Raw genomic sequence first — 131,512 nt, forward strand, 5'->3', positions numbered from 1 at the left:
CTTCAACCACGAACGGTTCTATACCATAAAAACACAGGAAAAAAAACACTGTGATGCAGTTACGAATCTAGCCACTTCCATAACTGGCCGCATTACAATACCAATAAACACATGCTTTTATGTTATGCGTTGTGTCACCTTGGGCATCGGTAGCCTGCTTTCATGTTTTACAGACCGACTTGTACGATTAGTGGCGTATTTAGGATCGTTTTTAGGGGGGAGGCAATAATATAAAATATATTGCGCCATCAGACGGTAGACTGTGTAGAGTCTACATTGTAGACTCTCGTCTTTTGTGGCCCGAGAGTCTGACTACGCAAAGACTATTTCTTGAGTCATGGAATATTCACCAACGGGGCAACAAAATGAACATCAAAACAGACGTGATGCTTTTAGCGTGCTACAGGCCCCTGCTTAAAGATTAGAGGCCCAATCATTCGTTATCGTGTGGTGTTTTCGTTGCGTTGTAACGTGCTTGCGTTCCATTCCTTTTTTCCTTTTTTTTCATGGCACGATGCCCCCCTAAATACGCTAGTGTGTAGGATATATATGTTTGTTGGGTTTGACCAGTAATGTTTATAAATTGTTAGTTTTTATTTATTTTGCTACCTCTTGGTTCTTTTGAACAGCCCAGCTGTGATGTTTTCTTTGGTATCATATTAGTTACAACATCAACTTGTTCACCACAACATATTACGTTTTCACAAAAAATATTCCATTTATGCAGTTAGGCTACAACAAATCATTTGACTTTTTTAAGAATATCAGGGGGTAAATATCGCCGCACTGAAAACTTTTATACATTTGGTCATTGGTGGTTTTCGTGGCTAGATGTAGTGGTTTGACGACAAGTCGATCTTTGCCTTTGTAGCCGTCTTCTTTTATTTTCTGTTGCTTTTGTTATCGCATCTTTAAGGACCTATATAACATTTCAAACATGGTACTCAAAGTTCGTATAAACCAACACTCTTAGAAAAAAGTTAAAATGTTGTAATTTCATATTTTAGTGTGGTTACGTACTTCCATGTTGCTTGTCACATTAAAGTACATCAGTTCTTTAAGCCTGTCTTGCTGCGATTCGTTTAGGCCACCTGCAAGAGCCTTATAAGGCGATCCAGGTCCAAACATGGCAAAATCGTTAAATTTGCCTTCTAATGAATCTGTGAAGAAAATGTGTTAAGTTCAATTCACAAGAATAAGGCTACATTACGAAGTAAGAAACTGGGGAACTAAAAGTGCAATACCATTTAAGTACAGTAATAAGCCATTTATACTTCAGTTACTTTTTAAACTGGAGTCAATGACCCTCAAAAATCCAATGGCTTTCCGCAGATCTAATGGGGTTAACCTAACTCAATGATTAATGAATTACTTTCCGCGTTGACCTATATTAAGACAGGGGTGGGAAAAATTTTTTGTCGCGGCCGAAAATATTATTTTTAGAGCTATTAAAGCAAAAAATATTCGATTTATTGGTTTTAAATTGGCAAAACTAAGAAATCATAGAATATCGCGTTCGGGCTGAATCGATTTAAGTATCTAAAACTTCTAAAAGTCAATAACAATTAAAAGCAATACATATAGTTAAAGTTGGCAGGAAATATATTTTGTGAGGCACTCTCAGGGCCACATAAGCAGGCGGGCCTGAACCGCGCTGAGACGATAATATAAAAATTCTTAACCACACCAACTTTTAAAAGTGCAATACATACATATTCGAGTGCGCGTTACATGTACATCACAATACAATGCACGCGTCACCATACATTACACTAGCATGTATACAAGTCTGTAATGTAGTGAGAGATGTTCTTATCTTTCCACGTCACGCGGCCCACAATATACATAATTATACTGAACTATTTAAAAGTAACTCGCGGCTCACTAAAAATGGCTCTGCGGCCCACATTTGGGCCGCGGCCCACTGTTTGCCGACCACTGTCTTAACACCACAGATCCCTATAGGATATTGCAAAACGAAATATTTAAGTTTCTTTTTGGGAATCTTAAATCCCCCAACTTGTTATATGAATAGGGTCAGTATCGATATAGTATTCAAGGAAACGTTGAGTTAAAATGATGTCTTCAAAACAAAAATAAAAATATAAAGTAATGATTTGAGGCCGTTTTAGTTGACAAAAAAATGAAAGGAATAGTCTGCTGCCCAGCCTATGTGCACAAGTAGATATCCATTAACTTTACCAGATGTTCTAACAGGTCAAATTGGTAGTAAAAATTACACATGCAAAATAAACGGTCTAAAAACTCAAAAGCATTATTCACCCAAAGACTTTCCAATCGTAAAATTTATAATATCCTTTTTTTATTTTCTTAACTAGCATTTATTAGAATATAAAAAAAACAGCAAAGAATAAAAATATACAGACCTTGCATGCGGTACTATTGAGGTTATATTACATGGCTTTACAAAAAGTAAAATAACTGCATATAGCTGTTGGAAATTAAAAAGATTATTGGGATAGGCAATTTTTTAAATTGGAAACTTTTGCATATGTCTAATTTTGAGTAATAGCGCTAACTTTGCCGCGAGATGCAAGCCTTATTCTGATAAGGACAAGAATAAATTGATCTAAACTTTAAAATTTAAAGTTGTGCAAAACATGTAGAAGTTAAACAAATATAGGTCGCTCAGATCTGAACAATAGTTTTACCGTGAGTCATGTTTGAACGTGGTTGGTAGTCGGAGAGGTTTTTGAATTTTTTGTTTGAAAGTTGAAACCAAACGACGACAGGACACATGTCGTCATTGTCGTCCATAAACACCATACATTCGGATGGAGGAGATCTGGCAATCTTTCTAAAATCTATCGGCGGAAATTTTAAACCTTCACGCCAGCAGTCGGCCGCCGTTGCAAACAATTCCTGAAAACAATAAAAAAACACCTAGTTTCAAATAATAGTTACGTAGTTTACTTTTTGCAGCATATTCTGCCTATACAAGTATTTTCCCATATCGTGCTCGCCGAGTAGAGAAGTTGCCTGCACCTGATTTAAAGGATACGTGACACATTGCGGACACATAAAAGTGATTCTAATATTCTGCTCCATATATCAAAATTTGGCATGACCATCCCCGGTTATAGCAAACTAATTATTGAAAAATCCCACCAGGTGTGTAAAATCGTCGTCCGATGGTTGCGAAGTAAAATCTATTACTATCAGCAGATCTGTGGTACGTTGTGGTCGGAGGGCCACAACAGCTGGTACATTGTTGTAAAGTCCTAAACAAAAAATGTTGAACGGTTTGCAATATTTTATTATGAGAACGTATACCAACGTAATTTCACCTGCATCCACGATTGATATTACATCTTTTTCTGTAGACATTTTGTGCTTGGTGGATTCGTTTCCGTAGAGCCTAATCAGTTCCTCTTTCATAGCTGTAACACGAATGCTGTAATTATTAATAAACGTGTTTCGCAAAAGCGGCGACGTTGCTTTTCCGAATGTTTGCACACATTTTGCTAAATCATGATGTTTGGAGATATGTACTGCATAGTCTTGCTCAATGCAAAGCAGTATTCCATAGAAATATATTTAAATGAACTCGAAAATACCAAATATCGCTAAACAGAACGTGAATTGTGGCCAGCAGTATTGTTGGTCGTTATACCTCACAAATCTAGCGTTTTGTGAACGTTAGTAATAGTATTACTCAGCATAACGCAAAACTTTTGCAATTACTTACGCCCGACAAACTCAGTTTCACCGAAAGGGTTCAGATTGTGAACCGAGAGCGAGTTCAGGTTTTTGCTGAAGTTGAACACCTTAGCTGTTCGACTGATCACACTGTTGCGAGAATAGAAGAACGTATCCCTTAAAAAATAAGAAAATGAAAATCAGAGTTAGCGTGTTAGTTTAATTACATTCCTGTATCAAATTACGCTAACAATCTTAAAAGACCATCTTACTTAATAATTTGTAACAGTGTTCTGTTGTCGTTCTCTGTCTCAGTCGAAGAATCTGTGTCAACAATATTTCAAATTAATTACCGGTATTTGTAATGCATTTTACAGAAGCAGTAGTTTGTAGCTTGCCATTTTCGGGTATGTAATTCTGATTATTTATTACAAACCCCACATATTTGGCTGTTTACCAGCAAAAAACTGACCAGAGACGTATTTTACTTACTACGGAAACAGTGTTGCAGCTAATGTTTTGTTATTAAAACCTATAGGGCTACAACAGAACTGATCCAAGAAGCCGGCTTCTGATCAAAAACATACTAACAGCGTATGTTTTTTAAAGTACGTAGGCTTACGCAAGTCGTCGTGCTATTTTCAATTTAAACTTTTTGATTTTGCGTAAAAAAGTAAGGCACGCGGGTCAAGCAATTTAATTCAGCCTTTAGTTTGGTTTCCGTGAAATGTTTTCTTGTTACTTTTTGAGACAATTAAAAAAGACACCCTTCGACACTTTTCTAGCGTATTCTTAAAATGTTCATTTTAAAAGTTGAAGTCACAGATGTACTAACAGACGTTACGTTTTGTCTACTTTGCTTTAAAAAAAGGCGTATTATTCAATTACATTTGAAGGGTAAAGCTGACGGCCCACTATATTTGTCTAGCGTCAAGCGTCAAGCGTCGAGCTTCAAGGTTTTGCGTTAAACGTCATAAAAACACAAATTTGACGCAAGCGAATTAGGTGTCCTATGGCATCGGCGTTCGAGTTAATTTTGTGTTTACGTTAAAATTAGTTAATTTTGTGTTTACTTACCCGGACAGCCAGGTATGATGTTTAATTATTTAATTTAACTTAAAAACCTTATGGTATAAGCATTCCACCAACTTTTCTTCCGCCTTTTCCTTCGACTGATCCCCTGATCTTCCTTCAACTATGCCTCTACTTCTTCGTCAAACTTACCACGTAACCTCATTTCTTTCACCAACTCTTCTTTCGCCTCTTCTTTCGACTGATCCTGACTCTAACTCTTTCTCAAAAGTCCAACTCTTTCTCCAAACTCTAACAGTAACGCTAACTCCAACTAAAAAATGTGCGAACACTTTTAAAGGCAGTCTAAAATGTGCGCACACTCTGCAAGAAAAGTACGCATATTGTTTAAGGCATTTTAAAATGTGGGCAAATTTTTTTTTGTAATATTTTCACCATGCTGTGTGAAGGTAAGATTTTCCAAATTGAATATTATTTTGTTGTTTGCGCAAATCTATACAGCTTTGCAACATGGCCATTAGGGTCTACTTCTAAGGTAAACGTTTTGTCAACTGAACCAAATAAAAGCATTTCTGTCGCGCTGAGCGCCATTAACTTAACTTCCTTGCAAAACTGTATACCAGTGCGTTCGTCAGCACGCTTCTTTGAATTACCTAAAACTATGCGTCGCATTATTATGTAACGTGAAAAAATGTTTATTGCCCCTACCCCTCCAAATGTTTATTGCCCCTACCCCATTACGCCTTTTTATTACCAACTGGATTCTGTCAAAAACAAAGAGAAAAATACTGTAAAGTAGATTTGTAAACCTTTACAATTTACACCGACTATCGTTTTTTCACAAAAAATAATTACAAAAGATTTGCAAACTAGTATACCAGAAATAACCGCATCGTCCATAACGTCATCTTCGTCATCGGATTCTGGCTGTACAAACAACTAAATATAAGATCAAGCTTTTATTAGCCGTTAAAAAATGAAAAAGGTATTTGATACTTGTCAAACAAAAATTAAAAAAAATGTTAAAATAAGGCAAATAGCAGTGAATGCGTTGCAACTTTTTTTAAATTCTGATAAACGTTTAGGCATAGAAATATAAAAAAATACTCATCAGGTACAACTTAAAAAAAAAACTTAACAACTTAAAAAAAAAATTAAAAAAATTGTTTAAATAAGGCAAATAGCAGTGAATGCATTACAACTTTTTTTAAATCCTGATAAACGTATAGGCATAGAAATTAAAAAAAAATATTCAACAGGTACAACTTAAAAAGTCATAACTATTTAAAAACGAAGGAATATAATCGTTTTTCAATTTTATGTTATTTTTTGTTGTCTTGGTTAAGTTTTGAAAGATTTACTCACCGAGTCGGTTGAAGAACCGTCTTCTGTATTTTTACTTGTTACTCGTTTGGTGATTCTTTCCTTATCTGGTAAAGAATATTAAGGTAAAATATCATTTTATTATCCGCAAGTAATAAAGGATAGACTGACAAATATTTAGCCAATCTTCAATCATACGGTTAATTTAATCAAGAATTTCGTTCGCGTATATAAAGTGTTACCATGGCATCCAGAAATTTTGTTTGTGTGTACTATGACATTTTTCAGGGATGACGTCACAAAGTTACAGCATAAAACAGTAAATCAGAAAAGCACCAGCTGTTTTCGAGCGAACTTAAAGGCAGGTAGGCAATATATAACTTAAACACAGTATAATCAGGCGACGCGCGAAAATTGCGTTAATTTAGTTTAAATTGGCAAAACCTTCAAGTTAAATAAAACTTGACACATTGTGCACGCAAATATTGCTTAATTTAGTGGAATTTTATATTTAATTTGGAAGAAGTTGCACTTATTAGCCACACTGCACAAACAGATTTCCTTAAGCGGCAAAAACATATCAAAAACAGAAAGAAGTTTGTGCAAAGCTCGAAAAATAAGCTAAAAGATAAAAGTTATCATAAATATATTTTCTTTGGAAAAATGGCATTGTTTTCGCCCATCCCCGGATTGGCCTCAGGTGATGACGCAATGACAATATTGTTTTTGGAATTCGGTGAATAAAGTAAGATATTCAATGACTCGCTTAATGTTTTGTTAGTTTAGAAAAATATTCTTAGCATTTATGTATTAGAAACTTAGCACGCAATTTAGAAATAAGCACGGTAGAATTTATAAGACACTAACCACAAAAAATAACCTAAAGTCTTAGAAATAAGAACGAAATGACATCCCTGCGTAGGCTATAATAGCCTTCATTTTGACTTACCGACAATTTTTAAAAACTCTTCGTCTTTCTCGCCTGTGCTGTATCTTGTCGTATTGAGAAAACCTGCCACGGCTCCGGTTGCTCCTATGTGGAAGTGACAGAAATGTTCGGGGCATTTTCGGGCCAAGATTCCGCTGTTCCAAACTGAGCCGAAATTTTTGGTCGATATTCCAACTCCGTAGTTTGGATATGAAACTTCGTAGGGAGAGGATTCCACGTAAGCTGTTCAACGTACATCGCAATGGTAGCTAGTTTGTATCAGGGCTGCGGAGTCGGACTCGGGACTTGGGACTCGAGGAGTCGGTTTGTTTTGCTGGAGTCGAACTCGGGAATCGAGTAAGACCACGTAAAGCTACCCGAGTCCCGAGCCCGACATGCGCATGCGCGGTACCAAATTTAAAAACTGATATGGACGCCAACTGGAAATTGTGAAGTTAATAACGTATGGTGCAATATTTTCCAACCATGTAATGGATTATAATATGACACCCCTATAAGTGGATTGCTGAATATCCACCGTATTTCGGACTCGGGTTTATTTTTTTGGCCTCGGGGTATTTCTAACCAACTGTATTTCCTGTTTTACCTTCATACTTATTTCGGTATTGTGGTGCAACAGGCTGTCAAATTAAACTTACAACAAGATATACTTACCCCATTTGTTTGATTTTTTACTAACGCAATGAAATAAAAAAAATCACGTAACAATTTTCTTCGAGTCGGCAAAACAGACCAGTCATAGTAAACTTATATTCGTGTATTATATGAAAAATGTTGGCTGACTAAAAAGCGTGACATTTTGGGTTAATAAGTCGGGACGCCAGGACAAAACTCCAAAATCGGAACTGTCCTGCCAAAAATGGGACTTATGGTAAGCCTAGTAAGAAGGATATATAGCAGAGATAACTCAACTAGTTTTAACAAAGGTCGAGATGGTGAAGTAGACAAATGTTTTCATGGTCTGTCCATTCATTTAAATATTTTAAACTAGGACGAATACCTCATGATTATAGGGAGCACAAGGCGATTTATTGTTTTGCTAGTCAGCTCGCGGGAGAATCAGCCCTTTTACAGTTGTACGAAAGTGCCAGATAATCGTACCTAAAAGTACTTAATCTTTGCTAAACAAACTGGACATTTGTTACGGTTCAAATTAAACACTTCAAAGGTCTGGATACGGACAGCAGTTGTTCGACATTTGAATAGAACCGATATGTGTTGTTCATTTCGTTTGCCTATAGTTACCACTTGTTATATTGCAGGTTTCGACTTGATTCCTATCACTTTTGTAGAATCAAGTTGTTAGAAGTAATGTAAAGGTGGTAGAATTTAATGCTTATTCAATATTGTTAACGTGCAACAGTATTGGATGAGGAAATATACCAGGTGATATCCATTTTATGATGAACAAAGTAGGAAAAGCTACTGTTGGTCCGAAATTTTGTTACAGAATTGCACTTTACACAAATGCTACCATTTTGAAATGTAAATATTTCAGAATGTCTTTTCCATCTGTATTATCATTCATTTGTTATTGTAGTAGGTATATTTATCAGTGAAATTGAATAGATAACTTTTACAACATTTTAGAGAACTTTTTATTTAGGTATAAACAGGACTGCCTATAGTCAGAGTCGGACTCGGGACTCGAGTAAGACCACGTACGACTGCGTCCCGAGTCCGGCGTGCGCATGCGCATTACGAAATTTCGTAATTGCTAGTGCCGCAATCTGTGAATCGTAAAGGTGATATGGAATATATGATTGAATATTTTTTAACTATGTATTGTAGGTAGGTGAATTTTATGGTACTCCTACGAGTGGATTGCTGTATATCCACATTAACTAAGTTGAGTCGGACTCGGGTTATTTTAAACCGACTCTGCAGACCTGAGTATAAATGATCGTATACCAAGTAGTGGATAGTAACGTTGCAATAAACTGCCTAGTGCCCGGTTGTAAATTTGAAAATCCCCCAATTCTTACCGTGAAATTTCGTTGCGAGCAGAGTGTTTTTAACGTGAAGAGAAACCACCAACGGGAATGGGACGTTGCCACTTTCAACATATTCCTGCCATTCCGACTGCCGCGCGGCAATGTGCTGTAGAAGTGTACAACATTTAGCTTCAAGTTTGCTTAATATATCCTGAAGCCGAAAAGTTTGAAATTAAAGATGCTTAACATGTTTGAAACCTACGTCTTCTCCCAAAAAGATTCGTCCAGCAGTAAAACCAATAGCGTCGATTAGGGAAAGTGGCAGACCATATTTGTTCTTGCTTTTTAAATGGGCACTGTTAAATAATAAATTTTATACATTTACAATCAAGCTATATAAGCAGAAGATAAAAATACATGTATTACAAAACTCCAGCAAGTGTTTTGTGCCCAAAGTTTCTTTTAAATGCTTAGAAAGTATGAAGCTTGACTAAATATAGCGTAACCTTATTGCAGAGTCAGTAAATAGAAATATTCAAGCTATTAAAGTTTTATCGTAAATTTAAATTTTGGCCAATCTTACCCAATATAAGATATGTTATCTGGAGCAAAAATGTCCCTCTGCAAATTCTTTTGCGCCGCGCTTTTTAGGAACTCGTGAAAATTATTTTGTTCCGAACGGGTCATTCCTTTCCTTGAATAGGCCGATTCTATATACCTGGAAGCAAGTGTATTTGAATGCCATTTAATGTACGCCTATAGATATTTGACGACGCGTGGCGGGTTTGTAGCGTAAGGTCAGAATTCATAGTGGAAATACAGGTTAACACACAAAAGAACATAACGATAACTTAAAGTAAAAATAAATTTAGTCCATTGGCAAAGTTTCACATCTTTATCGTTGAGTTTTCGGCAAAATATGTTTGAAGAAAAATGGACTGGGGTGTATCCCAGGTGTTTTTGTGGCAACGGTTTGTGATCATTTTGCCTTTAATAATACGATAAGTTTACTGGAAAAAATAAGCTTAAATAAATTGAAATAAAAGGTTATTTTTGGTAATTTGATATCGTTTTATTTAACGTAAAATAATCGGGTCTTCCAAGTAAAGGTTGAACCTTAATTTTTACTTCATCAATTGTAATTTTACCAGGCAGAACCGGAGAGTCCAGTGATATATGTAAAAGCATCCGTGAGCCCAGCATCGTTAAAAGCCTCCATTGCTCCTGCCATGGCAACAATTGCTCGGAAGCCTCCTCCTGATGTACATAGGGAAATAACTGGCGTCTGTGGAAGATAAAACGATATACATGTAAACGGAATAAGATGCTGGGAATCTTTATACCTAAACGTTTACTTTCTATGATTAAACTTGGATAATATAGCTTGGTCCTTTTATGGCAGTAATTTTTAACATTTTTTATACCGCGACCCATTTTAACAGCCTAATGTAACTGACGACACCCATTCAAAAATTTTAATCCCAGCACATCAAATAGTAAACCTGCACTGTTAAAACATTGATCCATTTCGCAACTGGCTTCCGGCTGCTCACTGTTTGAACATTCTACTTTTGTTTAACTGTTTGAACATTAACTAATATCAATACAGTTAGTTTTTTGTGCTAATTAAATGCAATTCTCGTAATAGCGATTGGTATTTAATTGTCGTCTTCGCGAACCCAGAGAAAAGTCAAATGACCCATTCGGGGGTCGCGACCCCCAGGTTGAAAACCACTGTTTCATAGGATAAGAGGCTTAGACTTTATTGTAATGAGGCCGTCCATAAATTGCTTGACAGAAAAGCGAAAAGTGATGCGTAACTAACGTAACCGTTTTGGTGAACGCAATGCATTTAGTTTTACTGTTTCAAGTTGAAAAAATAAACTCGCCTCTTCCAATCTACGTGGTGCTTCTTGGCCAAGCAGTTCATGAAGACATTTTTGGGCGATCGGCAACCTTTTGATCCTGAAGTCTCGCTCTTCATTGCAAAGTCCGAAACCAAAACGAAAATCGGGATGCGATCTGTTGTTGTAGTTTTAGTTTGTTGTTTAATTATAGGCTACATAAGTTAGGCGCAGACCTCCTGTGAAGCTTGATTTTGCTTCAAACAGGGCAAAGTCGTGAAAAAGCTTTCCAACCTTATAATACAAATTGTCGTTTAGCAGTGTCAGATTTTTGGATATCTAATTAGACCAGGGGTTCTTAAACTTGTTTTTCCGCGGACCCTGAAAAAAATTTTTTTTTTTATTTTGCTTCGCATGGACCCCGTTTAGCATAAATCTATTGATTTCAGTCGAAAAAATGTAAAGGTGAAATAGAGTCTAACTTAATTCAGTGCGAAACCGTTTTGTTTTAGTTAAAGTGTTTTCTTAAAAAAATTGATTACTTATTAAATATACACTAATATTTCAAGAAGGCCTTCATGGACCCCCTTAAACTAGTTCACGGACCCCAGTTTAAGAACCCCTGAATTAGACGATTTTGGCTATTAACAAAGATTGACATTATAATAAGTGACGTGACTTTTCCTAAAAATCTGTTACTTTGTCTTTAAGGAATGTTTTTAGATCATCTTCCGTCGGATTTATTCAAAGATGTGTAATAGCTGCTGGTTTACTACTGTGTACATTAAATTTTGGTATTAAATATACTTTTTTATTAGTAAACATGTTCTTACTTTTGCAGTACCGTAACTTGGATGTCGACTTCGCCATGCTGTGAAACAACCAAGAATAATTTTGTAGATATAAAAAACATAAGTATGGATCAAATTAAAAAAATACCATTTATGTTTTAACAAACCTTCCCGAAAATAATCGTTTTAGTTTCGGATTTGTCAAGCGTCCAATCGGAAACTTCAAATTCTTTCGTCCCCAAGTAATCGTCATAAATAATGTCGTCATCATAGAGTTCCAGCTGGACCAAGCATGGCGTCAATTGTGGGTCGAAACCAGGTGGAGCAATAAAGTTAAAGGTCTCGTTGATTTCAGCAGTGGGAGAATCGTCCTTAGTGGCCGTCAAGAACTGATTTGGGGATGGAAAAGAGGGCACGGATACACGGATCTGTGGATCGGGCGTGTCGTCTAAGCAAAATGAAAATATGTTTACTTATCAAACTAACACAAACTGTAGCATTTACACCAACCAAATTGAAACGCTTAGTATGGATTATTTAATTTCGAATATACGTAACTCCAATTAAACTCCCTTCTACTCTGTACGATCAAGTAATCATTTAGCCAATAAAATCTATTGTCAGTTACTTTTCGTGCATGCTTGATATTTTATATTGCAACAGATGCGAAGTTTATGCATTATCATGATCCAGTATACTTACAAAAATCTCGTGCATAGCTCACTGAAACATCACGACATCTCAGCACAGTGATGCTTAGAACAAGTTTTGGTTTAAATTCAACCTGAAATCAAATATTTTGTTAGTTGTTTTTCACCGAAATCTTCACATCAGGCCAGCTCAAGACATTTTTTGGGTTTTAATTTTTGAATGATACACCGAAACCACGTTTACTTGTTTTGCGCCTTTTGTGAAGGCGATAATTCCGTCCAAACTTTTATAAGTGACACTATATAGACCAGTGGTTCTCAATTTTTCGACCTTTTAGCCCAACTATTAAATTTTTGACCTTTAGCCCACTTCCAGCTTTCATGAAAGAATGACGGACCACATCAGTTTTCAAAAAATAGAGTATTTAAAATTTTAAAACATCATGGTACCTGTTATTTATTGTAATATACAAATGCCCATTGGGCCAGTATACGGCCCGCGTTATCTTCAAATGCGCCAAATAGTGAATACTACTTGTTTTTTCATTTATTACCTTGATTTTATTTAATAAGTTCGGACATGCTTGTTTAATGCAAGATCGTAACAATAAGGTAATGCGAGTCCGTTTTTTCGAAGGTGACCTTTCAAGAAGTTGGCTAGTAATATTGCATTCACTTATTACGTAACCATGATTATGTAAACTTTCAGCAACTGGCAATTATTTATTACGAAAAACAAACAGAAAAATCACTTCCAACCCTTTTAAATACGAACGATCCAGTAATATCGACTCCAAAACGAATGCACGTCTGACTTCAAAAATACACTAGGTCACTGACCCATTCACATTTGCGCCAGGCTGTAAGTAACATACATACCACAAGGTGGTAATTGATATATTGTAGCGCACGTTGTAAAATTGACACGAATATAATAAATTTCATGTTAGACAAACGAATTTACAAAACGCCACGGGACTCGGGAGTATGTTGGCAACTTGAGGGATACAAACGGCCAGGCGCTGCTTGACGTGACCACTGTTTGACCCAAACCACTTTCCCAGGAACATTACAATCACATCAAAGTCAGTATGCTGCCTGTGTAGTTTACCTTTATAGTTGTGATAAATTAAATGCCAATACAGCGACACCCCCAACATTGCATTGCTAACTCCCCTAAAACACCCATGCCACACCCCCAGGCTTCTATGAAAGGGTCCTACGATGAATAACAGCACTTTGAATCAATAACTTGATTGTTGCAACTTTTGAATGGCAGCAACATTATAAATCTAGTGAAAATCGTCTACACTTGTCTTAAGACTTAGTTAACTTCCGTGTAACAAATTGTCCATTGTGGTTTAGGATCAAATGTCAACCACTGTACAAAAATGCCCCGTTACGTATGTTTAGTTGTGTACGTCAGACTTCGGTGGTTGCGAAAAATGTATAATCTACTCTAATTAAACCAAAGTAAGTTCGTTTGCTTAGCAAGTCCGTCCTAATTAATCGAGCACTGCCTGGGCATTTCAGTGTTAGTGTGCGCGTGTATGAGCTTCGAGAGTTTCTGCAAATCAAATTTGCTGCAAATCTGCAACCACGTTAGGAAACGTGAAAAAATAAAAAATTAGAAATCAACGCCACCTTCTCGACTGTTTAAAACTCCTGGCTACAGGGAAAATTTAAAATAAAAAAGAAATACCTTGTTAACAAAAACTGGTATGCCTTAGGTCTTGGGAGCTGTATGGGTCTGTGCATAGGATTTACCAATTTAATTCTAACTGTATAAAAAGACTAATGTAGTATTAAAAAACTAAAAGACTAATGTAGTTGGAACGGTGATGCAAATTAATTACACCTGCAATGAGAAATATACGAAAAGTATTATTTGAGTTTTGTCTGGTTAAACAAAATGATACAAGTTAAACTGCTAGCCTCGCGTTATATAGCCCATGATTATAACAACAAATGTGGCAATAAACATATAGGTAACCAAAAAGTAACGTTACGGATAGCGTAAAATCTTCGTCCGATGCATCAATAATGGGAAATAATTTCTTAAAATGGCATAACAGTTTTTGTACATATATGCATTTGTTATATATATATGCATTTGTTTTTTTGTTTTTTTGGTTTTTCGACTGCTTCATTTATTGGTGTCGGGATGATCTTTTCAGAGTCTTACTAATAAATAATTTAAAAACTTATAATAATTTAAATAAATAGTATTAATATGTTTAAATAATTCTTGTGTTTGCTAATATATATTGTGAAAGGGGGCACCTTGACTGGTAAACCTGTTGGTTGTATCGGTGCCTCCTGGCGTATTAAATAATCGTATAGCTTTTATTGTTGTATTAATGTTATGTGCCAAAATAATAAATTGAATTGAATTGAATTGAATTTTACTACCGGTATGTGCCACTAAATAGAAAATTAAAATCATGTGATGTGTTTTTATGCTTTACGCGGTGATCAAAAGGCGTTAGGCCAAGTCTACACAGTAAAAATCAAAGGCTCCATGCCTTTTAAAAAATATTATTTATCTTTATTTAAGTAATTAAATGAAAACAACTTTCGACCTTCCTCCAATAATCAATTTTGGTGTATGTGCAAATCTAGTTTGGATGCCACCAGTGTTTCGTGAGTTCTATCAGTTTTTGATTTCAAGGCTAGTTTTTTTCATTAGCTCAATGCATTTTTTTGGCTCAATTTAAGATTGCATAAATAACACGTCACAAACTGGTATCCGAGCAACACTGATACTAGCTTCGTATTAGACGAGCGCGGATAGCAGCACTTGGCATTGAGCTTCGGATCTGATTCTATTTTTTCGCCCATTCCTACTAGCGGCCGTGAGAATATTAAAAAAATACTTTTAATGCGGCGGTCAAGAGCCAAAAGGTTATGCATCCCACCACAGGTTTAAGTATTTACTATAGGTTAATCCGTTATAAGGCCGTGGGGAAATTCTCCCATATCTGTGCCATATCGTTGATTGCGTTGTCCAGTGTTGGAATTTTTGTATCGATAATATTAAAAAACAAAAAGTAAAACCAATTATGACGAAAGTAAGCATCTAGTCGTTAACTACAAGTGGTTAAAATAGTAAAGCAAGTTATGTACAACTTTTTAAGCTAAAACAACAGAAAAACTTAAATTAAAATGCGAAAGTTTTTAAAATAGTTTTGCAACCTGCAAATACCCAAAAATCTAACAAAAAATATTTTACCATTCGCAAAACCTTCAAAAACGTTCTAAACAACAGAGACTGACGATGCCTGGACATACAGACCTTTATACAACAATGCGCTGTTTAAATCGAAGTATTCTTGGTATGTCAAAACCTCGTTCTTGTTTTATATCCTTTAGGTTTTTCGACGACGATCGTAATTTATGTAATGCTTAAAGGAGGGCCGCATATCAAATATACACTAATTCTAAGAGCTACTAGGCTGCAACTACGGCAGTTTGTCAGTGCTGTCTACTTGTGGATTCGGAAATAACTTTTCCTACAATTCCAATGACGCTATTCTCGTACGGATCGGATCAGTACAATTTAATTAACAGCCCTAATTCAAAACCAGCTGTTAAAAACATATATGCGTGGCAAAAGTCTGTTACACCTTGACCGTACTAGACCAGCGTAATTGTTGCAAAACAATAATTTATCATAACAACATGACACAAGTAAAACTTTATGAATGAAGATTATTTTGTATTAGATGCTTTCCATTTGAATTCAACTGCATTTGTGTAGCGGTGTAGCCTATGGGTTACATCGCACTTCAAACAGGAAACTTATAGTGCAAAAGTCCCAACATGGTGCACACTCATAGTCTTATTTAGAAAAAAATAGTTGGTTGAAGGTGAAGGACCCCACAAAAAATGGAAAAGGGCCGCTTGCGGTCCGCGGGCCGCACGTTGCCCACCCCTGCTTTAGGAGTTTACGGCGCTTAATTTTCCATTATTACAGTCTGTCATGAAATGCAAACATTTGGCCAAAGTTTATTCTGTGGTGGTCAAATACGTCACTTTTACCTACCTTTATATCATCGAACTTCTTGTGGATTAAATTCTCGCATTCATTCAATGAAGACATACTCTGTTTTTCTCTAACTGCAACCAAATATACAACGCAGTATAAAAGTTATAAATGCACAAAGTAATTGATTTGTACGATTCAATATACATCACCCCATCCCGTCTACACAGTTCTACATTTGTTTATTGTGGTATAGCCTACTATACACGTCTGAAATTATTAAGCCAAAAAGTTTTGGGATGAAGATCAGTCCTTGTATACTTAGAGTATCCAAATAAATCTTGTACCACTGAAATAAAACTACTAAATATTTATTTTTAGATTAGCGTTTTGGTCACGTATAAAAAGGCATATTGTACGAATAGCTGAGAACAGGAAATACATACATAATACATATATTTTAAACCGTTGAACATTTGTCGCCCTGTCTTCTATCGTTGTGTCCTTTATCCACTAGTTAGAACAAACCATGACAGCCGACGCCCAAAATTTTGCGTTGTGCGCTGGACGGCTTTTTAGACTTTTTTTAAGGCAACAAGTTTCAAATATTACGCCAAGCTATTTTTATCCGCTTTCACACGGGCCACCACAAGTTTTCACGTCGAATTAAGCATTTTATTTTTGATTATGTACACATTATAATACGTTCGGAATATTGATTTGTTTTGCTGTTACTGTGAAGTGTTACAATCAGTGCCGAAACGTATCGGTATGTCAAGCGCGTTTGCTGGATTGCCATGTGCGAGTTTTCCGATGACGGCAAAATGCAAATAAACACATGCTATGAATTTCCTTTTTTACCGGAAACGTAGAGCCAAACAATTAATATTTAATTCGAAGGAATGTGGTTGTGATGTAAATTTAAATTTGGCGGAAAACGTTTTTTTTTTAAATAGTAAACCTTCACTGGATGGTAAAATGTATCGCTGTGATTAAGAGGCAACGCGCTGTACACATTTGGCACCCCCGTCAACGTTCGGTTTAGATGTCAAGTCAGCTAGAGTCTAATGGGCAGAAATTATCTACTTTTTTTTAATGTATTTTGAAAGCCAATCTAACTTTTGTTTACGGATAAAGGATGCAACAAAATGTAAATATTTTACAACGTCGGAACAACGTCACTAGGTCACCTTGCAAATATTAAATATCATGCCAAGTTTGATGCACTTTTTATAAAGATTGTTCAATACCACAATTTTATTTAGCCTGGAAAATGTCGAGTATTTCCTCCAGCATTTTTTGTTGATTTGTACTCCGTAAAATATCTAAATGTAAAACAAATCTTCTGACAGACTGTGTTCACGATATCAGCGTTTCTTTTCATATTGGTTCGCACTTTTTAATTATACAATCCCTGTTGTTCATGACTATAGTGTTTGCAGTGCATTATATTTGTTAGTATAAACACTTTTATTAAGCCTATATTTAATAAATAATACGTAACTGTCTCCATGAAAATAATGTCAAAAGCTAAGGCGATAAAGCGCCATTCTAACAATAACTGACTACAAGTAAGCTGTTTACCTTTCTAAGAGTCGCAATTTAGCATTTTTGTCTATGTTCTGCCATCACTAACTTTGATTACAAACCTAAGTCATTATTTAACACTGGCTGTACTGTGCAAACAAGTTCTGCGATGTGCGTATACGTGTCGTATACTGTACTTTGTAGTCAAAGCATAATGGCATGATTCAGGAAGTAAATTGCTTTCCATTTTTATTCTTACCCAAAAGGAGTCATAGAACGAGATATGAGTTCTAATCTGCTTACACACAGTATGCATATGGCAACAAAGTAAAAGTTTTTCAGAAAAGTGGTGTAACAAACATTTTTCTGTATACAAAACATGGGTTTCGGACACTATATCGTCTGTTTTTTGTGCGTTATTTTTCCAGATGATGCAAAGGTTAGGTATTTTGTTCTTTATTACTAAAAACATACAATAGCAACTTAATTGTCACTCGATGCATGACACTAGTCGTCAAAATTCAAGTCAACAAGTTGTTTTTATTTTGCTGTCTCGAGCCATATCAAAGTTGATGGCTCCTAATTAGAAAGGGTAAAACGCACTAAATCATGCGACAGTCTTGGTCAAGGTGGTGCAATCATGATCGATGTGGATCCCGACATGTTTGCCCTCAGAATGAAATGTATGACAAAATATTGGATGACAGTTATCAGGCGCCTTGGAAAAAGTTACAATAAATGAGAATGTTGGCTTCGCCGAATTTTATCACCCATCTCGCCCATAACGACCGGATCATAGGCGTAGCCAGGGGGGGGGCCTGAGGGGTCATGCCCCCCCAAAAAAAATTTATAAATATTTTACTCTTAATAATTTGTTTTGTAGCATTTATGAGCAGTACCACAACGTTTGATCACAGCCATGCCATAATTGTCATGCATTATTACGTCACAAACGATGTAGTTAATATAACATCTACTATACATTAATGTACTTTTACTACTTTTAGACAGTTTTTCCTCTTTGACTATTTTTTGAGTATTGCGTTAACACTAAGTCAGTTGCTGCTCGAAGCGGTCTGCTAGCATTGTTATTTGTGTTCGCTACGGCAGTTAATACAAGGACAAAAGCTTAACAAAAAATTCCAACTTTTTGACCCCCCCCAAAATTTTCGGCTGGCTACGCCACTGGACCGGATTCCTATTTTCTTGCAAACGGTCAGAAGATCAATTGCGGACTGCAAACATTTTATTAACATAATGTTCACAAACCTAGGAAACCGTATAAACTCTGCGTTAATCTCGCACAACAACCAACACAGTTGTTTGTCCAAAAATAAATCCTAAAGTAATTTCGGTTATCCCTGGAGAATGATATTTAGATAAACTAAATGACTTACCAATAGTTCATAATAAGATGCAGAATACAGTTAAAAAATCTACTCACATAAATCAAAAACAGCTCCTCTGGTAATTGTAATTGTTAACCAACGTTTCGGCAACACTGAACACCCGTAAAGTGTCATTCACCCTGACGCAGGCGGCTTGCATAGGTTGCCGAAACGTTGGTTAACAATTACAATTACCATAGGATCTAATTTTGATTTATATTACCAGTTTATATATTAAACTCCTCACATATTAGGGATACAGGCTCCAACCCCAGATAAGCTAGTGATTGGTCTTCATAAAGTTTTTTCATTGTACTTCATAAAGTTTGGGCTTTATAAAGTTTTATTTATAAATAGCAGTCAGATTAAGGATTGTAAATTTGCATTAACAAGAAAAAGCAAGATGCCTTCGTAAAGGCCTATCAATGTGAGTCTTATTCAGGCCTAATTATGGCTGTAGTGCCCTTGCGGCAAGATAAGAAAATTTTCAACACCGGAACCGTCGCTTTGCCTACTGGACAACACTGGTCGAGACCAACCAAATTACTGTTGTGCAATCTGTTTGTTAATACAGCCTGCGATGACGTTCGCACTCACAACCTCTGGCCGTACCGGGAACGTCGTTCTACCAACTGACATACGCAGGCTCAGAGGGGAGCAAGTAGAGAAACGACCATCCGCTGCCCCATTGAGAAGCTACATGTAGCCTTGCTGAGGACTCTGATATCAAACTGACTGAAAGCTCGCCAAATATTATGCTTTAAATTAAGTTATGTGAGAGGCATTTAAAACATTTTTTTTCTGGCATCTTAACACACAGTCTAGTTTGATAAATATTTACAGTAGCTTAAATGGCTCAAACCAATGGATAAAAGTAAGAATGTTGCTATAGCTCAGGGTGGTCCAAACCCAGGCCCGCGGGCCACATGTGGCCCGCGACATCATTTTTTGTGGCCCGCGAAGCACTGTTGAATTATTGTAATACGTAAAAGTGAGGGTTTAATCAAAGAAATATAACTGACCAACCCATCATCGGCAAGCATATTGCAATTGTTGATTATAGGCCTAGTTACATTATTAAATAAGTTAACCGGTTTACTATCGCCCATCAAGTTTTAGTCCAGGGGTGGCAAGAACGCCTAATTTTGGTATGTGTTAGACCAGTGGTTTTCAACCTTTTTCATGACGCGACCCATTTTAACAACCCAATATAACTAATGACCCCTTTTCAGGCCTATGCATTTGTGTATGCGCAATAGCACAAAAATGGCACAAACATTTATTTAAGTGACACAGTATTAAATTACTATGCTTTATTTGTGACAACATAACTAAATATTTCTCGTGATAATAATCGTTACTGTGATGTAATAATAATCGGTATTTGTGATAACTAATCTCGTCAGTCGTCACAACGTTAATATTTTTTTTGCAGTACAGTAAACACTTGTTAGGTTGTTAATTCTGTCTTTAAAAGTGTGTACTCTTTAAAAGATTCTCATTCTAGCAATAGTGGTTTGTATTTTTGATTGTCGTCTTCGCGACCCCCAGTGAAAAGGTAAACGACCCACAACGGGGGTCGCGAGCCCCAGGTTGAAAATTACTGTGTTAGACCGATTTGAAAGTCGCAGTATGTCCTGTATGGAACAAAATGGCTGTTTTGCGAACTTGTAGGTAACATTTTGCGTTTTGTTTTACGTCTTTTTAATGGACCAGTAAACATAACATAAAAAGTACGACCCTATATGAATTTCTATTTTTGCCACTTTAAGGTAAATAAACGATGACATATATAGCGCTTCGGGAAAGTATTGTTTCACAGGATTTCACTGTGACTAAAGGTTAACGCCCTGGACCTTTCCATCTTGCAATTCTAGCCAAATATATCTAGTTAAAAAACATTCTACGCTTATGCAGTATTCTGTTTTGTCAAATACGCAATTTTTTCGCGCTTCGCGCGCACCATTTTGCCAGCAGTCTCATTATCACCTTACTTTTTGACGATGCTTTTTGTCGTCATCTTTAAACATTTCAAGCCCCGACCTTACGAAAATCGTTGATCGCTCCTAGCACGCATGTCGCATATATAGCCTACTTTATGTGGCTCGCCAAGTATATCAAAGAAATATTGTGGCCCGCGATGCTGTCAACCTTGGACCACCCTGCTATAGCTAGTTAAAAGTTGGAAAGAATCTATTTATACAGACACATTAGCATGTTAAACGAAATATTTTACGAAATTTCTGAAATTATTTTAAGAGTTCAAGATTGCTAATGGTTAAACACTTTCGCACACAAATTGTTATACATTTGGTGATGATGTGGTGGTTAGGCTACAAGCCGTTCGCTGTCTTTGGAGACGTCTTAAGTTTTGTAGCGTTTGGTATTGCATCTTTAATAATCTAAAAATAATAAAAATGAATACATAAAGCTACATAGAGTTAGTTTAGAATTTACATGTATATTTACATGTGTATTTTACATGTTAAAGTTCTTGTCCCACTATTTATTTGACTGTGGTTATTTACTTATTTACTTTAATGTTGCTCGACACTTTAAAGTACATCACTTTTTGAGACTGTCATTTCAAAGATCTGTATAAGGTGTTCCAGGTCCGAACTTGGTAAAATCTTTAAATTTTCCTTCAGGTGAATCCGTGAAGAACATATGTTAAGTCCAGCTCACATAGATGATGGCTAATATCACAAGTTAAGAAAAAATCTACAGGTACAATACCATTCTAAGTACAGTAATATATTTTAAATCACTTGTTTTTCAAAATTGAGGTCTATTCACCTTAAAGAAAATAAACGGCTTTTCGGAGGTTTAGTGAGTTCGACTTCGAGGTGAGCGAAGGCGCAATATCAAAGTTTCCAATCTCGCGCACTATTCAAATTTTTCCAATATGTTCCCTGTTTTGACGTCAAGTTTGCTCTACCTTTGCTGGTTATATGCTGTTTCACGATTTTTGTTTTTTGTGACCCGAGGTATTTGTTATTTGTTACCTGTACAGAAATGAATCTAAGAATAATTCATTTTACTTTATCGTTTCGTATTTATTTTTAAACTGTATGTAAATATAAGTATAAGGCTCGCCCGAACAGCCAAAAAATACGTTTATTAATTTATATTGTTTTATTTTCAAGTAAACGCAATATACAAATTAAATGATTAGCACTTTGCTCAATAAATGACATATGTTAACACAATCTATGGTCTGAGGGCCACTAAACTATACCGTTTTCAATAGTTAAAAAAGTTACTTACAGCACCATGGTCATTTTGTCAAGACGCTATTCTCCAAATGGACTATAGGTAATATGCCAGATGTTGTATTTTGTAAATAGTTGAAGTTCACAATTTGTTATGATTGGTCAATGGTCACATAAAAAGGTGTACATTTAAACAAGTATATTATTACGTAGAGGGCCCGGTATTCCGCCCGAGACACCCCTATATCACAGTTACCAATCAAGTTCAATTATAATAGATATATTGTTTGCGATCACTTTTCGCTTCTGTAGTCGTGTATCAGCCTATACAGTACAAGCTGTAACTAATGCTTAAGGCTGAAGTCAATGATTTCAACTGGGCGGTATCGATACAATGCTCAATAATGCTACGTAATAGTATAGTCTCAAAATTAATTTTTCTGGTGCTGTGGTGTACTGTGGGCCAAAACGGTTAAAAACTCTAACATAAAGAATTGTTTATCCAAAGTTTTTTTCTTGCAAAGCTGGAGTATCCCATTCTTTCTTCTTGGAAGTTTTTTTTCACTTTTTATGACGAATAAGAATATTAAATATTTTGATTAATTTTGATTTTGTTCAATATTCATAATAGACCGGTCTCAATAGGGTAGTATTTTTTTTTTCAAGAATGATACATAAATATGGCTATTTTGTCGCTAAATAAGTTTGTGAAAAATGTTAGCTGTGTATAGTCATTGGCGAAGATTTGTCGGGTCATTTTACTTCAGTTACAGTTATAGTTGTCAGCAAATCGCGCAACCTTGTTTTCAAGCATCAATTTTCCCAGACGGCTTGAATCCAAAGTGCCACTCTAAATCTTAGAGGTTGACTTGGCCTCGTACGGAGCGGAACTCGAGTGTGGATTGGCAAAAGGCCCACATACTCTGTTTTTAGCCCCCCGCATTCCAAGGGCTATGTAATTCACGCCTGGAAAGTGATTAACGATTACACCTCCCGACAAACAAAGTGCATGACGCACGTAATTCACTCCAGACCCAAACTTTAAACCAAATTTAGAGCTATTGTTCGAATCGCTGCTGTATTGCGCGCGAACATTGCGCCCAATCATTAAACTTAAAGAGTGCTTAGCGCCTATAACATTGTTTTTAAATCGAAGTCAAGTGTTTTAAAATGATTGCTCGATAGGGTGTGCCATATTTTTTTAAAACAATAAAAAAATCTTAAATCATTGCCAGCGTGGTGTTAAAAAGCATTCGAAATTGCTTGACTATAACTTTGGAGGCAGTTTTTTTTCAATTTATGATTCGCGTTCTCGGTAAGCAACAGAATCGAGAACAGTTTAATCCGCCTACGTCAAACAAAGGAAAGGGGCACCCCTGTGTCAGTCGGGTCGCGCCCGCAACGCCATTAGGCTTGTTGGGCGCGTTGTGTTACAACGGGATCTAATGTTGTCTAGCTTTGTCTTCGCCAAGGTATCGAATGCCGTCGACACAATGCGCTCGAAAACCATTTACCGGGCATGGAAGGCACACGAGCGTGGCGGATCCTAGATTTTATTGATCCTTCGCGGAGTAGGCGATATAAAACAAAAGCGGGAAGGCGGCGCCGGCGAGCAAAGGACAAGCAGTGCTGCGTGTGCGTTGTTGTTTACGTTTCTGAAATCGGAGGATATTAGTTCGTCAGCGCAGTCGGCATTGTCTGCGGCATAAATGTATATACCTATTTCGACTTACAGGTGTCTTGCTAAATATTGTGTGCCAGGTTAGTGTTAAAAAATGTAAATCTTACATTTATTGTTTTTTTCGTAGACGTGCTTGGTTCTCCGTAATGGAGGCACTGTGAGCGCGAATTAGAAAGACAAAGGTGCGCCCTTGTTGTGAAAACAGTCGCAGCAGAAATGGTTTCGCTTTGTTTGACGAACCCCAAGCTAAATGGCGTGGTTCACAAGCCAGGGCCGCAGCAAAGTAAAAAGGCCGATCGCGCTAGGCGTAAACATCGCGACGAGAACACGAACATGCGCAGTGTCGGTTCCGGGCCCGACGAGCTTGTTTTCAACGAGAAGGGGAAAACGTCAGCGGCGCCCGCAAGCAGCTTTACAGTAGACTTGACCGGGTTGACGGAGCCTTCCCGTTTGTTCGAGGGCGGCGACACTTACCCGAAAGACTCTAACCGGCCAAGCAGAAAGTTGAACAGGGAAGTTCTTGAGCAGCGGCGAGAAACGATGCTTAAGACTTTGCATTCCATGGGCGGCGGTTTAACGCACCGTCGAGGGTGGAACGCACGAAATCGCCACCAGGAAAAGTCGCACAAGCAGCAGCAGTTTCACAGTTACGCACCAGATGCGAGAAAAGACCCGTACCGTGTGCACAAGTGGCGAGTCAAGAGTGGACGCGTACTAAATCTTGGCCAAATAGTCAAGAAAAACTCTTCTGGAGTCAAAGTAGAAAATGATACAGAGGGCCACCGACAACCGCACCAGCAAGAGCCCCGGGAAGAACATTTTCACCCAGGAGCCAGACAGTTTTTGCCGACGGTTCATCAGCATTCTAAAAAGCGAGCGTCTCTGAGCAAGTTTACCAGTGCCCTGCAAACAGTACAAGAGGCCAGGGAAGAGCTGTTTAGCTTGCCCAAACTGGAAAAGCAGCAACGGCCCTTGCCTTACGGTCGTCCGCCGCTGGATCATACAATGATCAACCGCCTGCGGCACAACATGCGGTGGGCCGGAAGCGATAAGGTCACGTCCAGGAGGAATGTCGACGAAGCCTTTCACGTGTCGGACTTTTCCTCGCCCGATTTGCGGTATGACGGAAGCGTAGCCGGACTCGACATCCGTAAAACTTTGTCCAGCTATGATATGAGTCAAATCAAGGACAACTCGACCTCGCTTGCTGGACGCCACCACGTCCGATTGCCGCCAATCAAAGCCAGATTTCAGCGACGTCAACGCAAAATGCTCGACATAAAGGAGAAGACAACTGCCGACAGAAAAGCGTCACTTATCAAGGGATCAAGAAAGAGCTTCAGCGAAGAGCCTTCTATCCCAGAAGAGCGATACATCCCTGGGAGAAAGCAAAGCGCGGATGACCGCGATGAACGTCCCCTTAGGCCTCTCGACGGTAAGCTAGTTAACACGTGGACATTGTTTATATTCTATAATTATTTTAACAGGTCAGTGATCACTGATGATGGCATTAGAAATTGCCGAAACGTTTGAAAATAAAGCATGTCGTTATTTTCACCATTAAACTTATGAACATATCCGTATATAGTGTTCTATTTTATCAGGAAATTAGTATATAATTTAACAGGAAATTAGTCGTTCAAAGCATCTAGCCTTTATGAAACATTTTTCCGTAATAATGACTTCCTTGGCGAAGGAATTCAATCTGTAATGCCCTTTTACCGCGAAACTGCACTCTTTTTTAAATCAATTTTTAAAATAAAGCAAAGTCCCGGACCCGTGAAGGTTCTTTGGGCCATTCGCCAAGCCGTTTAATAGCGTCCACCTCCTCCACGAGCGGAATAGCAGGAGTGGCACCGCGCGCGAGAAGCAAGGAAGCTGACACTCCAACCGACTCCGAGGGAAGTTTCGGTAAATTTTTGACCAGTTTTGGCTATAGTACCTTACAAAAGGCGATTCCTCCAACGTGTTAACTTGTTCTGATGAATATTTGTTATAATTGAAATGCTGTGACTGGAAGTCATATGGAATAATGAAATATTTTGCCTGGGCAGTTCCGTATTCGTTTTCCTGCACTATATGTTCATTATATTTAAAAGTAGGACTTTGCTTCGAATGGCATATGTCGTACTCTATATAGTCTAGAGCACAGCCAAAAAAGTATTACTTTGTTTCAAGTTATATTTTATGCTATAAGCATCCAATAGTGTATAAACGTTTTCTATTCTAATAACATTAAGGTAATACGAGATTTCGACGCTTGAAGAGATTAAAAACGCTAAAGAGCTTAGGAAAACAGGACGGAAAAGGAAATTCTCCTATCTACCGACACGTCAAACCTAAAAGATTGGTAAACTACTTTGTTATCCCTTTTTGTTTTGTTTTGCGGATGTACGTGGTACTTCTAGGTACATTTATGTTACATATACCTGTAAGTTGAACAATTAGTCTGCAAACAACACGCAAATGAAAACAAAAACAACACGCAATTCCATTGCTTCTATTTGCATAAATAAGATTCGCTAACTAAAAAACTGAGATAAAAATTAACGAGAAAATACCGCGGGCCGAGTCCCGTGAAAACCAGCTAAAAAATAACAAAAGGCCTCTTTTTTGATAATGTTAATTCATAGCATATATATTTAAGGTTAGGATAACAAAACGTATTCCAACATGCGCCTATTTTAGGACGCTCTGATGTGGAAGTGGTATATCGCGATGCGCTTGGCCGTGTGGCTGTCGCGCCTCTGTAAGTGTCACCGGCTCATGGTGGATGACATTTTTAACATCCGGAGCGGCACCACGAATGAGGACGATGACGTCACAGCGGAGTCGGGAAAGCGAGAAGTGCTCTTCGACTTGACGGACTACAAGATGAAAAATCAGGTGCACTAAAGTAAAAAAAAAAACGAAAATCGAACGGCGATTGCAGAAAGTAGATGTTGATGATTTTCGCGCTGTAAAGGCATCGCATTTATTTACTCATGGTGTTGCTGATTTGCAGAAAAATGCTACACCGTAGGAAAGTCTGTTGTCTGTGAAATACTACGGCGTCACAAAAACAATACGTTATTACCTGAAATTCTCTTGATCTCAATAACTGTAAGTCAGATAAGAAAAGTTACATTGTTTTCGTTTCAACAGCTTCGTCTCTCCGATACGACGCGGCGCATATTAACAATGTCGCCAAGCATGCGCAGCGACAAGGAAATAAATTTGGTAAGCCTAATAAAGTAATATGTGTAGTATTTTTTTAGCTTGTGAAACCACATTGGGTACGACGTTTGCTCAGCTCGCACTTGTATGAGTTAACCTACTTGAAGTGGCACGACGGATAATGGCAGCTTATTTACATAAGACTCCATCATTTCGCCACTTTCAGTCGAAACACGCGGGCCCCGGCGGTCTCAAAATGTTTCCCGGCATCCCATTGTTTAGGGGCAGGCCCTGGTTAAGTAGCAACACTCGACGGCTGGACAAAATAAACTTACGCCGCTCCAAGCGATGGTTTACAGCGTATTTCAAGCACGCGACTGTGCAAATAGAAAGGCGAAGGTTTCATTCCGTCCTGGATCGAAGTGTTTTGAGGCCGGGGCGTGCTATGCCGGCGGAAAAGCGACTTGTCTTGTTTTCTTCGGCAGGTTCAAGCGTCGCTTCGCAACATCAAAGCCGTCTCCGATTACGCCACCGCCGTACAAAAGCAGATAGGAAGGCACGGTTATTTCGTCGGGTACGTGAAGCGCTTTACCCAGGATAAACTCTCTGGTCTTGGTTGGAAATACCTACGTCGACCATTTAACCTATGTCTGTGTCCCAAAACGGCTAAAATCACATCGGAACGTGCTGTGCTGTTTAGGTAGTTTAACAAAGGGATCCGCAGGTTTTATCCCGTCAAAACATGTAACGTCACTATGTATGAAGTTTTTCTAAGGCGTATAGATGTCATTTGTTGAGACACTTAAGATTACATTTTTTCTTAGCGTTACACTAACTTTAATATACGAATCTATTAAACCCAATGGATAAGTAAATAACCTGTCATTTCTAATATTAGCCAAAACGGGTAAGATTTGGTTTATTTTTCAAGTTCGTAGACGTGGGGCCAACCCTTTAAAACCAACTCGCGTTTCAAGCGAAAACAAACGTCCGACCGCTGCCGTGTATCTTACGGACAGACCCGGGTACCTAAACAAACCCGGGTTGGCTTTATCCGCACAGTGTAGCTTTGTTTATACCGTTCAAGGTAAAGTTTGTAATGTTTGTTTTTGCAGGTTCGACGACAAGCGCATTGTGGTGCGCGAGGGACGGCGGCCCCTGAACTATTATATCCTGTTGGCGGGCTCGGCCGTGGTTATTAAGGAGGACGAATCCGGCAAGACCAATCCCGTGCAACTGATGCGACGCGGGGACGTGTTTGGGGTGCGTCGATCTTGTGCTTTGTGCGCTGGAATTGTGACAGACGCCGAGTTATGGTTATAACATCTGTTGAAAGAGATTTTGCTTACACCGCCGATTTCTCTTCAACGGGAATTTGGCCTTTTGTTCTTTTGTAAATGTCAGATTCCTCGAAAATTGTTTGTGACGTGGGATGTAATGCAAACAAAAGAAACGTCCGACCCAATAGGTTAACTATTAAGTTAATCAAGCAAAAATATACCAATTAGATTAAAATGGTTTAAGCACAAGCTTAAACCATACTTGAATTTGTAACTAGAGACCACCCGGATTTGGCTAACAGATTGATAGCCACTAATCACTATCGGCCTAAATTGGTAATTTTTGTTAAAATAAAATAAGCGAAGGTTTTATATTTGTCAACCCCCTATTGCGGGGAAATGAACTATATGACAACCGTTTTGGAAGTTTGCTGAGTATCCACCTTATTTCAGTTTCACACATGGGTGAACAGCAGGTGTTAGAATCGAAACTGGCTCGGGACTTAGGACTTGGGACTCTGGATCCAGAATCAAGTTTGATGTTTGGCTGGAGTCGCACTTGGATTGTTTTTAACGGACTCGGTAGCCCTGGTTTGTGTGACCACTTGACCAGCAATTATTGTTGGTATAATTTCCCGTAAGATTTGTACACCGAAAACCATCGCAGACTGACTGAATCTGTCGATCAATGATGCAATCAGGATAAGATAGAAAAACAACTTGTCTGCAGTAAGGTTCGAACTCACAAACTCCGGTCGTACCGGGACCGTCGCTCTACCAATATAGGAGCGAGTCGAGAAACAATCATACGCCAATGCTTGCCACATTTTGCTGGTACAAGCAATTTCACATTGAAGGGGATCAACAGTATCGTATCAATATTCAATGAAACATGCTCACACATGTTAATAGATTAGAGTTGTTAACAAATATATGTGTGAGCATGTTTCATTGAAGATGGATAGTACCAGTAATTATTACGTCTATAGTTTTAACGCCTGCTAATTAAGGTCAAACGACATCTAACCGTTCTCAACTTAGGAACACGAGATCTTGGAGGATATACCCTGGAGGTGGACAGTAGTGACCACCGGCCAGTGCGAGTTTCTTTTGCTGACCAGGGAGATGTACCGGAACATCTTTATCACCGGAGGAGGCGGTGGTTTGTTCGCAGATCCCGACCGGGGAAAGTTTTTGAGGTAATGCATGAAATGGCGAAACGCTGCTTAGTGTTCTGTGACACTTGAAAAATGTAAACTGTGGTTGAATTACCTTAATGATGTCCTATGTAAAAGCGATAGCCGTTTTTTGTCACACGAAACATCTAAACACAATTAAATTCACGTTAAAATAGTCATTCTTTTCTATATACGAAAACAATACTGTAAACACATAAACAAAGTATTTACCGCGTAAAATATCTTCTTATAGTATCAAGCTCTATTATTTAGTTCAGGTTAGTCTAATAATTTTGCAAGAAAAACTCGATTTTTTCTATTTTAATAACACGAATGAGGCCTTAAAAGGTTTGTGAATTCAATTGGCGTTTTTGACAAATTTTGAAAGAGTCCGTTCGGAAAACTAAACGTTTTTCCAAATCTAAAAGGGAAAAAAGAAAAATGCAAAAAGGGGGATACGCTAACTTGTTGTAGACATGTAGTCTCCAGAGAGAGTTCTTTACATAGCTATATGTGCCTAATCTGGCAAAATCTGTCCAAAATAAGACTATTAGACGGTGTTTGCGTTGTTTAATTCTGATTCTGGAACGCGTTTTACTGTTTGTTTTAGCATAATTAACTCAGGTTTTCCTTCGCGGTCCCAATGAAACGGCTTTGATATTCTGCAGAATAGCTCGAATGTTTACATTACATACAGGCCCAGTTTTTAGATCATTTTTTTCTTTATTATGTTAATAATCAAATACAACCTTTACTTCTTTCGCTTTTCAACTGCTTTCGCCACAAATTTGCGAAAAATTTACCAAATGTGTTTGCTGAACCGTTGCATACCTTTTTGTATACGTTGGTTTTTGCTAGACGTTGGTTTTTAAATTGCTTATAACATCTTTCGTACAAAGGTCGATTTCGTTGCTCCAGCATTGGCCAACCGAATTGCTGAACGAAAACCCGAATCGCTGCCTTTTCCGGTACTTTAAGCGCGGCGCACTACTGGTGCGGGATGATTCACAAACCGAGTGGATCTACGTCATTAAATCGGTAAAGCTTCAGTTTATTAAACTCATTTTCTTTGTTTTAGACTTGCTGGTCTCAGAGTAAAAAATATTTGTTTTAATGACGGCAAAAAATAGAAAAGGAAAAAGCAAATCTAATCAAAATAATACAGGGAAGCTGTTCAGTGATGAAGATGCTGATGGTGGATCATTTGAGCAAAGGTCAGATTGTGAAGAGGTTGGCCGAAGAACAACGATTCAGTCCAGAAATAAAGCTTACGCCGCGACTCGTTCCTAAATCAGAAGCAACCGGTGAAGCAGGTTGGTTGTCGATTTAAAAAACTAAATTCATTACAATATTAACAATCGACAAATATTAAACCCAGGAGAAACACCACATAAAAATGATGTAAGAATATCATCGACTTGCTTTGATGTAATACATGCATCACCATCTATACCTTGTATAAACTCTTAGAGATTAGTTACCAAAAGTATTTTATTGTTCAATCAATTAACATGAAATAGTGATGCTACTAGGTTGCTTCAAAAAACATTTGTTTTATTACAAGACCACTTGCAAGCATTAAAGCAGAAGGAAGAGGAGGAACAGAACAAAGCGAATGAAGCAAGCGTTTACCAACAACTAGAAATGAGTAAGATTATGTTCATTCCTGCAATATTCTACAACTAATAAGTATATATTGACTTATTGATTTCACTCTAAAAGGTACTGTTCTGAAAGAACTCAATCCCGACGTGATCGGTTTATCTGCCTCGCCGAACGCCGACATAGACGAGTACGACCACAGAACCGAGTTCCCCATGTCTTCCTTTCAAACAGAGGATACAAAATGCAAAGCGAAGCCCAATCCGCCTTACGATATCTCGAACGATGAAGAAGCAAGCGTTAAACTGAGACAAGCGCACGACAACTTGACCAACGGCTTCCGTCTGAGTCGCCACTCAGACCGCCGAAACCCGCGAACTCCCAGTCCCATGAAAGCGGCATACCTCAGGACTGGACCGACACCATTAGACAGCCGTCAATCGAATGGGGGCGCGGACGAGGCGACCCGGACACAATTGATATCCTTCGACGACGAGTTGGGGGCAGGGGTTGGCGTCGATGATAATTTGCCAACCGAGGGGGTTATTACAAACGTCGAGCTTCACCCTCCGAATCAGACGAGTCATCAGCAACCGGTTGATGTGAGCAGTATCTTCCTTAGCACTATAGTGAGTCGGCTATACGGTTAAACAATAAAATCGTAACGTATAGAGTAGATAATTTATGCCTGTAACATGACATTGCTATTATTTTGAGGTAGCTGTGACTAACTGTCGGTATTTAAATATATTTTAGGACACCAACATTTTCAATGCACATTTCGTAGTGCAGACTTTTGGTGTTTACTGAATAAACGTCGACCAGCCTATGTGCGCTCCCAACAAATTAATTCATAATTCCGAAAGCGTCGTAACGAATTCCTGGTAAATTTTATTTATTATGCCTTCAGACCAATGAATTTTGTTGAACAGTATAAAAGCAGAAAAAAAGTGTTTGCTTGAAGATTTTTTATCCTTCTTGGTAGAGTCCAGCAGCAACCGCCAAGTCTGGAACCAATGACAAACTTCATCCCACACATATCAACGTGAGGAAGCTTACCGCTGGTGAGGTTTTTGGAATTGGAACGACCTTGTACGCGAATCAGCCAAGCTTGGCCCTTGTCAGCAACGGGGCAGAGTGTCTGATGCTAAACAAGAAATTCTACTTGGAAAACGCCAGCGAAGAATGCTTACGTAGCTTGCGGGAAGCGGTAGGTGCAATTTTGGGAGTCGGTCTATTTCTGTTTCGGACAGAGCTTCACACCAAACAATTATATGCAATTTTGTTGTCTTAAGCAACGACAATTATTCTAAATAAGATGGGCAAACGTCAGGGCCGGCAGTCTTTTTTGGATTTAGATACATTTACGATTGGTCAACTTAAGCTCTTAAATTGCAGCAATTAATATGACAAAAAAAGTCCAACAAAAAAAATAAAAGAAACATAACTATACAATAATTTTATTATCGATTAACATTATTGATACGCGATAATTAATTCGTTCCACAACTAAGTTTCTTTATTGTCATCAACATTTGCTTCCTACTAATGAGCTTTGATACATTTATTCTAGGTCCTAGATTCTAGTCTAGAGCCTCCGCTCCAAAATAGCAAACATTTTTTGTCGAGTGTTTAACGATTCTAAGTGATTTGTGCCATCGAATCCTAAAATAACCCGTTTGTTTGAAGTGGCTCTATAATTTTTGAGATGTCGAAATTTTCAAATTTTTACTAGATCAAATTTGCTAACTTAAAAAACTATTAAAAACTTTAAACGGAAATATCAGTAGGCCAAACATGCATTTTTTAAATATTTTTGAACCAATATACATTCCATATTCGCAACCATTTATTCCAATACGTTTAATAGTACCGTACTTTTAGCATTCCATTTATTTAGTAAGGTATTTGAAACCAGGGCTGCAAAGTTGGAGTGGGACTCGGAACTCGGGACCCGGGACTCGAGGAGTCGGTTTGTTTTGCTAGAGTCGGACTCGGGACTTGGGTAAGACCATGTAGGACTACCCAAGTCCCGAGTCCTACTTGCGCAGTATCAAATTTTAAAACTGATATGGTTGCCAACTGGAAACTGCAAAGGTGGAATATTTTCCAACCATGTATTGTGAGTCAATGAATTATACGACACCCCTTTATTGGATTGCTGAATATCCACCTTACTTAGATGCGTAAACTGGCGGAAAACAGGCTGTAGAGTCAGGGCCGGATTTGGGATTCGTACACTTGGCCGGAGTCGGACTCGGGGCTCGGGAGTCGGACACTGGTTTATTTTTTTTGGCTGGAGACGGACTCAGGTTATTTTTAACCGACTCCGCAGCCCTGTTTGAAACATTCGGTATTTAGTGCAAGCAGCATGTGTATGTTGTTGTACTGTATAGCCAAATTCTTTGCGAAAGATTTTATTTTCTTAGTTGTCGGTAAACTGTGCACCATCAGACAGTAAACCAGGAGATGCCATTGTAATAGTAAGTTTGTCATTCATATTAACCACAATTTCTTTGTATTGCTAAATATATACAAACTGCAGTAGGCTACTCCGTATCATAGCTTTGACGCCACTTGTTTTGGCGAACAAAAATTTGTTGTTAACTGCTAATATTGCACAAATTTTTGAATTTTTGCTTAATTTTCAAATAAAAAATATTATGTAAAGAAAATTAGAGCCCATTTGCAAAAACCAAGGTAATTTTTGGATTCAGTATCATAATAAAACCCAAAACCATTAACACTTTCAAAACTGTATTAAAAGGCGTCCCGTGTATGTTTTAAGTAGGCCTAACAGTAACATTTGCAGCTAATCAACGAGGCTTGTACAAATGGTGGCCAGCGTGTAAAAGGCGGCTTAAACCGAGATTCGTAAAATCGAACATCATATTTAGGAATTCCCATATCCTTCCGAAGAGGAGCTTATGCAGCAGCATTGGAGACTTGTGGCCTGGAAAGCTTACCAATCAAACCTGCTTGGTGAAGTGTTGGAACGTCAAAACGATATGAAGGTACATCGCAAAGAGACAACAAGCAATCACTTTTGAACTTTTTTTCCTACCCGTCTATTCCTATCTATATTTATATATTTTTGTTTACCAGTTAACTATCGCAAGACTTGAATTTACGCCGCAGCAAGATATTTTTAATAGCTGGTATCGACATTGTGTGAGTTATTGTCGATTGTTTTGTTTGTTTGTTTGTTTGTTATATTTATATATATTTATGAAAACTACCGGCACGTTAAAGCTCATGGCTATATACATTGTTATTATTTTTGCAAAATTTTATAATCAGATCGAACAAGGAACAGTGATGTATTTTCTCTTGTAACGATTGTTTTACAAAATTACTACATAGGGTGAGCAAATAATATTCTTGTATTTTTCTCTTGTAACGATTAATTATTATTAAGACAGACACAGTTCAATCAATTTAGGAGAAAACGGTCATAAAAAAGTAAGACCAACAGCAACAGGGAGAAAATACGGTTTATAAAAGTTAAAAATGAACTGATATATCACCTGTAGACAAACAACAACACTGACATTTCATCAGAATAAAAATACAAACGCCCACAATGATAAAAGCAAGGAAAAACAGAGCGTAGCAAGTTATTTTTGTACCAATGACAGCGCGTCATGTAAGCGTTAATAACAGCTTCATAAAAGAAGTAAGATTATATTCGATTCGACAAATATAATTGCCTACCATATGTTGGCAAATATTATATTGCATTTAGGTGAAATAATTTAAATTTTGAGGTGTTAACACTAGAAAGATTGGACTTTCTATGCAACGGCTATAGGCTTTAATGGCAGTGGCTTTTTTCAAGAAATATGTCATCCGACAGTCTTAATGAAAAGAGGTTTACGACTACTTTCAGCTCAGTGATGTGTAGGCCTAAATGAATTTGGACAAGTTAAACTGTTTGGCTAGGATTACGTCACCTAGCTGTTTAGCGATGTTTTACTTGATGTTAACATCTTTGCATGTGCCTCCGGCACACTCTCTGTAGCTGCTACAGTGTAGCAGAACAGACTGTATAAAGATGTTTACGTGGGTATAAAGCTGTTTACGTACTGTTATTCAATAAATGATTAAGATTGCTTTTAAAACGTTCCAAGCAGTAAAAAAATTTAGGCCTATAATATAACAGCAGATTTGTAAGAAACAATAACAGCAAATGTTTGCAGAAGAGTTGCCATCAAGTTGTTAGTGTTAGGCTTTCTCAAAAATCAATTTTGAAATGGATTTCAATTTTGGTTTTATCTTTTTGACCATTTTTGCGGCAACCTCTGTGATCAAGGGCCAAAGACAGTGCAACCTTTACTGCGATGAATCTGAAAGGCGATTTCCCAATCCTCCTAATCCTAGTTACCCACCTACCGAAAGTCGGGGTATGCCCGGCAAAAGGGGTCCAAAAGGAGAATCGATTCGGGGTGAAAAGGGTGAAACCGGGAGCTGTGAATGCAACATCGGCGAGAGACTGGAAGAAACTGTTGAAGAGCTACAACAGGAAGTTCGTAGCACCTATCGTAAGTTATTTTTTTGATTTGTGCTATAGGTGTTTCTACATTATACAAAAAACAAACCTTACATGAGTAGGCTATTAAACAACACATTTTACAAGTATTAAATAAGCACACCCTAGAAGTATAAATAACTAAAGAAACATCTCCCAGGAGTATGAAATACCTTTCATTTATAGGCGAAATTTGTGTACCGTAAAACATTATACGCACCTAAAACCACGTTCAGGTTATTATTCAGCTTTACGGGAAACCAGCTTGTGCTGATAAACATGATTAGCAAAATCTTGATAAACCTAATAGAATGATCGCTTGATAACCCGAACCACTTTATGCATTGCTGAAATTAAGGAGTACGTACGTTAGTTTTAAACATCTCTCACGCGAGGGCCCCTTGTAAACCATAATGATGATCATTGCAAAATCTATGGTGAAGCGAATTAAGTTGTTGTTATTATAATATAGGCGACACAAAGGATTTCATTATAAGGTTTTGCGCAAAAAATTCAAAGTCACAAATAAGTTTTATTGATCCTATAACGTTGTAAATTATATTAATCATATAACGTTGTTTTTACAACAAGTTAATTGTCGATAAAGTCACAGGTATTTGAAAAATAATATTTTAGAACCAAAAGTATGCTATAAGACAGGGGCGTGCAACCTTTCATACAGCCGGGCCAAATATGTATTCGGATTTGACCACGGGCCACTTGCATGTCTTGTCGTCTAACTGTTAGTAAAGCGGTCGGCAAACTTTTCGTTGCGGCCCAAAGTAGTCTTTTCAGAGCTACTTAAAGGCCCACTACATAAAACCACTACGAAACAGTGGCGGATTCAGGGGGATATTTGGTTTTAAGGGGAAACATTCTACGGCGCTTAATGGCCCAAACACTGCCATGCTATAATATAAAACATTATACCAAAAAAAGAAAATACGCGCAAAGCGCGAAAAAATTGCGTTTAAATAGAGTTAAATAAAGTTGGCAAAAAATATAGTTTTACAGACCACATTTGTGGGTCTCTCCAAGCTGAGCCAATTTAAAACATTATATGCCACACCAATTGTTAGAATAAAGTGCAATGAATGTACGGCTATCATGCGGCTAACAACTACGGTACATGATAACACCAAGCTATTCAAAAATAACTCGCGGTCTACAGTTGACCTAACACTGTGTTAGTGACTACCACAAAAAAAATTGCTCACACAGATACGTTGAACCGAACAATGCCACCTTAAAAGCGACGAATTTTCTCAGCTGTGGAAACTTATTTAGATCGAGATGTTCGCGGTAAAAACTACTTTTCAGCTGCGCAGAGAGAAATTTGTTTCTTTTTTTTACAACACATGAACATTGAAATTGAATGTAAAACAATTACATTTCAAATGGGCGAAAAAGATCAAACGGACATTTTTAATATGCTCTATTTACATGATCATAAGTAGCTATTCGAAAGCATTTCAAGAACAAAAAAATTGCAGCGCTCAGTGCAATTCATTTTCACACAAAGTTGTACACTTTCAGCAACAGCATCCAAAACACATTTTGTAGTTTTATTTTGTTAGCAGGCCACATTCTATTCTAATATGTTAGCAGGTCACATTCTATTCTAATTCTGATACACTAAAAATTCACATGCTATATAAGGCGACCTAGACTAAGGAACAGTCAGAAAGTTTCAATATTTTAACAGTTACGTTACCTGAATGTTTATAGTGGTGCGGGAAAAAATCAAAGCACACCGCGGGCCACATATTTTGGTTCCGCGAGCCGCATTTGGCCCGTGGGCCGCAAGTTGCACGCTCCTGCTATAAGACACAAAATTTGTTTCTTTTCAACAAGGCTAATGTTCTGAATGACTTTAATGGTCGACTGTGTAAATGAAAAGAGTGTTGTAGGGTTATTTGATGTCAGCTGGTCAATGCTTTCGCACTTATGTGATTACGTCTGTGTTGTTTGCAATGTACTGCGTTGTGACAGATTTATTTGTTATACGCATTCTGCGTCGAAGCAGTGCTAACTCACACCCTAGTGTTACATCTTAATTGGCATTTCGTTTTGGCTTTATAAGTCTTAGGGATTGGACCTAGATCCAGTTCCTTTTTAAGACTCACCAGAGTAACTTACTGGCTGACTATAGTGTATCTTAACTGGGCCCACACAACTTATTCTTAGCTATCGACTTGTGCTGAATGGCATCTGGTATATGTTAACTTGTGTCGCCGATCTATAGTTCGAAACTGGTTGTTCGTTCATCAACTAATACAATTCTAATACCTGAACGCCTTGTGAACGCCTTGTGGCGGCTCGGGAGTTAGATACGCACCTTGAAGTTGGAGTCAGAACGGAAGTGTCAATTAGAACGCTCTTCTGTTGAATAAACTATTATAAGTTTAACAACCTAAACTCGTGCTCCACAGTGTCATGTGTAAGATTACTCTTTACTTCGGTTTATTTTTACTTATGTTAATTACCAAACAACAACATAGATCACGTCTAGGCAATCTATCACCCAAAAATAAAAATATCACATTGAAAATAATAAAATAAGCGTCAACTAGGAATTTATGTTGTATGCAGAAAAGAAGAACCATCTTTTTGAAAGCTGCAAGGAGATTTTAGAACAAGGAAGCCATCAGGGCAGCGGCGTGTATTACATAAGAGATGCAAACGGAATTGAGTACCCGGTTTTCTGCGACATGAGCACCGGTGGAGGTGGCTGGACTCTGGTTGCTAGCGTTCACGAGAACAACCTCTCCAACAATGGAAGATGCACGTCTGGCGACCGATGGTCCAGCACACAAGGATCCACAGCTCGTCCGAGAGGAGATGGAAACTGGGAAAATCTCAGCACCTTCGGCCACCTATCCTCGATCACGAGTGACGATTACAAAAACCCCGGATATTTCGACATCGGCGCAAGCAACGTAATGATTTGGCAAGTGGCCAACGACACGCCACTCTTGAACTGTAACTCGTCGTCTTACCTTCAATATCGCACAACCGACAACTTTCTACGAAACTACAGGGGCAACCTGTATCACTTGTTTAAGGACTTCTTTCCAATAAAGTCCGGAACGTACAACAGGGCGACCGACAACGGACCTGCCCCGGCTGTACATTTTGACAAAGGAAGCGCAGCCGACGTTTTGCAACATCAAGCACCAAATGTAAAGCCTTATATAGATGCGGGATTCATTCAGGTAACGTTTATCTGTGTTGCTTCTGCAAATCTTTACTCTGTTGGCCCTAAAAAATAAGTTAGTTGTTTGCGAAGCAAAATATAAGATCTCTTGACCCGGATGTTAGTTGAAACATAAATACCAAAACTTAAGGCGAGAAAAAATGAGTTTACAGGTTGACATATATTTTCGTAAATTGTTTTCAATTGGTTGGAAAACTGGCAAAAAGTACAAAAATTATTCTAATACAAAATGATAGGTAATTTTTCACTCTAAGGCCATGTTTTTAAATTTTGTAGTCTGCGTCACACTACAAAAAGAGGAAAACGCATACCCTGTAGGTTCTAAAATCATTTCAGCGTTACACTTGAAAGGCTTTATGTAGATAAATTGTCCTTATTGTTAGTTCAACAATATGAATTTGAAATCAAGTTTGTAGAGCTCTTCTGGCAAATGTAATTTTTTATTTCGACGTTTCGACGTCCTATACAGGTCGTCTTCATCAAGGTAAATAACACTGAATGCGACTAGTACAGTGCACGATAAACAAAGGAAAACAGAAAAAAGAATGGAACGCAAGCATGTTACAGCGCAACGCAAACACCACGCGATAGCGAATGATTGGGCCTCTAATCTTTAAGCAGGTGCTTGTAGCACGCTGACAGCAACACTGATGTACTACTAGTCGCATTCAGTGTTATTTACCCTGATGAAGACGACCTGTATAGGACGTCGGAATAAAAAATTACATTTGCCAGAAGAGCTCTACAAACTTGACATTATGCCTGGCAGCAATAGCTTATATAATGAATTTGGAATGTTTTGGTAGTAAAAAGTTAAATATTAAAACTGACGTGAAAAATTATACGAGGTTGGTAGTTTAGCACAGATATTTTTCTTGAATAATTTTTGTTCAAAGATGAAAAAAATACGAAACTATTTTAATAAGAAACCAAAGATACTATTAACCATTAGGCTTCAATCAAAGCCTGTTTTCGATTAGTTTCGCGTTTTAAACGGAGAGAAGAATGCATTTGCAATGTGCCCCGGTGTCAGGGCCAAAGCGTCGCATCACAACGCCGAGCATTCTTGCATTGGATCAACCGACACGGCTCACGTCAATTACTGTGGAGATCTCGCAGCTTTAGCTTGGGATGGCATTGGAACGCACACAGGATGGAGTGTAGATGCTGTGCTTGCCAATACCGCCTTCCTTATTTTCTATCGTTAGGCTTATTTTTTTGTGAAAGTTTTATATTATCACAATGTTTAAAAACATCGAAATTTTAAGTAGATCACCAATGTACAGGCCCTTTTCGTTAACTGTGACATTTATTGAGCTTTGAGTCAATAATATTTAATTTGCCTAAACAATTACTAAGAACAGCCGGTAAAGCATATCATTCCTCGCTGTGCACTTTGCCTTACGACTAATTAAGCAACATGTAAAATTCTAAACCCGTCATGGCTTGAATATAATTTGCTTTAGAGTAGGAAGGCTGGCAACTATTGGATAGACATTAAACAAGAAGGGCGAAATTGTGCCGAACTAATTTTATGTGATGGTAATACGTCAATGAGTAAAATTACTTCCAACACTGATGTTTGTTGCATATTTTGTCATTTAATTTGAAGATTGACCAGCTGCAATGTGTATATACATATTGTATTGAGGGCTGCAGAGAGTGATTTAATCAGCCCAGAATTTGACAAAGTCGAGTGTTGAAACAGCACATGATGTGCCGTCGCGACAATTGTCAGCATTTGAGAATTTCTAGCCGTTTACAACTTTTTTTATTTCTATGTAGTTATCCCAAACACACAAGCTCTATAAAATTTACTTTCTGCATAGTATATTTAAAGCTATTGTCATGGCCTTCGCAAACATTAATGGACCACGTGGCTGTGGACATACTATTCAGCTGATGCCATATCTTATCCTCAAATGTTTTACCATTCATCACCTCAATACGACAGGCCCTACCAGGCAACAAGTTTGGATTACAAATTATGCATCACTATGGACTTTGTGGTATTAAATTTTAAAGTAAAAAAACAACAACAACAAAGAGATCAAATTAATTGTTCTACATATGCGACTGATGAAGTTGCTCGAAACCCCGTTGGGCCTAGCGACGAACAACATCATTTCAAATAATAGTTCAAGTGTAAATTACAACGAGTTGTTTTACGGAAGGACCTTAAACAATGTTGTAATTAAGGTTACATGACAGTGTTGAGAGCATGATGTCAAGGATTTAGGACTATTTTGAACGATATCCGGACCAAACTGTCCTTACGTCGCCGGTATGCATGATCTACATACATACTCCGCAACTCACGTTTGCTTTCCCTTTAAAAAAACTAATTAGGTTTGTTATTATTTATACTTATCTGTGTATATTAGTGGAAAAAAGAGGGCGGGCAAAGCGACAACAAGCGCGTTTTATACTCGTTCGATATGGGTCGAAGACAGCAAAATAAAAACAACTATAGGACTCGATTTTGACCGCTGGTGTGTCATGCATCGAGCAGCTCGTGGCTACACCGTTTGTACTTTTACAAAATTTACTACTTAGTGTGAGCAAAGAATATTCATGTATTTTTCTCTCGTTACGATTGTTATAAAGACAGACACAGTTTAATGAATGATTAGCAGAAAGCGGGCATAACGAAGTAAGAGCAAGATGGAGAAAATACAGTTTGTAAAAGGTAAAAACGAACTGTGCATTTCGTGAGTAGACAAGCAACAACACTTAACATTTCATCAGAATACAAATACAAACGCCCACAATGATAAAAGAAAGGAAAAACAGAGCGTAGCAAGTTATTTGTGTACCAATTAGTGACAGCGCGTTAGGCAAGCGTTAATAACAGCTTCATAAGACATGTAAGATTATAGTCGAATCGACAAATAATTGGCCGCCATATGACGGCAAATAATATTTAGGTCATTTGGGTTAAATAATTCCAATATGCAGTTCGTTTGATTGCAATGCTATGTTCAATTTGCCATAAATTGAGATCCTTGTTAAAAGCACTCATTTGTTATAAAACTAGTTAAATCCAAAGCTTTGGGTTGAGTGTAAAGCTACTACTTTAATATCAAATTAACAAAAAATCCTGAGAAAATGTTTGAAAGAGCATGGCATCGGCAAACTTTCGACATCATGATAACAAGTATATATAAAATATTTAACAACGTTTTAAGGGAGCTAGCAAAACTTTTCTGTCAACAATAAGTGTTTTACGTGTTAAAATTATTAACAACCGTTCGTTAGACAGTGATAGACAAAACATTTTTCAATGTCTTCTGCACACATTGGAAGCAAATTACAACTCAGTTGAGAAGTTAGAGTTTAAAAAGCACATGTCATACAGATCTGCATCGAAATTTGTAAGTCACAAAGTCAAAATCGTTTTTACAAATTCCCTTACGTGTCGTCTTGTGCATTTCGAGTCTTGGCGTTACTGCAATAAAGCCCATCAAGAATGAGACATAGGCAGCTAACAGTGCTGTGTTCATCGTTTCCAAATAGCTTTAAAATTATTTATGTACACTTGTACAGCTGTTTACTTATTTGCAAATATCTTTATGGAATGACAAGCTCGAAATGTCTTCAGGTTGGAACGAAACTCGGCAAGCGTGACTTGTGGCGTCGGCAAGAAAAATATAAGTGATTTTTAACATTGTTTTTTCAAAAAAAAAATTCTAAAAGCTATTTTTGTCACATTGCCCCTAATGAAAAACGTCAATTTGATGAGTTGTCCATTGAGGGTCCTTTGCCATGCAAACGTTTGAGTAAAGCTGACCCAGATACTGCAAGCGTCTATATCGAGCACATCAAAACAAGAGAAAGAAAAAGCCGAGCGAGATATTATTGGGCTATTCGTGTGGGGACCTGGCCATAGAGTGGTACTCAGGGTTGGCGTTCACTTTCAGAAACGAAGCGATTTTGTTGATGAGGGTGGTCAGGGCGACGGAGGTCACCATATCCCAGGCGTCCTCCCTGTCCAGTCCATGTGCAGTCAGTTCGTCCAGCTGGCGGTCCGAAACAGGTAAGTCGCTGGCGATTTCGAGCGCGAAATCGACGATGGCTCGCTGGCGCGGAGTAAGGTCTGCGGTGCCCGGATTGACTGCTACCTGAAATGGAACAGCGGCGATACATCAGACCTGGATATATTTTTGCAATAACTGTCAGTTGCCAATCGATTCCCACAACATTGTGAAGTTAATTAGAAAATTTCGTTCATTACATACAATTCAAACAGAATTTCAGAAAGGGAACATCATACACATAACACACACAAACAATATTTGTAAAAAAATAACAACAAAAATGAGAGCCTGTCATATGCAGACAGAAACAATACCAAAATCTGCTGTACTGAATCGTATCGAAAGAAACACTGTAATTAAACAAAATTAACCAACGCGTGGCCCTTATCGCAACGCAGGAAGCGGCAAACAGGAAAAGCATCACTTTTTGCTGAAACAAGTAAATACCTGATCGGCCAGGTAGGGATTTCCGGACGAAAGGCGATGTAGTGCGCTATGTGTGACAACACAATAACTGCATTTGTTGCGGGCGCTAACAACGACTCCGATCAGCTCACGGTCTTCCTTCTTTAGGTTCGAGTCTTCTGTTGAATGCGGAAGGATGTTAATGGCAAAAGGTAGAGCAGGGCGGTTGAAAATTGTTCTTTATAAAGGTGCATTACACTAGAAAGATTGGACTTTCTATGCAACACCTATAAAGAACTTTATAATCTATACTTAACCGACATTCTTAATTATAATATTTCAGTCGAGTCTTATTTTTTTTCTGCTAATATACATATCCGATACCCAATGACAAGTGGTAATATCAGTACTCATCCGATTCTAGGATGGTATCGGTGCCGATCCGATACTAAATTTTTACAGGGTTTTCGGCATGATTTGTGATCCAGCGTAAGTAATGTTTTTTACCTTGAAAGGCAACTATTTAAAAAAAATATTTAGTTAACATCTGAAGATCCCCAAACTTATTGACACTGAAGGAAATTTTGACCTCGCAATTAGGAAAAATATATCTATAAACGTATAAAATTAATATTTTTTGCTCGTTTTCGTTTAAGCGTATCAAATTCATTTGGTATCCAATCGGGTTGCGATACTTTTTTGTCAAAATATCGGGTATCAGTATCAGAATCAAACGTCAATTATCGGATATCCCATGACTGTTAATAACAAGTGCTTACAAGTACTTTCAACTCAGTGATGGGTAGTTCCGCCTAACGCCGAACCCACGCAATAAACAGAATAATGAATAGATGATAATATCGATAACTCTATGGTTTATAATTATGCCACTGTTATTGGTGTTACGTAAAGGGTAAAATATATATTTAACGACAATAAAAGTGCGTTTCGGCAAAAAACGTTAGCAAATCACATAGAGTGCTTTATCGGTTCTCGAAGAGTTTGCGACAAAAGCAATCTGACGTGCTTACATACTTCGGTTTGTGTTGGCGTCGTAATACTCCAAGTAACACTTGAACTCGTCTGGACGATGCGCAAGCGCGTGAAAGAGGTTAGGAATGAAGCCGACCTTGTCGTCCAACTTGTACATACGCTCCTGCACGTGCAGCGGAAGCTCTTTTACCTGGACGTAATAGGGGATTAAAAATGTGTTTAGTCTTATTTGAACATAGGATATTATTCCTAAGAAATAAGATAAAATTGAACAAATAAAGGGATGTTTTTCCGGGTTCTAAATAAAAATTAGCTTAAGCTAAATTACTGACGTATCTTTTTTGAGAAATTCTCGAAGAAAAGAATCATTGAGAATGTTCGCGCACATAATAAGGATTTATAATGTGTTTGGTCTTATTTGAACATAGGATAATATTCCTGTGTTCAAATAATAAAAAAGACAAAATTAAAACAAATAAAGGGATGGTTTTCCAGGTTATAAAGCAAAATTAGCTTAAGCTAAATCACGGACATCTCTCTTGTTGAGAAATTCACTTATTAAGAAAAGAATCATTGAGATTGTTCGCGTACATAGGGATTTATAATGTGTTCGGTGCTGGTTATAAATACCACCGAAACATGTGTGATACTTCGCATTTATTCCGATACTGATTGACAAATAAGCGTACGGCCTGATCCTATACCGAAATAAATTCCTATGATCAAATAAGCAATAAACTAAAATTCAAATAAAGGTATTGTTTTCCAGGTTATAAAGCAAAAATTGGGTTAAGCTTTAGGGACGTCAATTATGTCAAGAGTGGCATGTTAACTTTTTTGAGGATTTTGGTCTTATTTTCATATAGGAGAATATCCCTGTGTTCAAATAAGAAATAAGATAAAATTGAACAAATAAAGGGATGTTTTTCCAGGTTATAAAGAAAAATTAGCTTAAGCCTAATTACAGACGTCTATTTTGTATGAGAAATTTACCTTTTTCGGATAAGAATCATAATTGAGACTGATCGCGCACATACACATAATTGCCTTATCGTATGACTTACGGGAAAGGACTGTTTTTTTTACTAATACACCAGTTACAAAAAACGATCGAACCCTTAGAATGAACTAAAACATTTTTAGTGCTATATATTGGTTATAGGCTTATAGCTTTTTAGGAACCAAAACGCTAATCGAGTAGCACATAAACTAAGTTTGAGTTACAACCAACGGACGTTTCGGCGTTAGATTTTTTAATGACTGAGAACACCCCCAGTTATATGCTAAATACAGGGCCAACGGGAATAATAAGAAACGTGCCCATTAGCAGTATACAAGCGGGGCAATCGGGTGCACTTACATTATTAATAGGATAGCGAGATGTGACCCTCGATTGTTCCGGACTGTGGCTTTTGGCGCAGGTTTTCTGAAAGCAGATCGGCGATTGGTGATGACCAGCCGCTCCATACCCGCTGTTTACTTTAGCCGCGGGTTCGATGATCTGCAATACAAAAAAATTTTAACTTGCTTTAAAGCATGCCGACATGTTCAATTACAGTTGGTCTACAACAGGGGTGGCGTACGGCTCGCCAAATGATTATTCTCCGGCCCGCCACCTTCTTTATGAAATAAGTAAATATATTTTTTGGCTATTTCAACTAAGCAAATGTGAGCAGTGCCTACCCTGGAATGCAATTATGAACAATGCAAGTTTCGCCAACAAACTGCAGCAGAATAATTGTCAGTTAAAACTTATTCGTAGGTAGGTTTAAACTCGCGACTAGCAAAATGTTGCCCAATGCCCACCTATGGTTACAAAAACGATCATAAACATTATAGATGTCATTGGAAGTGTAAACAAATAGTAACAATAATTTATTCTTTGTCTATTGATTTTTTTATTTAAAAACATTATTTTCAAAGTTACAAGCAAACTGTATGAGTTGGTAGAAATTCCAAAGTCTTGTAACATACTTTAAGGTAAAGTCATACGTTCTAATAAGTTCCGTAGTGCACAGGAAAGAATTTCCACTTCATAAAACGAAAAATAGCTTACCTGAAGAAGCGGTTGAAAGGTGAACCTGGCCAATGTGCGCTTCATATTAGCTAGCAAGCAACACCTAAACTACTAAAACTCTAAAATCCTGGAACACAACAAGAAAAGAATTGGCAAAAAGGGCACTTTACGAACGAACTTATGTTACGCGGAACACAAAATAATCCTTAGTTTAGTGGAACTTTTGAATAGCAAGTTATTGATTTTAAAATTAATTTAACGTCCAGAATGCGGTATTCGTTAAACAAGTTTGAAACCTAATTAAAGTAAGGACATTACCATATTTTGAAACAAAAAATGTCAAAAGAGTAACACGTATAGGCTACACAGTAAAGGTTTCAATAAAAAACAGCATGGCTTTAAATTAAACAACAAAGGCACGCCTAATAGAAAGTCATGGTGGAGATCACAAAACAAAACAGGACAGGAAAAAGATGATAACAAATAATTTAAAAATTGTTATAATAATCAACGTTTGATAATTTAAATGACTAATGCTAACGTATCAAAATAATTTGAAACTATAAACAGAGATGAGTCCTCTAGATATTCGGGCGGTGAAATTCGGAGATATTCCGTACATGATTACCACTCATAAAAAGACACGTATACCACACAGTATAACATATTTTGATTCCGACCCAACGTTCTGGCTGGAAACTGGTACAAATACAGACAAATATATGTAAAGTTGTTTGTGTAAGAGAAATAACACAAGCAAATGGTTGGATTGGAAAAATCCACGTCCTATGTAATCATATATATTATAATATATATTTATTGTCGGTAATACCAAATCTAATGATAGAAGCTCATGCAAGAAGATGTTGAATTCATCAAAAACACTTTTACAAATTTCTAAAAATCCCCTTATTCCAATAGGGTAGACACTTAAATAGAGTAAAACTCGCTAGGTTTCACGCAACCAATATATTTTTAATTTCGAAGCATTTTTAGGTTTTTGGAATCTCCTTGTAGCCAACGGTCGGTGGTGTCACACCCCTGTGACGTAGCAAGGAGTTGGGTTAAAAGCCTGCCACATATGTGTACAGCACGGGGCAGATGATGGCGGTTGAAAAGCCCGAGACGAAGTTAACTGCGTGATTGTTGAGTAGGTTCACGCCCGATATGTGTTTGACGTTTTGTCCTGGACGACTTGATACTTTTTTGGAGTCCTCGTCGTAACCTAAAGCACGCGATAGCAAGTTATCGCACGCCAAGTATTGGGTTAGTATTCCCATGCAAACTACCGTTGTGCAATGCAGATATTCGGAAATTCGAATCTCAGAAAAACACTTCATTCTGACCAACATTAAAAAGTTAGAAAAAACAAATATGCAGTAATAAACTGAACGCTGAAAATAGGTACAAACCTACGGACTTATCTTAACTTTTAACATTCGATTGTAGTTATTATTTTTATAATGATTTATTGTTATTAGAACGGGTATATTTTATCACAAAAAAACGGTTGCGAAGAGAACATGGCTTTCATTTTATTAGAAACCGAAAATCTAAACAACTTAGTTCCTTACGCTATCGCGATGCGATACATTTACTTGAAATAATTTGTTTTAATAAAAAAAAAAAAAAAACGATTTGCGTAAAACCCGTAATAAACTATCACACAAATACATGTTGAACGGGTGAATAATTTAAAGCGTTTATCAGTTGATAACAAATACCTGAGTATTGCATGGTGGCGCCAATGAAAGAATCCAGCAACGAACCAAGAAATCCAGCGAACATCCCGACAGCAATAAGCGACCACAGTATGCTGCAAACAGTTGCAGTTTAAAATTGGCGACCAGTTTATTTCCACGATATAAATTATGTAAACTGCATTGTAAGCCATTGAGCAGACTAAACAAAGAGAGAAATGGGGAACGGATATGATTCGTCATAGTCACATTTCAAATTGTGTTATTTCGCGTAATTGCTAGAACTTCGCCTCAAAACAGAAGCATTGCGGTTAATGTTGCACATTTATTCAATAGCTTTAATTAAATATAGCCAATTTGTTCATTTCAATTCATTCTAAACAGAATGCATTTAATATTAGCACCACAAAAACTGTCAATCAAATGACGCTGTTGCTAAAATTAAACGTAAAAGAACAATGAAACTGGCCTTTACGCACTGCAACTTAGTGAGGGGTATTTTTTAATGGGCTGCTTTAAACCACACACTTAGTGCTTGCTTTAAAATCCCTGTTTTTTGTAACTCGATACTAAATACAAACCGTGAATAGCAAGGATGTTTAAAGTAGAAACCCAGGGGATTCTAGAATATTAGGTTTCCAATCTAGAATAACGAATCCAGCATATCGAATCCTAGTAAATATTTATTTATCATTTTTTATCATTTAACTTGTATTTTGTTTTGGGTGGGGGATAACTTGCCAATTGCGTTTGTACAATTAGGCGCAACCATCCGCGGCAAAACGAAGAAATTATGTGGGTTCCAACTACCCGAAATCAACGGCAGAATTGGATACAAGCGATATCATAGGAGTCATAGTTTTTTAAATACAAAACATATTGTCAACCAATCCGCCAATTTTAATACTTTAAATATTATTTGAAAATATTTTTTTTATAGGACAGACCACCCTTGATTACCGCAATTCGCCATTACCTGTGTGATCCAACAATGAAATAGTTGCTGACACAATACACGAAGCCGACCCAACCGCCCGCCATTAAGCTCGCTAAAGTTCCAACGATCGTCACGCCGCCGTTCGTACCTATACAAAACAAAAGGAAATATGATGGAAGCTTGCCTTTCAATTTCAAATAAACATGCCTGGTGTAATTGGAGGACATCTGTAATGAGAATAAAACTAAATACAAGTAAAGTAGCTTAAGGCTTTCGGGTGTCGAAGTGCATAATAAATAATTCAAGCGATAAAACTAAACTATGAAGCAGCGTTTTTTAAATGCCCTAGGTACTTATTTTATTTTAAAAGATGGAATTAAACATTCACATACCAGCACAAAAAGTGGTTCGAGTCTTTACAACAATTTATTTCAAGTTTATATTTTTGGAAGTAATAAAAAAAATATATATAATAGATCGTTAGGAGCACAAATGTAACTACTACTTGGGAGCGAACATGTGTCTTCTACGTTTTGTAGATGCGCATACAGTACCTGCTGGTACCGTTTGTCCAGTTGTGATGAGAGTTGAGGTAGGATTCCCCACTGCAGAACCCAGCTCAGACGCCCAGGTATCACCACAAGCAGAAGCTATCGATGCGAGTACTGCCACTGACAGCCATGAACTACCAAAGTATATTTACCATCATGTTAGGCTTAGCTAAACATGGGTTATTAGATTGTTTCTTGACCTCATTTATTTTATAGAGGATACAAAATATGTAGAACATTGTATAATTTTATAACCTAAACACTCCAAGATAGCAGGGATTACTTATTAGATTGATTCAAAAGAAGAGTATGTTTTTTTCATTTAGGTGCAAAGGTTTTTTAAGAGGAAAAACAAAAAGGAAACTTTGTGAGGGATAATAGTGTGTTGATTTGTCCTTTTTTGAAGCATAATTGAAATACTTCCATAAGAAAAGCCTAACCGAAGGACACTTTCCCTTATTCTTCTCCTCTTAGTTGAACTCTTGGCAGCCAACATTGCTAAATTAGTTTCTTGGTCAAATAACTAGTGAGTTCTACAGAACAACTTCTAGAATAATCAGAAGCAACAAAATGTGTATACAAAAAAATCACCTAAAAAGCCATGATACAAGAAACACTCTTTCTTGATGCTGGATGTCATACTGGGATATTAAGGTAACAATAAAACTCAAAAGTTCAAAAACTCGAGTAGGACAAGCAGAAACCTGTTGCCAACGGTTTTGGGTTCCATAAATATACACCATTTTTATGCAAAATTAAGGTAATACAATAAAATAACACAAAACTTAGTTGATCATAAATGCAAGTCAAATTGTGAATAAGTTATTGTGTTGTCACCTGGTGTACAGATATGGATTACTGAAGTCAATTGGAGTGTCCTTGCAACCAATCTCCATCACATAAAGTAAGGCAAGTCCAGTGGGAACACCCCCATTGTTGAGAACATTCAACCAATTTCTTGTGGTTTCTACGTTAAATCAGATTTGGAAGAATTATCCAGCCTAGGTAAGAAACATACTAAATTGTATATATATATCTCAATTTTAGATGTTTAAAAAACAGTTTAGTAATTTTTGAACACATATTTGTTTAAACTTATACAACAATACTAAATAATCACCTACCATGCATCGCATCTTGGTTAAGTTTTCTTTCAGATCTAAACTTTGTCAGTTTGGAACTTGAGTAGAAGAACGCCAGCAGAGAAATAATGAAACTGAGGTTGGATATAGTCAGTACAAATCCGACAACAACGGCTTAAAAAAACATTGTACATTGGTTACTTGAAATACAGTTCAGTCACACTGTTTTATTTAATCGATTACAATTTTTTTAAATGATTATTTAGTGGGTCACTAAGGTATTTTGGGTGGGTCATGCAGTTGTTTATTTTCTAATAGACCATGAGATTGCTGCATTTTTGTGACATATTAATTATATTACAACAATGGAACTATGTGTTGTGTTTTTAATAATATCCACCCTACAAGCCTAAATTTCACATTAATAGTAAATTGCATGTGGATACATTGTTTTACATTTGTCAGGTTGCAAAAAATGGCAATAAAAGTTTGCCGCCAATAATAAAGGGTAGGAAATGTGGAAATTGTTAAATTGAGCCTTAAAAACTCACCAGCTGAAATACCTGATAAGGACAATGATTTCTTCCGAAGCTCCCGAAAAGCTAACAGTGAAGGGATTAAGAATGCTGCAAACAATCTCTGCGGTGAAACCACATCTATTCCTCCTAGGAATCACATAATTACCATAACAATAAAGCTATAAAAAAAGATTAATTATATATATTTCTGAAGCAACTTCGCCAAATTGGAAAAAGTTATGAAGAAAATAAGGCAGTATTGGAATATATTTTTGTTTTAACTGGTTAAAGATTCTAATTTAAAAGTTGGTCTACTTTACATTTAGGATTTGATTTAAACCTACCAAAATGGGTTCTGAATGTTAATGACAGAAACCAAGCCACAAGTATAAATGGAACAAAAATTGTAGAAATTGCTGTCACAACAGCAGCAATTGGCCTAACCATTTCCCCCAAAAAAACAGATTTTATCTGTAAAATGAAAAAAAAGAGTTAAAGACAATAAAGTCTAAGTAAAGTATAATCCTGGTGAAAAATTGTTATTATCTAATAACAGAAGTTAATTATTAACCATCTTCTTATTAAATGAAGAAATGGGATTCAACCCTCAAATTATATAGGCATACCAAAATGGTCATTTTGAGGAGGATGTAGCAACTTGTCCAAAAAGGTAAGATTTTGATGTAAAATGACATAATTAGACACAAATTAAAAAATGGGTAAAAACACAAGTAATAAATATCACTCAAATCGGTTGTATAAAACATTAAATAAATATCAAACAAAGAAATTTGTATTGAATATAAAATAAAGAAAAAAACAGTAGCTTTCTGTCTATATTATTTTAACGAATCATATAATAACACAAATGTCAAGGTTACTCTTAATGGCAAAGATATGACTGGTTGGTCGATGTCGCAATCCTTGCAAGTCCAATTAAATTAGACATACATGAAGACCAAGTACTTGCAAATGGCTTAGATGACACATTCTACTATTTAGCAAAATACAAGAGAACCTGTGTGGAAAAAAAATGGTAAACAAGGTAAAATAACATCGGAAATTGCAAAAATAAAAACCACAAATGAAAAGTTACACATTTTTATTTTTATTTTGGACATAAATATTTTTGAAGCGCTACTGTAAGGGTACTGGACACAAACACCAAATTAATGTAGGGTAAAGAGTAAAAAAATATTAATTTTTATCATAAAATATTGTTTTTATTATAAAATATAGAAGCAGAACCCAACGAAATGGATGCAAAGCTAAAATCCTATGCAGAAAACATATTATAAGGAAAATATTTTACAAAAAGATGCAACACCAAAGTGATATTACAACATGCTCTTTCAAACCAAATAAAAAAAGTTTGTAGATTTCAGGGAAACAATAAACATATCAACACTTACGCATAAAAATTTCGTAAATTTAAATAAAATATGAGGTAAATCTTAATAAAAAAACAGCAAAATATTATCTACAAATTAATTAAGTATGAATCTTTGTTAATGAAAAACAGCTTGGTAGGGCACAAATTTGCAAACAGTGTGCCTGCATTTTTGGCGAGATGATTGGACACTCTACCAACAGGGGAGTGCATATTTTAATTCAAGGCCAACGCTGTAGTGGCACTATATTATGCTTCAGCATCAATGGCTACAAGGCACTGTGGGGAAATACACTTAGTACTTTGTTAATAATGGATAGGTATGCTTTATCCTCAAACATCTTTTTTTTTTGTATAAGCGTTGTCAGACTTTGAATTGCATGAGAGAGATGTGGCAAGGATTTGTTACAAACAAATTTTTTCCTTTATTCATAAAATGTCATGACCCAATTGATAAACCTTTGCCTGAGGTTAAATCGAAACTTTAACTAGCCCTTAAATTTCTGAATTGCCTGCAGTTGTAAGGCATTTTAATCAAAACCTTGCCAATCACTTGCTTCTGAATCATAATCAGAACAGCGTTCAATACATTTCACTCCTAATTTCAATGACGGAGTTCCTTGGTTTTTGCCTGAAAATGTTAAAGGAATAATTAAGAGTTAAGTCATAAATAATTATGTAAAATAATAAAAGCAGCAAACACATTACCTAGAATTTCCATGTTCAATACAATGGTAAGTCTGCAGTTAGGGTTAGACTCTAGGTACAGTTTCTCTTTTATTACACCTTCTTTATGTTCAGGTAGATATTCTATAAACATTACAATCCCAGATTCTGTAAATAACAACAATGTAATACATATGTGCCTTTTATTTTAAACAGATTATTAAAAAGCTGTCAACCTTGAAACAAAATTTTCTTTACTTCAATCCCAAGGCCTGGTGCTGAACATGTTACATTTTCAGACAGTTGGAGTACATTAGGCAAGGTAAACTGGATGGCATACCTAATATACAGCTTGATTAAGTTATAAACAAAACAAAGCAAAACTAGCATATATATTACTTTGGAACAGTGGTTCTTAACTGGGGGAGCCAACCAATGGGAGTACAAGGCTTACTTACCCTTTTTATTGCAATTTTATTGTTTCATTACACGAATTACACATATGTAGGTAAGTAACTGAAGAAAAGGTTCACGATTTCGAGATTTGCGAGCTTTTGGGCAACTTTAATATATTTTCTAGTGTTTATGATTAATTTAAGCTATGTTTAGTCAGAACTAAGGATGTTCAAAGTAGAATATTGAATCCTTGGATTTGAATCCAGATGGGATTATTTGGGTTATGATTTGACAACTTGTTTGGTTACTGTAAAAAAAGTGTGGTAGGATTTTAGACCAGCGCTGAATAAATATAATAGTAATACTTGACCCATCGAAACTCGTACCCCAAGTCCCCAACCCAAATAAAGTTGGCAATATAAACTCCGGAACAAAAATGTGGTAGCATTGTAGATCAGCGCAAAAGAATGGATAAAAATGTGTTACGGCCGCTACAGGCTTTGCCACTCCCTCTTGCATACAATTTGGTGCAACCATACGACTTTTAACTAATATTCATTAAGATAATTAAACTTTAATTTTGTCTTTTTTGTATGAAAATGATTTTTTTACCTGTTCAGAACTTTAAGAAAACCAACGTGAACATCAATTTGAGATTTGCTACTTTGTACCACAGATATCGGGCTATGGTCCGAATCGTTCTCTACTTGAAACGACACGCCGACTTTTCCACGAGTTTTAGACATATCAGTTAACGTTAAAAAACTTCCCTTTGCAGTAAAATGTTAAAACGTAGAATAGGCAGAAACATTAACACGTGAATTTTAATTTTGATTCAAGTTTTTTTTAATTTAATTTATATGTTATTGTGTAACCAATTGGAATATAATGAGATAATATAAGTTTCAATGGCAGTTAAAGTGGACGCCATTTTATATCAACCTTAGTAATGTGTAGGATAGAGCAGTGGTTCTCAACCTTTTTGCTTACGAACCGGTAAAATTTTAAAACAAATTTTGCGGACCGGTGGACCTTTAAAATCAAAATCAACCCAAAGATTAATAACGCAACATTGTGGAACTAAAACACTTCTTAGCTTTCACATACAACTGGTCTTAAAGTTTAAGACTTAAACGAGTTGCAGCCTACTTTTAAACAGTTGGCCAAAACACTTTCAGCATTGTGACGTACAATGAAGTCAAAAGTAGACCATAAACTCTATGTTACGTCACAATGCTGAATTACGGGGCTGGCGAAGTTCCACATTTGATGGATCAGCCTTCAACATCTTGAATTTTGCAATTGTGATATGAAATTGTAATATATTTGGCGGACCGGCGGTTGAGAACCACTAGGATAGAGAGTGAATATTTACCATTACCCCCGAAATTATAAAGTTGTAGTCTATATTCAAGTAAAAATATAACGACCCTAGTATGACCAAATACTGTAAGAAATTAGTAGGCTTGAGCTGGACACCAATTGTTATGATTCGCTGTCAAACGTTCCATCACATATTATTTTCAAAGTTACTCTCTTCCCGCCGCCACCCTTATCGAAAAGTGTGTTTGGCATAAGAAAATCCAATATACTTCTACTTATTACTTTAAATGTAGAAGAGCCTGCATTATACAGGCGGTGTTTTCATATTAACAGTTCTAAACGAGTGTTTCTCAACCTTTTATGGCTAGCGGCACCGCTGAGAAATAACAAATAGATTGCCGCACTCCTAAAGGATTTTTCCGTAGGTAGGGTATATACCAAGATGTGGGTGATCAAACGCATGCGTCATTCATAGAACTCCTTTTTCATTCGGAAATAGCTATAGGCTACTGTGGTGAATATCCCGTTATCGCAATAAACCACCAACCGCTTTACTACAGTGGCTATCTAAAGGCTTCTCGGCTGTATTTTTTTGCTGTTAACACCTAAATAGGCCCACATATTTAATCTGAATTAGCAATGGAAGAAGGCTAATATAATTGAATTAATCTCCAATTCAATTTTGGCAACAAACACATTACCTAAAGAGACGACGTAGGCTAGCCTACAGCGACTTAACGGAATACAAAGAGGCCTAACGGAATACAAAAGCATAGTAGAAAAATCAATTCCATACGGATTCAAATACCAACAACGTTATTGTGTTAAAGTGAATTTTCTTGATGTGAAATCAAATCTATAAAAAGAAATTCAACACACATAGATCTATTGATGAATTTAATGCATTTGAAACGGAAGAAACGGACTCCTTAAAGTTAAAATCATAAAACTAAAAAAAATTTGACGAATTTACATTCAAGTTGGTTAAATCTATCAGAAGCCGAAACGTCTATCAGAACACCGAATGTGTTTTCGGGAACTTTTTTGAATGTTACTCGCACCTTTCGTTTGATGAAAAAAAAATCTGTTGCAATTAGTCCGAGGTTTAGGCCTTTTGCAAACTAGATTTAATGGTCTCCATGCTAACTTGCTCCGCCGAGTTGAATTTTGTTGTTCATTGTCAACAAAACAAGTTAAGTAAAGTTAATAAATAACAAACTAAGGCGAGCTCCCCGACTACACTTAACAAAATTTTGTCCCTTGACAGGTTGGTGTTACGTATTGATGATGAACGGGTGAAACACAAGTGTACCGTAAACCGACCAGCACAGATAAGTCGTTCACTATTATTTTACGTCGCATCACTCACTGAGCCACAAACGTGCAGTCGTATATGCCTTAACGCAGTGAATTTTCTTGATGTGAAATCAAATCTATAAAAAGAAATTCAACACACATAGATCTATTGATGAATTTAATGCATTTGAAACGGAAATCGTTCCATAGTTTGAATGTAATCACATGCGACAACAAATAATAAATAATTAAAAAATATTTCCTTGATTTTCTTGGCTTTTATTACATTTTATTACAATATACAGAGTAGGACGCTTTTGCACGGTGATTTTCATACAGCTTTTTACTTCGTTGTTCGTTTTGAATAGGGTGAACCATGACAAAAAAGGTTGAAGACCACTGGAATAGCTTTTAGCATCTTTAGAACATTAAAAGTGTATATTATAACAGTGTTACGCATTGTATGAAGTGAGTTGCATTGTTTGGTATGAAATATTTGTTACCCGAAAAATTTTGAATTTCTATACCAATAGTTCCTCCCATCTCGTATACAAGGTCAGTAAACTATTTAAAATATTAACAATTTTAACAGAAGGTTTTTTTGGCGCATTCGTGGTATTTGCTGTATTAGGCCAGTAAACAAGGCAAAGAATTAAACAAATTGCAACAGTCGAAGGTTTTTTGTTGATTCGCGACAAAAAGAGTGCGAAAAACTACCAAAACTTGTCCCCAGAAAATATCCTATTTAACACTACGTCACAATGACGCCATCCATTTTTCTTATGCGCTAAAAATTCAAAATGGCTATAGGAATTCGAAATTGGTCTTATATTAAAAAAATACACAAAGGGTAAAAATAAAATCAATTGGACCAAGTAGATAAGTTCGAGTTATGAGGCCATAAATGCGTCACCAACAAAAACTTGCCATAAATGACTTTAACTTCCACTTGCCGTTGGAAGGTAGGTATGGCTAAATATGTTTGCTCTACTCTTCAAGCACTGAACAATAAATAATTTGCAAATTGATGATACATAAGCGAACGTCTGACTTACATCAACACTTGCTACAGCCACGCTTGCATTAACCACATGAAATGGTGCAACTGTATACTTCCAGCAATGCTATCTGCAGGTACATTTTACAAGATAGCAGCATGAAATCCGTCATAACAAGCTTAATTAAGTCTCAAGCAATTATTATTGCGCATTGAATGAAATTTACGATCTTTTCGGTATTGTGTTTTTCCTCACAGACTTTCCCCAAAAAACGTTTCACGAAACATTTCTTGGTGTCCCAATGATTCTGTGAAAATATTTCAATTTAACGCGTGTTCAATGAACATTCAGTGCTTCGAAGTTATGGCCCGCATCACCCGCGACCTCTTAAAAACAACTGTATAGCGAACATCTACAACGTAATAAAGTTCATTTTTCTTGAATCCTACTGTATAATTTAAAATCCTCAATTCCTAAAATTTGAACTCCTTAAAGTTAAAATCATGAAACTAAGAAAAATTTGACGAATTTACATTCAAGTTGGTTAAATCTATCAGAAACCGAAACGTCTATCAGAACATCGAATGTGTTTTCGGGAACTTTTTTTGATGTTATTCGCACCTTTCGTTTGATGAAAAAAAAATCTGTTGCAATTAGTCCGAGGTTTAGGCCTTTTGCAAACTAGATTTAATGGTCTCCGTGCTAACTTGCTCCACCGAGTTGAATTTTGTTGTTCATTGTCAACAAAACAAGTTAAGTAAAGTTAATAAATAACAAACTAAGGCGAGCTCCCCGACAACACTTAACAAAATTTTGTCCCTTGACAGGTTGGTGTTACGTATTGATGATGAACGGGTGAAACACAAGTGTACCGTAAACCGACCAGCACAGATAAGTCGTTGACTATTATTTACGTCGCATCACTCACTGAGCCACAAACGTGCAGTCGTATATGCCTTAACGCCCTTAACGAACCTAACTAGACGCTCCATAAGCAATCCGGCAGACCTTGTCGACGAAATGACGCGAGTGTACACAGCCCTATAGGCCTACACCGAAATGAGAAGTCAAAATTGATGATTCAAGAATCCCGGCATTAAACTTCTACTCGACGAAATGACAGCTCCCACGCCAATACAATCGGAAAACTTAAAATGATATATTTACAATGATATTTTATGAGTTTGGTGCTTATACTTAATCTCCCTTTCGACTTTGGTGTAATGTTAAAAAGCATTGTTATATGTTTGTAGTTCCTGGTAATCAAGTCAGTCAAAAAAACTATTTATACCCGGCAAAAAAGGCTTAAAAAAAGTTTTAAATATTGTAGAAAGTTCATAGAATTTTTCTTAACCTGGATTATTAGATAAAGTCAAAATATCTGCCTTGATGAGATAGACGTTTTTTGCATTAATTAGACAGAAGGATGCTTCAAAACGCAAGTAAAACACCTCTGGGAACATGGGCACACCCAATGGTCTTGCGGCACACCACCTGTTTATAACCATGTAACTTAAATGTATATTTGCAATGGTACCTAGTGTAGTGCTATCGTGGTTTTCTTGTATGTATTGGCCTACTGTTTTTTCAATTAAACCGTCAGACACAGTCGTTAAATTAGGACAATTTATTGTTTTTGGTTCAAATTTTAGGCCTTCTGGCAATCCTGGTTGACTGAAGCTAGGCTTGATTCATTAATTGAAAAGTGTAATGGTGACGTCATAAACGCGACAGGTTCACTGCAGCAAAAACCGCACAAAGACAAATGTTAGACCGGCGGTTCTTTTGCTCCTTCTATACTGCTGAACTGTTAGTTCATATTGCCTAATTCTTATGATTATTTCCTTGATGAAATTGTACATGGCGACCCCCCCCCCCAGACAGCCCTTTGCGACACCCTTGGGGGTCGCGACCCCCAGGTTGAGAACCACTGCCTTTAGGAGTCCGTTTTGCCCCGCCTTCTCCTACATGTTGCGAGAAGGCCTCATTGTCAGTTTCGTAAAACCATTAACATAGATGCCAAAAGAAATGTGTGTCGTAGAAACTCTTATTTTAACAAAAAAAAAATAAAATTATATATGTTTTTAATTAATATTACCAAGGCGGCTTAAAAATGGTTAAACCTGATATAATTTAAACACCAGCTGTCTCGTCAAAAGTATAGCAACTTCAATCAGTTACTAATTTTCCAGGCTAAACGTGAAAACGAAGAATTTACCCGGTTCCCCGAAAGTGTTTTTGTAACATTAGCCTATTTGATTGTTACAGGCAAATAAATTATTTCGGCAAGCTATACCTAAAATCTACAAAATAAAGTAGTAATAAAAAAATTGATCAAATTTGAAGCCCACGCCACACAAAAACGGCATTTTTGTTATTGGCATACCGATCTTGCTTTATATTGCTCAAAGTTTTAAATTTATTTTGCGTTCGTATGGGTATTAAAATAAGTATAGTCTAATTTTTTTGACAATAGTTCGACCTGCTATTTATATATATAGTTCGATCTGCTGTATAGTTGATTGCAAAATCCAAGTTTGGACTAATTTTGAATAAATGTAAAGTGACATTTTAAATAAATGTCAACTGATAAATGTAAATTTCATTCAACATGTTCTTCAACACGTTGATTCTTGAAATGCATCATTGTCCCGTTTAGCATTGTTTTGTGGCGAAAGAACTTCTTGCTGGTTTCGAGGTACTTCTGAATTTCTATCACTGATTTGCTTAGGGTTTCCGGTACAAAAAACGCTATGTAGAAAATCTGCAAAATATGAAATGAAAAAACAATGATGAAAAGATATATCAAATAAAAAACCTGGAGGTAAAACAGTTTATCTAATTCTAATCTATGTTTAGTTTTGGATGCTTGCTATAAGAAACGTTGTTCGAAACGAGAGAATCGACTGATTTTAATGATTCAATAAATAAAAGTTTTTATTACTATGGCGTTACTTGAATTTTTTCTTATTACTATGGTGTTAACTGGACTTGGCTTGTTATAATAAGACATAGACTGGGTTTTAAAATGGGTAACTCACAATTTTAACTAAGAATAATTGGCGTCTTTAAAAAATATTGCATTATTGGAATAAATGATACCACATTTATTCTTTGACTTATATTTTTTATACCGTTTTGTGTATAATAATGTTGCGCGACACTTATATTTGTGATCGCTTGATTCAACCGACATTTAGATAAATCATTAGGTAATCTCAACTAAATATAGGGAGGGCATAACATTATCGACATCAGATTTGGATCAATTGTAATTTGTAATTGATATAATTAATTACGGTTTTTAAAGTAATTGTAATGTAATTGATGCATTTTTATTCTGTAAAATTCCAACTGTAAATGTAATTTGCTAACATTTTGGCTAAATTCATTGATACTGAAACAAACTTAATTTGAAGTTTCCATAATGTTTCACGTTGTTTATTTTCTTTTGGGAAGCGATGAGCCATAAACTGTTTTCCGCAGCAATAGAAAACTTAGAAAACGTTAATTGCAATTTTCTAATTGTAATTGATGTAATTGATGTAATTAACTACCGTTTTTAATGTAATTGAAACATTTAATTTTCGACAACTGTGATTTTTTTAAAATTATCAGTCTTCGTGTGCCCTGACAATGCAGCATTTACCTCAGCGACGACTAGAAGCAGAAAAGGCAGATATGCCAGTCCTCCCCAAGCTTCCGGAGTGAAGGGGATCACAAAAGTGACGCCTGCGCCGGAAAAACAGAACACAATGCCGGACATCCTCAAGGCATTGGGGGGACCAATCGAGACCCCGACGATAACCATTAACATTGAGGCGACAGCCAAGTATTTCATGCCTGAGATTCGATCGCTGGTAGATGTGGAGACGATAAGAAGCCAAAACCCGATCGAGCAGATTACCAAACCTGGCAAAAGCATCTTGCGAGATTCGACTCTAGTTAGCAAGGTGGTCAAGAGAGCTGTGGTCATCGACATAGGCACGAATATACTTAATTAAAATATGATTTTCTGTGTTTAGTTGTCGTTACTTTTGATTAATTAGTATCTAATGTGTCGACAAGCAAATCAGCTTGAACTATTTATCATTGTTTTAGCAATTTAAATATAAAGTAAATTACAGCTAATTTTTATATAGGGATATTTTGAACGTTCTGTCATTTAGAATAGCTATAGAGTCGCTTTAAACCAACTCTGTGCAAATTGCCCGATTTGTTCACATATCGTTATTGCGAGTTGCCAAGCACTAAAATCCACTCTTGGTGCCAAAGCCCAGAAGTGTCGAACTTTGACTCACAAAATGTCAATGCGCTTATATCTCGTAGATCGTAAGAGAGACTATCATGTGGGCGCAACGCGAATACGTACATAGATTATTTGGTACATGAACTATAATTAAGACAATTTGTTTTTCTAAAGATGGCTGCAGATTTTGGCATTTTCAATAACCTATGTTGTTAAAAGTAGAATTCTTCTGGTCAATTCCAGCTGCTTCAAATAGTGTGTATACTGAAATACAGCCTGTACTCCCGCGGCCTGAGGTGCAAACTGCAGGAGCACAACGGCGATAAGCTGACGCCTATTTTTTTTTTTGGGCCAGTTGTCAATTTTTGACGCACCGAGGCTCGTTCCATATGCTCGTCGGCCTCCATCTCAGCCTTCCGGGCCTCGTGCTCTCTCAACACTTCTTCATCAGATCCGACCCCCATCCGACGAAGTAGTTTTAGCGACGGCGGATTTTCCTTCGCCGCTTTCACTCCTGCAATCTCGGCGCTCCGTTCCTGCTTCAATTTCCATGTGACCGTGTGTGGTATCCAGGGAAGACAAACAAGATAAAATAGCGAAAACAACCCTGGAATGGCTAGTAGTATCGGCCATGTTGTCGCGCTACCTAGAACAGCCGGGTGGCGTAAACCGTTCACCACTCCAGCGCTTATCTGCATTAACCAGCCAGGCAAAGTTTGGTAGAAGGCAGAGGTTTTTCGTTAAGCCAGCTCTGCTACGAAAAATGGTGCAACCCTGAAAGACGTTCCTCGCGCGATGCCGTTGAGTAAGCGACCGATTATGAGTGTCTCGTAGGAGTTGACCAGATAATTAAGCCACTGGTGACATGATTTGCGTTGAAAGTACAAAAGCTACGTGAATGATCGTCATGACTCCTCGTCGACTGAAACGTATAGGCAAAATAAAATGTCAAATAACGACAGAAAAATGCAATGTAATGCAATATTAAATGTGTTGTTTAGCTAAAGTGAAATAATAGAGAATGGCGGTAGGTGTAAATAAAATATTGACCCGTGAAAGAAACATCACTAAAAATTTTCACTTATATCGGTGGCAATACCAAGCGGAAGTTTCAGTACTAGTCCGATCATACAGCACTGATATCAAATCGCTATAGTAATTTGTACTATGATTTTGCGTTCAGATTTGCGATTAACAAATATAAATAACATTTAAAAAAAATCGAAAATATCGTTAAAGATGTACCAATAATTGAAATATATATAACAGATGGACCACTAGTTAAATGTATATTTTTTCATTCGCATAAATAGCCTATTTTTGGTATATTAAAACTCTTCAATTGAAAGGATTTCAATACATAACTTTTCCTAATATGTGTTTTTTAATTAGAATTTTGTTTAAAAATAGTGCTAAATATTATTTTGTTAGAAGCTGGTGTTCAATTGAAATGAAGACCTAATACGTCGAAACAATAGATTTAAAATATATTTTACTTTTTTCATGTGGATACGCCATTGCCTTTACAGAACGCATGAAGTGTAATATATCTCGTTTATCCCGCTAACTTTGAAGAAAGCCTTAGAACCAGTAATCAACAAAACCAAACCTTCAAGTTATCCAGCTTACAGAAAAGGTATCAAAACACTAGGACGCAAAGTATACTTGGGCATATAGCAATAGTTCTAATTCATGCAATGTATCTCAAAAGTAGCAGTAACTTTCCTACTGTATATAACACGGATATGAGTATCCTCGCAAATTTGTAATGCCTGTTAATATATAACAAAGAAGTTTCCACAAATCAAACCTTAAAGTTTGAACCCAAAACCTGCTGGTGGTGGCACCTAAAGCTGATCGGACGATAAGCATCGATTGGTTTAACGTTATAATTCAATCCATTAAGTTCTTGGACGCTGGAATACCAAAACGTATCTCTAAGAATATACATGTTTTTATTCAGGAGACAATACATTGTTGTGGACGGTGAATGGATTTTATTTTTAGCAGCTCTGGGACTTAGCTTATATTTATGATGAGTAGCCTATGCGACATAACGTTCAGCACATATTGCGTTAGTTAAAATAATGTACTTTCTTTTCTTGTTTTAATATTGGCCTTTAGATTAGAATATCGGTGTATATTTATCGATAGTTTCCTTTTCGACATTATGTTTGATTGTATATCATGTCATTTAAAGAGATAACGTTGATAATTACTGCCAAGAGATATTTTCTTAAGTTTCCTTCTTGCACACTATTTCAACAGATACATGCATAAAAAAAAATATATATATATATTCTTTTTGTCGCTGTTTAAAATGGCAGTGTTAAGTTGTATCCAATTTAAAAAAGTCGTGGAAGCACTGGCATAGGCAGGTTACAGCAACAATAATATATTTGGATTTTTAAAATGGTGGTTTAATTTAATATTGTTTTAAAATGGTGGTTTAAATAATATTTATTTATTTTACAAAATTATAGATTTGCTTTATCAGCTTTTTTTGCGATTGAAACGAGTGTAATCAACCACTTAAAATCTGCGATGCGTAGAAGTAACACTTGTAACTTCCATTAAAAACCAATCAATTAAAGAAAAAATAAAATAAAGCAGTATTTTTAATGATATCATTACTCTAGTTTGTCGTGGCAAATCGGAGTAATAGGATTGATTGCTTTTAAATTAAATCCCATGTTTACCCACACCGACATTTGAGTAAGAATAATGATTAAAATACATGAGCCAGAGTTGATTCTCTCCATCATGATTAAATTTTTATAACTGAAACAACAGCAAGTCGATCTTGATGTTTAAACAAACCAACGAATTTAATCCCCCTTTTATAGTAGAAAACAATTTTTAGATATGTATTTTAGGCAGACAACATCGCGAAAACATTTTCAGGATTGTTTTTATGATTTGTCTCAAAGTGTGACTTGAATTTCGCAAGTTCTCAACCAACTTCCGTTTGGAGAACAATTTGCGACCTCGTCTGCTGTTTTTCGTTCGCCAAGTTTTTTGTAAATTAAAGGATAACACATTTTAAACTAGTTCGTTCCATTACAAACGGTTACGCTAAAACAAAAGCATAATTAGATCACAAAACATTTTTTATTTTAAGTTGTAACCCAGAAGCATCTACAGTTCTGTTGTATTGGATTATCCCGCTCTGACTGTCTCTCTTCACAAATTCTTAGCGATACACAAATCGGTTGCTAAACAAACCGTATAGCGTTATAAATAGGTTTGCAACTGTGCGATGCTCTTTGTTTAATTCTATACCTCTAAGTCACGGATGGAAGGATGCACATGAGTTAACATCTTTCCCTAATTGCAATTTACACACTGTAGCATGACCGGCTATTTTTCAAAACAGCCATTTTCGCCCTGAAGGAAACACATTATCCATTTTTTGATAGACTCGCTTTTTAGTAGTTCTTATAATTCGGCGTTATTAAACTGTGAAATAACCTACAAATTATCATAGAATTACATTATGTCTATTTAATTAACAATGGATTTTTTACGTAAACAGTGCCTATATTTGTCTTGTTAAAGGTTAATACATTTAATTTTAATGTCACAAATACACCCATACCAGCGGCGGATCCCGGGACTTGGCACCAAGCAACTTTACAAAATGATTGTTTTGTCAACTTTAATTAAATGAACGTTAAAAAATCCTCGCGCTAACCCTGTTTTTCTATTTGTTAGATATAACTCTCCATGAAAATCCTTTAGCCAAAAGCGTATTGTGCATTATTAAATGCCTAAAACGAACTAATTATTCCTTAATCTATATTTTATAACAATCTATATTAGTATTAATAGGCTAATCTCACAATCGTATTTTTTTTATTTAAATTTCTCTATTATGCAAGAAAGGAAAAACGACAAAAATGGAGGACATTTAGACATATACAGTTTACTATGTTAATTAAAACATGTAGCAGGCCTTATTGTAGTTTCTTAAGCCCGATTTGGGAGAGACTGTTTAGCACAAAAGCGCCGTGAGCAGTCCATGCCAACTTACCATTACATAGCTGGCAGCGTTTTGTTCGTCAAACACATCCTGGTGTTAACTTAAGTGTATAGTGGCTCGCACTAGACTAGACATATGCCAAAATAATCATCCCCTGTATAATCCTGTATAACACTATACTCTTAGTAAAGTTTGTTTATAAATGACTATAGTGACAATGCTTTAAATTTTTAAAAAGAAGGTCTTGCAGTTCGCGTATTAAAAAACATATTTTTTGGCGTAGGCAAGGCTGGTGCTAACTTTATGTTACGGGATGTAGCAATTACATGTATGAACAGAATTCAGCAGGCGACTGTGATTTGTTAATTCGGTATAGCGACGTTCCCGTTTTGGTCGAGGTCATGAATTCGACTTTCACCGGAAGCTATTTTTCTACCAGGCTGATATTACAATTCTGATTTCGACAGAATAACCTTTGTGAAGCCACCCGGTAACTAATGTTTACTTCTGTTTGTTGAATTTTACACAATCTGAAAAAATACTCGTTATGTTGAAGTACCCCACTTATTTTAGATATCAACCGCTATATTGTACAGGATGTATAAGGGGTTTGCTTAGAGGGGCCATGAAAAAAACAATCCAGAGATGATGTCACAAAGTTTCGCCATAAGGTGCCGTCACAATTTACGTAAATCGTGACGTCAAAATATAAAATGTGACAATTTTAAACCAACACATGCTTTCATTTTTTGTTACACATTAAACAAGAATTGTGTTATTTCCAAAACTAAAGCCACGTTATTAAGATGTTATTGATTCTTGAAAGATGCTAAAATTTTATTTTAATGGGTCCGATGAGACTTACGACGCCTTTGAGCTAAAAGACATACGAGAATCATGAGCAAGAATGTTATGTCAGAACGTTGTGCTAGTTAAAATTGGCAACACATAACCTGGTTTGTAACAATACAAAGTTAATTATTTTCTAAATGTCTACCAACAAGCGCCACTCGGGACATCTATTTTGTGGCATCATTTATAGCAGAAGCCCTTTGCTGTGTTTACAGAAAACTAATTCATCTTGTTTTACTGTAAAACTGTATAGGCTAATTTATAAACTACTCTATAGGCTACTTATTATAGTTTGACTTGAATTTGTAAACTACCTTGATTATTACAATCCAAATGGCTTGACTTTCAATTGACTTGCTAAGGTTAACAATTTAACTGGGTCTTCATTTATTAAACATACTTTAAAGGGTTACTTGCCTTTTAAATAAACCGTAAATAAAACATGTTTACTTAGCCATTGTCCAAGGTAAAACTTTAAAATATGAACGGTTTTATGAACTTTCTGAATTTTTAATTCTTTGGAGTTGGTATCGACAACCATGTGCAAGGGTCAAGGCAATTTCCAACATGATATATTCAGTTAAACAAGTTTAATTGGTAATCTAGTTTTGAAGGAATTTGAATAGGAATAAGCCCTAAATATCGTAATTATGTTCATATTTTAAACACGCAAAAACCAGTTTGCAGCACCATAAAATGCATTCAAATATACCGTACTAAGTTGGCGATGAACGGCGCCCTTAAGCTGAAACGATTTTCTCAAACGCAAATATATGAAATATGTAAATAGGTTTCGCGTGGAGTGTTTTATATTCACATACGTAGTTAAAACACACAAAAAACACAGGAACCGGCTTACTGCCCAGTTTGCAAAAGAGCTGACGAGCTGGAGGATTTACATTACCGGGCCGTAAGCTGCCCACCCCTGATCTAATAAACTAAGATTCTAGATTATATAATCAATAAGCCGACCACACAATTAAATTAACAACTTGGTCAGTTAAATATTGATAAATGACAAAACTAAGTCCGATTCGCGGTAGTATTTTTATTACACATTTTATCAAAGGACGGCGTATTTATGTCAACCTATTCTAGTCCAGTGGTTCTAAACCAGGGGAGGGTAAGCTAACACAAATCATCCGGCCCGCGGCCTATTTTGCACTCCTCGCAGTTTTGGGGCTATAACCACCTAAAAGCAAAATTTGTCAAATCTTGTTCCTCTATCGAGTGTAACATGAGCTTAGCTCAGTGGTTCTCAACCCTTTATGCTTCGTGGCCCCTTTCAAAGGAAACGCCTTTATAACGAAACTCACGACACCGTTGGGCTAAAGTGATTTTTTACTCCGCTAAGACATACTAGAAACATAAGTCATGCTATTCTGTCGAAAAGGGTTGCTTTTACGTGGTTAAAATAGGCAAAAGGTATAGTTTAAGGTTGGAATGGCTATGTGCCCTTAAACCCTTGATACTGTAATACATCACTTCGGGGTCATTGCATAGGTAAGGGTACGTCGTAATTTTGCCTGACATGTCAGTTAATTTAGTGATTAAATCTGCGCCAGGGAGAAACGCAATAATGTTCTTAACAGACCGGGAGTTTTAATATAGGCAATGATTTCACATATATTTACCCGATATTAGCAAATCTTCAGTAAAAAGTTGTTAAATTTCTAATTATTATGTATTTTTCAAAAGTCGCTACTTGTGGTTGTTGCATTTTCATAAAACAATTTGAATCAAGATAAATGCGATGTATAATTTTTAGAGTTTGAGCAAAAGTGTTTTAATTCGAAAACTTGTTTTTGTGCAGCCAAACACCTCTGGAGTTAATAACAGTCACAACTCGCTCTTCTGAACAATGAATCTTTCCAACTTAAAGTTGCACCACCTCTCAACTGATTTCGCGCTAATTGATTTTATATTAAAAATTCCAAAATAGATTTATGAATAAAATTAGTGAATTGACTTGCTTATGTAAGATATCACAAGCTAAGTTTTGAGCATAATTTTAGCAAAAAAATTTTGCTGCAACTCTGCTTATATAGGCCTACGCCAAAAATATCTAACAAGAAATTACTTTCCAGATGTTAAAGAGAATTGATGGAGAGGTTATTCAGTTCTGCTAAAAGTTAAAGTAATAAAAGTGTTTGCGTTTATTAGTAAAAAATCAAGATAAAAAGACCAATATGTACGAAGCGGGGTCGTCCAAGTGCAATTAGCATGTCAAACGCACCTTTCTATCAAATGGCAAGCCGTTTCAAATAGCGTTATTAAAACAACACATGGCAACACTCAATTCGATAAAAGTTGCCCGATATGCTGCTGTGTCAATTGCAGAACAACGTTATTTCACGCCTATATTGGCCGATAAATGCAAATATATCATTCCACGTATATAAACTGTTGCTACCAGACATAGTAATATAAAAAAATAGCTCCTTTGGTAATTGTATTTTTTTACCAACGTTTCGGGAACCTATGCAAATCGCCTTCGTCAGGGTGAATGACACCAAACGTTCGTACAATACATGGAAAACACACAAACGAAAAAAAATTAGCAGAGGAGCTGTTTTTTTGATATATATATTATTCCACGTGTTCTTCCGCGTGTTGATTGCTGAAATGCATCTTGCTCCCGTTTCGCGCGCTCTTGCGGCGAATCGATTTCTTGCTAGTTTCAAAGTATTTCTGAATTTCCGACACTGATTTGTTGCGGGTTTCCGGTACGAAAAACATTATGTAGAAAATCTGCAAAATTAAAACACATGTACTGAATGATATCGGGATCAATTTATTTTACCGTCGTCTACAGCAATGCTCGCGACCCATTGTTGGGTCGTCGGACTGTTTATTTTTCTTTTGGAGTCCGACTCAGTTGGGTTTAACCGATCTTGCAGCAATGGTTTGGTTTAATAACAATAACTTGATCTGAACCTGGCTTTCTATAATATACAGTTCAAACTATTCTGTTATAGATAACTATTATGCTTAACATACTGTAAAGGTAATTTGTAAATATTACCGTATGAATTAAACGATTAATATTTACGAATGTTAGGTTTCGAAAATCGTTAATACAGTAGATAAAATAATTACAATTAGATAAAATAACTTCCTGAGCAAGAGGTGGGAAACACTTATTTTCTATTTACCTCAGCGACGACTAAAAACAGAAATGGCAGATATGCCAGTCCTCCCCAGGCTTCCAGAGTGAAGGGGATCACAAAAGCAATGATGGCGGCGGTAAACCAGAACAAAATGCCGGAGATCCAAAGGGCATTAGGTCTGGTGACCTGGGTTGTGACAAGAGTGGGCAAAAGCAGGGCGGTGAGAATAGGACCGAGCGAGATTCCGACAATGAGGAGTAACATGGCGGCGACTGCTACGTATTTCATGCTCGGGACTCGGTCGCTGATAGATGTGGAGGCAATAAGAAGCAATAACCCGATCGAGCAGGTTGACAAACCTGCCAAAAGCATCTTGCGAGACCCGACTCTGGTTAGCACGGCCGTGGAGAAAGCGGTAGTCATCGACATAGCCACGAATATACCTATAGTTGTAAAATGATTGTTATTTTTTGTTTGTTTTTTGTTACTTTTGATTAATCAGTTTTTATTTTTTGTCGGGTGCAAATCAGTTGTAGATATTTAACTTACGTACTTTACTGACGTATTGGCGTTCACAGGGTAATTATTTAAGAAAACATGTGGGCAATGTTTATTAGTTGAAAAAAGAGGCAATGTTAATAACTGAGAGGTACAGCAACGCGAAGCTGACGCAGTCGATTTATTTTCGGATGAATAAATATTCTTTGAAAACCTAAATTTTAATTAAATTACGGGTAATTTTAGTATCACGATATTTTAAACGTTCCGCCATTGAGACTAACCATTTTCGTTTTAGCCAACCCTGTCCATAATTTTTTCCTATTTACATATCGTTATTCTAGTTGTCAAGCACTAAAATCCACTCAAAATACAAATGCCCTGAAGGCGCGGACGTTGACTAACAAAAATGTCAATGCGCTTATATCTCGTATCCGTAAGAAAGATTAACATATGGGCGTAATTTGCGTGCACTATAATAAGAACAAAAGTCTACCTTGTTGAGAACCCTAATACAAGAGAGGCATTTTCAATAACAAACCTATGGTGTAGAAAGTAGAATTCTCCTGTTCAATTCCAGCTGCTTCAAATAATGTGTTAGTATACTGAAATAGAGCCTGAATTCCCGTCGCCTGAAGTGCAAACTGCAGCAGAATGGCGGCGATGAGCTGGCGTCTGTATTTTCCAGTTGTTAGAATTTGGCGCACCGAGGCTCGTTCCATATGCTCGTCGGCCTCCATCTCAGCCTTCCAGGCTTCGTGCTCTCTCAATACTTCTTCATCAGATCCGACCCGCATCCGACGAAGCAGTTTTAACGACGGAGGATTTTCCTTCGCCGCTTTCACTCCTGCAATCTCGGCGCTCCGCTCCTGCTTCAGTTTCCATGTGACCGTGTGTGGTATCCAGGGAAGACAGACGAGATAAAGCAGCGAAAATAGCCCTGGAATGGCTAAAAATATCGGCCAATTGGTCGCACCACCTAGAACAGCCGGGAGGCCTAAACCGTTGGCCACTCCGGCGCTTATCTGCATCAACCAGCCAGGCGGAGTTTGGTAGAAGGCAAAAGTCTTTCGTGAAGCCAGCTCTGCTACGAACAATGGAGCAACGCTGAAAGAAGTTCCTCGCGCGATGCCGTTAAGGAAGCGCCCGATTATGAGCGCTTCGTAAGAGTTGGCCAAATAGGCCACTGGTGACATGAGTACCGTTGAAAGAAACAGGGCTACATGAATAATCGTCATGACTCCCCTGCGGCTGTGCAAAAAAGCATATCGTGTTGTCAAATAACAAAAAGTATAATGGGAAAAGTAAAATATCGCTTGCGTTATCCAGCTTACAAAAAATGCATCAAACCACCAGGACGCAAAGTATACTTGGGCATTTAGCAATAGTTTCTCATGCAATGTATATCAAAAGTAACCCTGTAAATTCGTAGACTGCGTGTCATAAGAATGCCCTACTGTATGTTTTGTTGCAACCTACTTACAAAGCAAAGAATTTGAAAATAGATAAGTAACCTAAAAGTAACTTTCCTACTGTATATAACACGGATGAGTATCAAATTTGTAATGTTAATATATAAAAAAGAACTTTCCACAAATCAAACCTTAAAGTTTGAACCCAGAACCTGCTGGTTGTCGCACCTAAAGCTGATCCAACGATGAGCATTGATTGACTTAACGTTATGATCAAACCACTTGAATCGTTGGTCGCTGGAATACCAAAACGTTTCTGTAGGTAAAATTATTATTTCTTAAGTTAACAGTAAGCTTCTTATCAGGTCAGTGATTTAATTTCATAAGGGCATAACGATTTTGCTATAGCAAATTTGCCTAACCTCTATGTAGTGATACATGATAGGTATTTAATTCGGAAAGCCGATTAGCGATATATTGGACAAAAGCGCTGCGGTCGGATTCCAAACCGATGACATCATAGGACAGAATATGTGGATCTGAAACATGAACAAGCTAGTATAGGCCTACACTATGGGCTGTTAGTTGATGTTTTTTATTGGTTTGAATTGCCTTTAATTTATACGACAATAATATGATATGCATAAACTCTAAAGGATGTTTAAAAATTAAACGGTATACCTCAGAACCTATGTTAAATATCCAAAAACAAGTAATGAAAATAAACACAGGAGAAAAAAATAATTTTTAAGTAGCCTAAATTTATTACGAACCCATTTGCAATCAACGCGGAAGCAGATTTTTATGCGACTGAGAAATTGTTTTTCAAACGATAATTTTGTTACAAAATCTCTTAAAAACGAATAAAAAGCTTTATCCTACAGCGCTAGGATTCTACCATATTAAAAAAGTAAAGCTGTGACCCCACTTCCCATAAATCCACCCGAGATTGACATTTCTTAGTTTCTTTTTTAAACTTGTTATCTAGTTTTAACTTGAATACCTATTACAAAAAAATGTTCTCTGTTAAATTCTTGTTTTGAAGTCCGAAAGTTTAACACATCCTTCTTATTATTATAATGCCATATAACTTGTCGTCCAGTCCTGATAATATATAAAATATCTCCTACCATATGCGAGATGTTGACGAACTGACGAATAACTGGAGTAATAGGATTGATTGCTGTCAGATTGTAACCCATGGTCATCCAAACTGACACTTGGGTTAGCATAACAATAAAAATACAGCTACCGGAGTTGATCCTTTCCACCATCACTGTGTTTTTTACCACTTTAAACAAAGGCAACAGGGTTTTGCTGAATAATATGGATACAAGTTATGAGCCTATTATCGAGAACCTGATTTTAAACATATCCGATTTTATGGCATAAAAATCAGTAAACAATTATTCGTATTGCTGGCACTCTGTTATTTTGTTTGCTGTTTGTTACACTAGGTTACTTCACTGTCCAACTAGCACTGTTCGGTCACCTACTCGTTTGGCCATAATTTCAAGGTATGCATTGCACCTATTTAAACGATTCCTATACCCAGTGACCATGCAGGGTTTCCGTCCAGTGACCATGAAGGCGTGCAACATCACCTGTCCACAAACCGTAACGTTTCTTGCATTCTTCAGGTCATATCTCAAACAGTGAGCCTATTTAACTGCTGATACCGACTGTCTTGCAAACATCTGTCTTGTCAGGTTTTAGCACCACTCCTAAAACTTGAAGTTAAATAGCCTGCGCGTTGAGTTGCATGATACAAGGTTGCTTGCGGCGCTAAAATAACGAAATGACTTATTTCGGAGTACGTATTGATAACGGTGATGTTATAAAAGAATAAAACCTTTCGCCACTTGCGAAAATGAACGGTGAAAACTACGATTATCATGATAATATTCGTCAAAAGATCTGCCAACAGCTAAAAAAACTTACGTTGATGCTTTTCGTTTTGTAGTCATATTAATATTCTATGGTAATTCAGTTGGTAGAAATAGATTCGCGTGCAAATTACTAAATGTAGGTTGTACTGATATGCGAGGCATTCATCAATAAGCAATTCTTCTAATATTCATGCAGGAGCTAAATAATGCTTCAACTATAGAAACTCAGACTGATAACAATTTCGTCCCACCTTTTATAAGTGATGCTTGTTTTGCTTCTCAGTAACATTAACTGAAGATGATACAAGCTCGTTTCGAAACGTCTTAATCATGATTTCGATCTACTTGACCTTTTTGGCTTCGCAATGCATTATCAAGCTACATTGCAGATCCCTGCATAGTGTATCCATTTATGCATGGCATTTTGTAGAAAGTCATTTCCGCAATAAAATACCACATTTTTAATTAAACGAAATTGTGTGGTGTTAAATTTTCCGAACGAAAATCATTATCTTGTCTACCAGATAGGAGTTGGGTGATTTTAAATAGAAATATATAAATAGCTGACGTTTTAACTATGCCATAGCCCACTTATGTATTGCGATTTTATTTTACAATATTGTATTTCTTAAGGTAGAACAAATTCGACACAATCTCGTGCGTGATTTTCGTTTATTGTCGTAATACACTGGGACGCTTCAAAAGTAACAACACAAATTGACGACAACGAAAATTCAAACGATACAATCCGCTAAACGCCAAAGGCCCATTCCCCTAACTAAAGCTTGATGACGACTATTTTACCATTTAGGCGCGACGAACGAGATCTTTGCGCAGTCGGCGTGTATAGCGTTACATTATGTATGGTCACAGGGCGGCAACACTAAGTACTCTTACAGGTTACGAATTAGTCAGCCTACATTAAAATGGCTTAAATGATAAAATAAAAGAGTAACTGTTTAACGAAGTTAACCAAAATAAAGAGCAAGCTAAAGAAGAAGCCAGAGCGTCTGGAAATCGACATGAGCCAGCGCGAATAACTTACAGATTCGGTTTAAGAATTTCAGACGAACTTTTAGGTGATAAATAAATACGAGCCAAGATTTTATTCAAATTAAACCCTAAAAGGATAAAGACACGCACCTCTGCTCATAAACAAAATAATAAATATGAACGATCCCTAAGAACGTTATTAAATTGTTTTTTCAGCGACTAATAAATGCAAAATAGTTTCCAGATCCATTGAATATTGCTTTTTTGTAATGCGATATTTTGTAAAAATAAAATAATAGAAAACGCGAAAGCATGAATTAGAAGTGGTGCGATTATTTTTTGAAGACAGTGTAAACAAAAAATACAAAAGTAGAATGGAAGACAAGTTAACGAACCGCTTGAAAATAGGCTTACAGTAAACACCAAGCCATTCAAACTCATCCAACTCTATTCTGCAAGCCTTGTCATGTGTCCAGGTCAAAACGCAAATAGCGTACTAACTAAGTTTAACTGTTGTTACCACCAAGCCAACAAGGAAAGGTGACATTGTCAGCTGACATGATGAACCAACCTACCGGTTGTGAAAATTGTAGAATAATTTGTTTTAACGAAATAACACTTGAAAATCACAATATTATTCGCGATAAAACGTTATAAGGTTTAAAGGTATGAATAGCTTTTGAAATGAATGCCTATATTTGTTATCATCTACTAAAGATTAATTAATGAGTAAATTCTCTATGCTGATTCGTCCTCTACGGTGGCCAGCCTATGACGACATAAATAGTTTGTGACGTCGCAATGACGCCAAGTCGATGACGTGTTAATAAGCGCTAGGTGCGTTTGACGCAAAGCGCAGGGTTTGCGTATCGCGCAACAACGAACGGCGTGGACTCGAACAAAATATGGAGAAGCTTCAGGTCACTTGAAGAAGACCCCGTTTGGTCGGACCCGCCGAAAACAAACGGAAAACGCAAAGCGCAACTTGATCAAAGCGAAAAAGCACAACTTTATCAAAGCGAAGGAGAATAATACTTGTTTGGCAGATTTAAAATTATCCAGTTTGCATTGTTATTAACGTATCTCTTTTAGACGTTGAAGTCTTATATACGTGACATATATTTTACGAATCTGAAAATGATTTTTTTTTAAATTGCGTAGACTTCGAATCCCCTTTAAAAATTTTTGCCTTAGACGTTCTTGGACATGTCAGACAAACAATATTCGGTGACCTTCGCAAACGCAAAATGCAACAAAAACTAACAAGAAATAATAAATTTCATAAAATGAACATCAATAATGATATAATAATTAATAGGTAACCACAACAGATCGCCAGTAACTTAAGAAAATACTAAAAGAAAAAGACAATAAAACGACGGTCTTTGCCGCCAACGGAAGGAAAGTGGTTAGCATCGATGCGGTGCACATTTGCTCCTTTTCGCTATACCAGGGAAAATCTAGTCCGTTTTGGCGCCACCAAACGCTTAGTCACCTAACGATCGGCATTCACGCGGTGGCGTAGTGATCGAATGAGCCTAGGTATTCGAGGGCGGCTCTGTAGCAGAATTGATACTGGTCCTCGGTCTGTACCATAGCCGGTCGCTGCGTGCGTAGCATTTTCACCGTCTACAAAAGCAAAAACAAACATATCAGAGACGTTTCGTTAAAAAGAATTATGCAAGGCCTCAAAATCGAACACCAATTACCCCAAAAACATTTGACACTGCACGGTAAAAAACGTGAATCATTGAAATTCGGTTAATTTGTAGCCTTCTGAATTTATCAAATGAAAACAATTTTTTATAGGACACATTCTTGTAAAATAAAGATACCTTCTAAGTTTTTAACGTTCTATAGTTGTTTTATAACAGATAAAAAAAACCTGCTACTAAAATACATGACTTAAACATTCCCAGTCATATCGCATCAATCCGTACCTCGCCAAACGTTTTTAAACCTCAATAACGTGGCTCAGATTACCATTACCATTACCATTTCTATTCTATCCATCGAGTTTACGATCGTCGCCTAGAATCAAAGATCTTCTTACCCTAAACCATAAAAGCGATCGCTCACCTGAAACATATCGACCAGGTTCTCGAAGCGCATTCGCTCCAGGGCGATGCTGAGTGTGATGAAGACTCCGGTGCGGCCAACGCCAGCGCTACAGTGGATGGTTATGGGTCCCTCCTGACCGAACTGCTCCTTGGTCTTGTGCACCTGGCCGATGAAGTCGATAAACTCCTCGCCCGACTTGGGCACGGCCTGTTCAGGCCAGTCGGTGAACTGGAACTGGCGCACGGTGCGCGATTGGCCGTCCCGGGCGTCCGTAACCTGCCAAATGAGATGTAATTACAAATTTGATGTATAAGGCGCGATGTATAAGGCACACGCAAGCCTTGGGAGGAAAATTACAAGGTTTTACTGAGAATATAATAATAGTAAAGCGCCGTGGCTTGTACTGTTTCGGTGACCACTGATTTGTTTGTATAGGTCTTTTAAGTTTTGTGCTTAGAAACGAAGACGATAATATATCTACGGACATTAAACTTTGCTTTTAGTTAATACAAACATCCGTTAATCACTGCTCATACAATTTGCCTTTTTTTTCAAATTGAGTTGCAAATCAAATTTATGAGAGATTGTTCGATGTCGCTAGCATTATTGTTTGCACACAACCACCATCATTGGTTAGCAAACAGATCTGATGATTGCAAGCTGTTGTGATCTGGTGCCAAACAACGAGCTTTTCGCACATGATTGGATATTTAATTACATTTGCAAATATGGATTTCGCGCATGTGTAACAGACTTCCATGCAAATTCACTTTCCGCTATTATCTTTTATCATGCCTTTTTTGCCACCATCAAAATATTTTTGTTGCTTTTTGGGAAGATTAATTGAAGGCAAGGCTCAATATTGTGAAGCTAATTTAATTAAAAGTCAACTTGGTTGGTGTCCTAGAAATTTAAGACCTGTTAAGTGGTTAACAAACTAGAATCTCATCATCGCAGAATTGCAGTCATTGTGAACAGAAACCGAAGAAATGTGGTTACTATATACTGCTCGTGCAAGGCAGTGGTTCATATTATCTCAGATTGTGAGTAGGATTTACGCGTAGAGGAAAGGTAATTGCTACCTTTAAGGCGTTTTACGCAACAATTATATCTGTATATGTGCTTATCCTCAAGCTGTTTACAGCTTATTCTTGACGGATTTCGGAGTGATGTAATCAGCCCAATTCCACTGCATGACGCAAGGCTTAAATCGGCGAGGATTTTACTGAAGTATTTTGCTTTGCAGATCGCTTTGCAAATACGTTCGAAGGCACTTATATGTGTATTTAAACTATACGTTTGTTGATTTAGGAACTAAGATGGCTTATCGCATACCTACACTACTTTTGCAGTCAGATGGGTGGCCCATAATACGATGTCAAGTACATGGACTTACAAAGCGTTAAGGAGATTCAACATTGTAACTAATCGAACCTGTCCAACATCGAGGGCAGACTATCGAATTAATTTGGCAGCGCTACGACGCTATTTGAAACTCGTGCGAGTCGAGTGGACAATAAAGCACGTTTGAATGAAACAGCACGTAACGAACCCTCACCTTAAACTCGCGCAGGATGTAGTGCGGCATGCTGTACTCGGCCATCGGATCGACGACGAAGTATTGATAGCGCGCCGAGCGCTCGGCCGGCCAGTACTGGTGGCACTTGTCGCGCCCATTCTCGCGCAGCTTGGTCAGCATGACCACGATGGTGGAGTTGTGCTCCCACAACATTCGCCAGAAGTCGTCGGTGGTCTCGGGCAATGGGCCCTGGGTGGCCACGTACGCGCGCTTTTGCCTGCAAGCAAAACAAGGTTGTTTATTTTTTGTTTAACGAACGGGGCGGGGCGATTAGAAAAAAGGTAAAGTATCCTCCAGTAAACGGCGCAAATTTTGATTACTTTTAGCGAAACCAGTAAAAAGTAATGCCCAAGTCAAGTCATTATTAGAGCAAGTCAACTCCAAGACAAATTACTAATATAAAAAAATAAAATTGGCAAATAAACCATTAAAATTTGGCTAAGTCATTGACTTAATTCATTACAACACTTAGCGAAACTGAGGTGACAAAACATTTATTAATACATGAAACAAGAATTGGTTTTATAAATTTCTTACCGCATGAATATCACTATGAGACTGTTCTGATTGTATAGAGCTGAAATAACTAATGAACAACCAACAAATGGCGCACATCGCTAAGGTTAAATGTTTAAGAAGTATTTTTACTAAAAAAATAAAACCAACCTGTAACCGTCGATAAAGCTGGCATTGATGTAGTCGGATCCTTCCACGCCCCTGATCGGCTGCAGACACACCCGGGTGCCCTCCAGTGGTAGGATGTTGACAAGTCTGTTCTTGAACTTGTTGCAGGGAAGGTTGGCGCTCACGAAACGGGCGGCCGATGCTTTTTGGCTTGCCAAGCGCTGATTTGTTGGAGCAAAACAGAAAACTGGGTTTAAAGTAATAGAATGACAATATCCGGAGTAAATTTCTGTTATAATCCATCTTGTGATTTGCAGTTAAAATGAATCAGGTTGAGTATACAAAATAGTATTATCGGAATAAAGTCTCCGCGGTTTGGTCAGCACTTTAGTGCATTGTGTTTTGCTACAGTGTAAATGCAAATCCAATTCCATTTTTCTCGAAGTCTGCTATTTTATTTAGTACCTCATACGATAGTTGTTGTTGTATGTACAATACATAAGAATAAACGAAGCACAAAAAAGTACAAGGCAACCTTCATTGCACATTTTTTTACTTAACTATGTAAGAGGTTAAGTATCAAACTACAAAATTTAAAAAATACCAAAAAATGTTTGCAACTGAAAAGGATGCGGGGTGGAAGCAGATGCACTCTTCGCATTTTGTTTATGCAAGCAGTTTGTACGCAATGGTACTTACCTTAAACTCGATTTCCATGCCGGTGACCGGCGAGTCAGGCGAGGGCGTGGTGAGCTTGTGAAGGTGGTTGTAAAGGTCGCCAGCCGGCAACTCGGTGTTGCCACAGCTGATCGCTTCCAACAGGGCGTCGTGCACGAATATGTACTGGTCTTCTGTTTGTACCTGGCCAATCGAACGAGGGGCGTTTAGTAGCCGTTTTCACGCTCGCTTGTTTACATATTGGGTTAAACCGGTGGTTCTCAACCGGGGTGCCGCGGCACTCCAGGGTGCCATTTTTTAACGCTCTCAAGAGTGCCGACAGATCTTTTAAATTCTTAAGGCTTTTTAGTTACAACGTTGTAAGGATAGCGTTACTTCAAGTTTTACACACACAGAATTTTTATTTTGGTTCTTAACGTATATGTTTGTCTAAGATGCTTCGGCGTGGGTTACGTTACAAAGAAAGAAGTACGATTTTTGTTGGGGTCGAACTTGAATTGTTTTGGAAATCTGACAGCAAGTCCAAGAGACCTCCAGCGTGAACATTCTGTTTAAACAATACTAACCATAATAGTACTCACCATGTAGTTTCGCTCGGCTCGCATGCAAGTCACTTGTCCGTAGACGTCTACCGTGTCCTCGAACTGGATCCTGTCAAGCATTGCGTCGATACAGATGAAGCAGCCTGCCCGTCCAACGCCGGCGCTGTGACGCAATGGGTTACGTGTTACATCATTGCAATAAGAGCCAGGAACGTTTGTTTAGCGCTAGTTCCAGAGTGCAATGCGGACAAATGTAAACGTGGATATTTTAAGAAAATATGATTGGAAATAACCGGAAATTCTAGTAAAGAAAAAAGTCATGCGCATAAAGTTTATCGTTTATATTTTTGAACAATGGGTAGGGTTGAACTCTCTAGATAAAATTAGGGGCTCAATATTGTCAGCTTGGAATTTAAGTAAAGGATTGATAAAAACAATAAAAACCCATTATGAAAATGCCAACCTCATCTCACCATTAGGTGACATAACTCGATTAAATCGAGCTGTGCTTACCTGCAATGCACAATGATCGGTCCGATCTCCGGTTGATATTGGGCTTTCACGCGTCGCATAAAGTTGAGCACTGGTGTGGGATGTTCCGGCACTCCGTGGTCAGGCCAGGCCGTGTATTGAAAGTGTTTCACCTCGCGACGGTCGTTCAAGCCGTTCTGCGTCGACAAAAAAAGTGTTAAGAATTAAAGCTAATTCGATTGCGTGGGGAATTTAAATTAAAACGAGGCGAGGTACCACCCGTTCACATTAAATTATATTAATAGTCAACAAAGTAGAAAGTGGGAATATAGCTAAAACTTTATAATTTTTCTTTAAAATAAATCCAGAAAAGAATAAACATCTCAAATAAAAAATATTATTCAAGGCGAAGCTATAATGACCAAAAAGATTATGAATTGTAAAAACTGTAGTCTATAATATTTCAAATATTAGTACCTTTTGCAAAATAAGGGTCCGCACACAGTAAGTCGCCAGTTCCATTTCGTCAACCAGTGTAACATTCATCAGGCCGTACTGTTCACTACTCTGACTGGGCCAGTATTGCTCACACTTAACCTGCACATTGGAGTAATAAAATAAGCCCTTAATAATTAATTTACCAAAGTAATGATATATAGAACAAATGTATATAAATTCACCAGATTAAAAAACAAAGACGTCAAGCAAACTATGTTTTATTTATTTATTTGTCGTTCGGCAAAGCAAGTGTTTTAGCGCCACTACTTGATTACTTATGCTGGTCATAAAAGGTTTTACGACTATCGTAGGTCATAAAACAACTAGATTTTTGTTGCATACAAAGACGCGTTTGACAAACCTTGCATCTCTCTTCGCACTTTGTCATCATTACAACAATGGCTGATCTTTGTTCCCAAACCATTCGCCAGAAATCTTGCAATGTGTCCCGGGTAGGTCCTTGGGTGGCGATGTAAGCATTCTGTTTCCTAAGAAATGAAAAAACAAATCAGTCCAGTTAAAAATATTTTTCCACATACTGTTATAAAGCTTGAAACTCGTATGCAGATATGTAGATTATTATTTTGAATATCTACTTCGTCGCAGGTAGCTTTTTTAGCGGCCAATGCCTTGCTTGCAATAAAATTCATTCTAGCTAATTGAATTTGTTACGGATGTTAATTTAGAATTCCGGAGACTTATTTGTTAATGCCTTTTTTCCATAAATTTTCCCTATTTTTTTCGCCCTGGGTCGTCAAGCAAATTCGTTCAAGTAAAGGCTAAAATTGACCGTTTTTAGTGTTACCTGTAGCCGCTGATGTAGTTTGCGTTGATGTAGTCGGAGCCCGGCACGCCGTCTATCGGCGAGAGTGTGAGCCTGGAGTGGTCGTAGGCGATGACGTTGGCATAGCGATTCTTAGACTTGTTCACTTCCAACGTGGAGTGCTCCCACATGAATTGCTGACCAGGGTCGATCGACTGTGGGAAAAAATAACGATAGCAACAAGCTGAAAAAACAAGGCGGACCATAGTTCTTCGAAATGTTTTTGTAGTCTGAAACATTTCTTTGAGAAATGAAGCAGCTTAATCCGTCGTTATTGCAAAAAGGGAATTTAAAAGTATGTTTTACCCATATTTACTTACATTTAAAATCGGCAACTAACAATCAGATTTGCGGGAGAACATATATGTGCTATTGTATTGTATCAAAAAAACAAAAAAAAAAAAAAATACTATTGTATTCTAACAGAAAATTTTTGTCACCTCGTACTCCTGCGAAAACTTGAGATTTTCATTTGCCCGCAATCTGTCGACATGTGAACGAAAATCGGCTACAGCAATTGGAGGATGGCTCATCATAGCTTAATAAAGTTAAACAAAAAACGCGTAAGAATACGCATCTAGCACTATTATATAGTGAAAAGGTTTTTTTGTTTATTATTGCATTGCTGCATTTATCGAAGCTTAGGCTCAAGGGTTAATGGAATAAAAAAACACAAGCAGAGTTTGTTAACTGTTTTTAGCCGTTATTGAAGACAAGAATAAATCCTAAACCACGATAGCAAAAATAGACGCTGGCGTCGCACGGATTTGTTGTTTTACATAAAGAAACTTTTATTTAACCGCAATACAAGTTTTTAGAAGTCACCTGGGGTAAGGCAGTTCTGTCTGCGGAGCTCGACGGGATCGTGCTCAATCTGCTTGCACGAAGACTTGTGCTTGGCGAGCGGCGCGCTGTACTTCACCTCCTTGTCGCCCTTCATTCGTTTCCTGGCAAACGTAAAAAGGCATCGTTAAAACAAACTTATCGCCGCCGAATTTGCTTGTTCAGTACATTGTGTACAGTTTTGCTTAATTGCGCGCAGGAGCTTAACGTTTAAATACCCCACAAAAAACTTAGAACATTTTTAGGCGATGTACAGTGCGCCGCTTTTTTCGAAACGCCTAGGTTAATCGGCATGCCGCTACACCTCGAAAAATTTTCTTATTAGAAGGACATCTGACAATTATATGCAACCGGACCCATGTTTTCATGTAGGAAAGCAATTTTCGTTAAATGAAGCATAGTATAGTTAAAATACTCACCGTTTCGGGCTAAATCCGAGCAGCATTAACAACACAGAACAAGTGTTACGCTCACAGTAAAAATTGTAAAAAAGAAGGACGTTTAGACAGCGCTGTGCACTTTATATATTAACTGTAATTACACAACACACGGTTTGCATATTCTATGTTCATTTTTTAATCGCAGCTATTTTTTTCGGGGTGATTTCTTTTTTCGGCCAATATAGATTTCGCGTTATGAAAACTCACCGTTTCAGGCACACCACGACGAGAATAAGAAGAATGATGACCGCCCCGGCCACGATGGGTCCCACGATCCAGGTGGAGCCAGTCGCGGCGTCCACTATCCCCTCACTGCTGGTGGAAGGGGAGCTGGGGTCAATCACGCTGAAGGCACCGGAGTAGGGACCGGACGAGAATTTGAGGCCGGTCGGTTTCTGCGACACGAAAAGCGAACCAATAAAAATTTAATAAAATTGGGTATTTTGTAAGGTACACTGCACTATATTAACTGACGCTGATACAAGCATGTATCAAAACGTCTTAATCAATATGATATCGACTCACTCGACGTTTGTTGGGTATTTTTTTCTTCTCTGGCTATATTTTATCATCACTAACCAGTTACGGCCTTTATAGAGTGCTAAACATTTGTTTATTTTAAAAGTAAATTTCAGAATATCTGTGTAAAAAATGTAATTTTATTCTGAAACTTAGTACCAGCTCTTCGTTATGATTGCCCTGTTAGATATATTAACAGGTAGTTGAAAGTGTGTATATGCGAACATTCTCATAAATTTATGTACTTTTTTTTGTCATATGCACTATAAGACGCACGCCTCTGAACAAATAGAAGCGAGTTAAGTAATCTGTAACGAAGCTTCAGGCCTATCACGAAAAACAGCTTGCGGTCATTAGTGCGAGGATTTGTTTTCACTCATGCGACATTTTAATATGTACGCATGTTTTTGTGAATCGCAAATTACTTAACACTCACGTCGTTGTGGAGGATTGCCCGTACGAAGACGCGATACTGCGGTCCAGCATCCAGCCGCTTGTTGAGGAAGCCGCCGTAAATGCGTCCGTCGCTCACGTTGAACGACTTGCGATCCGACATCGAGGTAAACTCCGCCGCGATAAAAGCCTCCGACTGCATCGCCTTTGGAAAATATCAATAGGTTAGGTTACTATATATCGGGTTTGGGGCCGAGCTTGTATCGGAATTCGACATTGGAAAACCCGGAGAACTGTAAGTGTATTAGCCATAGAATTAGGTGTCATTTGTAGCTAAGTTGAAAATGAATAAAGAGTTATTGGAAACGTTCAAAATGATACCTACTTCTGTATGGGCTTTGATATTTTTATCACGTCTTACTACAAACTCCAGCCCTTATGCTCCATAAGCTATAGAATTTTGTTCATAAAATATAGCGGAAATACGTTTTCAGATACTGAACAGTCAAGAAAACTGACAAAAAAGGACACACCCTTTGGCAATAATATCTTTGCAGTTTAATTACGACCAAAAAGATGCTTACCTGTCGTCTCCTTCTTCGTCGTCTTCCTAAACCCTCGGAATTGCGCTCCAGACGGTCGTGGCTGATTTGATCCGGGCTGAGGCCGCGTGTGTGCTTGTTCAGGGGAACCACAACAACCGCGTATCTGTGGAAGAAGCAGGTGTCGGCCCGGGATTAACACAATGAAAAGCGAACCAAGAAATGTCTCTATATATTTAGTGAAAAATTTCCACGTTAGGATATCTGATAGCAGAATTAAATCACCATCGGTTTGAGGGCCTGCTTACTTTGGCACGCCGAAAGAGGTCACAGCACCGAACAGTTCAACTTGGACCCGACCGTTTGTGAAGCGCTGTCTCACGTTTGGCGAATCGGCGATCAGTTTGCGAGCGGTGCGGGCCAGCGTCCAAGTTATTCCCAGAGGTCTAACGGTGCCTGAAGAAAAATGCAAACAAGTTTTATTGATCACTTAGTCTGTGACTCGTCAGATGTTTACCGGCATAAAACAAGGGTATTTTCATCTTTTATGTTGAACGAACAAGCCTTAAACTGGGATTTTATCTCCGGTTGTTTGACAGACTGATCCCTGTCGCCAACAAACAAGCTTTTAACTCACCTCTGTGCATTCCCGTAACTTGTATGGTGAAGTTGTAGGCAGTGCTCGACATCAAGCCATCGATGTACATACGACTGATTGAGGTTTCCTGCCTCATGGGAGTCACGTCACTGGAAGTGCTAGGGAAGCGAAAAAAAAAACGCGTTAAAGGTTTCGTAAAAGGTTTAAAAGTGGCTGGAAATTTTAAGTAGTTTTTATTGCCTTTTTCTTTGTTGTACTAAGGAGTCGCTTAGTGTAAGAAAAGGCTAAAGGTGGATTCAAAACCTTTTTAAATTTTTATGGTCTTTAGCAAAAAAAGTTAAACATTTATGTTTCTTACCGATAGGTGACCATGAAGCTTGGGTTCTCCACGTCGACCGGCGCCCGCCAATTCAGCCACACTGCGGAGGTAGAGATCTCGATAACGGAAAAGTCGATCACGGTGACGTTGGAAAACGCGTCGGGGACTTCCCCGTCGTCCACATCAACGATCAACGACGGGCTGCGCGGTCCCTCACCGGCCTCGTTTAAAGCAGCCACTTGAAAGTCGTACCTAAAATCAGCGACAATGGTGAAAACTTGTTTTAGGGAACGCAACATGCATAGAAAAAAAAACGTTAAAATCAAATACGTCGGAAAACGTGGTCGCATGACAAAGCAGAGCGCCGAGAGACCTTTAAAATGAATGTCCGATAATATCGGAGAGAAGCCGATACCTGATGTCCAGTGGCGGTATCCGTACTCGTCCGATATTCCGATATTAGGGTAGTAACTGGTATCGGTGCCCATTCGATACCAATTTAATATAGGGATTTCGACAATGATTTGTGATCAAATGCAGTGATTTCAAATTATAAATGTAAAATAAAAAAAAAATGGTAACTGGAGGTAACTAAACTTTTTCACTTTAAGCAAATCTTTGGCCTGAAATAATTTTTTTTGTTCATAACCTTTTCAATTTCATCTGTTTGGCATGTTTAACCACAGTAATGACGTCATTGGTATCGGATCAAATGGCGATACTTTTTTTCAAAAATATCTTGTATCGGAATAATGCCAAGTAACGGACATCCCTAACCTTTACCAACGACCCGTAAAAACACACCCATTGTCTTTAATCGCATTTTTCGCCAAACTTCGCGATAGGCAGCGGCGCAAACCAACGAACGAAACTCACTGCTGCTTGGGCAGGACGCCGCTGAACCAGTAGGATGTGGTGGACGACTCGACGCGCTCGTATCTGTCAGTTTCCACAGACGGCTCGATGTAGTAGAGCGCGTAGCCGGTCACCGGACCATTGCTCTTGCTCAGCGGAACCTCGGACCAAGTCAGATGCAGAGCATAGGGGGTGATTGACGAGCTGGGCCCGCTACGACTGGACTCGAGGACCGTACGAGCAGCTAGGTCGCGCGGGGCGAAGCTGGGAATGATCGAAGGCAGGAAAATATCGCGCACCGTCTCAGGACCTGGGCCTGCGAAATGGAAAGACGTTAAGAGTGGGTTTAGCCCACATAGAGTCAGGCAAATAATCAATGGAGCGCCTTTAATCGTTGGTTTGGCAATCCCGACATCCCCGTTGATTCTAAACTTTTGTTTTGTATTCCTAAGAAAAGTAATATTATAAGTTTCACTATTAACTAAACGCCGGGCACTAAAGGAATAGGCTTGCGTATATAATTTATCAGCTTGAAAACTTGACATTCCTGAATGCGGTTAATAAAATATTGACTGATATTCTAACGCCCTTTACAGACAAAACAACAGAAATCTGTAATCCACGATAATTCGGCAATTATTTTAAGAAATTTCAAAAAACGTTTCATGCGAAATATTTCCTATACTTGACGAACATGAAGATATGTTGGGCATGAAAATACATTTTTTATTCAATAAAAACTCAGTCAGGCCGAGCTATATACCTTCTTCGTTAAAGGCTGCTAGAGCGAATTGATAAGTCCAGCCCGGATAAACGTCATCGGGAATGAAGCGCAGTTGCTTGCGATCGAACTTGCGGCTTATCCAAGGGTAGCTTTCGGTGCCGAGGAGCAGCGGGTTGTCTGTGCACCTAAAAGGTATTGCGGTCAATTTTAAGTGCGCTGTTGTTTTAATTCTACAAAAGTTACACTATTGGTGTTGTAAAGATTTTTTTCGTGGTCGAATATGCAACTAATGTTTTCGAACAGGATACAAAAGGAAAAGGATTCAATGACAATTCGACATTTTGAACAAGTCGACAATCCTACATAGAAAATTAGGCTTTTTTCAGCCTATACATAAATAAGAATATTTGATTTTCTGGGGCACGTGATGGTGCAAACCTGTATCGCAGTTCGAAGCTCATGAGTTCTCCTGCGATCTTGGTCGGTTCTTCCCAAGTAACGACCACTCGGCCGTTAGATAAACCGAGGATGAGAGTGGGTGGTCCAGGTACTTTAAAACCAAAACAAGGTCTGTGTTTAAAAATCGAATGGAAACTATTTAACAGCTGTTAAAAAATTGGAAATTGAATTATTTCGTTAGTTACGTTAAAAGCAACTTTTCAAACGTTAAAACATTCGTGACATCAACACTTACTCTCTCCTCTTGTTGACTCCGATACGACGGCACTGAAGGGGCCTGAACTTTTACTCGTAAATCCTGCTACTCGCACGGAGTACTCGGTCTTTGGTCGTAGACCGGTAAGAGTATAATCCTGGAAAAAAATAATTTACAAGTGTAAAAAATAAAGTACACATCGCTTAGTATATAATACACAAAAAAAGTATATATCTATTTTTTTTTTCAAAAATTAATGGTTATACCAGTTCTTGATAAATTTAATTGAAACAATGTAAATGCGATTCATTTAATTTCATATCTTAAACATGAATTTGCCACAAAACAATGCAATTTTTCGTAGCACAGAATGCTGCAGTGTGAAGGGAAAACCAATTAGTCGGAAACAAAATTGCACCATCATCAATATAGCAAGGGGTCAGTAAAGGGAAGGGGTTAAGGTCATATAAGGGTAAACAGAAACCGGTGGATTCAATGACGGTCCACAGCAGAACGATTACACCAAAAAATCATGCTGTTAATTAAGGAAATATCAGCGAAAAAACAATACTCGACAGCCGATGCCGGCGTCGGCAACATGGACGATTAGGTTAAAGCTTGATCACATTAGTTTTGTATCATGGCCAGTAGTGTAATGCATATTGCTGCCTGCAACTGGGATGCGTCTCACCATTCGCTCAATGCAGAGCTCGTAGCGCTTTCGCGATTGTCTATTGCCCCGGCACTGAAGACACAAAGTGCACTTAAGAAAAATCGCTGCAATACGCTATACCTTGCTATTGTCACTGTCCGTATTATTGTCACAATACGTTTTTCTTATATAAAAATCAATAATCAAATTAGGGGCAGCAGAATACTCTAGCAAAGCTGCTAGCAATTCAGGCCAGACACTATTCAAAGATCTTAAAAGATATTTATACGCCAGCAAAGGCATTGTCAGAAAATCTTATTAAAATTGAGTTATTTCAACAAGATATACTGACAATGCCTTTGCTGGCGAAAGAAATCTTTTAAGAACTTTTGATAGTTTTTGACCTAAATTGCTAGCTTTGCATTCTGCTGTTATTGATCAGGAATTAAGATCGACATTTAACCTGTACGGGGAAAGGTGATTTCCATTATCAAATATTTAGTGCAACATTAATACTATATTTCTCCAGAAAAACGGTATACGCGTTCCTTGGTTTATTTATGAAACGCTAATGGACTCTTGCAGCAAACGTCGAACAAAATACAAAACAAATACAAAGTAGCTTAACTTTCACAGAAAAAAACTTAATAAGCCAAAAGTGAGCAACATCGCCCAGACAAGAGGTAAATCACCCACCAGTCCGCGATTTGGATCCTGGCCAACGAAGTCCTCCATGTAGGTGTTGACGATGCGAGATCTGCTATGCGGTGAGGCCGCGTACGAGATCTGGTATCCCCGTATCTGGCCGTTGGCCGCCTCAGGCGACACCGCCAGCCAGCGGATACGAATCGCCGAACTGTTTACCGCTTGGAGGTTGACGTTGCGCGGAGCAGCTTCGGGGACTGTACGAAAAATTAATAAGAACATTTTGGGTTGCATGCAAAAATCACATACATTTTTCTGTAAAGTCTGTAAAATGTTCAAAGTATATGCTGGGAATTAATGTCCTGTTAGAAATTCGGATGTTTTACGACGATAGAATAAACCCGCACTTCCTGTTTACATGCACGTAAATGCTTTTTGGACAGCGTGCAAAAGGTTTAACGTATAAAAAATTATAAACGGTTCAATAACAAATCAAGGCATAATATATAATTATATCCTTGCTCTTTACAACAAATATGGGTCAAAATGCAATTATTCATATCTCTCTTTGTTCAACATGAAAACAAACATACTTGACTCGGCTGTGCTTATTTTCACTATTTTGCTGTCGGGGCCTTCCCCTTCTTCAGTAGAGGCGCACACCCACACCACGTAGTTGGTGTAGGGGCGTAGGCCGGAAATGACGGAACGAGTCTCTTCGGCCCCGACCCGTTTGCTCATGACGTCATTACGTCGCTCGATTTTGTAGTAGACAGTGAAGGCGGTGAGTTCGCCGTTCTGTTGCTCTTCGGGAGGCGGAGACCATCGAACCGCAAAGGAGTTGGCGGTCACTTCGCCGGCAACGACATCTAGTGGCGCCGCGGACGGAGCTGTTGCGGTCACGAGGTGGCGCGCCAAACGAAACATGCAATATGCGTTGCATTCAGATAAGCATGCGCGAGATACAACATTTACGAGCGTTCGGAAGCAGGTTCGAGTTCGGTGAGGGATCGCGGGTTGTACGTTCACGACGGACACAACGAAGAAGATGCAAAAGAAAAAAAAGAAAAAAGAACATCAGATAGGAGGTTAAGGGGTTAAACCTTACTGTTACATTACTTTGATTTCTTACGCAAGTTTAAAACTACATGAATGTTTTTCCAATGCTAAGTCATGATACAAAACGTAGTGATAGTAAATAGCCTCTTGGCCTGGTTATTTATTTTTGTTAAATAGTCTCACTCAGGGTCCGCGTAACGCTTGGGACCGAATAGCACTTTACTTGGGGGGGGGTTATATTATCAGCACGTACAACTGCAAATATCACATAGATTTCGTCTTACCGTCGGGGCGCGTTGTCAAAGAAATTAAGGGCGTGAAGGCGCCAATGCCGGTCTCAGTCCTGGCCGCCAGCTTAATCTTGTACTCGGTGTTCGGGGTTAAGTTGTTCAACACGAAGTTCTTTGCGTTACGGTACATCGTCAACTTGCGCGGCTGCGTAAAAATAAATGAATAAAGGTTTCGGCAACAGCAGATGAGTTGGTATAAAACTGGTTTTCAGACAGGTGCTTTGCTTAGGGATATTTTTATCGTTTTTGTTGCAAACAGAAACCTGCTCAGCATCGAAATGTACTCATAGTTATTTTGTTATATGCCAGTTTTTATTTATCGTTGAGAGGCTACTGAATAAGACTAGAAGCTGGAATCTTGTTAATGTGGCTTTGTACTTATGATGCAACGCCCTTGTTGTATTTAAATATAAAAAAGGAAATTTACTTATGTATATGAACATTGCAGGGGGTTGACGTGTCGGCAAGTTAACACGAAACTGTACACGGTCGAGAAGCGGGCGTCTGCCTGTGTTAACATCAAGTACGACAGCAGTAGTAAATGACCTATAAGTATGTTGGAGTGATGTCTCCGGTGATAAGCTTTGCTGTGCGACGCAATGGCTACACGAACATTGAATTTGCAGACGAAAACATGCCCATCAATTTGAACACAGCTAAGAAGGATTGAGGAAGGTTAATCTTAGGTTCCAATTATGATACAGGAAAAGCGCGTTATGGCTACGACAACAAAAAAATCTTACAAACATACAGCTTCATTATGGCTAGGCGTATACTGTGAGGTATCTTTTGAAACTTAACCAGACGAAAGCGAGTTTGTATTGCGAAATAATATTGCGTCACTTTTGCTACCTCTGGACAGGACGAGCCATTGCAGCTGGTGTAGGAGAGTATGTAGTTGTTGATACTGGGCTTGGGACCGTCCTCGGTGGCTGGCCCGACATAACAAGGCGTGCTCCACTGCAGGCGAATCCGCTTCGACGAGAGAGCTACTCCGCGGAAATCCTGTGGCTGCGACGGCACTGTAGGCCGAAAATATTGAGTGAGTTTTTTTAGAAAAGAACAAAACTTCCTGTCACAGGTCAACAGGAAATAATTCATTTTTAAGTTTGGATATTAGGAAGTGGATTGATTTTGCCGAACATCTGGCCTGGCATTACCAGTTTGTACATCTAACTTAAATTTTACAGTTTTCTGGTAAAACTAACTGGCTGCCTTAAAAATATTGTAATCTGTTTAGGTATTAAAAGCACCACTGGGTCTTGTTATCTTGTGGCATGTCTCGAAAAATAACACGACTTCGTAATGCTTGTACATTACGAACAAGTTAGGCCTTTAGCGAATAAGCATATACACAATGTTCAAACCTCCTTGGTCGGTCTTCACCATCACCATTTCAGACATGGGACCGATGCCGACGGAAGTTGCAGCAGCCAATCGGATCGCGTAAGTTGCGTGTGGCGTCAGGTCCTTCAGTGACGTCAGGCGCTTTTCGCTCACCAGCGAGTTCCACTCTGAAACGTTTTTATGTTTTTTTTTTTGCATTACGTGCGTATTTGGACTATTGAAGTGGTTACGTAGCAGTGTTGTTGTCTAACACCGAAAAATTGCTTGACGGTTTCTAGTGAGTCGCAGACGATTTAATGAATTTGTTTTATTTTAAAAACAGCTTTGATGAATCAGAACATGAAAAAATAGATCGATTTTATCGATAACGTTTGGATGGAATCAAAAAATTGATTTATTCTCTATCCAGGATAAACAATGCGCCACGAAAGCATAAAATATCTATATTTTTAAAGATTTATAGAAAGCTGTAATTTTTTTCCGGACCGAACAACTCGTAGGTTGATTTCTATTCTTTCGCCAACGTAGGTATATTTATCCTTCAAATTTTGACAAGCTTTATTATTAGGGGTGCGCCATTAGCGTGCAATCGACTGACAGGCGCAAGAGAAGGAATTTGCGTTACCTTGGAAATTCACGGGAAGAAAACTGACATCAGGCGGTTCGCGACGACCGCGCGTTAAAATCACACCGGCAGAAATATCGACAGGGCGCGCATTAAGCGTCTCAATGCATTACAGATTTGACGAGGCGCCAAAGCACCGCAGACCACAGTCGAGTCAATATCCTGTCTAATGAGTTCCGGGTGCCGCTTTTCATCTTCCGTGACAATTGATTTGCCTCGCAGGGGACAGGGGTGGACGCGTGCGCTCATGAATATTTACGAACACGAAAGCGCCGGGGTTCGAAATATGGGGGGGGGGGGGCATAAATAATTGAAGTCCGACTAGAATGCGATTTCAAGTCCGAGCGCAAACAGCGAAAAATACACGAGTCGGATAAACAAAGCAAAACTATGGCGCGTGTGCGACAGTTACAAAGACAATTTCGACCCTTTACATTTCGAATTCGGCAGCACGCTCATCAATATTAATCAGTCGCTCTCACTCAGCATTTCGTAATACGCGAGATGCTTTTTCAGACGCTGGGCGGCTGAAAGTCGCGTCGGATTTGGACGGTATTAACAAAAACAAAACAAAGAAAAAAACGAAATGTTTCACCGCAAGATAAAACAGGATTGGGACTTTAGGTTTCAATGAGCTGCATTATTATAATATGTCTAGGTTTGACAAAAATGTTTTACTTATCGCGCGTTTTTTTAACATAAACGAAGCAGTGGCGGGATTTTTTCTTTTGTATAGGCTTGCATTCCAAAGATACAACCGTGGGAAAATAAACAATAAAATTTGTCAGACACAAAACGGAAAGTTTCTAGTTTAAAGGTGGTTGGAGCCACCCAATCTTCTTATTCGACACGCCGAAGGTTTGTCTTAAATAAAAAAAGGTCGAATCATGTGCGTATTTTAATTATCTGTTAATCGTACAGGTGGGAAAAGCGAAAATTTTACATACCGGATATTGGCAGGGCTGGCAGGCTTGTGTAGTAGACACTGTAGCTGGTAACGTTTCCGTTCTTGCGCAGGGGCTCACCCCAACGAACCATGACGGTGTTGGTGCCGTATGGGTAGGCCTTCACATCAACAGGGGGACTTCCCGGAGCTGAAAATAAACAATCAAGTTAACTGTAGCTCCATGGGACAACGTTTTTTTTGCGCAATCGCCGCGGTATGAGAAGCAAACTGAACAATACCAGGCCAACGGACGTTAAATGATCGCAATTGTTTTTTAGGCAAATAGCCCGGCTGCGTAAACATTCGAAAGGCCAATACTGCCTTTCTAAAGACCGATGCAAAGAAAAGCAAACTTAAACGGGCGAGAGATGTAAACAGAACTAAAGCGCACCGTTTCGACGAACGCGATCCAAACGGCAGCGAGTATTGCACCTAGTCCGTCAGTGCAATCGCTTCTCGCTGTTTATTTACCCTACATGCTCATCCTATGTGTGTCCACAACAGCGAACGACAATCGGTGGGAGTTGCACTGCCGTGTGTGAGAACCGATTAGCCGCGTGCGAACGCAAAAGATATGTTTAGTTTATCTCAGTTGGGCGAGGAAAGCTAGTGTTGCTCCGTACGTTTAAATGTTGGCAAAGGATAGAAATATACGGAATTTGTTAGAAATGAGTTCTGTGAATATAACACTAAAATAGATTTTCTTTTTCTTTATGTCCTACACAAAATGCTGGATAGCTAAAAAATACATCAAATTATCATATACATTAAATTAATAAATCGAGGCAGGTAGGTTTTATCTAGCATTTTATCGCAAACATAAGCCCCAGGCAGGACAAAACACAAAGCCTTTTAAATCGGTGCGACCTTTTCCATAAAATCGATAGCAATTACCTACTTCCTTTTAAGAGGTCAAGCGCAAAGCATTTAGAGAAAACGAGAACAGCACACGACCATAATTAAAACCTTACAGTAAGAAATATTACTTCTGTTTTGTTGTCGTTGATTTTATGTCACAATCTCAATTATATTTAAAATAGAAAGCGCTTAGACCAACCGGACCGCTGTGCTGTGCGCAATTTCGGTGATAACGAGTTGAGAAAAGGCAGCACAGTACAGCGAGCAAAAAGGAACATCTGGCTGATGTCGCACGCCAAATAAAACCAGCACGCTTCGGGTCGACCGAATCTAACCGACGGTTTTACGGGTGCACCTGCGCATCAAAAGGCTAAGTCGTGTTTGGGCCACTAGCCAGCATCACGAGTATAAGCAAATAACGGGAGCCCGCGCATTTCGGGCTACTGTCCTCTGTGTTTATAAATGTGTTTATAAAAGGGTGAGTGCCTATGGCGTGTCGCCCTCGTCACAAAACAAACCACAGGCCAGGTGAAGCGGTAACCTTGCAGGTTCGGTATCAAGAATCTCTAATCTGAATTTTGTTAAAACATTTCATATCCAACAGGGCGTAAGTAAGCAAAAGGGGGGAAAGTGCTCCAATATATTTTGTCTCGGATAACTGGAATTCATTTTGGTGTGTTCATGTGACTGAAAAAAACCTCAACATTGACACATTCGGAACACTTAATAATAAATGACTGTGGTTAAGTGTAAGAAGCCAAAAAGGGGGCGTTCTGTTTTAGAAAAAGAACCTTATAGTTGTGGCCCTACCTGCTTCTCCGGTTCTGAGGTACACCGGGGTGCTTTTCGCTCCTTCCCCTTGCTCGTTGACTGCAGCCACACGAATCTCGTACATCGAATAAGGCTCAAGTCCTGACACTGTGAAGCTGTAAGGAAAATAAAGGGAAATTCAACCTAGGGTTACAACTGTCGAATTGCATTAGGTGTCATAACTACACAGCTTATTAAGATGATATAGGACAGGTCTACGCGACCTTTTAGGCTTTGCCATTCATTATTAAGCTACACAGCTTATTTTATCGACACCTAGTTTCGTTAAGTTTATCTAATTTTGCAATGGGAACGTTGTCCAATCTTTGAAAAGTCTATATTTGTAAAATGTTGTTGTATTTAATTGAATATATGTATCGTAATCCGTAAGCGGAGTCAAAAAAACAAAAAAATACATTTTTTATTAGGCGATCCGTTGGGCATGAGCCTTTTAAGCGTTATTTGACGTGTATCCGCTTAGTTATTAATGCGATTCTTAAAAGCTAGATTGGCCGATCCCCAAACGTCAACATGGCCTCGTCGAGATTAAACAGACAATTCTACATTTTTCAAGTTCTTATTTACGTCGTTTTGCAACAGAGCTTCACAAATATGAAGATGGTTTTGGAAAAAGAATTAACTTAATGAATTATTGCAAAAGTCGAAACCAAGTGAAGCCATATAACGTTTTAAGGTGGCTGTTTGTACTGGCCTTAAACCGTCGGGAATATTCTGAAACCTTTAAGGTCCTATTTGCGCAACACGTGACGCAACGTAAGCAAATAACGTCAGAAGAACCGCAGCGTATCCGGCATACAGCTAGCGCAGTGAAAATAAAAGACGTATTAAATGGTGAAACGTTGGATAGAAAAAGCGTACAGACTTGCCGTCTAATGGAGGCCATTGTCAGGAAGAGAATCAAATAAAAAATACGTTTCTTTGATCTGAAACCGCTCGAAGACTATGAAGATCAAACAGTTTCCGAATCTTGGAAACTATTTTAGGCCTTACCTTGTGGACGAAACCTGGTACAGGGTTTGGTAAGGCGGCGTACTAAGCATCGGCTTGTAGTAGATGGTGTAGCTGCTAACCGGCTCCGCGTTGCCCGACCTCCACGTCACAGAGAGCGATTGTGACGAAATCCCTGCGTCACCCAAGCGCCGAAGATCAACAGGAGGCTGCGTCAATACAAGCAGTTTAAGTAAGTTAGATTTTAACAGGATTTAATACTAGATTGTAAATTTGTAACCATGCTTGCTGATTCTGTCGATTTCTTTGAAGTACTGAAATTGGTTATATGGTTTATTTATTATTCAGAATTTGGAATAAATATTGTTTTTAATTAAAAAATATGCGACCTATCTCGAATTGAATACGTTATGCACCTTGTCTATAGACAGAAGACAACCTACATGAAAATAGTACAACTCTATAACACCTGCGCCCTTACCCAGGGGTAATAGCTTGAAACTAAGTGTATTCAACACATATTGAAGAAATTAACACGCCTCAGCTTAAAATGAGACATACACAATCAGCCGAAAAGCACCACTTTCAATAAAATACGACATTAACTGACCTTGGGAATGGCCTTGACCCGCACGTGGGTGGTGACGTTGATTCCATTAATAAAGGAGCTCGCCTCGCATGTGTAGTTGGCCGATTCTTGCACATTCTTAAGCGGAAGCACCAGCCGTCCGATTACCACCGCCGACTTCTCAGGCAGGACGTCCACGAAACCGTATGGCGTTTCTGTTTTCAGAATAGAAGACAAAAATTGGTAACCGTTTTACAGGACAAGTAAAGTGACTCTTTTAGTTTCCTTGTTTGATTTGAAAAGGTTGGACCTACACAACATTCCGAGATTTTATGTGAGCGTTTGGGCCCGGGATAGGTTCTTACGCATTCATACGCCACAGTGTGACATCCACTAAAGAGCCACGTATATGCCGGTACTTACGTTTGCGCCACTTAACCCTGGGCATGGGAGCTCCTACAGCCACGCAAGTGATGTTGATGTCGCCGTTCTGCGCCACTTCGTAGCTCGCATGCGGCTTAATTGAAAAGCGCACGGGAACGCGACGCACTGTGGATGACAAATTCACACTTGTAAGTACAATGTACACTAACAAGAAAGAGCTTGTATAAGTATAGTGCTCATTTAAACTCTTCAGTCAACGGCCCGCCATATTACATCAAAACTTTCCGAAAATCTTTCCGATAGATGTAACACTTGAATTGATGTTACTATTTTTGTAATCCATATTGTTCGTTGCGTAACCCTTGCACAATCGCGACCCTATAGTTTGCGAAGCTCAGCTTATAATTTGAACAGCTTGAAATGGGTACGTTTGCTGCCTAACGTTTATTGCCAATCAGTATAAAAACACCACTACGGCATTGTAAGATATCTGATTTCGAAGACCCAGTCGTCTGCTTAGATAAACTTTATTTAAGGTAGCAGATTGTCACATTTCTCACGGTGGGCCCGCTGATACGTCCAAGTCGACAGAAATATCTTACAGGTAAGGATATACCTCCAGCGGACTACGCAGTTTAAAAATAACAAACTTGCTGCAGTGCTTTGCAAGGCGTACGCAAACACTACTTTACAACAACAACAGAGACAACATGTTGTGTATGGTTTCTTTTATAAAAAATAATTCTGAAAAGTGTCCTAATGATTTCTAATATTCTTTGCAAATAGTTGCATATGGATATAATAATTCTGTAACGATATAATTCAATAAACAGCAATTCAGAAAAGAATCATTGCATTAAACAATTGATTCTCGAATACACATCGTCACATATAAATAGCAAAAATATTCCTAAATATGCAAACAATGAAACGAGAATGTTCGCAAAACACGAATATTCCCAAAAACAAAATGAAAAGTTCATTATTTTGGAAGTGTCAAATAATGAACGCTGTAGTCGTTTTTGTAACATCATGAACGTTTAACTTTACTAATATATACTTACGATCGCGCACTATGGTACGATCCAGAAGTAAGATTTCAAGGAAAGAACGAAAGAAAATTAAAATCGATAAGTGTAACACGGATCCATAAAAGAACACCGACATCGGGTTTTAAGGGTATAATTTTGATATGTTTCGCAAAGGCAAGCGTATGTCTTAGTTATCGATTTTAGATACACGTCCAGACAAAAGGCTGAAAGAAAAACGTTTGAAACAAATATAAAAAACATGTAACGCCCGAACTTAACAAAAATGTCAACTTTATTAGAGCCTCGAAATTTGTAAAACTTACATTTTCAAGAGGGATTTTTTCAAAATGCAGTCAAACCAAATTTTGCTTTTTTACTTTTTCTGTATCTTAATCTACTTGCTTCAAACTTAGCTAATTTTATTGAGATAAAACTATTATTTTTCTATAGTATATAAACACAAGAGAGACCGCATAAGCATACGTTAGCTGTAAGGGGGTCGTTAGTTTCCTAAAATATTTGATCAGATAGTACCTTTAACGTAGAGACGGGCATCGTCAGAAAAGATTGTCCCGAAAGAGTTGCTGGCTGAGCAGTAGTACCTCCCATCGTCGCTGTAGTTGCTTTTGTGAATAGTAAGCGAACCTGGGAGAAAGAAGCAAGTATATAAACCATCCACCTTCTTAGAGCGATGTCCAAAATATTTTTAGAGAAGGATACACGGATAATCACTTGTAAATACGAAGAACGAAATTTGTTAAAAATTAATAAACAGACGTCGTTTTCGCTAGGTCGTGTGGAAATTCTTGCACATAAGAAATGCAATCCAAATTAAGAAACACCATTACTACCTGAATTAAGCAATCATTAATAGGAGATCAAAACCGATGGGAAATTCGTGTGCGCATGAACCATGTATATTTGATGAGAAACAGTTTATAATATAAACGGCCCTAATTTTCTTCAATTGTGTCAATCTACGACACCAGATAAAACTCTATTACAAAACGGCGTGCCTTAAATAGGAGCTAGATTTCGAAATAACAAATCAAATGTACGACTTACAAATTTTGTCAGCGATGCTGCAAACAAACGTTAGCCGGACTAATTTCGAGTTTGGGGCATAAATAATGCAACAACTCCATTTCATTTGTTGTGCGCATATGTAACGTGACAAGGTCAAACTTGGCGGGTTAAAGGTCACGTTCGTCGAGTAGCTTTAAAATCGAAACTTGCAGCTCGTTGATTTTGAGTTCATATTTTCGCTCGTTAAGTTAGCGGTCTTGCCTCATGGGTAAACATCATTATTTTTTTATAACGCTTTCTAGCAAGCATTACGTCACGCAATGTACATCTAACCGGCATACTTTTATACAGTAAAAAAATTATTTGTATTTTACAGATGAAACCAGGTATAGTTGGATTTTCACATTAAGCATCAAACCGTTTGTTAAACTTTGGTTTTATTTGAAAATGATTATAAATCCTTTTTGAAAGGACTGTTCGATTTCTATATCGATCAAGGTACGTAATGTACTAATACGGCAAAACAATTAAGCAAAATAAAAGAAACGACTTTCATGGTATGACAATATACAATAGTATAGAAGCCTACGTGCTACATCGCACACACAATGTTACTAATAGGGAGTACAGACCGCACATACAACAAGGCCGATAAAACCCACGATACGAGTGTTTGTTTAACTATTGCGAACCTATTACGTAAGTGGAAATTTGGTGCCGCTCTTTTGGTGCCGAAATCACACCGCAACTAAGAATTAGACCTTGTGTATTGGGTACATGTCACCACGCCATGTTAACTACCACTTTGACCACGGTATGGCTTGGGGAAGTAGGAAAGGTTTTCGAGTTTTTTCTGGGTATACGCCCCCGGCATAACCGTGAAGAGGCACTTTGGTTGCTCCTTTCTCTTTTTTAAGTGTCGGCAGCTGGAACTGTCTCGACAGCGACGTCGGCGAAAAACAAAAAGGCACGGACGTCAAGGTAATTGCAAGGCGCTCGCAATAAACCTGACACTTGCCGTGGCCAGACTTTTCCGTTGTTTTTAGGTCGACAACTACGCAGGCTTATCGGAGTCACGATCGGAAGGTTCTTGGTAAAATGTGTGCACAGCTTCCAAACAGCCACCTAAGCGGCAAGGCACGTTCTCTTATCTTACTGTTTGATTGTCGTTCAGGCAACAGTTTGCATCTTTCTTCTTGAATATGGAAGAAGATTTTTTCATTTGCACAATTCTTATAAACATATTAAAAAGCCAAGAAACAATATCGAAATGCCCGTTGGAAAAATTTAGCAAATTTTACCGAATTTACAACGAGAAAGACTTGTGTTTAAATAAGGTCGTAAAGCGCGACTTTAAACAACAAATGATACTATATTATTATCGTATCATTGCTTAAACTAACTGACGCAAGACCCAAGCTAACTATATGTACCCCGGTATATATGTATTTAGTACGTCAAAGTCACCGGCGCCAAGCGAAAGTGATGGCTTAATAAAAAGACAAAGTGATAACTGAAACGAAATACGTCAATGTCAACGGTTAGGTGTAGTGTGGGGCAACCATGCAGACAGACGGTTTTATTAAATGATCACGACATTGACGCTGCAAGTTTGTGAGCGCGTATAAGTAGCAACATCATCTGCAAACCGTACTTTGAGCCTTAACGCCAAACAAAAGTAGGACCTTCACCCCATACAGCTCTGCACAACACGGTAAGCGATAAGCTAACGCCAGCTTCGGGACTGAAGTGAGCCGTCGCGATCGCTCAGTCACGTACGACTGCAAGCTTGTTTGGATACGACACACAAGGAAGCACATCGGGAAGCATAAGGCGGGGTCATGGGTGCAAAAGCTTAAGCAAAGTCGCTGGGGACCAGCTCGCTCGGGCATCGATCTGCTCGCTAAATGGCTGCGCTCGGGTCGCGGGAGAACAGATCGAAGAAACCCTGCGCCCGCGGCCCGGCGTGTCATTTGCCGAGAGCCGATTTGTCAGAAAATCGCATTAGTTCGACCGTCCGTTCAATCGAACCTAGTTGGTTGGTTGGCTGGCTGCTGGCAGACGGACTTTACACAGAAGAAGATTTATAACGAAAATATAACACAATGAAGCCGGTTTAAACGTTTATAATAGAAACTTCAACAACGTTTGGCAACCATGAAATCACAGTTTTCTACAAAGTATTTAAACTCGTCAGAATATACTTGGCTTTTACGCTTAAAGTTGCGTTCCTAACTGTGTTGTCTTTATTATAGTTTTATAGTAAGTGTCGTCCAAAAACATACGTGGTCAACTTACTGTAGTAATGCGCACAATACAACAGCTAAATATAAACAATTATACCACGTAAGAGCCGTGTGAGTAATGTACCAACTTGCAAATTTATCATTTGGTATGCGAAGTAAGTTATTTCAACAGTCAGAACCATACCATGCATCCTCCGGGCGTATTTAGCGTTCCCAAGATAAGAGCGATGTGGTGCGGCGGTAATGCACCGTAGATGGTAGGGCTGCGGGCAAAAGTCAAATCCCAGGGCTTACCGCCGCACCGCGAAATGGGTTTGGCTGGGCCGGTAATGAACGTCGCCCAACAGAGGTGGGGCAAATCGCGTGCAACCCCCTTTTGCCCGTTTGGTTGCGTTGGGCTGGTTTGGCAGTTGGAGCGCAATTTGTCGTTGGGCCATTATAATTATTTTTGATCACGGTTTAGCTTTGAAGAAAACTTTTAAGAAGACATTGCTGTGTGTATGTTGTATTAAGTTTAATGAAATTTTTAAATTAGGGCGCAACTAGTAAGGTTGGTGTTGTTACACTGTTATAAGGTTTTCATAAATAAATAAAAAATTGTTCACAAATATATGATAGTAATAGTTTTAATTTTGTGAACATTTGAATACTATGGCGTGCCATATTATACCACATCATTTGTTAAAAAAAGTAAATATTTAATTACGTGCAAGAACGTAGGCTACTGCCATTTGTTTAGGGGGCTATCTAACTGACAGATTGTAACGTTGAAAATACTCAGCCGCTTCGAAAACTTGCGTTAATTACACCCAACACACGGCGCATCTAAAGTGAAGGCTAAATTATGGTGGGTACCCAATTAGGGGCGAACACAAAACATTGGGTTACTCCCGTCAGGTGCCCATATATAGCCCCACCTTCGTGCATTGCTTCAACCCGGGGGGATTGACCCGCGCGTTTACAGTCAACAGTCGGCCTATGGCGCATGTGGTAAATATGGGGAAAAGATACTTATGTTAAGCTAAGAAGGATTGATTTTTTTTTCAGTCGGCCTGAACTGAAAAGCGCGATACTTGCGTTGCACTAGCATTTAAAATTTACAGTTGAATGTGATCTTTCGTTAAAATAATTATGAATATCGCAAGAAAAGATCTTGATATGCTGGTTTCAGCTGAATTTATCTTGCAAAAGGCAGAACAACTAAACCCTCAAAATCAACTGCACTCCATTATGGAACTGAAGACGTGGTTTTAAGCGATATACATTTTCCTTTTTAACCAAAAAGCAGATTCTACCCTGGTCTCATTTTACAATGTGCAAATCTCTCGGCTTTTAGTAGAAAAATAGGAGATCCTATATGTTTTCTTTGTTTTTTAACTGGTCTGTTTATCTAATTGGTAATAACATGTCTGTTTTTATTTAAGTAATTAACATATTGGGATCGACGTATAAAGGAAAAAGTGCGATGCCAGCATAGTAAGCAAATTTTTTTTGCACAGTGGTTTATTGTTAGCCATAAGTATCGCAGTTACTAATACGCACACCATCGGAACAAAATGTCAAAGTCAAACTGGAAGTGGTTTACATAGGCGCTCTACATGCCTAATTAAAAGCTCAAAGTACAAATTCGATCTTAAGAAAATGCCTTCCGCCTTGTGGGGTGCCGCAGACGCCGAGACTATGTTTGTGTGCAAAGCGGCTGCTGGCCGTTGCTATGCACGCGAGAAACTGGGGAGGGGACCACCATGTGGGCACGAAACGCGACCAGCAAGGGGGCAACACAAGGTCCGAGTAGTAATTGGCTTGTAACGAACGGAGACGGTTTCCTTTCGTGCTAAAAGCAGCATCAGTTTTAAATCGGCAGAGAGAACGCGGCTGATCGCATAGCAGGAGATAGCTGAAACTGGTTATCGCGGTGTCGTACTCGGGTGGATTTCGTGTCTAGTTTGTCGACATGCTTTGCGCAAATAACGAAAAGGCGTTGTCCCAACCGTTGCTAAAAATTAGCGAGGGAATTCATTTTTTTCGTTAACCACGAACACCGTAATAACGTTTTATAATAGATTTCGGGCGCATATATACATATTTGTTATATAACAGTGTTTCATTGCGCACTAGTGTGCTATTTACAAGTCAACATGACTATGCCCATAGCGAGCAATTATGAGTATATAACAGCTGGAAAATTTTAGAAAAACGTAATCGTAGGGAGCGGAAAATCTTAGCTGGGTCGCTGAGTCAACCATTAACGGCGTATATGACAGATGGGACTTCCAAAAACTGCCGTGTCTACCACAGCGTCTCCCTGAACGAGGCAAACTTTTGACCTGGCGCAGCACCGACCGTTGGATCTTCATGCAGCACTAAACACGGCGGGAATGGCAGCTGACGAAAGCGGTTCACGACCCCGTCGGTGGTCGGAGAGGATTAATTGCGAGACGCATCAACGCCGCTCGTGTGCAAACCTTAGGGGATATCAAGGCGGTAAATCTTGCCAGGAATCGCCGGGCGCCGAATGACGAATGCTATAGAGTGCAACAAACGCCCGAATTCATCCTCAGCGTTGTAAGACTGCGGACCACCCATTGGACTGGTGTTTTGTTGGCGAAGTTAATGCGTCTCATAAGTTAGTCGTTCCGTGATTGAGATTATCACCGGGGCCGATGCGTGGGAACAGGATGCGGCGTGATGCGGGAAGATTTAAGGGGGCAAACGGGGGTCGGTGGCAAAATCGTTTGGGTGAAATGTTATGACAAGCTCTTAAAACAATCCGTGATGGGATGGTTTGAAATGCTCGAAGGCAATGCGCATTACGTCAACGCGTCGATAACATTGCTTAACGAATCAACTGACCATTAAAACTTTGATGATCATGCCGGCTGATTTAATTAGTTAAGCTCCAAATTACAGAGCACAATTTACATTTTGATTTTTTATAAAGTGTTTCCGCATCAAACAGAACTTTAAATTTCGTTTGACAACCCAAAAAAGCGGCTGTACTGAAATGCAAGTCATTTTGAGTCAGCTAGTCAATATGCAATAACGAAAAGTTAAAATTTGCCAAAAATAACCAATCCGTCTTCCTATCTGTCGGCGACGCCATAAGTTAAAAGACGACAGCTGCATAAACACGTGTCCAGGCGATCGTCCGGTGCACGTTTGGCTCGCCGCACCAATCCCAAAAGAATTGAATCTAGTGAACTCGATTAAAATTTGACAATTAAAGGGGAGTTGATGGGTCGCGAGGTCAGAAACCCGACACTGATTTGGCAAAATAGAAGAGAAGCGAATGATGAAAAAGGAGAACTTTTAAAGTGAAGATATGTGTTCCGCCCCTCGACTTTTGATTCAATATTGGATTATAAAACGGCACACAAATGCAATGAAACGCGCTGGTTCAAAAAGTTCATCCAAGCCTAGTTTACCTGACTATAAACCTAAGGTATTCGTATATTGTTAATTAGAAATTGTGCTCTAAATATAAGGTCACGGCGACCAATAGCTTTTAACGTGTAGTTGACACACAGCGCGGTGTGAAATTCGCCAGCGGAAACCGCTGTGTTGTTGCCGCGAGACCGATGCGCATCGCGCGGGGGAGGGTTACAAATAGTGACGTAAATTCCGGGTAGAGACGAAAAGCGCCGCGGGACCAGCTCGTTCTCGCCTTTCGTAGAAAACGCGATTTCGCGCAAGATCGCCCGACCGAGCACTTGACCCTAGGTAAACCCGCGCGGCTTCTCACGACACGCCGTATCTTGCTGGAGGTTACTTGGTGTCATTGCTGTTTTTTATACAGGGAAATCTAGCTCACGAGAGACACTTTTTTCGGCAATTTGCTAGTAATTTATCTTATAGCCAAACCATGACAATTATGCACTTTTTTATCGCGCTCTTACTAATCTATTTTTCGTCATGTGCCCTTAAATTTTATAATTTCATTTTTTAACAATGTATTTTTAAAACAATCTTCCCGCTTGAAAGATCAATAATTTAAAAACTAACACTTCAAATTGCTACATTTTTGAATAATTATTTTGGACCTATAGATGTATAACTGCATACTAAACTGTTGGATTCCGGCGCAGTTGTTTGACAAACTAAAATCACACATTATTTAAACCTACATGTGCGCCTCGCCCATTTGTTAGGTAGCTTTCCTATTCACACTAAAAAAAGGTTAGAACTCTAATTTGTACTACCGTCATGCTGGAGGGCTGTGTGGCCTCCCTTCGTGTATATGGGAAGATGGTCCTTATACCAGGTGATAGTGGCCGGTGGATTTGCCTCCACGCCGCACTGAAGGGTGATGTCGCGAGTCAGTTCCACTGTGTCCACGGTCGGGTTGATCGCAATATGGGGAAATCCACGCGGCTTTGAATTTTCTGCAAGAAAAAAAAAATATAAACAAGACGCAATTTCGCACATGCACAGCCAATCGGGTAAATGCTTGCTAACAAATACTTTCGGGTTTATGCTTTTTCCTATCAACGTTGCTTGGAGTTTGGTTTCTCATCGAGGGATGTCAATCCCGGGTAAATGTGCGGCCATCTTAAAAGTGTATAACTAACATAGAGCGATATTACTCTGCCCGGTGCTACGACACGATTATCTGTTTACATAGGTCAGAGGCTTAGAGCGAAACCCGACGATAACAAGCAGCGTGTCAACGGATCGCGGCCCAGTTTTAGAGACTTAAAAAAATAACTTCGCAGGCTGTACGACGACGGACGAGCAAACTAAATCCCGCGGGGGGTGGTGGAATACTGACAAATCCCATTTGCGCAGCGTTCTGTCCGCGCCAGGAACCGGTTCCCCTGGGCGCGATAATTTGAAGAAGTTTTACGCTGCGCACGAGCCAAATTGATTAAGGGACATTTTGCAGGCAGTTAATGCGAACGACCTGCGACTTGGATGCGCTTGGCCATTGGCTAGTGACAGATATGAGTGCTGGGTGTATTTTGAGATCTGCAAATGGTTGTTATGACGTTTTGGGAGACATAGGCGTGCATTATTTATGAATTTGTTAGTTATAGTACATTTTCAATAATTATAACACGACACCGTATTTGAATCTTTGTTATTCACGCAATTACTCAGCATTCAATGTTCAGCGTTGAAACTCCATATTGCAGCACATGCGTTCTACAACGCTCAACGTTAAACATTAAACAAGAAACGCAAAGCAGTCGCGTAAATCCACTACGGTTGTATTTCACAGTAAGTTAAAACAGATTTCCTATAATTCCATGCGAAACCCGACACCAGAACCAACCAAATCCTTTTTGCAAACAACGTTTAGAAGGCCGATTGAAGAAGTCGACCGGTCAGCTATTGTTTGGCGCGTCTAGCCATAAATCCTATGGCAAGATAGAGGCGGTGGGGAGGCGTACTGCAATACGATACAGGGACAAACTTTAGTTGGATGCTTTTGGTGCGAAGCGATTCAATTGCGGTCAAAGGTGGGTAAAGCGGGATTACGAGATCAGCAAACCGATTGTTCACATTTATACTTTCGGGATAACGCATAACGTGAAGTAAATTGGATTTCGATCTGTTTTTTTATTAGTTTATTTACTCAACTTTAAATACTTTGTCATCGTGACTCAACGGACACGGCGTGATTTTGTTTTCGTTAGCTTTGTGCGCCGAGAAACGCATGGGGCGGCGTCCGACATGGGAGAGTGGCAGTTGCGTATAGCGAGCACGGAGCGAGCAAGTCGAACGTCGGGTCGCGGATGCCAGTCAGAACGCAAAGAGCATGACACGCGGCAGCGGCCCGAAAAATCGCGAGCGCCTTTGACACACGGCAAGGTTCAGCTGGCGGACTTGACACAGGGGTCGTTTGATGTGCTACTGCCGACCATCTTTGGAGATATTTTCCCAGGGTTTGCAACTGCAAGCATATATTAACGGCGTCCGGGGTCGGATACCTTGGCCGCCGTAAGGTGACACCTTCTCGGCCTGTCAGCCGGTAATTATTGCAATTGCGAACGAGGGAAAATCGCGGTGTTGCCACCCACGCGTTACTACTGGGTACTGGGCAGCAGCTTTCCGGTAGGATGTTAAGGAAGTAACTGCTTCTGCATGCAAGAATCGGTTTCCGATAGACACAACGGGGCAACAACCTGTGGCAATGGCCACCCACGAGCGTCACATATTTTTAATGAGCTTGCCATTTTTTTGAAGAGTAATAGGAAGTAAAGCCCTCGAAACCAGGGGGTTGACTAAACGCAAAGTCAATTTCGCTAGAGGCGGAAGACGCCAGATCTACTTCCAACGGACGGTCGAGTTGGCTGTTGTAAGTCGGTACGATCACTTGCATGTAATTTGTGCAATACGTGACAGATATACACTTGAACATGCGGTTCCAGCCGTAAAAAACGCGACAACGAGATGTCAGACGTTGCAACATAAAAAATGTCCCTTTTATTGTCAACGTTTGTCAAGTCTTGAGGTGGTTCATTGACGATTACATCTCGAATTTAGAAAAACGCGATTGATGGTCAACTTCAGAAGCCATATAAAGCGTAGGCGTACCTCGAACTGTAATCCAGCAACCTATATCGAGAGCTGTCAATCCCGCATGAAATGCTATGAAAATCGCACCGATTTTGGCACCAAAAATAGCCATAGTCGTCAAAAGGGATAAAGATCACGCCAAATCCATATTTTCATTGAAATTACCCTGTCAAGCAATAAAGGCCACGCAAGACCGACAGTATATCGCGAAAATTCGAAAAGTCGCTGACACACGCAGCATTGGGCGTCACGTGACAAGGGGATGGCCAATCGGCAGCGTTGGACGATTTGGCGAAAGACGACAGTTCAACTGATCGACACATGGAAGCGAGGTGGTCGTGTCGCGGAGTAAGGTGGGTGGTAACAGTTGGGGCTACGAAAATAGCGCCTGCGGTGAAAGGGGGTGTTGACGGTTGGCGTTGGCATGGCGACGTGACAAAACGCGGACCCAAATATTTGCCAAGTTCAAAGTTCCCTTCCTGTGTTGCCGCCTGAGGTTATTATTAAACGGTTCGACAGACGTAGAACACAGTGCTCAAATCTTTTGGGGAGAAATGTGGCATTTTAAAAGAGTTATTTTCAAACAAAAGTGATTTATGCGTGTTTTACGAGTTGCCAAAAGATTTTGCACGGAACGGGTGTGGCTCATTTCGTCACGGGTATCGATAACGTTGCAGCTGTGTGTAAAAAAATGTTATAGAACAGTGGTTCTTAACCTTTTTAGCTTACGGACCGGTGAAATTTCAAAACAAATTTTGCGGACCGGTGGACCTTTAAAAATCAAAATCAACCCAAAATGTAATTACGACAAAAGTATGCACCTTAAAAGCAAAGACTGGAAACTTCAATTAAATTAGCAAATCTGCTGTCTTTCTTATATCATACGTGGTATACGAAAGTTTTTCACACACAACTATAAGACTTCAACGACGTGTAGCCTACTTATATACAGTTGGGCACAACACTGGGCATTGTAACCTAAAGTTCAGCCCAAAGTAGACAATTAACTTTATGTTACGCCACAATACTGCAAATTACGGAACTGGCGAAGTTCTTAATTTGGTGAACAAGCTTTTAACATCTTGCATTTTGCAATTGAGATATAAAATTGTAATATATTTGGCGGACCGGCACCGGTCCGCGGACCGGCGGTTGAGAACCACTGTTATAGAAGACCCACAGAGTTTTGGCATCTCGGGCAAGATTAGGTACATTTCAAAATGCTTCATTGTAGAGCAAAGTTTGCATTTGAGTAATATCTATGACATTATCCGGTTCATCACTTTGTTATCAATGTAAAACAACATTGTTTTTCGGCGAACATTTGCAGTACGAAATGACACGAAGATAATTCCGACCAACAATGTTAATGTGGAATATCTCAAACCAAACAGGTTCACTAAAAAAAAAAAATGCGAATCGTACTTGGCTTCATTCTGTCGGCTTCATATTGGCTGCCAGCGTGGCAATAGGCAGAACCTGCCATTTTCTCCACGTTTAAACCGCATTGGCTGCTTGTTGTCTTGTTTGCAATCGCTTTGACTACCGACAGACCACAAAGCCGTGTTTTTGGCCAACAGCTTATCTCAGGAATTACACGGGATTTATCCACGACGCCATAATGCATTACAACATCGGCGCACACAGGCCAGATGACTTTCCGCGCATCGAGACCACGAAATAACGACGTCATCGAAAAACGTTATTTTTGCGACAAAAGGCCGCGGCATCTGCGGTGCTAATCAAAACAGGATCTTCGCTTTTGGTCCCTTTCAAATTCGAGATCAGTTTGTTTTCTCGTGCTGCCTTGCTCTCTGAAGTCCAACGCTGGAAGAATACCAAAGTCGTGATTGTTGACGCGGGTTTACGTTGTCAGTTGCCCCGCCAACGATGGTTTTGCGGCTCGTATTTTTAGGACTAAGTGACGTGGATCAAAGCGTACACCGCGCGATTATGCTGGATATTCTTTGGAGGAATCTTAGTTTTATGATTAATCGTCATATTTGTTTGCCGGGTTCAAGATTTCTATTTAAAAAAAAACTCGCTATAACGGGTTTAAAAGCTCAGCTCAGCATAGCGCTTCAACCGGATTTGAACAAGCACACACAATTGGCTATATTTGCGGAATGGATAAAAAGAGCAATTTCTTTTTCGGCGGTGAATAGTTCTATTTAATCGAATTGAAAATTCGCCATGTCATCTCAGCCAATGTGGGAAAGTATGTTAAAAAATCTAGCCTTCCGCTATTCATGTGTCTATACCCCAGCGTCGTGTGATTCAGATCGAATTAAATTTAAAACAAAGGCAAGCGGCGAGCGAAATTGGCAAATACGTCCGCTCCCAGGCATATAGCCTTTCAACTTTTCCAAAACAACACGTACAGCGACGAGCACACGGGACCAACGCTTTAATACACAAAAGGCAAGTTCCGAGGGTCGAAAAGTTGCACAACAGAAGGGTTGGGAAAATAGGAAGATTGTTTTTTTCACGCGCAACAAAATTAGCCGTAAAATGCTCTGTGAATAAATGAACAGCTATTTCTGCATTGATGTCATATATAGCCAGTACAAATTACTACAGTCACACAGCGGATTTAATTAATAGGTATAAGTCATTTTTCAGACTTGCTCGCGCGAAGTGCTTGGCCGAAAGAGACTGGCCGATGGGCATTGCGTAACACCAAACTGTGGCACTAGAATATATTACTGAATTTAATTGTGACCGTCGTCGAGGTAATTTAAGTCTCAGACCATTATAGCATTCGACTGTGAGCGACTGTCAGGAATTGTCACATGATTCCGATTTAACACCAAAACGTGAAATTATGCAAAACGAATTTCAGAAATTTGCCCAAAATCTGGGTGGGGAGGAGAAGAAGACATCAATGGTATTTTAGAATATAAATGGCTTAAAGGCACATTTAGCATTGCTTGGTACATTGGGTAGCTTGAAGAACAATGCTACAATTCCTGGATTATCGGGTTGTGTCTGAGAAAATTTCCACCGAGGTAAGACAAAAGAGTTCGCACAGAGCATTTTAGCCGACTGCCTTCCAGACAAATGTAACACGGCACTGGCCAAATTTGGTAAAGGATCAAGGCGCCTTTCTGCAGGCGGAATACCTGGCTTATCGGTGACCAGATCGGGGCGCGACTTGGCGGGCTTAAAGATCAGTATCTTGACTAGTCGAGCCAGGCAGTGGCATCGCGACAGGTAGCTCGCCTTAAACGTATAAGTCCCGTAGATCAATCTGGGCGGGTGTGGGTCAAACGTGCAACGCCGACTCTGGATACACAATGAGTGGGGCAAGCATTTGCGCAAACACACCCAGCCACGTCATCAGCTTTTAATAGAAAACTAAAGAAGGTGACAGGGAATCTAGGTTGGGCAAGACAGAAAACGAAAGTAGAAGATTATGCTTCTAATGTTAGGCACAATGATGAAATATTTAGGTGAATCATTTGTGGTATTAAAATGGCTGCATTTCAGCAGTATATATTATGTAATAGAGCTGCCATAATCATTCCTTAATTCCGCGAATTTGCTTAGCGGCCGATGGCCTGAATTCGAGTGCGTGTTGCTGCGAAGATGAGAGGGGTCTGGGTGACTGGATAACGCCTAACGCTCGGCCATTGTCGACTGTCACGCGAGCCTCCAGCATCGTCGGCTTCTTGAATGGGTGCGGGCGCGAGACGACCGGCGTTGAGTCAACAGTCCCCGCAGTCTGACCGCGATTTGGCGACAACACACTACATCGCGCCCTGTTCGATCAAAACCGGCGACCGACCCGTGGCCCAACGATGACTTTGTCAAGTGCTGGCGGAGTTAAATGGCGTGCTGTGTCCCGCAGTGGTGTTTAACGACGGTGATGGGTGGGATTGGGCCGTGCTTGCTCTCGAACTCAAACTGGGCGTTTTTATCGGCTTCTTTGCTAACTTTTTGTGGCATGTTTAAATCCGACATACCGATGTCTTGATTAATTGGGTATGCCTACACTTATCAAAGCACAGCATATTGTAGCTTGGCCATCAAAGAAAAAAAACGCCCGATATTAAATCAGGTCATACACAAGTATGTATTTTAAAATGAGCAAATCACAGTTAAAAAATTGTTCATTTTTTTTGCATCATACGGAATCGAAGTACAAAAAAGGCAATGCGTCTGGGTTTTATCCAATTACAGGTCACTTAGTCAGACAGTTTACAATGATTTATTTATTGCGGATCGGGTGTATTTAGGCGTTCGAAAAAGGGACGGAGCGGTAGCAAAATGGGTCAAACCGTATTGAATCAACGGCAATAAATCGCTTAAGATTTCAATCAGAAAACATCGAAATAACCGTTTCTCCCTCCTAAACGACCTTCGGTGCCACGACATTCAAAACGGCCATCTCTAAATGGATAAATAATGCTTTGGAAAGAGTAACTTCGAAAAACTAATACAGATTTATGTCAATCCAATCACAGGGTACTTTAATCTGTTTTCCGAAGTAATCCCATCCACAACATCCCTTTAAAATTCAGATTTGAAGTTAAATTCAGATTTGAAGTGGAGTTTAAACAGCGTGAGCGCAACGTTTTGATATGCAAGGCTAAGGGGCAGCACTGACACTTGGCATGAATCACAGCAGTTACACAGCTCACGGGGTTATTGCGATCACTGTCCTGAGCGGGCACTTAGCGCACTTACATCCGTATACCGAGGGCGCGGCTATATCGGGAAGCGATTAGAGGAAAGCGGGAAGCAATTGGGCGCGCACATTGAGCACCAAATGGTGCGTAAACCGCTCCCGCTTGCAATGCTGTATGATAAGTTGATCTCTACTGATGTCGCTAGCCCTTTGTTTCTTGGTTCGCTTCGGCCAAGGTAAGCGATGATGACCGTAATAACGTTGATATTGTCTTGGGCCGGCCTAAATGGCACCGAAACTTGGGTTAAGATGAAAGGGGCCCAACGCACAATGAGTCATTTCTCGGCTCGATTCGCAACGTGTAAACCAACACATACCAGCGGAGATGGTTATAGTAATGACGGCAACTTGACGCAGCAAAACGGTCTTCGTATGGACTGCGACGCGCCTTGAATGCAGGTTTAGACGAAACTTGAGACGAACATCGATACAGCCTAAACGAACTACGCGGAATCATTTAAAGGGTTGTTGGATGTGCGTAAGGACTCGTGTCTCCACGAAACTCAAGTCGTTTTCGTCTTTGGGTCGCATCACGCCGACACAGGTTTTCAGGAGCTACAACAGGCGGTGTCATGTGTTTAGGAACCGCCTTTAAAAAATCCAATTGTAAGGCGTCCGTTTCAAAATCGAGAGTTCCAAATAAAACAGACCGGGCGTTCGCCTTCCAATATGAAGCAATTAATTGCGCTTTTCAAAAGGCTTTCGGTCTAACGCTATCGTACGCTTTGCTCAGGCCTTCGCCAGCAAAGTCGCGCTCGTGTCTTTTCACTTGTAGCGTGACCGGTGCAGGCACAAAGGCAAGAGATATTGGACACGCCCGGTCCGAGCGTCAAACGGTGACAAAAGGAGCGGCGCGGGATTGTGTTGACGCGTCGTGTCGGTCAATCAATATTAAACGGCTCTATGGCCCATCTGAGACAGAGTGCAGCGTGACGGCTTTAGAAATCGGCACCAATGATTGCAACGGACTAGTCGTGGAAATGTTTACGGGCGACTGGTGATTGGGCGTTCGCGATGGAAGCTGGCGTCAGTCGAACTCGCTTGGCGCAGCAAAACAAGGCAATAAAAGCTCGACAATAAGCGCAAGGTCGCGCTTCGGCTAACTGATGCACTTTTTACAAGCGCAAAACAAAAACACATTGACAACAGCTGAGCGTGCGCTTTTCCAAATCGGGCAACGTATCTTCCGCAGCGGGTGGCTTTGGCGTCCCGCAGGCGCGCAAATGGATTTGACGCGATTTTACAAGCGGCCTGTTCCCGTCGCCATTAAGAGAACTCGGTCGTAAAAAGATCGGCTGTTAACCCTGGTGCAGACACGGGGCTTTGTATCCGAAACTGCAAATCCAATAACTCCAGTTGGGGCTCAAAAAGAGATAAAGGAGAATCGTGAGAGTTGTATACATAAGGAGAGAGTGAGATAAGGCATTCCGACATGATTTAGCAACTGATGTAACGGCAGATTCTCTCGATTCGCATTTACCATCCCAGCCGGCCTGTCGAACCCTGACAAATGGCCCGTAAACGACGAACGGGCGCGATTTCAATCTCTATTTGGCTCGGTGTACAGTCAACAGTCGTATTTGTCGTCGAGCGCGGTTAAGACCGTGTAAAACCGACGAGTGGCGAAACTCGGGTAGTTATACCGCCACTACTGCGTTCCAAACGTTGCTTTGGTTTCCTTCCCTTGGTAGGCCGCTAAGTGTTCGTCCGAAGAGATTTCTACACTGGCGTAGAGAGAGAAAAGACCTAGGGGCGGTTGCTGGGGTGTCGACTGTAGCCTGCAGGACCTAAGCTTTGTACAAGTGTCCCTATCGCGTAGTAATAACAACACGTCGCCGGCGTGAAGGATCACAGTTGTGCGCAAGGAAAAATGCGCTTCGGTGCAGCAAAGAGAGCTCGTCAAAGATGAAGAGACGACGACGATCCCCTACTGTTTATAAACAACGCCCAGCGACGAAAGGGCCGGAATAGAGTTGTAGAAGGGTCAAGGTTAATAGCGTTTAACAAGATTAGGGAGTAATTTGATGCGCGGCTGACTGCCTACTCCGTCGGGAGTGGTCAATTTTGAAAGGGGCGACCGAGCTTCGTAACAGCTCAGAGATCACAATTTTAAGGTACCTCACAACAAATGCGTGGAACTAATAGGCGGGAAATTTTCCATACCGGCTATATTCAAATTTACCGTTTCGACGCACGTATCATCACTTATTCCTCAATCGGATCAAAACGATGGAGCACAATGGTTGAAAGCTGTAGTAAAACCAATATCAAAGCCCATATAGAAGGAGGTGTCATTTCGTACATTTTAAATATCTCTTATTAATTTTAGTCCGGGAGTGGTTAAGTTATTATGTTGACTGTGGTGAAAATGAATAAAGAGATTTTCGAAACGTTCATAATGATATTTACTATCTATGGGCTTGGATCTAAACAAATTCCGTAAAGCCACATCCGAAAGTGAGCGATTGACCTAAAACCTTGAAGCCGTTCCAACGCAGATTTCAGGTCGCTTTGGTTGGCAAATCGATGGAACCGTTTGGCATCACAATCGATCGGGAAAACAAGGCTGACGCACGGCGGCCGCAATCAAATTAGCCGCCGAGCTGAAATCGCCGCCGATCAATTTGTTTTCCGGCGCCGCTGGGAATTTTTTGAAAGTCGGCGAAGTTGGCCGGGCCGAGCCCCATATGTCTCGCGCACGAAACTGGGCCGAATCCACGACTGGGAAAAGCAAACACGGTTAACGGCGTGAGGCCACGGAGTCACGCAGCACCCAGACTTGCAGCCAGGTCCAATGGCAACACAAACAGACGACGGGCGGCGTGATTGACTTTTCTCGCGATGTATGCCATTGCACAAGTGCAAATTCACAAGGCGGTTTTGGAACAAGGTATGGTTTAACTGGCAATTTTCGATATTTTTCTTGCACTTTAAAGCAGCTCCAAACTGGTAACAATGCGTCGTAAACCAATAGGTAATAAACCGCGTGAATTTAGAAAAAAATATCGAAACTTGATAATGAATTGCAAGGCCAAAAAGGCCGAGTAGATTGGAATCAACTTGTTATTAAGACGTTACGATACTAGCTTGTATCATCGTCAGTTATTGTGACTGAGAAGTAATTCAAAATATCGAATCTAATGTTAATGTTCGGACAGTATATTATGCTAATCAACAGCACACCACTAAAACGAGAAGGTGCTGCAATATTTACAGAAGTTGCAGCAATATCACAGTCAAAAAGATTGACACGGGCCGTGTCGCATTTTCCGCCTTGCCATTTGCATTTAGCCAAACTTGAGCAGGTGTACCATCTGCCCTTAATCGCATTTCGCCCGGGACCAAGACTCATCATTTAACGTCGCGCGTCCCGCCGCGGTCTTGCAGCTTTGGCGACACCCGCGCCTCCCAGCGACCCGAGTGAAGATGGCAGGAGGCCGTTCTGTTCGGCAACATGAAAGGCCGACGGGCGGTGCTCGATATATATTTATGTAGCCGAAGCTAATTCGCGTCCCCGGGAGACGAATAATCCCAGGAGAACTATGATTTTAACGCGAGCAGCGACGCGACGGCGGAACCACCACTTGGCCCTTTTTCTCACTCACTTGCTTGCTTGATTGCTAAAATCGGCCATGCCGCGGCAATCCTGCAAAGATCGGAGACGCGGGCGCCCAATTAATTTGGTGTTCGTATCGGTTGCATATATAACATACATTAAAAGGATACGTCACAACGTTGATATTGGAGAACCATTAATTTGCGTTGATTCTGATACAAATGATTTCTTCCAAACACAGTGCACAGGGTTTCACATCTATTATACGAACTTACGCTTCGATATGCGACATGCAGGTTATGTTGACCGGCCAAGTGGGCAACAGAATAATGTAAGTTTCGTCCGAGCTTTGTTCAACTTAAAGCTGCTTTGGCATATTTCACCAATAAGCACCAGGCTTACCCGACGCTAAGTAGTAACTTTATCGCGTAGGCGTTTAATCCGGCTCGCCAACGTTATGGCGGTGCGCAGGGCTCGGGGGCGACAACCGTACAGCATAGAGTGGATTTTTCGACACCTATCCGAAACCTTGGCGCCAACCCTGGAGACCTGGCAATTGTTAAACAAGGGTCTGTGGGATAGGCGGTCAACCGCATACTACGACTGGGCTAGGGGTTAAACGCAAAGAGACGGTTTTTATTTAAGCCCGCTACGCTACGAGGCACGCAAGGTCGCTCGCCAATTGCGGGCCATTAGTAGGGCTTAGCCCAAACAATCAACAGAGCCCCTTGGATTAAGTAACCACAAGCGGAAAGCAGCACGCCGGCAATTAGACGTGTTTCGATATCCAAGAATGGGCAATCTTTCTAGCGGTTGAAAACCGAGACTTTCTTTGTGAAACGGAAAACAGTACCTTATTTCAAGCAGTTTTGCACACACGCTGTCTTATTTTGTCTCTGTAACCAGACACTTTTTAGAGTCGGGGTAATACAGGCGAAACAGATGGTCTGCAGGAATTTTTTTAGGCAGGCATTTGTAAAGTTTTAGTGTCTGGTTAGCCATTACCAGTTAGCAGAAAATAAGACAGGCTAACAAAGGGTATGACCAGACACAGAGGTGAAGTGATACCTGAAACGCAAATCTGCATAAATAGTAACGCAAACACCTTAAACCCTCCGACGGTAGTTTACACTAAAGCAGTCGAAAGGAGGGCCGTCACCAGTTTAAGGGACGCTACGATAAGCAAACACAAAAGGCGAAGGCTCAGCCGCGAGTTTTGATCGAAAAAAAGAAACAGGAAAAAGAGAGAGGGCGAGAGAGACTGGCCAGCCCGAAGTCCTATGTGCCGCGGTGACAACTGGAGACTAGTCACGCACCGAGTCAAACAATGTGTGTAAATAGGCCAACTGAAATTGGGCACGGCAAAGTGGGATCGGCGACAGAAGGCAAGATTCGGTGACTATCTGACATCGATAGGAATAGTTTGTTCAGTTTACCGCCTTATGCCTACTCGTGACGAAATGTACAATGCTATGGTTCGCAAAGAGTATCCCACTATTATAATTTTGTTGGCAACATATTCCTTAGTTATTTTAATTTAAAACAATGTCTTAATTTAAACAAGGAAAATATTCTAACTATATTAACATAACCTAGAGCAAAACACATTCTCTAAGTCTAGACTGTTCCAATATTATTATAAAATAATTTAAATTGATTAAAAGATTCGACAAAACATCATAAACGTTGAATTGGAAAGGGCAATCCTTCACTTGATCGCTGTCATTTGTAACAATTATAATTGGTGATTGCCCATCCCCACCAGGTAAAATTGGTTGACAATGACAGCAATAATTATTGTTCACGTCCTTGGGCAAAAAACATCCGAGTGTATTTTTACCAACGACGTAACCATTGTTACACCGGATGAAGCTCTAGAGAGGGCGACAGGCAAGTTTGATTAAGTCACCGCAGACCCAAACAGACGGGTCACGATTCGCAAAAGGCAGCAATTTGGAGCGATGGGATTTTCGGATCAGTGATCAGCCAACAAGAGGCCTGTTACTAGCGCCATTGCTTGCAGACACACAAGACATAAACGACCCCCCTTGATAGACAAAGCGACCCCATCTGGTTTGGACGGCAAATTACACGGTTCCGGGTCAGCTGGCGTTCCCACGGCCAAAGCGGCAGTAGGTTCCGATTAGGGTTGGGGCTTTCGTTGGAGACAATGGAAACCCTGATTTGCGCAGGAAGGGTAACAATCAAATAAGGCGGTCGTGATCGCAGAGTAGCTGTTTTCGTTTTTAGTTCAATGGCGGCCAACGATTTTAAGCCACCTTTTCAACTGAAAGGTGGTTAAGCGAAAGCAATCGCAAGCAATTTTACTCTGTACGTCAGTATCTTAGATGCGATTGGACCACGGAGTGAAATGTGAACACTGTACGACGAAACGCGGTCGATGTGAATTCCTTCGGACAAACAGATTACCCATTTAAATCGGAAATTACGCAACAAGGAGCTTGGCCGATCAAATACCAAGTGACTCACTCGGGTGGGCGACTGGTTGGTATAAACGCGCCCCCCCTATACTGGCTTAGATGGACGATCCGCGAGCTAAGGACGATAAAAGAACGGGGGCGTTCCTCATCGCTAACGGATAATGACTGGATTCCTCGGCAAAAAACGATAATCATACAAGAATTCCAGCGATAAACCGGGCTGACAGCGGTGACTCGTGGTGGTGTCGGGTGGTGAGTGGGTTGTAGCGACACAAAAGCGCACCAAGAATTTTTTGCTTCGCTAGCAATTAACCGTTTCGTTAGCGATTATTAACAGCTCGGTTTCGACAAAAACGGTCAACTGTTGTGAGCCTGTTATCTGTCGGTGCGCAACTATAATGAGCTGTGTTTTACCACAGCCCCGTTGTTTATCCGTACCCCTGCCACGCGGTGTGCAAGCTGACACCATTTGAAATTAAAAGAAAGATTTCAAAAGGCGTCTTACAACTGTACCGTTAGCATTCCAAGTAAAACTTTCAATGGACGGTTTATGTATCTTCGAGAGTAACAAAGCGCAACAATCGCATTCTCCGGGAAGTTGTTCGAAAGCGAAAGGCCTCACTCAATCGAAGAGCCACTCAACAAAACGTAAATCGGCACGTCGGAGGCCAATTTCCGGCCCGACAGTATACAAGTCTAGCCCGAACAAGCAGCACCTGAATTCACGTGGCGGTAACCCCAGCACGCAGCCTTTGTGAATCGCCTGGCGGAATGCAGGCAAAACAATGCGTGCCAGCAGTACACAACCACTGGTTGTTGTTTTTTCGTTTTGTGCGCCGTCCCTAATCCGATCGACAAAGAGGCTGTTCGACCGCCCGCCTTCCACTGGGCCACCGCCTCAGCGGGAAGTGTACCGGTTGGCAACCGTCCGTCATATAGTTGCGTATATGCGAGGGTGTGTGGCGTTCCAGATCGCCACTTGACGTGTACACGAAAAACATCCGCAAAAACACGAGGGCGACTCTTCCCAACCGATCCGTCATAACACAGCTGCGCACATCTTCGCCGGGGTCGGTTTCTGTTACAACACGCCGGGCAAAAGGCCATGGGAAAATTGCCCCGGTAGAATCCTGATTACATTAAATGTGGAAAATGCCGGCGCTTGACAGGTGATGTCGCTTCAAATTAACCTGATTCACAAAACAAAAGTAGATGCGATTGCGACGCGTGTGACAAATATGATCGTTTTTCTTAGGTTTACAAACATGTTCCCATGTGTCCGATATGCGGCCTAGTACTTGTCTTACGTACCACCGTCAAGAAGGGCCAGCAGTATTTTATCATTGTTTAGACGGCGTCTTTAAAGAGACTTTGATACGGTTTTATACACTACTTTGACATTCGTTTTAATCAGCTTGCAAATCGAGAGGTACTTTTGTTTGTACGAAATGACTAAGCTAGGATGACTGCACGTTTGAGTTCCGCGACGATGGCCGTGCATAGTAATTGGCGGCTTGTCTTTATACACGGTGTTAGCGCCGCGCCATGTACCAAATTGGGAGAGGGTTCGCATTACGTAATGCCAGCACAAACGATCATAAACTGCAATTACATTTTCCAGTGGGCCGACGCGCCATTCATCCGGCCTTGGCCGGCGGTCAGTCGGCCGCGGACAATGGCCGTATGGAAGTTAATGAGTCGTAATTGCGGCGGCAAACGACACGCCTCGACGACGCAAGGCAACCGCACAATGCCAGGAGATTTACGGCGGCGACGATTGGGCCGCTCCTTGCCTTCAAGGATGTCAAAGTCCGCGCGCCGAGTACTCGCGCCACATAATAGTAAACGAGCGAGGCGCCAACGCCGCCTAGTCCAGCAGGTGACTGTCACACTTGCAGGCAATTAAACTGTGCAAGCGCAGACAAATACCAGACCTAGTCGCTGCTAAAGTAGCTTCTGTTCCGATTTTTAAACGCTGTGACAAGGTACAAAAAACAAGACCAACAATTGGGTTTTCTATTTTTACTGGACTGGGAAATATTCAGTATAGGAAAGAATGAAGTAGAAACGTGAACTCTGCACCAAACAGGTGCTGGCTCCTGCCAACAGGTGCTAGCTGGCACACATACAAGTCATAAAGCAAATATATGACCGAAAATTGGTTATCGCTAACAGGTGTCCCGATCAAGCAAACACAGCATATATACGTTACGGAACTACGACGAGATTTACTATTTAATCGACGTCGAAATGGACCAGTAGGCGTCTACCTCGAATTATGTGTTTAACTAGAAGAGCGACCTTCGCACAGGCAACATTACGTCATATATTTATGTAGCGGGCCAATTGAGGCCGGTCGATTTTTGTTTTAATGTTATGACGACCACCCGGCTGCGTGTTACCAACTTCGCGACCACATGTTGATATAGATGGAAACTTGGTCTTATATAGATGGAAACTTGGAGCCTACTCCAGGCTGGATAAAGAATTAGAATTTGCCAACTCCCAGTCAGCCATTTTCAATCACAATTCGCCTTATAGTGCCGCATGGGTGGCGCGGTATCTGGCGAAGTTTTCGTCTTGGCTTACTTAATTTTTGACGCACTGTACACGGCCGGCTTTTCCCGCGGGAGCCAGTAGTGAGGCCACGGTCACTTGCCGATATTAGGGCATTAGGAACGCGGGGAATATCGTGGAGGAGCCAGATTTCGTTTTAACGGCTCATGCGGATCTGTCAGCCCATTAGCGTCGCCGGGTTAATCCGGCAAGCGTCGCACGGCGAACGGTCATTGGTCGAAACTGCAACGACCCCGAAAAATGCCACTGGAACAGGGCGGCGCACTAAAGCAGGAGTTTCCCAGCAATCAATAACATGTAAACTGCATTCAGGTACCCTAACTGATTATCTCGTGGCGAACATGCGGAGTGAAAAGCCTCTCTTGTAAATTATTATCGAAGAGGTCGTTTGGTTTATTTTATTACAACACCAAACAAACAAGAAATGCCTGTCAGGCCAGGTACCATATTATTGAGAAAAAGCGGAAAACGAACTTACTGGAAAGCAAAGCGCCTCACTCTAAACAGTCAACCTGAAGTATTTAGCGGCACTCCGAAATTACACAGATTTTTTGTACAAGACTTACCTTCGATGAGGGTCACTTGCACGTAGGCGTCTGCAGTCCCAACATTGCTGGTCGCCACGCAAAAGAACTTGGCGTTGTCGCGCTTGGGTCGTGTGCCTTCAATCCACAGCACGCTTCCAGAGCCGCCCTTGTACTCGTATGTGTAAGACTTGTAGCGTTCAGGCAGCTGCGAAAGCAATCGTTTTTTAACGAACAGTCCTGAAAACTAACCCAATTTGTATCGCCAAAAGTTACTGGCCAAAATTCGATTGATATGTTTGGAAATTAACATTTTAGGTTTGCATTGCAAAAAAAGCTGAATTTAACCAACATAATCTTAATACTTCGACACTACATTTTACGGTTGCATAATATTCGAAACACGAGATATAATTACGCAGAGACCGTTTTACAATGAAACACTACTGTGGTTTTAAAACAGGTTATATTTGCTGTAAGAATGTATCCCCTTTTCCATTTCCATTTCCATTCTAATTCTGATTCTCATTTTCAAACAAATAGAGAAGGAGTGGCTAAACCCATTTACCTTAACAATATTCCCCAGCCCGTTCAAAAAAAAAGCTTATCAGGTCGTGCGCTCATTGCACTTTGCAACGTATTATTAGCTCTAAGGGGCAAAGGCTTCCGCCCATGTGTACGTTGTGGTTCTTTTCGGTTAAACAAGTAGAAAATGTGGCTCTTGGTCCCTCACTGGTTTGCAATCCAAGCAATAGAAAAACGACAGGGCGTACCGTTTGCTTATTTTTCATCCATTCGATTTTCGGTCGTGGATTGCCGGTAGCGTTGCAAACCAACGCGATCTGCTTCCGCGCTAAAGCAGTTTGTGGTCCAGTGATGAAAGTGATGGCTGGTGGAACTGACGATAAATAGAGTTGTCGTTATTTATTTTGATTAAATTCGAACACAAACTAGACAAAAGTGAGTTGGAAACTGTAAAATAAGTTGATATGCTCCTTTTAACAAAAGTTCAACCAGATGAGATATACCCTTTGTAAAATATTTGTACTTTTACAGGTATTTGTTAATGAAAAACGCTTTAAAAGTAATGTAAATATTTCTTTAGAGGATAAAGCAACATTTTCGTGATATCAATACAAAACATTCTAACTCTTTAACATATAAACACATGCAATTAGAGAAAAATGTGCAGAGCAGAGCTCCCCGGTCATGCCTTCGCAACGATAATGACAAATGCTAACACAAACATTCAGAAGTTTCAAGGTTTTGTTCATTACCAGCGTCATAAAGTTTGCTCATATTGCGAAACATGCGTTAAATAAAAGCCTTTAGACGTAATACCTTGGAATCTGAGTGAATTTACTCAAAGGAAATACGCGTAACGTGCTTTACAGGCTAGAAATAAATGCTACATAAAATATACAGACATGTAATTACCGGAATCTGTCAGCCCTTGTGGATTTGCTGCTATGAAAAAAGCATTAAGTTTTAGATTTAACCCACACAAGGAGCCAATATATTGCAATGGCCTTTGAGATTTAACGTTACACAAAAAAAGCGAAAGCGCAGTGGATTGCCCGGCGTCTTTTCTTTAATAGTTTTAAATGTATATTAGGCAAGACAACAAAGTAGAACCAACCTTCCCGAGACTGTCTCTGTCTTCTACCTTTGTTTCTGTGATGTCTTGACCTTGGACGGCATTCTGCTAAATCTACAATAATCATCAGCGCAATGGCAAAGCTTAAAAGTACCAAGCGCATCGTGAAGTTGTGCAAACCTTTCCAGAAGCACAAGTCAAATGCCTAACAAGGTTAAGCAAGCAAATGCCCTTCGGGCTAATCCAGTGAAGCAAGGTCTCAAAGCGTATCCACCTGATAGCGATGCAGTTGCGCTTGTGTTGTACTAACAGGGCGATAACAGCATTTTCAGTGAATTCCTATAGTTATATTTCGTTGCTTCTGCTCAACACAAGAAAACGAAGCTTTTGTTATTCGGCTGTCACTTTCACGTCTACTTACACGACCCTGCTACAACTGGCAAATGATCGCCACCCAGCCTCGAGCGTCAATGGAGAATGACCAGAAAGAAAAAAAGGGAATCGCGTCGCCTTTTCTTTTTTACTATAGCGTTCCGCTGTGAGCCGGATAATCCGTTAGATAAATGGACGTGGCGCTGGGGGCCCTCCATTAATAAATTAAACAATAGATGGGTCTAATAAAAATATACGGCCAAGTATATTGTCTATTTCATCAAAACAACGAACAACTTACTATGGTTAAATGGACGTCCAGCATTTCAAATGTCCACACTGAAGAAGGTAGTTTACATGAACATTTGTGTTTTGACTCTGATATACACCCTCTACGTGCGTTGGTTTTATCGAAAACTAATACCAGTTCACTATATAAGAGAAACTAATACCAGTTCACTATATAATAATGGGTATTGATAGCAATGTGCAAGGATCTTCAATCGGAGACAAAGCCAGCTGTTAATATCAGCCTTCACAGGCAGTCGAACTCAAACGTCAAGTGTCAAAACGCGATTTGATTTGACTAATTTAGAACCAACGTAGTAGGTCGCATTTGCGCAACCTTAATCTACAGTTACATACTAAGTTAAACACGCTAATTACAACAAGATAAATCACATGACTTTGGGTTTAAAGAGAATCGAACTTCCTAAAGATTAAAAATTAGTTTTTCACAGTGGCAAATTTACTTTGTGACATAAGCGCAACAACAATTAGTTTTAGAAAAAAAATCATGTACAATAATAAGACATTGACCTGATATGAATTACCTATAGGTTGTAACATACAACAGTCGGCAATTCGTGTGGATTAGGCTTTAATAAGCTTTAAAAAGCTATAAACACCTATGATAGAAGTGAGCTAACGTAAAACACAAAGAATCCAATATCTAAAGTGACAACATTATAGGCTGTGTGGAACACACACGCACGCTAAGGATGGCGAGGACTTCAAAAGTACTCGAAATTTGCACTAAAGTGCTTGGCGCCGCGGCAGACGTCACGGGGAAACTGGAACACGCAGTTGGGGACCGTCGAGGGTCCACTCGTGACCAACGACTGGAAAAGGTCCTGGGCCGGCCGACAGGAACAAAGAAAACAAGGTTAAAACTAGCTTTGGCGAATTTTTTAGTCGTTTTCGGGCCTTTTTTGTCGGGGAGGTTCGCTTTGGCCGACGGGGTGCATCATCCATCATTCTACGACCAACTTACCGGACACTGGAATTAGCGTTGCGGGCCAGTTAGTTCCACGGAGGTGACGGCAGTAAAACAGAGGGGATCAAGAGACATTTTGTGTTGGCACGCGGGACAAGCGAAAATATGTCAAGTGTTGTTGTGCCACATTCCGTTAACGCCGCGCTGGACCGTTCTTCAAGCTAAATTTAGGAAAACAATGCGGTGCTTGACATTTTGACGTTTGAAGGATTTTCCAACTGCCGAAGGAATACGCACGAAACCCAGGGTTGTGCTGCGCAAATGCTTTAAACTTTAATAACACATTCGCAGCCTTAAGGGTTAAGATAACTCGAGTAGCATACAGAACACTTGGGCATCCTCGTAATACATTCACGAACTCTTGAAAACGTGGAATATGGAAATATGGCCAACTGTCACATTGTTCCTCAATATTCCCAAAGCATACATAATATAAAATTAGAAAAATCGTGTCAAACGTAAAACACTAGATTAATATGTTTGTTATATATAATGCTAAAAAAACTATATTTAAACTTCAACATATAAAAATTGAAATACATACATATTGTTATACAAGAGAACACCGAGTTTAACTTCGCCTAAGGTACTCATTCAACATAACACTTAAAAGCTCGACAGGCTGTCTGAAGACACCAGCTGCCTAAATACACAATAAACAGTTCTAAAAGCTTAATGCATGAAAACATTCCAATATACACTGTCCTGTCATTTGTTTCACATTATTTTACCAAGGTTTCCTTTAATGTAAATTTAAGCTGAAAGTTTTACAAGGTAGAAAATTTTTCCATTAGAAACAGAACACTATCTAAATACGAAGGTAAGTCAGCGACACACGCTGTGAACCACTTTCATTCACACTCTGGCTCTAACGATGTCACGCTTAAATGGCGACAGCTCTCTCAGCTTGCGTTGTGGTGACTCGATAAACAAAGAATTTAACGAGCGAGACAAACCTCTTTACAAAGCGTGCTATACTGCACTCTTGTGGCACTATGTAGTACTGGAACATTACTTGATTGTGAATTACTAAATTTTTCTGTATAGTAGTTCGCATATTTAGTCAGAAATCAGAATTACTCTTAGCGCCTGGTTCAATAAAACTGCGCTTTTCCAACCGAGTTTGTTTGGGATTTTTGTCCCCGATCACCATTTCGGTTAATGGGTGAAAAATATTTTACTTTCTTTACGTATAGCAATGAGGCAAATTGATCTGTTGTGACTTTATTTGATATTACAAGTTTAGTAGCCAGAACAGGTGCAAACAGAGAGGTCTACACAGTGTACCACCAGAAAGTGTACCATTTCTGCCACAAGGTGGTGCAATGTGTTTTATATCATTTTTGACTTCCTAAAAACGATCGGGCTGACATAATCCATATCGGAATTGTACCATAATTGTCTTTAAATCTGCTCGCTCAAACTAATGCAGTATGTTGTCTTTCACCACAAGCGCAGCAAACGGCTTAAAAAGTTAAGAGCTCCAAACGGGAACACAAAATAAGACCAACAAAGCTACAGTATATAATGAGAAATAATGTATAATACCAATGACTATTAAAGCGAAAAATGCATAATACCAATGATTTTTAAAGCGAAATACGCAGTAATATCCACGACAGAATGTGACTTAAACTCGCCTGAATAAGACCTACACCTGTCGAAATAAGTCCAAAATTCATCGCAAAAAAGGCCTATGGGCAACATAACAGCTTAAACTGTAGGGAGATGGTATGTGGCGATTGGGGACACCATGCCTGGCAGAGGTTTTGGTGTCGATGTATGGGCGCCCTGGTATTTTGGCACCGGAATTTTTGTTCATGTTTAGGGTTAGGCATAAGGTTGTATGCCTTATTCTGGTCATTTAGTTTTTATTCTGACAACTTTTAGATTTATTACGATTTAAACATTTTTGAACTGTTATGTACTAGTCCAACTTTGGTCTTATCCCAAACTTTTTTATTGAGACGTTGATGTTGTTCTAAATTTGGTATTATGGCTGGAATCTATAATAAAAACAGCTCCTCTGCTAATTGTAATTCTTAACCAACGTTTTGGCAACCTATGCAAAATCTCCTTCGTCAAGGTGAATGACACCAAACGCTCGTACAATATATGAAAACGCACAAAGGAAAAAAGAAAAAAAACTCATGCCAGTTGTTGCTAAAACTTCATTCGTTTCAAAGGGCTGCGCCACAGGGAGTTTTAAAAGTTACTGCTTCGCGGAAAAATGATCAAACAAGTTTTGAACTCAAGAATGAAATACAGAGATTTATGGAAAGCAAAGGAAATAGTGTTGATGAATTCATGAACGAGGAATGGATACCATGTTTTGCATTTCTGGCGGATATAACTACAAATCTAAACGATTCAAATTCTCGTCTACTGAGATAAAGCCAACTCTTACACTACGTGTTTGATCATGTCAATGCATTTGCTGTGAAATTAACAAGTTCGAAAACGCAGAAAAACAAAAAAAATCGTTCTTTTTCCTACTCTTGAGAGTCTTCAAGTTCAAAACTCCTAAAAATATGCACAGAACTAAGAGTTTACCAGCCACAGGCTGACTTTAAAAAGTCTGCTATGCATGGCAATGTGTTTCCCTGCCCCTTTTCTGTTAAGATAGAAAATGTACCTGAAAACATACAAAAGGAGTGTTTTTTTCAGTGTTCATCTGACCTAACGAAGAATTTAAGTTTCCATTGCTAGAATTTTACGAAAACCATTAAGAGGATTCCCAGATTGGCAGTTTTTGTTACCTCGTTATTCGGCAGCACTAAGTTGTGTTCTCGCGAATAAACCACTGATTTCTGCAGCCATATGAAAAATTCGCTTCGCATTGCTAGGCTATACATCGTCCATCTCACCTATATTGCCAAACTTGTTGTAGACAAACAGTGCCCAATTCCACATTGAAATGTTGTAGTGTAGTAATAACTTTGTTGACTTAAATATATCTTGGTAAGTTTATTGTTCTTAAAATTGCAAACTTGTACTAACATAATGTAGCAAGCATTGGTGTATGGTTGTTTCTCGAGTCCATCCTCTCTGAACCCGTGTAGCTCACTTGGTAGAGCGACGTTCAGCCCTGACTCTACAGCCTCCATTTTGCCAATTTAGGTTACTAAAATAACGTGGATATTCAGCAATCCACCTAGAGGGGTGTCGTATATTTCATTCATTCACAATACATGGTTGGAAAATATTTCACCATATGCTGTTCCACCTTTACAATTCCAGTTGGCAGCCACATCAGTTTTAAAATTTTGTGCTGCGTACGCGCATGTCGGACTCGGGACTCGGGACTCGGGACTCGGAACTCGCGTAGTTTTACGTGGTCTTACTCCAGTCCCAAGTCCGACTCCGCAGCCCTGCTGTAGGCTAGTTATTTTGCTAGCCTGCCTTGTTTGCATTATTATTGATCGACAGATTCGGTAAGTCTGCCATGGCTTTCGGTAGTCTAATACACCTTTCTAATATTATAATTTTGGTGTGCTGGTTTAATCCGGAATAGTAAAACATACATTTCTGAGAATACAAATTAGCAGTAAACACTCAAGTGCACGATTTGGACTGTTCAAAGTTAAAAACACGAAGCATTAAATTTACTACTTACCACTTATATATACCACTTTCCACTCTTCACTTATATCAAGACGTACAATTACTGCTTACCACAAATTGAAAGGGAGAACCGACCCACATTGTGGCTAAAGAAAAACCGTAATGGTGACATACACATACTTAAACTTTTGTTATCCTCATTTACCCAATATTGTCTTTCTTTTTACGTAATATTCGCCGCGGCCCTTTACCAGCCGGTTTTTTCGCCTTTTATTTGTTTTCTTCGCTTATTCACACATATTCCCCCGCTTTTCTTTGTGCTCCGTGTTTATTAATTATTGTCATTTGTTCTTTCGCCTCGTGTAATATTCGTCCCGCCCGATTTTTCGCCATTCCCTTTCTCTACTAATTTGTTTTTTTAAGTGATGCGAATAAACAAACTCAATAACGTATAAGACAATCACGACGGAATCCAACGATAAGACTACAATAAAAACGACATCAACGTTAAAAAAAACACAGTTCGGTATAATATCAAAATAGGACTAGGGGAAGGTTGCCCTAGATGGGACGTTGCCTGAGTCGGGACTTGGGGATTACATCAACGTGTCATTAGGTAGCGCCAATTCTTAATTATTGTTTAAAGCACCCAATGGTAGCCATCACTTTAGCACAAAACAATTTCAGTAGGCTGACGGCGTTTTTACAACATATCAATTGAAAGAAAATAGGGGGGTTTTCTTGCTGGTTTTATTATTTTTTTATCGGAGTTATTTCATATTTGTTGAAGTTAAATTTTTGACTAATATATGGGTAATTTACCAGGCTTACTTATACAGGTAAGTTTTTCATATTATCTTGTACCTATAAGCAGCCAGTATACCTTCTGTATATGGTGATGTGGGGTGCGTAAGATGCGACAGGCCGTTCCCAAGTGAGGAACTATTTGTTGCAACCTACATCATGGGTTATTGTGACAAATAATGGACTTGCCATTACCTCTGTTTAACAAGCTAACATTTGTTATAGTTCAAAAGTTTTCAACTAACAAATTTTAATATGATTAGTTTTAAATTTTTGATGTATGACGTAAAACATTTTATACGGTTTCCCTATCCATAAAATACGTTAGGAAATGCACCTGGTTTAAATGGATCACCGTATTAACATGTTTGTAAGAAATATTATAAATGCAGGTAAAAATTCACTTAACAAAAACCATACCTATTCGAATTAAAACAAAATTATTGTTTAGAAGTCCACTAAAAAACAAACGAGCAAACAGACAAGTTTTGGCCTAGGTCGTGTGTGTTGAGAGCTATAAACACAGGCAGAATATTTGTGTAATGTATTCAATGTAAAAATATAGACACAACAAAACTAAAGTTTCAAGACAGTCACTCTTTGCCACGCACTTGTCCTGTTAATTTAAAAATAGTAATTTTCGCTCACCACAGCAAATTCGTTCTAACATTCTGTGAAATTGTTCTAAACAGGCTAGTTTTAAACTTATGTAAGTCTAACAGGTTTAGTTGAAGTTGTTTTTAATGCTTGTGGTACAAATTGATCAATTTAAAAGAACGGATTCGTCCTGTCCCATCATATGAAACTCTGGTTTCTAAAGACGGGACACAACAACGTTTTTTCTAAGACGATTTTATAAAAAAAGTTAGAACGCAAGACGCAAAGTTATAAGTTTATTTTAAGCGTAAAGGGCAGGTATCAAGTAGGCATGATATTATTCAAAATTATTGTTATAACTTAGAACTACAATAATTTGAAAAAACGTGTCCTATCATGGGCAACCTTCCCCTACTTCCTAATAGTCGTATAATGTATAAAGCAGAAGTCCTAAATCCGTCGCAATAGGACCTAAAAGGCCAGGATCAGGCCTATACTGTACAACCATTTACCTAATCTCAAACCCCACCCCTAAGTAGCCTACATCACTAACCTAATAATTTTAATCCTAACCTAATATCTAACCCCTACCATTACCCACCACTAACCCCAAAAAGGGGCAAAAATCCGGTTAACTTAAGGGACCATATATAAAAACGACACACGCAAGAGAATTGATTCTCCCCATTCCTGACATTGCGACCTTACGTGGATTAGTTTTAGATGGTCATAAGGCATAATTGAAATCTTTGTGTATAGATTGGAACATGAGAAGGACTTTTTAAATGAAAGTAATTTCATTGGAAAAAAAACGCTTTGTTGTTACTTTAAAGTTTCACATTTGTTGGATTGAAAATAGTAGGTTTCTGGAGTCTACTTGTTTTTATGATGACACCTCTTAAAAATTTCAGGCTGACCCTGGACCACGCTAACCAAAAAAAACTGTTAAAGGGGTCTGCGTTAAAAAAAATTAAGAAAGCCTGTCTCAGTACTCAAAATGGGCAAAATAATTTAAAAAACAGACCACAACATATTTATTACTTCTTATACCTCACAAATGGCAACTAACAAGAAGTAAAATGAAACTAATAATTAGTTGTTTTTTAAATTGATTAGGCCTACATAAGCCTTATATCCGGCCACAAAAATAAAGTGATTGCAGATAGTTTTTCCTCTCAGCTTATTCCAGTGGTTCTCAACCTTTTTTCTTCCGTGGCCCATTTACGTTGCAAAAAAATTCTGTGGGCTAATAGAATTTTTATCAAAGAAAAAACTTTAAAATAGGTTTAGAACAAAACACAGCAGAACATATTTCAAAACAGATTATTTATTCAACCGTGCATTAGTGAGATACTTGCGGCTGAACAATAAATTTACATTCCTTTCAATTTCTACCCAAGCCATTATTACTGTAAAATATAATGACACAAATAAAACTAAATCTAGCTTTTTAATTTGGTCTGTGGCCCACCTCAAATGTTCTTATGGCCCACTGGTTGAGAATCGCTGGCTTATCCAAAATTTTGTCTAGCTAAACCTATCAAACAAAAAATAAATTACAATCTAATTTAAGGTAAATCAGATTCAACCTTGAAAATATTGTATGTTTCGTGCTTTCTGCGAATCTAAATAGTTATTATTGCCAATGTATCGATCGTAAGTCTTTCAAATTAGGTTTCAGTGTGGCCATCCGAATGTGGGGTGAATGGGCCCTCTGATCTCGAAGCAAAATCATCTATATGAAAGAGATTGACATGTGCAAACGTTTAGCCCTATGAAGAACATTCCCCTATTTTTTCAAGTTGCACAAGTTTGACCGTGCGACGTAGGCACAATGTAGATGAAAAAACAACAGAATGGCGTAATAAAAAGGCCCACGGGTTCAGTAACTAATTTGTCGATTGGGACAACGCTAAGTGGTATTGCCGAACCAACCAACGCAACACCAAAATAATTGTAGCCTACGTTTTAGCTACAAATTAAAATTTGTGGATTTTCACCTAGGCTAGTCCTGTTTGTAAAACAGCAACCAATTGTCAAGTTGGAAAAGGACATAATGGCCACATAGCTAAATTCAATTGTTACGTCCATGAATAAACAATGACTTGATTTTCCGGGTCACTATGCCCTCTAAATCTGGGGTG

The 131,512-nt window shown here is 39.1% G+C and overlaps 8 protein-coding genes across 12 annotated transcripts; 2 read left to right on the forward strand and 6 right to left on the reverse strand.

The window, feature by feature from the left end:
- Window positions 1-808: 808 nt before the first annotated feature.
- Window positions 809-16,285, reverse strand: LOC146164486 (cytosolic phospholipase A2-like). Its single transcript, XM_083380733.1, has 19 exons — window positions 16,229-16,285; window positions 12,236-12,317; window positions 11,701-11,981; window positions 11,576-11,613; window positions 10,788-10,920; window positions 10,047-10,183; window positions 9,482-9,616; window positions 9,161-9,254; window positions 8,950-9,064; window positions 6,965-7,186; window positions 6,058-6,122; window positions 5,571-5,631; window positions 4,885-5,005; window positions 3,710-3,837; window positions 3,309-3,401; window positions 3,130-3,242; window positions 2,673-2,883; window positions 1,021-1,160; window positions 809-919 (listed from the first exon to the last, which is right to left on the reverse strand). The coding sequence occupies exons 1-19, from the start codon at window positions 16,283-16,285 to the stop codon at window positions 809-811; spliced, it is 2,337 nt and encodes a 778-aa protein (XP_083236859.1).
- A 7,825-nt stretch (window positions 16,286-24,110) lies between these two features.
- Window positions 24,111-34,446, forward strand: LOC146164487 (uncharacterized). Its single transcript, XM_083381546.1, has 14 exons — window positions 24,111-25,411; window positions 25,741-25,887; window positions 26,217-26,326; window positions 26,665-26,862; window positions 27,121-27,195; window positions 27,618-27,706; window positions 28,248-28,395; window positions 29,454-29,611; window positions 30,490-30,628; window positions 30,756-30,903; window positions 31,155-31,238; window positions 31,313-31,821; window positions 32,178-32,402; window positions 34,090-34,446. Exons 1-14 carry the CDS (start codon window positions 24,193-24,195, stop codon window positions 34,240-34,242), a joined length of 3,402 nt encoding a protein of 1,133 aa, XP_083237672.1. The 5' UTR covers window positions 24,111-24,192; the 3' UTR covers window positions 34,243-34,446.
- A 950-nt stretch (window positions 34,447-35,396) lies between these two features.
- Window positions 35,397-40,455, forward strand: LOC146164488 (intelectin-1a-like). The gene is made up of 3 exons (XM_083382496.1): window positions 35,397-35,733; window positions 38,313-38,935; window positions 39,918-40,455. The coding sequence occupies exons 1-3, from the start codon at window positions 35,445-35,447 to the stop codon at window positions 40,143-40,145; spliced, it is 1,140 nt and encodes a 379-aa protein (XP_083238622.1). The 5' UTR covers window positions 35,397-35,444; the 3' UTR covers window positions 40,146-40,455.
- Window positions 40,456-41,274: 819 nt separating this feature from the next.
- LOC146164489 (uncharacterized) lies at window positions 41,275-46,565 on the reverse strand. Its single transcript, XM_083381816.1, has 5 exons — window positions 46,429-46,565; window positions 45,733-45,873; window positions 44,415-44,562; window positions 43,422-43,558; window positions 41,275-43,058 (listed from the first exon to the last, which is right to left on the reverse strand). The coding sequence occupies exons 1-5, from the start codon at window positions 46,471-46,473 to the stop codon at window positions 42,801-42,803; spliced, it is 729 nt and encodes a 242-aa protein (XP_083237942.1). The 5' UTR covers window positions 46,474-46,565; the 3' UTR covers window positions 41,275-42,800.
- LOC146164490 (transmembrane protein 19-like) lies at window positions 46,518-52,197 on the reverse strand. 3 transcript variants are annotated; one of them, XM_083381815.1, is made up of 9 exons: window positions 52,059-52,197; window positions 51,522-51,648; window positions 51,211-51,324; window positions 50,702-50,833; window positions 50,415-50,544; window positions 49,581-49,711; window positions 49,066-49,174; window positions 48,114-48,205; window positions 46,518-47,614 (listed from the first exon to the last, which is right to left on the reverse strand). In XM_083381815.1, exons 2-9 carry the CDS (start codon window positions 51,622-51,624, stop codon window positions 47,454-47,456), a joined length of 972 nt encoding a protein of 323 aa, XP_083237941.1. In that variant the 5' UTR covers window positions 51,625-51,648; window positions 52,059-52,197; the 3' UTR covers window positions 46,518-47,453. The 3 variants fall into 3 exon arrangements, with proteins under 3 accessions (XP_083237941.1, XP_083237940.1, XP_083237939.1); XM_083381814.1 differs by lacking the exon at window positions 52,059-52,197 and adding an exon at window positions 51,804-51,944 and having other exon boundaries at window positions 51,223-51,324; XM_083381813.1 differs by lacking the exon at window positions 52,059-52,197 and adding an exon at window positions 51,804-51,944.
- Window positions 52,198-53,058: 861 nt separating this feature from the next.
- LOC146164491 (adipose-secreted signaling protein-like) lies at window positions 53,059-54,455 on the reverse strand. Its single transcript, XM_083381817.1, has 4 exons — window positions 54,242-54,455; window positions 53,470-53,573; window positions 53,276-53,401; window positions 53,059-53,198 (listed from the first exon to the last, which is right to left on the reverse strand). The coding sequence occupies exons 1-4, from the start codon at window positions 54,373-54,375 to the stop codon at window positions 53,098-53,100; spliced, it is 465 nt and encodes a 154-aa protein (XP_083237943.1). The 5' UTR covers window positions 54,376-54,455; the 3' UTR covers window positions 53,059-53,097.
- Window positions 54,456-68,918: 14,463 nt separating this feature from the next.
- LOC146164492 (solute carrier family 2, facilitated glucose transporter member 7-like) lies at window positions 68,919-73,316 on the reverse strand. Its single transcript, XM_083380734.1, has 6 exons — window positions 73,291-73,316; window positions 72,480-72,666; window positions 71,541-71,665; window positions 70,479-71,188; window positions 69,485-69,882; window positions 68,919-69,080 (listed from the first exon to the last, which is right to left on the reverse strand). The coding sequence occupies exons 1-6, from the start codon at window positions 73,314-73,316 to the stop codon at window positions 68,919-68,921; spliced, it is 1,608 nt and encodes a 535-aa protein (XP_083236860.1).
- A 580-nt stretch (window positions 73,317-73,896) lies between these two features.
- Window positions 73,897-123,112, reverse strand: LOC146164493 (receptor-type tyrosine-protein phosphatase F-like). Of its 3 annotated transcripts, none has more exons than XM_083381398.1 (38): window positions 122,798-123,112; window positions 121,932-122,056; window positions 121,201-121,366; window positions 105,051-105,233; window positions 98,114-98,224; window positions 96,588-96,713; window positions 96,207-96,379; window positions 95,639-95,805; window positions 94,628-94,743; window positions 92,961-93,107; window positions 91,409-91,555; window positions 90,894-91,063; window positions 90,036-90,186; window positions 89,286-89,582; window positions 88,744-88,949; window positions 88,087-88,140; window positions 87,435-87,552; window positions 87,179-87,290; window positions 86,780-86,925; window positions 86,038-86,332; window positions 85,201-85,413; window positions 84,882-85,000; window positions 84,553-84,700; window positions 84,287-84,410; window positions 83,746-83,907; window positions 82,998-83,185; window positions 82,333-82,454; window positions 81,948-82,045; window positions 81,490-81,662; window positions 81,046-81,172; window positions 80,664-80,783; window positions 80,229-80,383; window positions 79,755-79,878; window positions 79,195-79,356; window positions 78,538-78,716; window positions 77,851-78,088; window positions 76,311-76,568; window positions 73,897-75,860 (listed from the first exon to the last, which is right to left on the reverse strand). In XM_083381398.1, the coding sequence occupies exons 1-38, from the start codon at window positions 122,916-122,918 to the stop codon at window positions 75,741-75,743; spliced, it is 5,961 nt and encodes a 1,986-aa protein (XP_083237524.1). In that variant the 5' UTR covers window positions 122,919-123,112; the 3' UTR covers window positions 73,897-75,740. The 3 variants fall into 3 exon arrangements, with proteins under 3 accessions (XP_083237524.1, XP_083237525.1, XP_083237526.1); XM_083381399.1 differs by having other exon boundaries at window positions 83,746-83,892; window positions 84,272-84,410; window positions 88,726-88,949; XM_083381400.1 differs by lacking the exon at window positions 88,087-88,140.
- Between the last annotated feature and the right edge of the window lie 8,400 nt (window positions 123,113-131,512).

The sequence above is a fragment of the Ascidiella aspersa genome, chromosome 2 (genome assembly GCF_963924565.1).
Source record: "Ascidiella aspersa chromosome 2, kaAscAspe10.2, whole genome shotgun sequence".
Taxonomy (NCBI): domain Eukaryota; kingdom Metazoa; phylum Chordata; class Ascidiacea; order Phlebobranchia; family Ascidiidae; genus Ascidiella; species Ascidiella aspersa.

Coding starts and splice junctions, on each gene's coding strand:
- LOC146164490 (XM_083381813.1), bottom strand. CDS start 51,944: ATGTTTTATACAACCGATTTGAGTGATATTTATTACTTGTGTTTTTAC. Junction 49,712..50,414: donor AATCCATATCTGTACACCAG/GTGACAACACAA, acceptor ATACTTTGGTAG/TTCATGGCTGTCAGTGGCAG. Junction 49,175..49,580: donor TGGACAAACGGTACCAGCAG/GTACTGTATGCG, acceptor TGTTTTGTATAG/GTACGAACGGCGGCGTGACG.
- LOC146164486 (XM_083380733.1), bottom strand. CDS start 16,285: ATGTCTTCATTGAATGAATGCGAGAATTTAATCCACAAGAAGTTCGAT. Junction 6,123..6,964: donor AGAGTTTTTAAAAATTGTCG/GTAAGTCAAAAT, acceptor ATTCTTTACCAG/ATAAGGAAAGAATCACCAAA. Junction 920..1,020: donor ATGTGACAAGCAACATGGAA/GTACGTAACCAC, acceptor AATGTTATATAG/GTCCTTAAAGATGCGATAAC.
- LOC146164491 (XM_083381817.1), bottom strand. CDS start 54,375: ATGTCTAAAACTCGTGGAAAAGTCGGCGTGTCGTTTCAAGTAGAGAAC. Junction 53,574..54,241: donor TTTCTTAAAGTTCTGAACAG/GTAAAAAAATCA, acceptor GCTGTATATTAG/GTATGCCATCCAGTTTACCT. Junction 53,402..53,469: donor AAAGAAAATTTTGTTTCAAG/GTTGACAGCTTT, acceptor TGTTATTTACAG/AATCTGGGATTGTAATGTTT.
- LOC146164492 (XM_083380734.1), bottom strand. CDS start 73,316: ATGACTACAAAACGAAAAGCATCAAC. Junction 72,667..73,290: donor ACAAAACGAAAAGCATCAAC/GTAAGTTTTTTT, acceptor CATATTATTCAG/CAAAACCCTGTTGCCTTTGT. Junction 69,081..69,484: donor TGTTTTTAGTCGTCGCTGAG/GTAAATAGAAAA, acceptor TTAATTTTGCAG/ATTTTCTACATAATGTTTTT.
- LOC146164489 (XM_083381816.1), bottom strand. CDS start 46,473: ATGAAGCGCACATTGGCCAGGTTCACCTTTCAACCGCTTCTTCAG. Junction 45,874..46,428: donor CCTTTCAACCGCTTCTTCAG/GTAAGCTATTTT, acceptor TTTGTATTGCAG/ATCATCGAACCCGCGGCTAA. Junction 44,563..45,732: donor CTCGCTATCCTATTAATAAT/GTAAGTGCACCC, acceptor TATTACGTCCAG/GTAAAAGAGCTTCCGCTGCA.
- LOC146164488 (XM_083382496.1), top strand. CDS start 35,445: ATGGATTTCAATTTTGGTTTTATCTTTTTGACCATTTTTGCGGCAACC. Junction 35,734..38,312: donor GGAAGTTCGTAGCACCTATC/GTAAGTTATTTT, acceptor TGTTGTATGCAG/AAAAGAAGAACCATCTTTTT. Junction 38,936..39,917: donor TAGATGCGGGATTCATTCAG/GTAACGTTTATC, acceptor GTTTTCGATTAG/TTTCGCGTTTTAAACGGAGA.
- LOC146164493 (XM_083381399.1), bottom strand. CDS start 122,918: ATGCGCTTGGTACTTTTAAGCTTTGCCATTGCGCTGATGATTATTGTA. Junction 122,057..122,797: donor ACAGAGACAGTCTCGGGAAG/GTTGGTTCTACT, acceptor ATTTATCGTCAG/TTCCACCAGCCATCACTTTC. Junction 80,384..80,663: donor GGACCCTTATTTTGCAAAAG/GTACTAATATTT, acceptor TTGTCGACGCAG/AACGGCTTGAACGACCGTCG.
- LOC146164487 (XM_083381546.1), top strand. CDS start 24,193: ATGGTTTCGCTTTGTTTGACGAACCCCAAGCTAAATGGCGTGGTTCAC. Junction 28,396..29,453: donor GACGCGGGGACGTGTTTGGG/GTGCGTCGATCT, acceptor TTCTCAACTTAG/GAACACGAGATCTTGGAGGA. Junction 30,629..30,755: donor GGATCTACGTCATTAAATCG/GTAAAGCTTCAG, acceptor AAAATAATACAG/GGAAGCTGTTCAGTGATGAA.